The sequence below is a fragment of the Salvelinus fontinalis genome, unplaced genomic scaffold (assembly GCF_029448725.1).
Source record: "Salvelinus fontinalis isolate EN_2023a unplaced genomic scaffold, ASM2944872v1 scaffold_0015, whole genome shotgun sequence".
Classification (NCBI taxonomy): domain Eukaryota; kingdom Metazoa; phylum Chordata; class Actinopteri; order Salmoniformes; family Salmonidae; genus Salvelinus; species Salvelinus fontinalis.
Genome location: NW_026600224.1, coordinates 3,984 through 148,162, shown reverse-complemented (window position 1 = coordinate 148,162; position 144,179 = coordinate 3,984). Strand labels below are relative to the sequence as shown.

The 144,179-nt window shown below is 43.8% G+C and overlaps 2 protein-coding genes and 1 long non-coding RNA gene across 8 annotated transcripts in view; 2 read left to right on the top strand and 1 right to left on the bottom strand.

The window, feature by feature from the left end:
* Window positions 1–62,015: 62,015 nt before the first annotated feature.
* Window positions 62,016–73,769, bottom strand: LOC129842119 (uncharacterized). Its single transcript, XR_008757464.1, has 3 exons — window positions 73,656–73,769; window positions 62,314–63,339; window positions 62,016–62,163 (listed from the first exon to the last, which is right to left on the bottom strand). It is a non-coding gene; the product is annotated as an uncharacterized LOC129842119 (long non-coding RNA).
* An 11-nt stretch (window positions 73,770–73,780) lies between these two features.
* ddb2 (damage-specific DNA binding protein 2) lies at window positions 73,781–130,023 on the top strand. 4 transcript variants are annotated; one of them, XM_055910512.1, is made up of 11 exons: window positions 73,781–73,990; window positions 74,735–74,884; window positions 77,092–77,213; window positions 82,453–82,644; window positions 84,106–84,251; window positions 93,684–93,783; window positions 94,812–94,989; window positions 126,604–126,749; window positions 126,845–127,000; window positions 128,105–128,150; window positions 128,419–130,023. In XM_055910512.1, the coding sequence occupies exons 2-11, from the start codon at window positions 74,737–74,739 to the stop codon at window positions 128,673–128,675; spliced, it is 1,491 nt and encodes a 496-aa protein (XP_055766487.1). In that variant the 5' UTR covers window positions 73,781–73,990; window positions 74,735–74,736; the 3' UTR covers window positions 128,676–130,023. The 4 variants fall into 4 exon arrangements, with proteins under 4 accessions (XP_055766487.1, XP_055766485.1, XP_055766488.1 ...); XM_055910510.1 differs by lacking the exon at window positions 84,106–84,251 and adding an exon at window positions 88,613–88,779 and having other exon boundaries at window positions 73,785–73,990; XM_055910513.1 differs by lacking the exons at window positions 73,781–73,990; window positions 74,735–74,884; window positions 77,092–77,213; window positions 84,106–84,251 and adding exons at window positions 77,432–77,498; window positions 88,613–88,779.
* Window positions 130,024–132,281: 2,258 nt separating this feature from the next.
* Window positions 132,282–144,179, top strand: part of LOC129842123 (E3 ubiquitin/ISG15 ligase TRIM25-like) — a 15,860-nt gene continuing 3,962 nt past the window's right edge. Inside the window, exons 1-2 of one of the 3 annotated variants that reach the window (XM_055910522.1) lie at window positions 132,282–132,953; window positions 134,428–134,523. In XM_055910522.1, coding sequence (XP_055766497.1) covers window positions 132,357–132,953; window positions 134,428–134,523 — 693 coding nt within the window. In that variant the 5' untranslated portion in view covers window positions 132,282–132,356. Of the gene's footprint in view, window positions 132,954–134,427; window positions 134,524–137,008; window positions 137,538–137,981; window positions 138,069–144,179 lie in introns of those variants that run through there. The other 2 variants (XR_008757466.1, XR_008757465.1) reach the window with 2 other exon arrangements.

Here is a 144,179-nt window from a genome sequence, read left to right as displayed (position 1 = left end):
GACAGAATATAAGGCTCTGTCTGCGAAAATATCCTTTTGAGATGGAAAATGTATCTTTGACCTTCTGAGCAAAAACTGAACAGTTTATATACTAGTAATAATACCCACTGTGTTATCAAGAGCTACACTCGTATCTGCCATCGACCTGGCAATATCCTGGTGTCCTCATGATTGTGTTGTAGTTAGTCTGTTATCTATTGTCCCCCTGTGACTTTCTGTTAATCCTGGTCAGTGCTGATGAACTCCTCGCTCTCTCTCAATACAATTCCATTCCTTTCAATTCAATTCCGTTCAATTCAATTCCCTTCTATTCAATTCCTTTCAATTCCATTCAATTCCAATCAATTCAATTCCCTTCAATTCAATTCCCTTCTATTCAATTCCTTTCAATTCCATTCCATTCAATTCCATTAAATTCAATTCCCTTCTATTCAATTCCATTCCATTCAATTCAATTTCCTTCCATTCAATTCAATTCCATTCAATTCCATTCAATTCCATTCAATTCCATTCCATTCAATTCAATTCAAAGGGCTTTATTAGCATGGGAAGCATATGTCTACATTACCAAAGCAAATGGAATAGACAATAAACAAAAGGGAAATAAACAAATCAGTAAACATTACTCACAAAAGTTTTAAAACAATATTAGACATTTCAAATGTTATATTATTATGTATGTAAAGTGTTGTAACAATGATTTGGTTGGGTCTGAATGTGTTTCTGTCCTGGGGCTCTGTGGGGTCTGTTTGTGTTTGTGAACAGAGCCCCAGAACCAGCTGGCTGAGGTGACTCTTCTCTCGGTTCATCTCTCTGTAAGTGAGGGCTTTGTGGTGGAACGTGTGGGAATCACTTCCTTTAAGGTGGTTGTAGAATTTAACTTCTTATGGCTGAGTGGCAGTATTGAGTAGCTTGGATGAAAAGGTGCCCAGAGTAAACTGCCTGCTACTCAGGCTCAGAGGCTAAGATATGCATATTAGTAGTAGATGTGGATAGAAAACACTCTGAAGTTTCTAAAACTGTTAGAATGATGTCTGTGAGTATAACAGAACTCATATGGCAGGCAAAAACCTGAGACAAAATCCAACCAGGAAGTGGGAAATCTGAGGTTTGTAGGTTTGCATATCCAATATACAGTGGGATATTTGTCATTTTGCAATTCCTATGGCTTCCACTAGATGTCAACAGTCTCTAGAACCTTGTTTGATGCTTCTACAGTGAAGAATGAGGGAAGGAGAGCTCTTTGAGTGTCTGGCACGAGCTGAACATGCACGGTCCCGTGAGAGCGACCTGCATTCCATTGCATTTCTGAAGACAAAGGAATTCTCCGGTTGAAACATTATTGAAGATTTATGTTAAAAACATCCTAAAGATTGATTCTATACATCGTTTGACATGTTTCTACGAACTGTAATGGAATTGTTTGACTTTTCGTCTGACCTGCGCATCATGAATGTGGATTACTGGACTGATCAAACTAACAAAATGGACATAAATGATGGACATTATCGAACAAAACAAACATTTATTGTGGAACTGGGATTCCTGGGAGTGCATTCTGATGAAGATCATCAAAGGTAAGTGACTATTTATAATGCTATTTCTGACTTCTGTTGACTCCAACACATGGCGGATATCTTTATGGCTTATTTGGACTCTGAGCGCTGTACTCAGATTATAGCATGGTGTGCTTTTTCCGTAAAGTTCTAAAGTTCTAAAGTTCTAAAGTTCTGAAGTATCTAAAGTTCCATGTTTAATGCTTGTATCTTTTATTTATTATTGTTTATTATGAGTATTTCTGTAAATTGATGTGGCTCTCTGCAAAATCACCGGATGTTTTGGAGGCAAAACATTACCGGACAATAACACGCCAATGTAAACTGAGATTTTTGGATATAAATATGAACTTGATCGAACAAAACATACATGTATTGTGTAACATGAAGTCCTATGAGTGTCATCTGATGGAGATCATCAAAAGTTAGTGATTCATTCTATCTCTATTTCTGATTTTTGTGACTCCTCTCTTTGGCTGGAAAAATGGCTGTGTTTTTCTGTGACTAGGTACTGACCTAACATAATCGTTTGTGGTGCTTTCGCCGAAAACCCTATTTGAAATCGGACACTGTGGTGGGATTAATAAGAAGTGTGTCTTTAAAATGGTGTAAAATACTTGTATGTTTGAGGAACTTTAATTATGAGATTTCTGTTGTTTTGATTTTGGCGCCCTGCACTTCCACTGGCTGTTGTCATATCGATCCCGTTAACAGGGACCCCCCCCCCTGACCACTCTGCCTGTCCTGACCCTGTACCCCCCCCCTGACCGCTCTGCCTGTCCTGACCCTGTACCCCCTCCTGACCACTCTGCCTGTCCTGACCCTGTACCCCCCCCCCCCCCCCCTGACCACTCTGCCTGTCCCTGACCCTGTACCCCCCCCCCCTGACCACTCTACCTGTCCTGACCCTGTACCCTCCCCCCCTGACCACTCTGCCTGTCCTGACCCTGTACCCCCCCCCCCTGACCTCTCTGCCTGTCCTGACCCTGTACCCGCCCTCCTGACCTCTCTGCCTGTCCTGACCCTGTACCCCCCCTCCCTGACCACTCTGCCTGCCCTGACCCTGTACCCCCCCCCCCCTGACCACTCTGCCTGTCCTGACCCTGTACCCCCCCCCCCCCTGACCACTCTGCCCCCCCTGACCCTGTACCCCCCCCCTGACCTCTCTGCCTGTCCTGACCCTGTACCCGCCCCCCCTGACCACTCTGCCTGTCCTGACCCTGTACCCTCCCCCCTGACCACTCTGCCTGTCCTGACCCTGTACCCCCCCCCCCTGACCACTCTGCCTGTCCTGACCCTGTACCCCCCCCCCCCCCCCCCCGACCACTCTGCCTGTCCTGACCCTGTACCCCCCCCCCTGACCTCTCTGCCTGTCCTGACCCTGTACCCCCCCCCCCCTGACCACTCTGCCTGTCCTGACCCTGTACCCCCCCCTGACCACTCTGCCTGTCCTGACCCTGTACCCCCCCCCCCTGACCACTCTGCCTGTCCTGACCCTGTACCTTCCCCCTGACCTCTCTGCCTGTCCTGACCCTGTACCCACCCCCCTGACCACTCTGCCTGTCCTGACCCTGTACCCACCCCCCTGACCACTCTGCCTGTCCTGACCCTGTACCAGCCCACCCTGACTGACCCTGAGCCTGCCTGCCGTCCTGTACCTCTGGATTATCGACCCCTGCCTGCCTTGACCTGTCGTTTGCCTGCTCCCCGTGGTAACATTAAACATGGTTACTTCAACACAGTCTGGGTGTTACTTTGATGACGGATAATACCCTTCGGTTCATAGGTTCCTGGTCTGAAGTAGTGCACTATAAAGGGAATGGGATAGTATTTGGAACGCACCCATTGTTTATCCAGCATCCAATCATAATTGCCGGATTGTTTAGTCCCGTAACATTCCATGTTAATATTCCACGGTTAAAGCTGTTGCTGCATATGACATGACACTTTGACATGGAAATATTTAAATCCTCGAGTCATATTTTTGATCCTTTAAGGCTCTTTATAATTCAATAAATATGTTCAAAGAAGAGCAAGGCAGGATTTCTCCAGGCCTCTGTCACACGCGCAGTCTAGAAGTTAAAAATTAAATGTTGTGAGATTATGGCCTTATCTCGAAGGCACACATGTTGGGAAGAATAAAAGCAATATCTCTCTCTCTCTCTCTCTCTCTCACTCTCTCTCTCTATCTCTCTCTCTCTCTCTCTCTCTCTCTCTCTCTCTCTCTCTCTCTCTCTCTCTCTCTCTCTCTCTCTCTCTCTCATCTTTAGCCTTCAAGTCAATGAACATTCCTGTTGATGAGAAGTCTGTGTCGATGTGCCACAGATGGCGTTAGACTGAGTGGCCGTAGGAAGGCAGGAGGAGACAAAGGAGAGGCTTAAGGCCCCACTAACCTACCTATCCCTGCTTCCTTTCGTCCCTCCTTCTCTTCATTCCTTGACTGACTGAACTCTCCAATCTGACAGGCTTTGCCTGCAGTAGTCTCTGCTCTCATAGGGCCTGATTCCGATTAAGGAAATTCCGCCTTTCCTACACTCTTCTCAGTAGTTGGTATTAAGACTTACCTTATGAAGTACGCCCCTATCCTCATCGATATGGACCGCAGTGGAGAAGGTGAAAAACCTCAAGTTCCTCTGATCACTGACAATCTGAAATGGTCCACCCAAACAGACGGCGCAACCTCAGGAGGCTGAAGAAATGTATCTTGTCACCTAAAATACTCACAAACTTTTACGGAGGCATAATCAAGAGCATCCTGTCGGGCTGTATCACAGCCTGGTACAGTAACTGCACCGCCCGCAACCGTAAGGCTCTCCAGAGGATAGTGAGGTCTGCAGAACGCATCACCGGGGGCAAACTACCTGCCCTCCAGGAAACCTACACCACCCGATGTCACAGGAAGGCCATAAAGATCATCAAGGACAACAACCACCCGAGCCACTGCCTGTTCACCCCGCTATCATCCAGAAGGCGAGGTCAGTACAGGTGCATCAAAGCGGGGACCGAGAGACTGAAAAACAGCTTCTATCTCAAGGCCATCAGACTGTTAAACAGCAATCACTAGCCAGCTACCACCCGGCTACTAAACCCTGCACCTTAGAGGCTGCTGCCCTCTATACATAGAATCACTAGTCACTTTAATAATGTTTATATGCATATTTGTCTCTGTTTTAGCATCAACTGGCAGATTTAAAAATACTCTTATTTAAGGTTAGGAAAGTGTATATGGATCATTAAACAAAGGTTTGGCCTTTACGCTCTAAATATATTGATGAATCAAGAAAAAACATCCTGATGGTCAAGTTAAAATCCATGCAATATTGGAAGGTGGTAACACGTGTTAAATAGGGGCTGATCAAGGTCCTATATATCCCAGAATCCTCACTAATCATGGAACTGTATGACAACGGTCCAGTCGTGGTGAACCGGGAGGCTGAACCGGGAGGCTGAACCGGGAGGCTGAACCGGGAGGGTGAACCAGGAGGCTGAACCGGGAGGCTCCGGGTTTAACCTGCTACGTCTGTGTTCCATAATGATTCAATAGGCTACATGTCCTATATTATTGCTTAAAGTTCATGGCCAGAACACGCATAGAGAGAAAAGTGCGTTTAAAGGGGAATTACATTCCATTTACTTGGGTTGGAATCGGGCCCTTAGAGAGGTGGTGACACACAGACAGACAGACAGACAGGCAGACAGGCAGACAGGCAGACAGGCAGACAGGCAGACAGACAGACAGACAGACAGACAGACAGACAGGCAGACAGGCAGACAGGCAGACAGGCAGACAGACAGACAGACAGACAGACAGACAGACAGACAGACAGAATATAAGGCTCTGTCTGCGAAAATATCCTTTTGAGATGGAAAATGTATCTTTGACCTTCTGAGCAAAAACTGAACAGTTTATATACTAGTAATAATACCCACTGTGTTATCAAGAGCTACACTCGTATCTGCCATCGACCTGGCAATATCCTGGTGTCCTCATGATTGTGTTGTAGTTAGTCTGTTATCTATTGTCCCCCTGTGACTTTCTGTTAATCCTGGTCAGTGCTGATGAACTCCTCGCTCTCTCTCAATACAATTCCATTCCTTTCAATTCAATTCCGTTCAATTCAATTCCCTTCTATTCAATTCCTTTCAATTCCATTCAATTCCAATCAATTCAATTCCCTTCAATTCAATTCCCTTCTATTCAATTCCTTTCAATTCCATTCCATTCAATTCCATTAAATTCAATTCCCTTCTATTCAATTCCATTCCATTCAATTCAATTTCCTTCCATTCAATTCAATTCCATTCAATTCCATTCAATTCCATTCAATTCCATTCCATTCAATTCAATTCAAAGGGCTTTATTAGCATGGGAAGCATATGTCTACATTACCAAAGCAAATGGAATAGACAATAAACAAAAGGGAAATAAACAAATCAGTAAACATTACTCACAAAAGTTTTAAAACAATATTAGACATTTCAAATGTTATATTATTATGTATGTAAAGTGTTGTAACAATGATTTGGTTGGGTCTGAATGTGTTTCTGTCCTGGGGCTCTGTGGGGTCTGTTTGTGTTTGTGAACAGAGCCCCAGAACCAGCTGGCTGAGGTGACTCTTCTCTCGGTTCATCTCTCTGTAAGTGAGGGCTTTGTGGTGGAACGTGTGGGAATCACTTCCTTTAAGGTGGTTGTAGAATTTAACTTCTTATGGCTGAGTGGCAGTATTGAGTAGCTTGGATGAAAAGGTGCCCAGAGTAAACTGCCTGCTACTCAGGCTCAGAGGCTAAGATATGCATATTAGTAGTAGATGTGGATAGAAAACACTCTGAAGTTTCTAAAACTGTTAGAATGATGTCTGTGAGTATAACAGAACTCATATGGCAGGCAAAAACCTGAGACAAAATCCAACCAGGAAGTGGGAAATCTGAGGTTTGTAGGTTTGCATATCCAATATACAGTGGGATATTTGTCATTTTGCAATTCCTATGGCTTCCACTAGATGTCAACAGTCTCTAGAACCTTGTTTGATGCTTCTACAGTGAAGAATGAGGGAAGGAGAGCTCTTTGAGTGTCTGGCACGAGCTGAACATGCACGGTCCCGTGAGAGCGACCTGCATTCCATTGCATTTCTGAAGACAAAGGAATTCTCCGGTTGAAACATTATTGAAGATTTATGTTAAAAACATCCTAAAGATTGATTCTATACATCGTTTGACATGTTTCTACGAACTGTAATGGAATTGTTTGACTTTTCGTCTGACCTGCGCATCATGAATGTGGATTACTGGACTGATCAAACTAACAAAATGGACATAAATGATGGACATTATCGAACAAAACAAACATTTATTGTGGAACTGGGATTCCTGGGAGTGCATTCTGATGAAGATCATCAAAGGTAAGTGACTATTTATAATGCTATTTCTGACTTCTGTTGACTCCAACACATGGCGGATATCTTTATGGCTTATTTGGACTCTGAGCGCTGTACTCAGATTATAGCATGGTGTGCTTTTTCCGTAAAGTTCTAAAGTTCTAAAGTTCTAAAGTTCTGAAGTATCTAAAGTTCCATGTTTAATGCTTGTATCTTTTATTTATTATTGTTTATTATGAGTATTTCTGTAAATTGATGTGGCTCTCTGCAAAATCACCGGATGTTTTGGAGGCAAAACATTACCGGACAATAACACGCCAATGTAAACTGAGATTTTTGGATATAAATATGAACTTGATCGAACAAAACATACATGTATTGTGTAACATGAAGTCCTATGAGTGTCATCTGATGGAGATCATCAAAAGTTAGTGATTCATTCTATCTCTATTTCTGATTTTTGTGACTCCTCTCTTTGGCTGGAAAAATGGCTGTGTTTTTCTGTGACTAGGTACTGACCTAACATAATCGTTTGTGGTGCTTTCGCCGAAAACCCTATTTGAAATCGGACACTGTGGTGGGATTAATAAGAAGTGTGTCTTTAAAATGGTGTAAAATACTTGTATGTTTGAGGAACTTTAATTATGAGATTTCTGTTGTTTTGATTTTGGCGCCCTGCACTTCCACTGGCTGTTGTCATATCGATCCCGTTAACAGGGACCCCCCCCCCTGACCACTCTGCCTGTCCTGACCCTGTACCCCCCCCCTGACCGCTCTGCCTGTCCTGACCCTGTACCCCCTCCTGACCACTCTGCCTGTCCTGACCCTGTACCCCCCCCCCCCCCCCCTGACCACTCTGCCTGTCCCTGACCCTGTACCCCCCCCCCCTGACCACTCTACCTGTCCTGACCCTGTACCCTCCCCCCCTGACCACTCTGCCTGTCCTGACCCTGTACCCCCCCCCCCCTGACCTCTCTGCCTGTCCTGACCCTGTACCCGCCCTCCTGACCTCTCTGCCTGTCCTGACCCTGTACCCCCCCTCCCTGACCACTCTGCCTGCCCTGACCCTGTACCCCCCCCCCCCTGACCACTCTGCCTGTCCTGACCCTGTACCCCCCCCCCCCCTGACCACTCTGCCCCCCCTGACCCTGTACCCCCCCCCTGACCTCTCTGCCTGTCCTGACCCTGTACCCGCCCCCCCTGACCACTCTGCCTGTCCTGACCCTGTACCCTCCCCCCTGACCACTCTGCCTGTCCTGACCCTGTACCCCCCCCCCCCCCTGACCACTCTGCCTGTCCTGACCCTGTACCCCCCCCCCCCCCCCCCCGACCACTCTGCCTGTCCTGACCCTGTACCCCCCCCCCTGACCTCTCTGCCTGTCCTGACCCTGTACCCCCCCCCCCCCTGACCACTCTGCCTGTCCTGACCCTGTACCCCCCCCTGACCTCTCTGCCTGTCCTGACCCTGTACCCCCCCCCCTGACCACTCTGCCTGTCCTGACCCTGTACCTTCCCCCTGACCTCTCTGCCTGTCCTGACCCTGTACCCACCCCCCTGACCACTCTGCCTGTCCTGACCCTGTACCCACCCCCCTGACCACTCTGCCTGTCCTGACCCTGTACCAGCCCACCCTGACTGACCCTGAGCCTGCCTGCCGTCCTGTACCTCTGGATTATCGACCCCTGCCTGCCTTGACCTGTCGTTTGCCTGCTCCCCGTGGTAACATTAAACATGGTTACTTCAACACAGTCTGGGTGTTACTTTGATGACGGATAATACCCTTCGGTTCATAGGTTCCTGGTCTGAAGTAGTGCACTATAAAGGGAATGGGATAGTATTTGGAACGCACCCATTGTTTATCCAGCATCCAATCATAATTGCCGGATTGTTTAGTCCCGTAACATTCCATGTTAATATTCCACGGTTAAAGCTGTTGCTGCATATGACATGACACTTTGACATGGAAATATTTAAATCCTCGAGTCATATTTTTGATCCTTTAAGGCTCTTTATAATTCAATAAATATGTTCAAAGAAGAGCAAGGCAGGATTTCTCCAGGCCTCTGTCACACGCGCAGTCTAGAAGTTAAAAATTAAATGTTGTGAGATTATGGCCTTATCTCGAAGGCACACATGTTGGGAAGAATAAAAGCAATATCTCTCTCTCTCTCTCTCTCTCTCTCTCTCTCTCTCTCTCTCTCTCTCTCTCTCTCTCTCATCTTTAGCCTTCAAGTCAATGAACATTCCTGTTGATGAGAAGTCTGTGTCGATGTGCCACAGATGGCGTTAGACTGAGTGGCCGTAGGAAGGCAGGAGGAGACAAAGGAGAGGCTTAAGGCCCCACTAACCTACCTATCCCTGCTTCCTTTCGTCCCTCCTTCTCTTCATTCCTTGACTGACTGAACTCTCCAATCTGACAGGCTTTGCCTGCAGTAGTCTCTGCTCTCATAGGGCCTGATTCCGATTAAGGAAATTCCGCCTTTCCTACACTCTTCTCAGTAGTTGGTATTAAGACTTACCTTATGAAGTACGCCCCTATCCTCATCGATATGGACCGCAGTGGAGAAGGTGAAAAACCTCAAGTTCCTCTGATCACTGACAATCTGAAATGGTCCACCCAAACAGACGGCGCAACCTCAGGAGGCTGAAGAAATGTATCTTGTCACCTAAAATACTCACAAACTTTTACGGAGGCATAATCAAGAGCATCCTGTCGGGCTGTATCACAGCCTGGTACAGTAACTGCACCGCCCGCAACCGTAAGGCTCTCCAGAGGATAGTGAGGTCTGCAGAACGCATCACCGGGGGCAAACTACCTGCCCTCCAGGAAACCTACACCACCCGATGTCACAGGAAGGCCATAAAGATCATCAAGGACAACAACCACCCGAGCCACTGCCTGTTCACCCCGCTATCATCCAGAAGGCGAGGTCAGTACAGGTGCATCAAAGCGGGGACCGAGAGACTGAAAAACAGCTTCTATCTCAAGGCCATCAGACTGTTAAACAGCAATCACTAGCCAGCTACCACCCGGCTACTAAACCCTGCACCTTAGAGGCTGCTGCCCTCTATACATAGAATCACTAGTCACTTTAATAATGTTTATATGCATATTTGTCTCTGTTTTAGCATCAACTGGCAGATTTAAAAATACTCTTATTTAAGGTTAGGAAAGTGTATATGGATCATTAAACAAAGGTTTGGCCTTTACGCTCTAAATATATTGATGAATCAAGAAAAAACATCCTGATAGTCAAGTTAAAATCCATGCAATATTGGAAGGTGGTAACACGTGTTAAATAGGGGCTGATCAAGGTCCTATATATCCCAGAATCCTCACTAATCATGGAACTGTATGACAACGGTCCAGTCGTGGTGAACCGGGAGGCTGAACCGGGAGGCTGAACCGGGAGGCTGAACCGGGAGGGTGAACCAGGAGGCTGAACCGGGAGGCTCCGGGTTTAACCTGCTACGTCTGTGTTCCATAATGATTCAATAGGCTACATGTCCTATATTATTGCTTAAAGTTCATGGCCAGAACACGCATAGAGAGAAAAGTGCGTTTAAAGGGGAATTACATTCCATTTACTTGGGTTGGAATCGGGCCCTTAGAGAGGTGGTGACACACAGACAGACAGACAGACAGACAGACAGACAGGCAGACAGGCAGACAGGCAGACAGGCAGACAGACAGACAGACAGACAGACAGACAGACAGGCAGACAGGCAGACAGACAGACAGACAGACAGACAGACAGACAGACAGACAGACAGACAGACAGACAGAATATAAGGCTCTGTCTGCGAAAATATCCTTTTGAGATGGAAAATGTATCTTTGACCTTCTGAGCAAAAACTGAACAGTTTATATACTAGTAATAATACCCACTGTGTTATCAAGAGCTACACTCGTATCTGCCATCGACCTGGCAATATCCTGGTGTCCTCATGATTGTGTTGTAGTTAGTCTGTTATCTATTGTCCCCCTGTGACTTTCTGTTAATCCTGGTCAGTGCTGATGAACTCCTCGCTCTCTCTCAATACAATTCCATTCCTTTCAATTCAATTCCGTTCAATTCAATTCCCTTCTATTCAATTCCTTTCAATTCCATTCAATTCCAATCAATTCAATTCCCTTCAATTCAATTCCCTTCTATTCAATTCCTTTCAATTCCATTCCATTCAATTCCATTAAATTCAATTCCCTTCTATTCAATTCCATTCCATTCAATTCAATTTCCTTCCATTCAATTCAATTCCATTCAATTCCAATCAATTCCATTCCATTCAATTCAATTCAAAGGGCTTTATTAGCATGGGAAGCATATGTCTACATTACCAAAGCAAATGGAATAGACAATAAACAAAAGGGAAATAAACAAATCAGTAAACATTACTCACAAAAGTTTTAAAACAATATTAGACATTTCAAATGTTATATTATTATGTATGTAAAGTGTTGTAACAATGATTTGGTTGGGTCTGAATGTGTTTCTGTCCTGGGGCTCTGTGGGGTCTGTTTGTGTTTGTGAACAGAGCCCCAGAACCAGCTGGCTGAGGTGACTCTTCTCTCGGTTCATCTCTCTGTAAGTGAGGGCTTTGTGGTGGAACGTGTGGGAATCACTTCCTTTAAGGTGGTTGTAGAATTTAACTTCTTATGGCTGAGTGGCAGTATTGAGTAGCTTGGATGAAAAGGTGCCCAGAGTAAACTGCCTGCTACTCAGGCTCAGAGGCTAAGATATGCATATTAGTAGTAGATGTGGATAGAAAACACTCTGAAGTTTCTAAAACTGTTAGAATGATGTCTGTGAGTATAACAGAACTCATATGGCAGGCAAAAACCTGAGACAAAATCCAACCAGGAAGTGGGAAATCTGAGGTTTGTAGGTTTGCATATCCAATATACAGTGGGATATTTGTCATTTTGCAATTCCTATGGCTTCCACTAGATGTCAACAGTCTCTAGAACCTTGTTTGATGCTTCTACAGTGAAGAATGAGGGAAGGAGAGCTCTTTGAGTGTCTGGCACGAGCTGAACATGCACGGTCCCGTGAGAGCGACCTGCATTCCATTGCATTTCTGAAGACAAAGGAATTCTCCGGTTGAAACATTATTGAAGATTTATGTTAAAAACATCCTAAAGATTGATTCTATACATCGTTTGACATGTTTCTACGAACTGTAATGGAATTGTTTGACTTTTCGTCTGACCTGCGCATCATGAATGTGGATTACTGGACTGATCAAACTAACAAAATGGACATAAATGATGGACATTATCGAACAAAACAAACATTTATTGTGGAACTGGGATTCCTGGGAGTGCATTCTGATGAAGATCATCAAAGGTAAGTGACTATTTATAATGCTATTTCTGACTTCTGTTGACTCCAACACATGGCGGATATCTTTATGGCTTATTTGGACTCTGAGCGCTGTACTCAGATTATAGCATGGTGTGCTTTTTCCGTAAAGTTCTAAAGTTCTAAAGTTCTAAAGTTCTGAAGTATCTAAAGTTCCATGTTTAATGCTTGTATCTTTTATTTATTATTGTTTATTATGAGTATTCCTGTAAATTGACGTGGCTCTCTGCAAAATCACCGGATGTTTTGGAGGCAAAACATTACCGGACAATAACACGCCAATGTAAACTGAGATTTTTGGATATAAATATGAACTTGATCGAACAAAACATACATGTATTGTGTAACATGAAGTCCTATGAGTGTCATCTGATGGAGATCATCAAAAGTTAGTGATTCATTCTATCTCTATTTCTGATTTTTGTGACTCCTCTCTTTGGCTGGAAAAATGGCTGTGTTTTTCTGTGACTAGGTACTGACCTAACATAATCGTTTGTGGTGCTTTCGCCGAAAACCCTATTTGAAATCGGACACTGTGGTGGGATTAATAAGAAGTGTATCTTTAAAATGGTGTAAAATACTTGTATGTTTGAGGAACTTTAATTATGAGATTTCTGTTGTTTTGATTTTGGCGCCCTGCACTTCCACTGGCTGTTGTCATATCGATCCCGTTAACAGGATCTCCGCCGTAAGAAGTTTTAACAGCTCTTTTCTGGATGTTGATAACTAGTGGGTCTAGTCCTCATTCTGCTCTGCATTGTTTGGTGTTTTACATAGTACACAAAGCATATGTTTGTCCTTGTCCCATTTTGTGAATTATTGGTTGGTGAGTGGACCCCAGACCTCACAACCATAGAGTGCAATGGATTCTATAACTGATTTAATTTATTGGGGCAAATTGGGATGTCTCTCTCTCTCTCTCCCGGTTTCTCTCTCTCTCTCTCTCTCTCTCTCTCCCGGTTTCTCTCTCTCTCTCTCTCCCGGTTTCTCTCTCTCTCTCTCTCTCTCTCTCTCTCTCTCTCTCTCTCTCTCTCTCTCTCTCTCTCTCTCTCTCTCCCGGTTTCTCTCTCTCTCTCTCTCTCTCTCTCTCTCTCTTTCTCTCTCTCTCTCTCCCGGTATCTCTCTCTCTCCCGGTTTCTCTCTCTCTCTCTCCCGGTTTCTCTCTCTCTCTCTCTCTCCCGGTTTCTCTCTCTCTCTCTCTCCCGGTTTCTCTCTCTCTCTCTCTCCCGGTTTCTCTCTCTCTCTCTCTCTCTCTCTTTCTCTTTCTGTGTGCTGCACACTTTCACACTCTGCTGCCTCAGCCAAATGCCAAAGTAAATCTTGTCATAATTAGCACTAATCCAACTCATTACCAGTCTGCTTAATTAACACACACACACACACACACACACACACACACACACACACACACACACACACACACACACACACACACACACACACACACACACACACACACACACACACACACACACACACACACACACACACACACACACACACACACTGCTTAATTGCCCTATTAATAGTTTTTCCTGAGAGAGCTTGTTGTTTACAACTCAGTCAGACAGGCAGTCAGACAGACAGACCGGCAGTCAGACAGACAGACAGGCGGGCAGTCATGCAGGGCAAATATTTGTTCCTAAAGTAGTCGACAAGAAGACAGCTCCATTGTTCAAACAACAGGCTTTGACAGTGAACACAGAGCAGAACAAAACAGGCAGGATTAGTAGTAGTTCAAAGAGCAGGATTAGTAGCGGCACACAGAGCAGGGAAGATAGACGATCATCGCATCACTGCTTGGGCACTGACAGGGAAGGAGGGAGGAAGCCACCGACCATGAGGCCAACAACATAATGGCTATTCTCTCCATTTGACAACAGACAACACAAATAGATCTGGAACCAGGCTACATTACGATGGAACCCTGTAGGACAGACAAACCCTTGACGAACATTATTACAACAATACAACCCTCTTTACATTCCAGCTAACAAGACAGCGATGTAGCCTGGCCTTGCATGGCTCTTTGTGGTAACTATCAAAGGGAGAGTTGTGGCTGGTGCTCCAGGCCTGTAAGAGGATAGGTTTGTGATATGGAAGAGAGAAAGATAGGAGGGAAGAGAGGAGGAGAGAAGAAGAGAAGATGAGAGGGGAGGGGAGAGAGGAGAGGAGAGAAGATAGGAGAGGAGAGGAGAGAAGATAGGAGAGGAGAGGAGAGGAGAATAGAGAAGATAGGAGAGGAGAGGAGAGGAGAGGAGAGAAGAGAAGATAGGAGAGAAGATAGGAGAGGGGAGTGGAGTGGAGAGAGGAGGGGAGGGGAGGGGAGTGGAGAGGAGATAAGAAAGGAGAGGAGAGGCGCGAGGCGATGGGAGAGAGGTGAGGAGATGAAGATTAGTGATGGAAGGGAATTGGATCTGTCTTGCCTGTTCAGCCAGCATCCAAGTTTCTAAACAAAGATCACTAGGGAAGCTTTTAAAAAGAACATGGAGTCCAAAGCCAAGGGTAACAAAGCAGCCACGCACGAACACACACACACACACACACACGAACACACATAAAATGCAAATTAATTACTTAAAAATCATACAATGTGATTTTCTGGATTTTTGTTTTAGATTCCGTCTCTCACAGTTGAAGTGTACCTATGATAAAAATGACAGACCTCTACATGCTTTGTAAGTAGGAAAACCTGCAAAAATCGGCAGTGTATCAAATACTTGTTCTCCCCACTGTATAATCATGTCAAGGAACAACCTAATCTTCATGGATTTTAAAACAAATATACAATGCTAACTGGATAGCACTATTGAATGTTCCAGTGCTAATTTCGTTAGCATATCGGCATGTTTTTCTAGATTTAGAACATAAAACAACATTTATTAAGCAAACTTTATCCTTTAGGCCTAGCACCGAAAATACTTCCATTGTTTTAGCATATATATATTTTTATTTAATTTAACTAGGCAAGTCAGTTAAGAACAAATTCTTATTTACAATGACGGTCTAGGAACAGTGGGTTAACTGCCTTGTTCAGGGGGCAGAACGACAGATTTTTACCTTGTCAGCTCTGGGATTTGAACTGGCAACCTTTCGGCTACTGGCCCATCGCTCTAACCACTAGACTACCTCCCGCCCCAATATAACACATTAGATCTGATTAAAGACAATACAAAGAAAAAAACAACCGTTCTTTTTTTTTTTTTTTTACCATCATCTTTGAAATGCAAGAGAAAGGCCATAATGTATTATTGCAGCCCATGTGCAATTTAGATGTTGGCCACTAGATGGCAGTAGTGTATGTACAAAGTTTTAGACTGATCCAATGAACCATTGGATTCCTGTTGAAAATGTTGTATCAGGACTACCCAAATGTGCCTAATTTGTTTATTAATAACTTTTCATGTTAAAAGTTGTGCACTCTCCTCAATCAATAGCATGGTATTCTTTCACTGTAATAGCTACTGTAAATTGGACAGTGCAGTTAGATCAATAATAATTTAAGCTTTCTGCCAATATCAGATATGTATATGTCCTGGGAAATGTTCTTGTTACTTACAACCTCATGCTAATCGCATTAGCCTACGTTAGCTCAACCGTCCCGGGGAAGGGACACCAATCCCTTAGAAGTTTAAACGATATGAAAGATGCTTGTTCTTTTTCCTTTATGCGGATGACTACATTTACATTTACATTTAAGTCATTTAGCAGACGCTCTTATCCAGAGCGACTTACAAGTACATACATTCATTCTTTTTTGTACTGGCCCCCCGTGGGAATCGAACCCACAACCCTGGCGTTGCAAGCGCCATGCTCTACCAACTGAGCCACACGGGGACTACAGGGGGCTCTATAACTAGATGTTGTAACATTGCTGCGGGGACTTGCTTCCAATCAGCCACAAGAGTATTAGTGAGGTCGGGCATTGATTGTGGATGATTAGGCCTGGCTCGCAGTCAGCATTCCAATTCATCCCTAAGGCATTTGATGGGGTTGAGGATTAGGATGGTTCTATGTACAGCTTCCTGCCAGACCCACTGCATCATTCGGATGGTTCTTATGTACAGCTTCCTGCCAGACCCACTGCATCATTAGGATGGTTCTATGTACAGCTTCCTGCCAGACCCACTGCATCATTAGGATGGTTCTATGTACAGCTTCCTGCCAGACCCACTGCATCATTCGGATGGTTCTTATGTACAGCTTCCTGCCAGACCCACTGCATCATTAGGATGGTTCTATGTACAGCTTCCTGCCAGACCCACAGCATCATTAGGATGGTTCTATGTACAGCTTCCTGCCAGACCCACTGCATCATTAGGATGGTTCTATGTACAGCTTCCTGCCAGACCCACTGCATCATTAGGATGGTTCTATGTACAGCTTCCTGCCAGACCCACTGCATCATTCGGATGGTTCTATGTACAGCTTCCTGCCAGACCCACTGCATCATTAGGATGGTTCTATGTACAGCTTCCTGCCAGACCCACTGCATCATTAGGATGGTTCTATGTACAGCTTCCTGCCAGACCCACTGCATCATTAGGATGGTTCTATGTACAGCTTCCTGCCAGACCCACTGCATCATTAGGATGGTTCTATGTACAGCTTCCTGCCAGACCCACTGCATCATTAGGATGGTTCTATGTACAGCTTCCTGCCAGACCCACTGCATCATTAGGATGGTTCTATGTACAGCTTCCTGCCAGACCCACTGCATCATTAGGATGGTTCTATGTACAGCTTCCTGCCAGACCCACTGCATCATTAGGATGGTTCTATGTACAGCTTCCTGCCAGACCCACTGCATCATTAGGATGGTTCTATGTACAGCTTCCTGCCAGACCCACTGCATCATTAGGATGGTTCTATGTACAGCTCTCTCTAAGTACTAATTATCATCCATAACTCTCTCTAAGTACTAGTTATCATCCATAACTCTAAGTACTAGTTATCATCCATAACTCTAAGTACTAGTTATCATCCATAACTCTCTCTAAGTACTAATTATCATCCATAACTCTAAGTACTAGTTATCATCCATAACTCTCTCTAAGTACTAATTATCATCCATAACTCTAAGTACTAATTATCATCCATAACTCTCTCTAAGTACTAGTTATCATCCATGACTCTCTCTAAGTACTAATTATCATCCATAACTCTAAGTACTAGTTATCATCCATAACTCTCTCTAAGTACTAATTATCATCCATAACTCTCTATAAGTACTAATTATCATCCTTAACTCTCTCTAAGTACTAATTATCATCCATAACTCTAAGTACCAATTATCATCCATAACTCTCTCTAAGTACTAATTATCATCCATAACTCTCTCTAGGTACCAATTATCATCCTCAACTCTCATGCAGGCAGAACTGTATGAACCATCATACTGAGGTCGTTGAAGACAGACTGACTCATGTTTTGCTGGTCAATGTCTCCATCCACCAGGATTCTGTCCGTACACATTCTACTAAAATCAATCTGTTTTGATTGAGAACAGCAAGGATGTTTACTACAGATGTTTGTCTGATTATCTGATGTTTTTGTTGTTTGTTGTTGTGGTGGGGGGGAGGGGGAAGATAGAAAGATGAGCGATTACTGTGTTCATCAACAAACCTTACAAAGAGTCAGTCCATTACATTGGTAACGATTAAAGTTGATTTTCTTCGTTGTGGAACCATGCTGCCTCTCGGGTTATGAGCCAGGCGCCCCGTTCGTCGGGAGAAGGAGAAGAGGACCAAAGTGCAGCGTGGTAAGTGTCCATATTACTTTTAATAAATACGAAACACTTAAACAAAACAACAGAACGACAAACGAACAGTTCTGCAAGGTGCCAACACACAAAACAGAAAACAACTACCCACAAACACAGGTGGGAACAGGCTACCTAAGTATGATTCTCAATCAGAGACAACGATAGACAGCTGCCTCCGATTGAGAACCACACCCCGGCCAAACACATAGAAATACAAAACATAGAACAACATAGAACACCAGACATAGAATGCCCACCCAAACTCACGCCCTGACCCAACCAAAATAGAGACATAAAAAAAGATCTCCAAGGTCAGGGCGTGACAGTCCCGTTCAAAGCCCCGCGGCGAAATCGTCTCAAAACAAAAAAGTGATGTAGGAGCACGTGGAGTGTTGAGTAGAATTCAGTGTTTTCACATACAAAAGTGATTTCTGTCTTCCCAATGAAAACAAGTTTGAAAATGTAAAACGTATATTTGATGTAATGGAGATGTTGTGTGTTTTCTGGACTTTATGCCATGCTGCCTTGTTGACAACATGGCCGAGAGGTACAGATTACTGTAGGGCTCTCCTCACTCACCACTCTTCGCCTTTTCACGTCACGAGACAATAAACCCGGTGCCCCCGCAGCTCGGCAAAATCAAATCCGTCCCTTGTGTTGACTTTTTTTGGGCTAATCTGTGTTGCCAGCTTCGTGACACACATTCATAATCCGATTACACATTAGTGACAGTGAGAGCATGAGCCATTTATACAGGGATCTGATGAGAGTCATTGAACACCTGACCACTGATCTGATGAGAGTCATTGAACACCTGGCCACTGACTGGAGCAGATTCATGTATTGAACACATTAACACTGGTAGGGACCCATATACACATCAACAGTTCCCCCCCCCTGTATTATACTACAAAACTAACAGTAAAATACTGTAATAATTATTTACAGTAAATTGCCGTGAATCAAAATGTAAATGTAATTTCTAGAAGGGAAAAGGCCACTCTATGGTGATTGGTCAAAAATAGTGCACCACAGGCAATTGGCTGTCATTTGGGACTCAGCCCCTTCAGTGAGTGTTGTAGGATAATACTATAATTCTGCCATTTTGGGACTCAGCCCCTACAGTGAGTGTTGTAGGATAATACTGTAATTCTGCCATTTTGGGACTCAGCCCTTACAGTGAGTGTTGTAGGATAATACTGTAATTCTGCCATTTTGGGACTCAGCCCCTACAGTGAGTGTTGTAGGATAATACTGTAATTCTGCCATTTTGGGACTCAGCCCTTACAGTGAGTGTTGTAGGATAATACTGTAATTCTGCCATTTTGGGACGCAGCCCCTTCAGTGAGTGTTGTAGGATAATACTGTAATTCTGCATTATTGGCTGCCAAAAGCACTTTATTACAGACAGAAATAGTCCTCAGTTTCATCAGCTGTCCGGGCGTCTGGTCTCAGACGATTCAGCAGGTGAAGAGTGCCCCATGGTGGCGGTGGGGTTGTGGTATGGGCAGGCATAAACTACGGACAACCAACACAAATACATTTTATCTGTGGCAATTTGAATAGATAGAGATTTCGTGACGAGATCCTGAGGTCCATTGTCGTGTCATTCATCCACCGCCGTCACCTCATGTTTCAGCATGATAATGCAAGGCTCCATGTCACAAGGATCTGTACACAATTCCTGGAAGCTGAAAATGTCCCAGTTCTTCCATGGCCTGCATTCTCACCAGACATGTCACCCATTGAGCATGTTTGGGATGCTCTGGATCGGCGTGTACGACAGCGTGTTCCAGTTCCCGCCAATATCCAGGAACTTCACACAGCCATTGAAGAGGAGTGGGACAAAATTCCACAGGCCACAATCAACAGTCTGATCAACTCTATGTGAAGGAGATGTGTCGCGCTGAATGAGGCAGATGGTGGTCACACCAGAGACTGACTGGTTTTCTGATCCACACCCCTACCTTTTTAAAGGTATCTGTGACCAACAGATGCATATCTGTATTCCCAGTCATGTGAAATCCATAGATTAGGGCCTACATTATTTATTTAAGTTGAATGATTTCCTGATATGAACTTTAACTCAGTAAAATATTTGAAATTGTTGCGTTCATGTTTTTGTTCAGGGCACAATATTATTGAAGATAGTATTTAAAAAATAAAAAAATAATCTGATTGTGTTTTGCTCCTGTGCACTGCATTGTACGCACGCACGCACGCACCACACACGCACCACACACACACTCACTCACTCACTCACTCAGTCAGGATTAGACAAATTCATCTTCAAGGCCACTCCCAAGCTTTACTTAAAGTACCTGCCCGGTGTTTCCAGATTTGCATGAAATATGACCTATAATTACTTACAAGAGTTGTTGTAATGTTTGTTTATGTGTCAATTAATCCCATAAGGGAGGGGTTGCAAATTGGGGATTTGAAACTAACATTTCATTGATTCATAAATTCATACAATATGAGGTTAATAATTTTCCTTCCAATTTAATTTTTAATTTTGTTAAAAGGCTGGTTTTGTATTGGAATGGTGTGGGCGGTCTTCCAACGACAGAATGATGTGGGCGGTCCTCCAACGACAGAATGATGTGGGCGGTCCCCCAATGACAGAATGATGTGGGCGGTCCTCCAACGACAGAATGGTATGGGCGGTCCTCCAACGACAGAATGGTGTGGGCGGTCCCCCAATGACAGAATGGTGTGGGCGGTCCCCCAATGACAGAATGGTGTGGGCGGTCCTCCAACGACAGAATGATGAGGGCGGTCTTCCAACGACAGAATGATGTGGGCGGTCCTCCAACGACAGAATGGTATGGGCGGTCCTCCAACGACAGAATGGTGTGGGCGGTCCCCCAATGACAGAATGGTGTGGGCGGTCCTCCAACGACAGAATGGTGTGGGCGGTCCCCCAATGACAGAATGGTGTGGGCGGTCCCCCAATGACAGAATGGTGTGGGCGGTCCCCCAACGACAGAATGATGTGGGCGTACACCGTTTCTTTAAAATATTCACTGGAGTAGTTTGCTAATTAGCCAGCACATCCTCAGAGATACATAATATTCTATGAGGAAATAGCTTTTTTTTTTGTAACGGTCTGTTTGAGATCCACATTTTTGAAGTGTTTTTCTTCAATACATGAGGCGGCCACAAATACGATTATAGGACGAGTCAACAATATTTGGCTAGGAGTTAACGGAATATGAACTTTATAAAAGTTGATAGTCACTGGACAGTTACTTATCTGTCTGCACATTTACAGACCAAGAAAGGTACGGAGGAGCAGTGGTGAAGTACGTGTGACTGTTGACCGTGCAATGTGTCCCTCAAGTACACAGGAACTTCCCCTAAGACCGATGTGTAGAAGATCGATGCAATCCTGCAATGCAATGATCCACTTGAGGTTGAATACAAATGCCATAGTCTATAAATGAATAAAGAATTGAGTTTATTGAAAATGTCAAATCATAGACATAGTGTGTACTAGGTCTATAAAAACAAAGCCAAATGGCACCCTATTCCCTATGTAGTGCACTACTTTTAACCAGGGCCTATAGGACTAGGTCTATAAAACAAAGTGATCTGTTGACAACATTGACACTGACAGCAGGCATAGAATCCCCTAAAATACTGAATGAATATTTCTGGTCGGTGGCCTCGGGGGGAAAAAAAATTGTCCCATTATACATTTATTTTCTTGACATCTTCATTAATATTCCTTCGTCATGCCAACAGCACTTCGTTTGTCGTTTGTTGTGTACGATCCGTTTGAGCCAGTCTGTGTTGACAGAAGGAAGAACATAAGGACGAGAGAGAGTCAGACAGAGACAGAGAGACAGAGAGACAGAGAGACAGAGAGACAGAGAGACAGAGAGAGAGTAAAAAAAATGTAAGTGAGACAATCCAGTCTCCACAAAGACTACTGCCAGATAGATTTAACCCGTCACACCTAGTTGTACTCCTTTACATAACTCAAACGTGGCTTACTTGAAACGTTTCAAACGGAATGAATGCAAGTTCACATGAAATTCTCACAACACCGTAATGGCTGTCCTCCTCATCCTCATCTGAGGAGGAGGAGTTTGAAGGATCGGAGGACCAATACGCAGCGTGGTAAGTGTCCATAACGTTTATTTTAAAAACATAAACTGAACACTACGAAATACAAAACAATAAATGTGAACATGAACGAAACCGAAACAGTACCGTGTGGCAACAAACACTCACACGGAAAACAAACACCCACGAAACACAAGTGGAAACAGGCTACCTAAATATGGTTCTCAATCAGGGACAACAATAAACAGCTGCCTCTGAGAACCATATCAGGGCCAAAACACAGAAATAGAAAATCATAGAAACACAAACATAGAACTGCCCACCCCAACTCACGCCCTGACCAAACTAAATAAAGACAAAACAAAGGAAATGAAGGTCAGAACATGACAAACACAATGTTAATTATAATATTATAATTATATATATATTTTTTTTCAAGGGCCCAAATCAGTCACTGCTCTGCCAACAAAACAAGAAAACCAAAAAAATAAAAAAGTCAGAACTCGGCCATCATGGAGGAAAGCAGAATATCCACTCTCTCTTTGGCTAGAGATTTCCTGTGGAGGGCGGCTCTGGAAAAACCTGCCACGACCAGTCGGTTACCCATCTGAAAACGAGACCATATAATCACAATAGGCATGCCAACATAATTCGAAACAAATATATTCTGGTTAATCAAGATCTGAATTAGTTCTTTCTGTATGGAGTCAGAGAATTCTGTCTCATATCAGTTACTGACCCTGGCCCGTGTGCGCCATGCTTCACCGTAGGGATGGTGGCAGGTTTCCTCCAGACGTGACGCTTGGCATTCAGGCCAAAGAGTTCAATTTTGGTTTCATCAGACCAGAGAAACTTGTTTCTTCTGGAAGGTTCTCCCATCTCCACAAAGGAACTCTGGAGCTCTGTCAGAGTGACCATCGGGTTCTTGACCACCTAACTAACCAAGGCCCTTTTCCCCTCGATTGCTCAGTTTGGCCGGGCAGCCAGCTCTAGGAAGAGTCTTGGTGGTTCCAAACTTCTTCCGTTTAAGAATGATGGAGGCCACTGTGTTCTTGGGGAGCTACGATGCTGCAGACATTTTTTTGGTACCCTTCCCCAGATCTGTTTCTCGACACAATCCTGTCTCAGAGCTCTACGGACAATTCCTTCGACCTCATGGCTTGGTTTTTGCTCTACCGTGCTCTGTCAACTGTGGGACTTTATATAGACAGGTGTGTGCCTTTCCAAATCATGTCCAATCAATTGAATTGACCACAGGTGGACTCCAATCAAGTTGTAGAAACATCAAGGATGATCAATGGAAACAGGATGCACCTGAGCTGAATTTCAAGTCTCATAGCAAAGGGTCTGAATACTTAAGGTAGAAATAAGGTATTTCTGTTTTTTTATTTGAATAAATTAGCAACATTTCAAAAAATGTGTTTTCACTTTGTCATTATTGGGAATATATTCGGTGTAGATTGATGATATTTTTATATTTATTTAATCCATTTTATAATATTTATAATAAAACGTAACAAAATGCAGAAAAAGTCAAAGGGTCTGAATACTTTCCCTATACTTTTGGTCCCCTAAAATGGGGGGAGGGACTATGTTCAACAAGTTCACCTGCTATTGGATGAAAAATACCTTCAAATTAAAGTTGACAGTCTACACTTTAACCTAACAGTAGTTGCACCCACTAACGCAATCACACACACACACACACTCTAAATGTAATTACCGTGTTGAAATATAAATGAACTACAGCCTCTTCATCGTCAGCTGAAGTTGCCACGCACAGATATGAACTATTTAATCACATGACTTATTGATGACAGATCAGATGGAAAAGTCTCATTGTTTTGTCCGAAAGCCTCACCGTCAAAATCAATAATTTACAGTTGGTCTTGGGGGGGATGGGGGGGTTCTGCAGACATTGTGATGTATCTTTAAGTGAAAAGAGTGACATTATATAGCATTGTATTGTATGCAATGTAACAATCCAGTGTCTATTGTCTATTGGGGGGGGGGGTCTGTACTGGTGCAGGCATTGTGATGTATCTTCGTGCTAGCTTGACATTGTATTGTGTTGTATATTGGTCCTGTGTGGATCAGTGGGTAGAGCATGCCACTTGTCACAATGCCAGGGTTGTGGGTTCAATTCCCACGGGGGACCAGTGAGAAACATGTATGGACTCACTACTTACAGTACGTTGCTCTGGATAAGAGCTTCTTCTAAATGACTGTAATGTAACAATCCTCCTTTGTCTGCTCTTCCACCAGCCCCCCGTGGTGACTGATACGCAACAGACACTATGCTCTTGTTGTTATGTGAAGAGCAATATGGGAGGGGATGCAGTCACCATGCAGCCTTCAACAAATTAACACATTTATCAATTACCAATTTTTTTCCAATTTCTAACATGCACATTGGTCAAAACTGAAGTCACGTTGGGTCAAAACTGAAGTCACGTTGGGTCAAAACTGAAGTCACGTTGGTCAAAACTGAAGTCACGTTGGGTCAAAACTGAAGTCACGTTGGGTCAAAACTGAAGTCACGTTGGTCAAAACTGAAGTCACGTTGGTCAAAACTGAAGTCACATTAGTGAAAACTGAAGTTACGTCGTGTTGGTCAAAACTGAAGTCACGTTGGTCAAAACTGAAGTCACGTTGGTCAAAACTGAAGTCACGTTGGTCAAAACTGAAGTCGCGTTGGTCAAAACTGAAGTCGCGTTGGTCAAAACTGAAGTCACGTTGGTCAAAACTGAAGTCGCGTTGGTCAAAACTGAAGTCACGTTGGTCAAAACTGAAGTCACGTCGCGTTGGTCAAAACTGAAGTCACGTTGGTCAAAACTGAAGTCACGTCGCGTTGGTCAAAACTGAAGTCACGTTGGTCAAAACTGAAGTCACGTTGGTCAAAACTGAAGTCGCGTTGGTCAAAACTGAAGTCGCGTTGGTCAAAACTGAAGTCACGTTGGTCAAAACTGAAGTCACGTTGGTCCAAACTGAAGTCACGTTGGTCAAAACTGAAGTCACGTTGGTCAAAACTGAAGTCACGTTGGTCCAAACTGAAGTCACGTTGGTCAAAACTGAAGTCGCGTTGGTCAAAACTGAAGTCGCGTTGGTCAAAACTGAAGTCGCGTTGGTCCAAACTGAAGTCGCGTTGGTCAAAACTGAAGTCACGTTGGTCAAAACTGAAGTCACGTTGGTCAAAACTGAAGTCACGTCGCGTTGGTCAAAACTGAAGTCACGTTGGTCAAAACTGAAGTCACGTTGGTCCAAACTGAAGTCACGTTGGTCAAAACTGAAGTCACGTCGCGTTGGTCAAAACTGAAGTCACGTTGGTCAAAACTGAAGTCACGTTGGTCAAAACTGAAGTCACGTTGGTCCAAACTGAAGTCACGTTGGTCAAAACTGAAGTCACGTTGGTCAAAACTGAAGTCACGTTGGTCCAAACTGAAGTCACGTTGGTCAAAACTGAAGTCGCGTTGGTCAAAACTGAAGTCGCGTTGGTCAAAACTGAAGTCGCGTTGGTCCAAACTGAAGTCGCGTTGGTCAAAACTGAAGTCACGTTGGTCAAAACTGAAGTCACGTTGGTCAAAACTGAAGTCACGTCGCGTTGGTCAAAACTGAAGTCACGTTGGTCAAAACTGAAGTCACGTTGGTCCAAACTGAAGTCACGTTGGTCAAAACTGAAGTCACGTCGCGTTGGTCAAAACTGAAGTCACGTTGGTCAAAACTGAAGTCACGTTGGTCCAAACTGAAGTCACGTTGGTCCAAACTGAAGTCACGTTGGTCAAAACTCTTCACACGGTCAGCGAAACAGAAGTGTGGACCAAACTGTGAATCATTTTTCACACAAAAATACATTCAATGACCACATTCTCTGAAATCCATCAACTCTTGTCTCATTCACACTCCACCACCTGCTAAACTATATATCTGCAGCAGATGTTTTCAAACGCTAAAACACACTGTTTCCAAAACTGTTAAAAAAAACACATTTGAAACAGAATGATGGCAAAATGTCGTACATTTCTGCAGTTACCAGATGGAAACATGGGGAAAATCTCAGCAGAACATTTAATCATTCCAAACACAGCCGATTGCAATTTCAGCTGAAAGTCATGTTTTTAATCTCGTTACCAAACAGACAAAAAAGAGGAAATGATTTAGTTTGGAAACATGGATCAAGGAAGACAGGTTGGTGGGGAGAGAAGAGTGGCAGGGAGAGGGAGAATACATGGAGGACAACGGAGAGGAAGACCAAGAGCGGTGGACACAGACACAACTAAATGAAACAGAAAAGTGGATCGGTGGCAGCTAGTAGACCGCCGTGCGCCACCCGAACGGGAAGAGGAGCCACCTTCGGCGAGATTCGTGACACAGTCAATAGAGTTAAAATGTGTTATTCTTATTCTATAATGAAATACTTTTTTAAATAAATATATATATTTGTTTGTGTTATTTATTACAAAGAAACACAAGGAAGGGGTAACATTAAAGTATTTGAACATGAAGGACAAACAATATATATAATGAAATACTGATTTATGTGAAAAATCATTCAAACTACAAAGAGAAAAGATGATCATTTATGTAATGCTCGCTGTTGTCAGTGTTTGTCAGGTCGGTGTGATACGAGAGACAATGCTATGTTTTCTGAGTGACAACTGTTGTCAGTGTTTTGGTCCAACGAGCTTATTTTGAGACATGTGTGAAGTGTTTTGGTGGTTTGGTGGTGAGATGAACGGTTTGGCCCTCTGATGCATGCTGGTAATGCAGACTGTGTGAAGCGGTTTGGCCCTCTGATGCATGCTGGTAATGCAGACTGCGTGAAGCGTTTTGGCCCTCTGATGCATGCTGGTAATGCAGACTGTGTGAAGCGGTTTGACCCTCTGATGCATGCTGGTAATGCAGACTGTGTGAAGCGGTTTGACCCTCTGATGCATGCTGGTAATGCAGACTGTGTGAAGCGGTTTGGCCCTCTGATGCATGCTGGTAATGCAGACTGTGTGAAGCGGTTTGGCCCTCTGATGCATGCTGGTAATGCAGACTGTGTGAAGCGGTTTGGCCCTCAGATGCATGCTGGTAATGCAGACTGTGTAAAGAGTTTTGAAAAAGTAGCTTAGTAGTGACCAACGTTTTTTTGGGGGGGTGGGAAAAAAAATGTAATAAAGTAAAGATTTATCCAATCAAATGTATTTATAACGACTTTTTTTTAAATGTCACCATTTGTCACCAGGTGCTTTGGTGCCAGTGTTTTAGAGCGTGTTACGGTAACATGGCAAGGCCCCCAAAAGGAACAAGTCGATTCCCAGTGACAAAACCCTTCCCTTCCTACAGTAATACAGTCAGCTTGAACGGGAAGCTGTTGATTTAGTTCTCAACCTAATGTTAGTCACTCAAACAGCTTGTTGTGCTGCTGAAAAGCAAAGCCTCTGGGGTTGTGTTTAACCCCCGGAGAGAGACGTACTGTACACCGTGTGCCTGTCTGCTATAAATACTTCCTGATTGTGACAGTTCACACAGGAAGCAGCTGAGCAGAGGAGTTTGACGGTACGTGGTGAACACTGCGTCAATCACGGGGATGTTGCTGCATTAACTCGTACCCAACCTACCCAGCCATATTGTCACACATGTCTAATTTATTATGCTGTGGCATAGTGGCAGGCAGGCAGGCAGGCAGGACTGTATAGTATCAGGCAGGCACACAGGACTGTATAGTAGCAGACAGACACACAGGACTGTATAGTAGCAGGCAGGCACACAGGACTGTATAGTAGCAGGCAGGCACACAGGACTGTATAGTATCAGGCAGGCACACAGGACTGTATAGTATCAGGCAGGCACACAGGACTGTATAGTAGCAGACAGACACACAGGACTGTATAGTAGCAGACACACAGGACTGTATAGTAGCAGACACACAGGACTGTATAGTAGCAGACACACAGGACTGTATAGTAGCAGACAGGACTGTATAGTAGCAGACACACAGGACTGTATAGTAGCAGACACAAAGGACTGTATAGTAGCAGACACACAGGACTGTATAGTAGCAGACACACAGGACTGTATAGTAGCAGACACAAAGGACTGTATAGTAGCAGACAGGACTGTATAGTAGCAGACACACAGGACTGTATAGTAGCAGACACACAGGACTGTATAGTAGCAGGCACACAGGACTGTATAGTAGCAGGCACACAGGACTGTATAGTAGCAGACACACAGGACTGTATAGTAGCAGACACACAGGACTGTATAGTGGCAGGCACACAGGACTGTATAGTGGCAGGCAGGCACACAGGACTGTATAGTAGCAGACAGGCACACAGGACTGTATAGTAGCAGACACACAGGACTGTATAGTGGCAGGCACACAGGACTGTATAGTAGCAGGCACACAGGACTGTATAGTAGCAGACACACAGGACTGTATAGTAGCAGACACAAAGGACTGTATAGTAGCAGACAGGACTGTATAGTAGCAGACACACAGGACTGTATAGTAGCAGGCACACAGGACTGTATAGTAGCAGGCACACAGGACTGTATAGTAGCAGGCACACAGGACTGTATAGTAGCAGACACACAGGACTGTATAGTAGCAGACACACAGGACTGTATAGTGGCAGGCACACAGGACTGTATAGTAGCAGGCACACAGGACTGTATAGTAGCAGGCACACAGGACTGTATTTTGCTAGAGGACCGGACACTGCTGGAGGCCTGGCAGAGAGTAAGGCAGATAAAAAAACGCAGGTAAAAAGGATAAGGCCAGTAAGAGGGACATGGCTAGATGGGATACAGCTTTTGTCAAATGTACATCAAAGGTTGAAAATGATTGCATTTTAACTGACCCTTGACCCCATTTTCCTAATTCTCCTAACCTGCTACGTTAATTCTCCTAACCTGCTACGTTATTTCTCCTAACCTGCTACGTTAATTCTCCTAACCTGCTACGTTAATTCTCCTAACCTGCTACGTTAATTCTCCTAACCTGCTACGTTAATTCTCCTAACCTGCTACGTTAATTCTCCTAACCTGCTACGGTAATTCTCCTAACCTGCTACGGTAATTCTCCTAACCTGCTACGTTAATTCTCCTAACCTGCTACGTTAATTCTCCTAACCTGCTACGTTAGTTCTCCTAACCTGCTCGTTAATTCTCCTAACCTGCTACGTTAATTCTCCTAACCTGCTACGTTAATTCTCCTAACCTGCTACGGTAATTCTCCTAACCTGCTACGGTAATTCTCCTAACCTGCTACGTTAATTCTCCTAACCTGCTACGTTAATTCTCCTAACCTGCTACGTTAATTCTCCTAACCTGCTACGGTAATTCTCCTAACCTGCTACGTTAATTCTCCTAACCTGCTACGGTAATTCTCCTAACCTGCTACGTTAGTTCTCCTAACCTGCTCTGTTAATTCTCCTAACCTGCTACGTTAATTCCCCTAACCTGCTACGTTAATTCTCCTAACCTGCTACGTTAATTCTCCTAACCTGCTACGGTAATTCTCCTAACCTGCTACGTTAGTTCTCCTAACCTGCGGTGTAAATTCTCCTAACCTGCTACGTTAATTCCCCTAACCTGCTACGTTAATTCTCCTAACCTGCTACGGTATTTCTCCTAACCTGCTACGTTAGTTCTCCTAACCTGCTACGTTAATTCTCCTAACCTGCTACGTTAATTCTCCTAACCTGCGGTATAAATTCTCTTAACCTGCTACGTTAATTCTCCTAACCTGCTACGGTAATTCTCCTAACCTGCTACGTTAATTCTCCTAACCTGCTACGTTAATTCTCCTAGCCTGCGGTGTAAATTCTCCTAACCTGCTACGTTAATTCTCCTAACCTGCTACGGTAATTCTCCTAACCTGCTACGTTAATCCTCCTAACCTGCTACGTTAATTCTCCTAACCTGCTACGTTAATTCTCCTAACCTGCTACGTTAATTCTCCTAACCTGCTACGTTAATTCTCCTAACCTGCTACGGTAATTCTCCTAACCTGCTACGTTAATTCTCCTAACCTGATACGTTAGTTCTCCTAACCTGCTACGTTAATTCTCCTAAGCTGCTACGTTAATTCTCCTAACCTGCTACGTTAATTCTCCTAACCTGCTACGTTAATTCTCCTAACCTGCTACGTTAATTTTCCTAACCTGCTACGTTAATTCTCCTAACCTGCTACGTTAATTCTCCTAACCTGCTACGGTAATTCTCCTAACCTGCTACGTTAATTCTCCTAACCTGCTACGTTAATTCTCCTAACCTGCTACGGTAATTCTCCTAACCTGCTACGTTAATTCTCCTAACCTGATACGTTAGTTCTCCTAACCTGCTACGTTAATTCTCCTAAGCTGCTACGTTAATTCTCCTAACTTGCTACGTTAATTCTCCTAACCTGCTACGTTAATTCTCCTAACCTGCTACGTTAATTTTCCTAACCTGCTACGTTAATTCTCCTAACCTGCTACGTTAATTCTCCTAACCTGCTACGGTAATTCTCCTAACCTGCTACGTTAATTCTCCTAACCTGCTACGGTAATTCTCCTAACCTGCTACGTTAATTCTCCTAACCTGCTACGGTAATTCTCCTAACCTGCTACGTTAGTTCTCCTAACCTGCTCTGTTAATTCTCCTAACCTGCTACGTTAATTCCCCTAACCTGCTACGTTAATTCTCCTAACCTGCTACGTTAATTCTCCTAACCTGCTACGGTAATTCTCCTAACCTGCTACGTTAGTTCTCCTAACCTGCGGTGTAAATTCTCCTAACCTGCTACGTTAATTCCCCTAACCTGCTACGTTAATTCTCCTAACCTGCTACGGTATTTCTCCTAACCTGCTACGTTAATTCTCCTAACCTGCTACGTTAATTCTCCTAACCTGCTACGTTAATTCTCCTAACCTGCGGTGTAAATTCTCCTAGCCTGCTACGTTAATTCTCCTAACCTGCTACGTTAATTCTCCTAACCTGCTACGTTAATCCTCCTAACCTGCTACGTTAATTCTCCTAACCTGCTACGTTAATTTTCCTAACCTGCTACGTTAATTCTCCTAACCTGCTACGTTAATTCTCCTAACCTGCTACGGTAATTCTCCTAACCTGCTACGTTAATTCTCCTAACCTGCTACGGTAATTCTCCTAACCTGCTACGTTAATTCTCCTAACCTGCTACGGTAATTCTCCTAACCTGCTACGTTAGTTCTCCTAACCTGCTCTGTTAATTCTCCTAACCTGCTACGTTAATTCCCCTAACCTGCTACGTTAATTCTCCTAACCTGCTACGTTAATTCTCCTAACCTGCTACGGTAATTCTCCTAACCTGCTACGTTAGTTCTCCTAACCTGCGGTGTAAATTCTCCTAACCTGCTACGTTAATTCCCCTAACCTGCTACGTTAATTCTCCTAACCTGCTACGGTATTTCTCCTAACCTGCTACGTTAATTCTCCTAACCTGCTACGTTAATTCTCCTAACCTGCTACGTTAATTCTCCTAACCTGCGGTGTAAATTCTCCTAGCCTGCTACGTTAATTCTCCTAACCTGCTACGTTAATTCTCCTAACCTGCTACGTTAATCCTCCTAACCTGCTACGTTAATTCTCCTAACCTGCTACGTTAATTCTCCTAACCTGCGGTGTAAATTCTCCTAACCTGCTACGTTAATTCTCCTAACCTGCTACGTTAATTCTCCTAACCTGCTACGGTAATTCTCCTAACCTGCTACGTTAGTTCTCCTAACCTGCGGTGTAAATTCTCCTAACCTGCTACGTTAATTCCCCTAACCTGCTACGTTAATTCTCCTAACCTGCTACGGTATTTCTCCTAACCTGCTACGTTAATTCTCCTAACCTGCTACGTTAATTCTCCTAACCTGCGGTGTAAATTCTCCTAACCTGCTACGTTAATTCTCCTAACCTGCTACGGTAATTCTCCTAACCTGCTACGTTAATTCTCCTAACCTGCTACGGTAATTCTCCTAACCTGCTATGTTAGTTCTCCTAACCTGCTACGTTAATTCTCCTAAGCTGCTACGTTAATTCTCCTAACCTGCTACGTTAATTCTCCTAACCTGCTACGGTAATTCTCCTAACCTGCTACGTTAGTTCTCCTAACCTGCGGTGTAAATTCTCCTAACCTGCTACGTTAATTCCCCTAACCTGCTACCTTAATTGTCCTAACCTGCTACGGTATTTCTCCTAACCTGCTACGTTAATTCTCCTAACCTGCTACGTTAATTCTCCTAACCTGCGGTTTAAATTCTCCTAACTTGCTACGTTAATTCTCCTAACCTGCTACGGTAATTCTCCTAACCTGCTACGTTAATTCTCCTAACCTGCTACGTTAATTCTCCTAACCTGCTACGTTAATTCTCCTAACCTGCGGTGTAAATTCTCCTAACCTGCTACGTTAATTCTCCTAACCTGCTACGGTAATTCTCCTAACCTGCTACGTTAATCCTCCTAACCTGCTACGTTAATTATCCTAACCTGCTACGTTAATTCTCCTAACCTGCTACGTTAATTCTCCTAACCTGCTACGTTAATTTTCCTAACCTGCTACGTTAATTATCCTAACCTGCTACGTTAGTTCTCCTAACCTGCTACGTTAATTACCCTAACCTGCTACGTTAATTCTCCTAACCTGCTACGTTAATTCTCCTAACCTGCTACGGTAATTCTCCTAACCTGCTACGTTAATTCTCCTAACCTGCTCTGTTAATTCTCCTAACCTGCTACTTTAATTCCCCTAACCTGCTACGTTAATTCTCCTAACCTGCTACGTTAATTCTCCTAACCTGCTACGGTAATTCTCCTAACCTGCTACATTAGTTCTCCTAACCTGCGGTGTAAATTCTCCTAACCTGCTACGGTATTTCTCCTAACCTGCTACGTTAGTTCTCCTAACCTGCTACGTTAATTCTCCTAACCTGCTACGTTAATTCTCCTAACCTGCGGTGTAAATTCTCCTAACCTGCTACGTTAATTCTCCTAACCTGCTACGGTAATTCTCCTAACCTGCTACGTTAATTCTCCTAACCTGCTACGTTAATTCTCCTAACCTGCGGTGTAAATTCTCCTAACCTGCTACGGTAATTCTCCTAACCTGCTACGTTAATCCTCCTAACCTGCTACGTTAATTCTCCTAACCTGCTACGTTAATTCTCCTAACCTGCTACGTTAATTCTCCTAACCTGCTACGTTAATTCTCCTAACCTGCTACGGTAATTCTCCTAACCTGCTACGTTAATTCTCCTAACCTGCTACGGTAATTCTCCTAACCTGCTACGTTAGTTCTCCTAACCTGCTCTGTTAATTCTCCTAACCTGCTACGTTAATTCTCCTAACCTGCTACGGTAATTCTCCTAACCTGCTACGTTAGTTCTCCTAACCTGCGGTGTAAATTCTCCTAACCTGCTACGTTAATTCCCCTAACCTGCTACGTTAATTCTCCTAACCTGCTACGTTAGTTCTCCTAACCTGCTACGTTAATTACCCTAACCTGCTACGTTAATTCTCCTAACCTGCTACGTTAGTTCTCCTAGCCTGCTACGTTAATTCTCCTAACCTGCTACGTTAATTCTCCTAACCTGCTACGTTAATTCTCCTAACCTGCTACGTTAATTCTCCTAACCTGCTACGCTAATTCTCCTAACCTGCTACGTTAATTCTCCTAACCTGCTACGTTAATTCTCCTAACCTGCTACGTTAATTCTCCTAACCTGCTACGTTAATTCTCCTAACCTGCTACGGTAATTCTCCTAACCTGCTACGTTAATTCTCCTAACCTGCTACGGTAATTCTCCAAACCTGCTACGTTAGTTCTCCTAACCTGCTCTGTTAATTCTCCTAACCTGCTACTTTAATTCCCCTAACCTGCTACGTTAATTCTCCTAACCTGCTACGTTAATTCTCCTAACCTGCTACGGTAATTCTCCTAACCTGCTACGTTAATTCTCCTAACCTGCTACGGTAATTCTCCTAACCTGCTACGTTAGTTCTCCTAACCTGCTCTGTTAATTCTCCTAACCTGCTACTTTAATTCCCCTAACCTGCTACGTTAATTCTCCTAACCTGCTACGTTAATTCTCCTAACCTGCTACGGTAATTCTCCTAACCTGCTACGTTAGTTCTCCTAACCTGCGGTGTAAATTCTCCTAACCTGCTACGTTAATTCCCCTAACCTGCTACGTTAATTCTCCTAACCTGCTACGGTATTTCTCCTAACCTGCTACGTTAGTTCTCCTAACCTGCTACGTTAATTCTCCTAACCTGCTACGTTAATTCTCCTAACCTGCGGTGTAAATTCTCCTAACCTGCTACGTTAATTCTCCTAACCTGCTACGGTAATTCTCCTAACCTGCTACGTTAATTCTCCTAACCTGCTACGTTAATTCTCCTAACCTGCGGTGTAAATTCTCCTAACCTGCTACGTTAATTCTCCTAACCTGCTACGGTAATTCTCCTAACCTGCTACGTTAATCCTCCTAACCTGCTACGTTAATTCTCCTAACCTGCTACGTTAATTCTCCTAACCTGCTACGTTAATTCTCCTAACCTGCTACGTTAATTCTCCTAACCTGCTACGGTAATTCTCCTAACCTGCTACGTTAGTTCTCCTAACCTGCGGTGTAAATTCTCCTAACCTGCTACGTTAATTCCCCTAACCTGCTACGTTAATTCTCCTAACCTGCTACGGTATTTCTCCTAACCTGCTACGTTAATTCTCCTAACCTGCTACGTTAATTCTCCTAACCTGCGGTGTAAATTCTCCTAACCTGCTACGTTAATTCTCCTAACCTGCTACGGTAATTCTCCTAACCTGCTACGTTAATTCTCCTAACCTGCTACGTTAGTTCTCCTAACCTGCTCTGTTAATTCTCCTAACCTGCTACGTTAATTCCCCTAACCTGCTACGTTAATTCTCCTAACCTGCTACGTTAATTCTCCTAACCTGCTACGGTAATTCTCCTAACCTGCTACGTTAGTTCTCCTAACCTGCGGTGTAAATTCTCCTAACCTGCTACGTTAATTCCCCTAACCTGCTACCTTAATTGTCCTAACCTGCTACGGTATTTCTCCTAACCTGCTACGTTAATTCTCCTAACCTGCTACGTTAATTCTCCTAACCTGCGGTTTAAATTCTCCTAACTTGCTACGTTAATTCTCCTAACCTGCTACGGTAATTCTCCTAACCTGCTACGTTAATTCTCCTAACCTGCTACGTTAATTCTCCTAACCTGCTACGTTAATTCTCCTAACCTGCGGTGTAAATTCTCCTAACCTGCTACGTTAATTCTCCTAACCTGCTACGGTAATTCTCCTAACCTGCTACGTTAATCCTCCTAACCTGCTACGTTAATTATCCTAACCTGCTACGTTAATTCTCCTAACCTGCTACGTTAATTCTCCTAACCTGCTACGTTAATTTTCCTAACCTGCTACGTTAATTATCCTAACCTGCTACGTTAGTTCTCCTAACCTGCTACGTTAATTACCCTAACCTGCTACGTTAATTCTCCTAACCTGCTACGTTAATTCTCCTAACCTGCTACGGTAATTCTCCTAACCTGCTACGTTAATTCTCCTAACCTGCTCTGTTAATTCTCCTAACCTGCTACTTTAATTCCCCTAACCTGCTACGTTAATTCTCCTAACCTGCTACGTTAATTCTCCTAACCTGCTACGGTAATTCTCCTAACCTGCTACATTAGTTCTCCTAACCTGCGGTGTAAATTCTCCTAACCTGCTACGTTAATTCCCCTAACCTGCTACGTTAACTCTCCTAACCTGCTACGGTATTTCTCCTAACCTGCTACGTTAGTTCTCCTAACCTGCTACGTTAATTCTCCTAACCTGCTACGTTAATTCTCCTAACCTGCGGTGTAAATTCTCCTAACCTGCTACGTTAATTCTCCTAACCTGCTACGGTAATTCTCCTAACCTGCTACGTTAATTCTCCTAACCTGCTACGTTAATTCTCCTAACCTGCGGTGTAAATTCTCCTAACCTGCTACGGTAATTCTCCTAACCTGCTACGTTAATCCTCCTAACCTGCTACGTTAATTCTCCTAACCTGCTACGTTAATTCTCCTAACCTGCTACGTTAATTCTCCTAACCTGCTACGTTAATTCTCCTAACCTGCTACGGTAATTCTCCTAACCTGCTACGTTAATTCTCCTAACCTGCTACGGTAATTCTCCTAACCTGCTACGTTAATTCTCCTTACCTGCTACGGTAATTCTCCTAACCTGCTACGTTAGTTCTCCTAACCTGCTCTGTTAATTCTCCTAACCTGCTACGTTAATTCCCCTAACCTGCTACGTTAATTCTCCTAACCTGCTACGTTAATTCTCCTAACCTGCTACGGTAATTCTCCTAACCTGCTACGTTAGTTCTCCTAACCTGCGGTGTAAATTCTCCTAACCTGCTACGTTAATTCCCCTAACCTGCTACGTTAATTCTCCTAACCTGCTACGTTAGTTCTCCTAACCTGCTACGTTAATTACCCTAACCTGCTACGTTAATTCTCCTAACCTGCTACGTTAGTTCTCCTAGCCTGCTACGTTAATTCTCCTAACCTGCTACGTTAATTCTCCTAACCTGCTACGTTAATTCTCCTAACCTGCTACTTTAATTCTCCTAACCTGCTACGCTAATTCTCCTAACCTGCTACGTTAATTCTCCTAACCCGCTACGTTAGTTCTCCTAACCCGCTACGGTAATTCTCCTAACCTGCTACGTTAATTCTCCTAACCTGCTACGTTAATTCTCCTAACCTGCTACGTTAATCCTCCTAACCTGCTACGGTAATTCTCCTAACCTGCTACGTTAATTCTCCTAACCTGCTACGTTAATTCTCCTAACCTGCTACGTTAATTCTCCTAACCTGCTACGTTAATTCTCCTAACCTGCTACGTTAATTCTCCTAACCTGCTACGTTAATTCTCCTAACCTGCGGTGTAAATTCTCCTAACCTGCTACGTTAATTCTCCTAACCTGCTACGGTAATTCTCCTAACCTGCTACGTTAATTCTCCTAACCTGCTACGTTAATTCTCCTAACCTGCGGTGTAAATTCTCCTAACCTGCTACGTTAATTCTCCTAACCTGCTACGGTAATTCTCCTAACCTGCTACGTTAATCCTCCTAACCTGCTACGTTAATTCTCCTAACCTGCTACGTTAATTCTCCTAACCTGCTACGTTAATTCTCCTAACCTGCTACGTTAATTCTCCTAACCTGCTACGGTAATTCTCCTAACCTGCTACGTTAATTCTCCTAACCTGCTACGGTAATTCTCCTAACCTGCTACGTTAATTCTCCTAACCTGCTACGGTAATTCTCCTAACCTGCTACGTTAGTTCTCCTAACCTGCTCTGTTAATTCTCCTAACCTGCTACGTTAATTCCCCTAACCTGCTACGTTAATTCTCCTAACCTGCTACGTTAATTCTCCTAACCTGCTACGGTAGTTCTCCTAACCTGCTACGTTAGTTCTCCTAACCTGCGGTGTAAATTCTCCTAACCTGCTACGTTAATTCCCCTAACCTGCTACGTTAATTCTCCTAACCTGCTACGGTATTTCTCCTAACCTGCTACGTTAATTCTCCTAACCTGCTACGTTAATTCTCCTAACCTGCGGTGTAAATTTTCCTAACCTGCTACGTTAATTCTCCTAACCTGCTACGGTAATTCTCCTAACCTGCTACGTTAATTCTCCTAACCTGCTACGTTAATTCTCCTAACCTGCGGTGTAAATTCTCCTAACCTGCTACGTTAATTCTCCTAACCTGCTACGGTAATTCTCCTAACCTGCTACGTTAATTCTCCTAACCTGCTACGTTAATTCTCCTAACCTGCTACGTTAATTCTCCTAACCTGCTACGTTAATTCTCCTAACCTGCTACGTTAGTTCTCCTAACCTGCTACGTTAATTACCCTAACCTGCTACGTTAATTCTCCTAACCTGCTACGTTAGTTCTCCTAACCTGCTACGTTAATTCTCCTAACCTGCTACGTTAATTCTCCTAACCTGCTGCGTTAATTCTCCTAACCTGCTACGTCAATTCCCCTAACCTGCTACGTTAATTCTCCTAACCTGCTACGTTAATTCTCCTAACCTGCTACGTTAATTCTCCTAACCTGCTACGTTAATTCTCCTAACCTGCTACGTTAATTTTCCTAACCTGCTACGTTAATTCTCCTAACCTGCTACGTTAGTTCTCCTAACCTGCTACGTTAATTACCCTAACCTGCTACGTTAATTCTCCTAACCTGCTACGTTAATTCTCCTAACCTGCTGCGTTAATTCCCCTAACCTGCTACGTTAATTCCCCTAACCTGCTACGTTAATTCTCCTAACCTGCTACGGTAATTCTCCTAACCTGCTACGTTAATTCTCCTAACCTGCTACGTTAATTCTCCTAACCCGCTACGTTAATTCTCCTAACCTGCTACGTTAATTCTCCTAACCTGCTACGTTAATTCTCCTAACCCGCTACGTTAGTTCTCCTAACCTGCTACGGTAATTCTCCTAACCTGCTACGTTAATTCTCCTAACCTGCTACGTTAATTCTCCTAACCTGCTACGTTAATTCTCCTAACCTGCTACGTTAATTCTCCTAACCTGCTACGGTAATTCTCCTAACCTGCTACGTTAATTCTCCTAACCTGCGGTGTAAATTCTCCTAACCTGCTCGTTAATTCTCCTAACCTGCTATGTTAATTCTCTTAACCTGCTACGTTAATTCTCCTAACCTAGGTGTAAATTCTCCTAACCTGCTCGTTAATTATCCTAACCTGCTACGTTAATTCTCCTAACCTGCTACATTAATTCTCCTAACCTGCGGTGTAAATTCTCCTAACCTGCTCGTTAATTCTCCTAACCTGCTACGGTAATTTTCCTAACCTGTTAATTCTCCTAACCCGCTACGTTAATTCTCCTAACCTGCTACGTTAGTTCTCCTAACCTGCTACGTTATTTCTCCTAACCTGCTACGTTTGTTCCCCTAACCTGCTACGTTAATTCTCCTAACCTGCTACGTTATTTCTCCTAACCTGCTACGTTAATTCTCCTAACCTGCTACGTTAATTCTCCTAACCTGCTACGGTAATTCCCCTAACCTGCTACGTTAATTCTCCTAACCTGCTACAATAATCCTCCTAACCTGCTACGTTAATTTTCCTAACCTGCTACGTTCATTCTCCTAACCTGCTACGGTAATTCTCCTAACCTGCTACGTTAATTCTCCTAACCTGCTACATTAATCCTCCTAACCTGCTACGTTAATTTTCCTAACCTGCTACGTTCATTCTTCTAACCCGCTACGTTAATTCTCCTAACCCGCTACGTTAATTCTCCTAACCTGCTACGTTAGTTCTCCTAACCTGCTACATTAATTCTCCTAACCTGCTACGTTAATTCTCCTAACCTGCTACGTTAATTCTCCTAACCTGCTACGTTAATTCTCATAACCTGCTGGGTAAGTTTTCCTAACCTGCTACATTAATTCTCCTAACCTGCTACGTTAATTCTCCTAACCTGCTACGTTAATTCTCCTAACCCGCTACGTTAATTCTCCTAACCTGCTGATGACTCATCAATAGACACGTCAGCTACCACAGAAAGTGACATCACTGCGACACTTAACAACGAGCTCCAGTCAGTTTTAGAATATAAAAACATTGTATTTGGGACAAATTATTCGCTCTAAAATCATATAAATCTGGTAATAAATAATGTGGGAATTGAGCAAGTTGAGGTGTCTAAACTGCTTGGAGTAACCTTGGACTATAAACTGTCCCGTTCAAAACATATTGATGCAAGAGTAGATAAGATGGGGAGAAGTCTGTCCATAATCAAGCACCGCTCTGCCTTAACAACACTGTCAACAAAACAAGTCCTACAGGCCCTGGTTTTGTCACACCTGGATGACTGCCCAGTCATTATGGTCTTGTGCCACAAAGAGGGACTTAGGAAAATTGCAATTGGCTCAGAACAGGGCAGCACGGCTGGCCCTTAAATGTAGACAGAGAGCGAACATCAATAACAAGCTTGTCAATCTCTTCTGGCTCCAAGTAGAGGAGAAATTGACTTCATCACTACTTTTTTTTTATGAGAGGCGTTGACGTGTTGAAAGTAGCGAACTGTCTGTTCTTAAACCGAATAGCACACAGCCCATTTACCCATGCATACACACACACACACACACTAACACGTGCACTCTACACACACACACACACACACACACACACGCAGCTCATTCACCCATGCATACCCACACACACACTAACACGTGCACTCTACACACACACACACACACACACACACACACACACGCAGCTCATTTACCCATGCATACACACACACACACACACACACACACGCAGCTCATTCACCCATGCATACCCACACACACACTAACACGTGCACTCTACACACACACCCACACACACACACACACACACACACACACACACGCAGCTCATTTACCCATGCATACACACACACACTAACACGTGCACTCTACACACACACACACACACACACACACACACACACACACACGCAGCTCATTCACCCATGCATACCCACACACACACTAACACGTGCACTCTACACACACACACACACACTAACACGTGCACTCTACACACACACACACAGTCACACACACACACCCACTCAGTGATGTTGTGGTATTTTATATTGTAAATGTGTCATGATGTATTGTGTTATTGATGATATAACCGTTGTTGTGATGCCCCTGTTTGGACTCCAGGAAGACTAGCTGCTGCTAAAGGGGATCCTGAATTAATACTACAGTTCTGACCTAAAAGCTGTATCCCATCTAGTCCAAACCCTGTCAGAGCCCAGGCAGATTCATGTTATTTATTCCAAGCCCTTCCCCCCTAAAACTGGTAATAGCCTGACTGTCCCAGTAACATTAAGTAGGTTAACTATTAAAGTCACAAGATGTTGGTGAAGGGAGGACGGTTCAAACTAAAGACTGGAATGGACTTAAATGGAAACCACGTGTTTGATATCATTCCATTCCAGACATCACTATGAGCCTGTCCTGCCCCAATTAATAAATCCTGTTTGTGATAGGGGGCAGCATTTTCACGTTGGGATGAAAAGCGTGCCCAGAGTAAACTTCTTGCTACTCAGGCCCAGAAGCTAATATATGCCTATTATTAGTAGTATTGGATAGAAAACACTCTGAAGTTTCTTAAACTGTTTGAATGATGTCTGTGAGTATAACAGAACTCATATGGCAGGCGAAAACCTGAGAAAAATCCAACCAGGAAGTGGGAAATCTGAGGTTTGTAGTTTTCAACTCATTGCCTATCGAATATACAGTGTCTATGGGATCATATTGCACTTCCTAAGGCTTTCACTATGATGTCAACAGTCTTTAGAACCTTGTTTGATGCTTCTACTGTGAAGGAGGGGCGAATGAGAGCTGATTGAGTCAGAGGTCTGGCAGAGCGTCATGAGCTGATCACTCGGGCACCCTTGAGAGCGACCTGAGTTCCATTGCAATTCTAAAGACAAAGGAATTCTCTGGTTGGAACATTATTGAAGATTTATGTTAAAAACATCCTACAGATTGATTCTATACATCGTTTGACATGTTTCTACGAACTGTAATATAACTTTTTTAACTTTTCGTCTGAACTTTTGCCTGGATTTGCCCGCGCCTCATGAGTTTGGATTTGTTTACCAAACGAGCTAACAAAAGGAGGTATTTGGACATAAATGATGGACTTTATCGAATAAAACAAACATTTATTGTGGAACTGGGATTCCTGGGAGTGCATTCTGATGAAGATCATCAAAGGTAAGTGAATATTTATTTCTGACTTTTACTGACTCCACAACATGGCGGGTATCTGCAAGGCTTGTTTTTGTGTCTGAGCGCCGTACTCAGATTATAGCATGGTTTGCTTTTTTCATAAAGCTTTTTTAAAATCTGACACAGCTGTTGCATTAAGGAGAAGTATATTTATAATTCTGAGCATAATACTTGTATCTTTTATCAATGTTTATTATTATTATTATTATTAGAGTATTTCTGTAAATTGATGTGGCTCTCTGAAAATTCGCCGGATGTTTCCGAGGCACAACATTACTGACCATAAAGCACCAATGTAAACTGAGATTTTTGGATATAAATATGAACTTTATCGAACAAAACATACATGTATTGTGTAACATGAAGTCCTATGAGTGCCATCTGGTGAAGATCATCAAAGGTTAGTGATTAATTTTATCTCTATTTCTGCTTTTTGGGACTCCTCTCTTTGGCTGGAAAATGGCTGTGTGTGTTTTTTTGACTAGGCTCTGACCTAACATAATCATATGGTGTGCTTTTGCTGTAAAGCCTTTTTGAAATCGGACACAATGGGTAGATTAACAAGAAGTTAAGCTTTAATTCGATGTATTGCACTTGTGAATGTATGAAAGTTATATACACTGCTCAAAAAAATAAAGGGAACACTTAAACAACACAATGTAACTCCAAGTCAATCACACTTCTGTGAAATCAAACTGTCCACTTAGGAAGCAACACTGATTGACAATAAATTTCACATGCTGTTGTGCAAATGGAATAGACAACAGGTGGAAATTATAGGCAATTAGCAAGACACCCCCAAAAAAGGAGTGATTCTGCAGGTGGTGACCACAGACAACTTCTCAGTTCCTATGCTTCCTGGCTGATGTTTTGGTCACTTTTGAATGCTGGCGGTGCTCTCACTCTAGTGGTAGCATGAGACGGAGTCTACAACCCACACAAGTGGCTCAGGTAGAGCAGTTCATCCAGGATGGCACATCAATGCGAGCTGTGGCAAAAAGGTTTGCTGTGTCTGTCAGCGTAGTGTCCAGAGCATGGAGGCGCTACCAGGAGACAGGCCAGTACATCAGGAGACGTGGAGGAGGCCGTAGGAGGGCAACAACCCAGCAGCAGGACCGCTACCTCCGCCTTTGTGCCAGGAGGTGCACTGCCAGAGCCCTGCAAAATGACCTCCAGCAGGTTTGAATTCCGCGCTCTGCCTTTTCAGTGGAATGTTAAGGTGCCACCAGCCTCCTGTGATTAAAGTGCAGTTGGTTACAGATCCTGTCCTTAGAGTGAGAGCACATGATATGACTGCTCAGTTATGAATCTATATTAGGTTATGGTGTGAGGGACCCCGTGCTGGTCTGTGAATGATGGTATATAATGGAGTGTTGGAATGGAGGTGTCTCTTTAGCACCATTACAGACATAATGTCAACTTATAAAATGAGGCTCGTGTGTCTCTCTGTGGTAGTCAAGGTCAGGAAACAGGCCTCTCTGAGGTAGTCAAGGTCAGGAAACAAAACAGGCCTCTCTGTGGTAGTCAAGGTCAGGAAACAGGCCTCTCTGTGGTAGTCAAGGTCAGGAAACAAAACAGGCCTCTCTGTGGTAGTCAAGGTCAGGAAACAGGCCTCTCTGTGGTAGTCAAGGTCAGGAAACAAAACAGGCCTCTCTGAGGTAGTCAAGGTCAGGAAACAGGCCTCTCTGAGGTAGTCAAGGTCAGGAAACAGGCCTCTCTGAGGTAGTCAAGGTCAGGAAACAGGCCTCTCTGAAGGAAGTACATACAATATAAATCTCAAAAAGACACATTTGACAGATTTAGTTGAAAAAAATGAATTATTGGTTATGGTTCACAATGTTATCATTCAGGGACATGTACCCCCCCCCCCCCCCCCCCCCCCCATCCCTACCCCCCACATTCTGATATTGCATTTTTGTTATTGTTTCTGACCTAACAAAAGCACTGTGTTGCCATCACAGCTACTAACCACAGGGATGGATGGCTGAAAAACACACACACTGTGATCACAGCTACTAAACACAGGACCGGCTGGCTGCCAACAGGAGACAGAGAAGTGCTAGCTGGCTTGGCACTCCCATCTCAGCAAATCAGAGTAGTTAGAGTGGTGTAAATACTGTAAATCAGAGTAGTTAGAGTGGTGTGGTGTATTTACTGTAAATCAGAGTAGTTAGAGTGGTGTAAATACTGTAAATCAAAGTAGTTAGAGTGGTGTAAATACTGTAAATCAGAGTAGTTAGAGTGGTGTAAATACTGTAAATCAGAGTAGTTAGAGTGGTGTAAATACTGTAAATCAGAGTAGTTAGAGTGGTGTAAATACTGTAAATCAGAGTAGTTAGAGTGGTGTAAATACTGTAAATCAGAGTAGTTAGAGTGGTGTAAATACTGTAAATCAGAGTAGTTAGAGTGGTGTAAATACTGTAAATCAGAGTAGTTAGAGTGGTGTAAATACTGTAAATCAGAGTAGTTAGAATGGTGTGGTGTAATACTGTAAATCAGAGTAGTTAGAGTGGTGTAAATACTGTAAATCAGAGTAGTTAGAGTGGTGTAAATACTGTAAATCAGAGTAGTTAGAGTGGTGTGGTGTATTTACTGTAAATCAGAGTAGTTAGAGTGGTGTGGTGTATTTACTGTAAATCAGAGTAGTTAGAGTGGTGTGGTGTATTTACTGTAAATCAGAGTAGTTAGAGTGGTGTGGTGTATTTACTGTAAATCAGAGTAGTTAGAGTGGTGTGGTGTATTTACTGTAAATCAGAGTAGTTAGAGTGGTGTGGTGTATTTACTGTAAATCAGAGTAGTTGGTGTGGTGTAATACTGTAAATCAGAGTAGTTAGAGTGGTGTGGTGTAATACTGTAAATCAGAGTAGTTAGAGTGGTGTGGTGTATTTACTGTAAATCAGAGTAGTTAGAGTGGTGTGGTGTAATACTGTAAATCAGAGTAGTTAGAGTGGTGTGGTGTAAATACTGTAAATCAGAGTAGTTAGAGTGGTGTGATGTAAATACTGTAAATCAGAGTAGTTAGAGTGGTGTGGTGTATTTACTGTAAATCAGAGTAGTTAGAGTGGTGTGGTGTAATACTGTAAATCAGAGTAGTTAGAGTGGTGAGGTGTAAATACTGTAAATCAGAGTAGTTAGAGTGGTGAGGTGTATTTACTGTAAATCAGAGTAGTTAGAGTTGTGTGGTGTAAATACTGTAAATCAGAGTAGTTAGAGTGGTGTATTTACTGTAAATCAGAGTAGTTAGACTGGTATAAATACTGTAAATCAGAGTAGTTAGAGGGGTGTGGTGTAAATACTGTAAATCAGAGTAGTTAGAGTGGTGTGGTGTAATACTGTAAATCAGAGTAGTTAGAGTGGTGTATTTACTGTAAATCAGAGTAGTTAGACTAGTGTGGTATAAATACTGTAAATCAGAGTAGTTAGAGTGGTGTAAATACTGTAAATCATAGTTAGAGTGGTGTAAATACTGTAATATTCCGTTCTGCTAGGAATCGACTCCTAAGATTCAGTATTTTTGCAACGTAGGCTACTTCCGAGAACACAAACTCTTGCATCTTCCACAGCCAAGAAAGCGCGAGCTTGTGAGGGGAAGAGAGGGAGGGAGAGATGGGAGGGGCACAGCCAGGTATAGGTAGTAGGCATGCTGGACCACCAGGCAGACAGTCAGAACTGTGCATCGGTAAATCAAAAGATGTATATAGGCTGTCGCAATGCTGTATCTTGGCTTGCAATGTCTCACGCAAGTTCACTAAAGTAGAGTCTTATCAATGAGTAAGCTGAGCTTTTCTACACGCAACAAACCGAAGACCAAACACACACTAGTGTTTTTCAAGGTAGAGAGAAGATCGGATCGGATCGGATCGGAGCAGGCAGGCAGGCAGGCAGGCAGGCAGGCAGGCAGACAGACAGACAGACAGACAGGCAGACAGACAGACAGACAGACAGACAGACAGACAGACAGACAGACAGACAGGCAGACAGACAGACAGACAGACAGACAGACAGGCAGGCAGGCAGGCAGGCAGGCAGGCAGACACAGACAGACAGACAGAACCGTGCACATAGGCTGCATCTTGGTATTCATTATCTCACAATGTCTTTGCAATGTCTCATAAATTCTCCAAAAAGTACTGTATATTAAATAATATATGAGGCTAAGCTATTCTTCACAGTGAACTGAAGTTGAACACCACCAAAGGCATCCGTTTAATTTAGGCCTAAATGTGCATTATAAAGTATTGCGTCAATAGTTTACGTCATGAAACCCTGGCTGGCTGTTGACGTCCTCAACCTGGTCTCAGAGCGTTTCGTATGATTCTGTACGTAAATCCCGAGGACACTCCATATAGTATGTTATGCTATGTTTCGTATGGTATCTATACATTTTTGGATTTCCATTAACCATTTTCATATGATATGTTACAAATTACAATTCGTATTATACAGTGCATTTGGAAAAATATTCAGACCCCTTCCCTCTTGTCCCACATTTTGTTACGTTACAGCCTTATTCTAAAATGTATTAAATAAAACATTTTCCTCATCAATCTACACACAATACCCCATAATGACAAAGCGGAAAAACTGTTTTTTAGACTTTTTTGGCATATAAAAAACAGAAGTACCTTATTTACATAAGTATTCAGACCCTTTGCTATGAGACTCGAAATTGAGCTTAGGTGCATCCTGTTTACATTAATCATCCTTGAGATGTTTCTACAACTTGATTAGAGTCCACCTGGACTCCAGACCATGAGAAACAAGATTCTCCTGTCTGGTAAAAACAAGATTGAACTCTTTGGCCTGAATGTCAAGCGTCACATCTGGAGGAAACCAGGGACCGCTAATCACCTGGCCAAGACCATCCCTACGGGGGAAGCATGGTGAAGCATGGTGGTGGCAGCATCATGCTGTGGGAATGTTTTTATAGAGGTAGGAACTGGGAGACGAGTCAGGATCGAGGGGAAAGATGAACGGAGCAAAGTACAGAGAGATCCTTGATGAAAACCTGCTCCAGAGCGCTCAGGACCTCAGACTGGGGTGAAGGTTCACCTTCTAACAGGACAACAACCGTAAGCACACAGCCAAGACAACACAGGAGTGGCTTCGGGACAAGTTTCTGAATGTCTTTGAGTGGCCCAGCCAGAGCCCGGACTTGAACCCGATTCGAAAGTATCTGGAAAGACCTGAAAATAGCTGTGCAGCGACGCTCCCCGTCCAACCTGACAGAGCTTGAGAGGATCTGCAGAGAAGAACGGGAGAAACTCCCAAAATACAAGTGTATCCAAGAAGACACGAGGCTGTAATCTCTGCCAAAGGCGCTTCAACAAAGTACTGAGTAAAGGGTCTGAATACTTTTGTAAATGTGATATCAGTTAAAAAAATATATATAAAACAGTTTTTGCTTTGTCATTATGGGGTATTGTGATGTCATTATGGGGTATTGTGATGTCATTATGGGGTATTGTGATGTCATTATGGGGTATTGTGTGTAGATTGATGAGGGGAAAAAAAGCTATTTAATCAATTTTAGAGTAAGGCTGTAACGTAACAAAATGTGGAAAAAGTGAAGGGGTCTGAGTACTTTCTGAATGCACGTCTCTTTTAGGATTACAGTCTACAAATGACTTGTAATTATGTTCTGGCCCCTCGACCATCCGCTCAAGAAAACAAAATGGTCCCGTTGTTGATAGTTGCTGATCCCTTGCTCTCGCTGGTCACAGCAGCAGACTGTCCATGCTGCCAGCTGGCTCTTCACCCTTTTGCCTGTTACACAGGACCCAGGTCCCATGCTGGCTCTGCAAATTCACAGAGGACCCAGGTCCCATGCTGGCTCTGCACATTCACAGAGGGGGCCATGAAATGGCAGCAGGGACAGTCAAGCACCTCACCCTTGCTATGATTAATCAACCCTGCCGGTTTTATTTAAAGCCTTGAATTAATCATCCAGCAGGGTGAGGGAGAGGTTAGCTGATAGATTAAGGTTAGAGGGAAAGTTTGTGGATTTGAAGTGTAAATGTTTGTTTTGCAGTTCTGAAGTACTGTTAACTTGCTACCACATCGAAATAAGCCATACAAAGAAAGCCAGCTCAAATTGACCAGGCCCACGTGCAGATCCTGGTGTTTCTATTGGTAGATATATGTGTGGTATACATTGGTAGATATATGTGTGGTATATATTGATATATATATTGGTAGATATATTTTGGTAGATATATTTGTGGTATACATTGGTAAGTATATAGGTAGATGTATTTGTGGTATATATCGGTAGATATATTTGTGGTATATATTGGTAGATATATTTGTGGTATATATTGGTAGATGTATTTGTGGTATATATTGGTAGATGTATTTGTGGTATATATTGGTAGATGTATTTGTGGTATATATTGGTAGATATATTTGTGGTATATATTGGTAGATATATTTGTGGTATATATTGACAGATATGTTTTGGTAGATATATTTGTGGTATACATTGGTAAGTATATAGGTATATATATTTGTGGTATATATTGGTAGATATATTTGTGGTATATAATGGTAGATATATTTGTGGTACATATTGGTAGATATATTTGTGGTATATATTGGTAAGTATATTTGTGTCAACGCACAATGAGGACAGTGGCAGTCAAGTCTGAGGAAACATCCTGGAACAATGAAACACCAGATTTTTGACTTCAGGATGACATTACCCTGGAGTATGTGGTTCAGGATGACTTTACCCTGGAGTCTGTGGTTCAGGATGACTTTACCCTGGAGTCTGTGGTTCAGGAGGACTTTACCCTGGAGTCTGTGGTTCAGGATGACTTTACCATGGAGTCTGTGGTTCACTGCTAGACCTCGGCCTGTCACTGCTAGACCTCGGCCTGGTACCGCTAGACCTCGGCCTGATACCGCTAGACCTCGGCCTGATACCGCTAGACCTCGGCCTGTCACTGCTAGACCTCGGCCTGATACCGCTAGACCTCGGCCTGATACCGCTAGACCTCGGCCTGTCACTGCTAGACCTCGGCCTGGTACTGCTAGACCTCGGCCTGGTACTGCTAGACCTCGGCCTGTCACTGCTAGACCTCGGCCTGTCACTGCTAGACCCCGGCCTGTCACTGCTAGACCCCGGCCTGTCACTGCTAGACCCCGGCCTGTCACTGCTAGACCCCGGCCTGTCACTGCTAGACCTCGGCCTGTCACTGCTAGACCTCGGCCTGATACTGCTAGACCTCGGCCTGTCACTGCTAGACCTCGGCCTGATACTGCTAGACCTCGGCCTGTCACTGCTAGACCTCGGCCTGATACTGCTAGACCTCGGCCTGTCACTGCTAGACCCCGGCCTGTCACTGCTAGACCTCGGCCTGGTACTGCTAGACCTCGGCCTGGTACTGCTAGACCTCGGCCTGTCACTGCTAGACCCCGGCCTGTTACTGCTAGACCCCGGCCTGTCACTGCTAGACCTCCATGTGTCTCTATGGTCCAGATAGACTAGTAGTGTCAGTTTGAACTTACAAATTGATCCAGCCAGCCAGGCTATAGGGTTAAATTACAGAGAGATGATCCAAGGGCTACTTTATCTGTAGAGACCAGAGGAGGCTCCTCAGGGGAGGAAGGGGAAGTTGAACATTTAAAAAGTTATAATTTTTAGATAAAACTAAACTAACTACATTCACCTGACCAAATAATTGATTAAAACATACTGGTTTGCAGTGAAGGTCTACAGTAGCCTCAACAGCACTCTGTAGGGTAGCACCATGGTGTAGCCGGAGGACAGCTAGCTTCCGTCCTCCTCTGAGTACATTGACTTCTATACAAAACCTAGGAGGCTCATGGTTTTCACCCCCTTCCATAGACTTACACAGTAATTATGACAACTTCCTGGAGGACATCCTCCAGCCTATCAGAGCTCTTGCAGCATGAACTGGCGTGCTGTTCACCCAATCAAAGGATCAGAGAATGAATCTAGTACTGAAAGCATAAGCTACAGCTAGCTAGCACTGCAGTGGATAAAATGTTGTAAGTAGTTGACTCAAAGAGAGAGAGAAAGACAATAGTTGAACAGTTTTGAACAAATTAATTTCTTTTAAAATGAAGGAAGGAGCGAGAGAGATTACTATACTTTGTCATTTTTTTTCACTTTCACTTACTTAGCTAGGAAATGCAGCTTGCTAGTTTAGCCTACTCAAACACCCTGCTCAAACAGAGAGGCATGCTATGTTAGCTAGCTGGCTATGACTATCTAATACTGGAACTCTTCCAATTCAAGGTAAGCTTTTTTTTTTTTACAAATCTATTGCCACCGGGGCCCGCCAATGTAACTGCTAAACTGCTTGCTGACTGTACTGCATGATTGTAGCGGGTTTACCAATGTGGTAGGTCTATTATCTATGGTGACGATGACGTTACTTTAGCTAATATGGTGACGATGACGTAGGCTGTGTGTAACGGTTAGCAGTTATGATATGAAGGTTTGTCTTGGAAAGGTCTTTTCACCTGGTCACAGACAGCTGATGTGTTTGTGCACTGAAGTCCACAAGCGAAGGGAAAAGGCGAGAGGAGGAGAGCGCTTAGATAGTAGCGAGAAGGAATACAACGTGGCTGCTATGAAAGCGGACTGTGTTTTATGCGTTATCGGGGTCTATTCATTCCGCTGATTCTGTTGAAAAAAAAAAGTTTCTTAAAAAACGGAAGCAAACGGAACGAAAACAGGGATCAACAGGGATTTGATTTGATAAACATACCTGAATTTGTCCAATAGAAACTCTCGTTTGCAACTGTTGGGTCTAATGATTACACCCTAGATCAGCTAGATGCAGGCCAGAGGGTGCAAGGAGGTATTGAATGTGTCTCTGTCTGTCACCTTGAACTTGTCTCTTGACATTGGAGTATCATATAGTAGCCTAAACCTATCAATATTACATTGAACTGGGTGAATGGAATATGAATGACAGTAACCTAAACCTATCACTGTTACATTGAACTGGGTGAATGAAATATGAATGACAGTCATCCAATATGCTGTAATAGAAATAAGGCTGTGCTCATAAAAAATTCAAAAATCGTCCTCCCGCATCTTAAAACGGCACCAACCGCCACTGGTATAGACATATATTAATCTGTATATGTCTATACCAATGCTGACACACACACACACACACACACACACACACACACACACACACACACACACACACAGCAATCTCTGCCCGTTTCATTTATTTTTTGCTCTCAGTTCAAAATCTAATTTTGATGTTGAAATATAAATGAACTACAGCCTCTTCATCGTCAGCTGAAGTTGCCACGCACAGATATGAACTATTTAATCACATGACTTATTGATGACAGATCAGATGGAAAAGTCTCATTATTTTGTCCAAAAGCATCACCGTCAAAATCAATAATTTACAGTTGGTCTTGGCGGGGGGGGGGGGGGGGGGGGGGGGGGTTCTGCAGACATTGTGATGTATCTTTAAGTGAAAAGAGTGACATTATATAGCATTGTATTGTATGCAATGTAACAATCCAGTGTCTATTGTCTAACGCCCGACCCGTCCAGGCCACATGGTGACCGATACACAATGTCACCCAGTCTTAGAATAACAGATCTCATGTTTAAGGAAACAAAGAAGAAGACGAAGCGGATTAAGATAACGATGAAGAAGAGGACACATGCCTACAGCGGAGACGCTGAATATGAGGCTGTCGATTTACTTCTCGTCCTGTTGTTTGCTTGTTGATTTGTTGTGTGTAACCCTAGAGAGGCACTGTACGGTGGCTTAAAGGGGACATCTGTCTAACCCTAGCGATGCACTGTACGGTGGCTTGAAGGGGACATTTGTGTAACCGTAGCGACGCACTGTACGGTGGCTTGAAGGAGACATCTGTGTAACCCTAGAGATGCACTGTACGGTGGCTTGAAGGGGACATCTGTCTAACCCTAGAGAGCCACTGTACGGTGGCTTGAAGGAGACATCTGTCTAACCCTAGAGAGCCACTGTACGGTGGCTGGAAGGGGACATCTGTGTAACCCTAGAGATGCACTGTACGGTGGCTTGAAGGAGACATCTGCCTAACCCTAGAGAGGCACTGTACGGTGGCTTGAAGGGGACATTTGTCTCACAATGTGCCTGCCTCCTGCCACCATACTGCTATAAATACTTCCTGGTTGTGACAGTCCACACAGGAAGCAGCAGAGCAGAGGAACTGCATAACACCCTGACCTTTAATATTTATATATTCCTTAAATCCATTCTTTTACTTTTAGATTTGTGTGTATTGTTGTGAATTGTTAGATGCTACTGCACTGTTGGAGCCAGGAACACAAGCATTTAGTTAGATATTACTGTTGGAGCCAGGAACACAAGCATTTAGTTAGATACTACTGCACTGTTGGAGCCAGGAACACAAGCATTTAGTTAGATACTACTGCACTGTTGGAGCCAGGAACACAAGCATTTAGTTAGATATTACTGCACTGTTGGAGCCAGGAACACAAGCATTTAGTTAGATACTACTGCACTGTTGGAGCCAGGAACACAAGCATTTAGTTAGATATTACTGCACTGTTGGAGCCAGGAACACAAGCATTGTTAGATATTACTGCACTGTTGGAGCCAGGAACACAAGCATTTAGTTAGATATTACTGCACTGTTGGAGCCAGGAACACAAGCATTGTTAGATATTACTGCACTGTTGGAGCCAGGAACACAAGCATTTAGTTAGATATTACTGCACTGTTGGAGCCAGGAACACACGCATTTAGTTAGATGCTACTGCACTGTTGGAGCCAGAACACAAGCATTACACTACACCCCAAATAACATCTGCTAAACATGTGTATGTGGACAAATAACATTTATTTTGAATTAGATGACCTCAACACCTCCATCCTGTCTTGCCTCCTTTTTGAAAAAGGTCAAAGGTTAACGGAGGAGAGTCAATAAGTAACATATTTTGTTTTTAAAACGTGTGCAAATTTCTCTCTTCTGACAAAACAACAGCAGATTCGAAAGTGTGGTAGGTTTCAAAAGTGTTCTGCGGTAGGATACAGACGTATCCTCGATCAAAGGTGGCTATGTAGGAGGGGAGGACAGTCTTCCGTTCACCTACTAACTGATTGACACACACCTCGACCACATCGGTTTCCGGTTCACAGAGGATGGAGGACAGAAGACGTTCTTTTGTTGGCCAAACGAGAATCTCCCTGTCACCCCTTTTACAGACACACACACACACACACACACACACACACACACACACACACACACACACACACACACACACACACACAGACACACACACAGACACACACACACACACACAGACACACACACAGACACACACACACACACCCACACCCACACACACACACACACACACACACCCCCGCCTTTCTACCCCTTCCATTTATTTTTGCTCTCAGTTCAAAATCTAATTGTGTTGTTGAAATATAAATGAACCTCTTCTTCTGGCTGCTGGAGGTTGTACAGAGTGTCTAGGCTGGTATGATTCATGTTATTTATTCCAAGCCCTTCCCCCTTAAAACTGGTAATAGCCTGACTGTCCCAGTAACATTAAGCAGGTTAACTATTAAAGTCACAAGATGTTGGTGAAGGGAGGACAGTTCAAACTAAAGACTGGAATGGACTTAAACGGAAACCACGTGTTTGATACCATTCCATTCCAGACATCACTATGAGCCTGTCCTCCCTCAATTAAGGTGCCACCAGCCTCCTGTGATTAAAGTGCAGTTGGTTACAGATCCTGTCCTTAGAGTGAGAGCACATGATATGACTGCTCAGTTATGAATCTATATTTGGTTATGGTGTGAGGGACCCCGTGCTAGTCTGTGAATGATGGTATATAATGGAGTGTTGGAATGGAGGTGTCTCTTTAGCACCATTACAGACATAATGTCAACTTATAAAATGAGGCCCGTGTGTCTGTGGTCAGGTGTCAGTAGTGGTAGTCAAGTTCAGGAAACAAAACAGGCCTCTCTGTGGTAGTCAAGTTCAGGAAACTGGGCCCTTTGCTTTGAAGAGAGTGTTTACCAGGCAGGGTGCTGGCTGGCTAAGTCATTTCTGTTCCCTATTTCTGTAACTGTCCTTTTCATTCATCATGCAAGGTGCTGCTGCTGTGGTGTAACCTCCGAGCAGGGCCAAACCTTGCCGAACCAGACCAAGGTGTTGTTGCTGTGGGGTAACCTCCAAACAGTGCCAAACCATGCCGAACCAGACCAAGGCGTTGTTGCTGTGGGGTAACCTCCAAACAGGGCCAAACCATGCCGAGCCAGACCAAGGCGTTGTTGCTGTGGGGTAACCTCCAAACAGGGCCAAACCATGCCGAACCAGACCAAGGTATTGCTGCTGTGATGTAACCTCCAAGCAGGGCCAAACCATGCCGAGCCAGACCAAGGTATTGCTGCTGTGGGGTAACCTCCAAACAGGGCCAAACCATGCCGAGCCAGACCAAGGTATTGCTGCTGTGGGGTAACCTCCAAACAGGGCCAAACCTCGCCGAACCAGACCAAGTGTACCAGAATTACTGACAGAGACGGCTGGCTTGCACACACACACCACACGCAGTGATCAGAGCTCCTAACCACAGGGCCGTCCGGAAAGGAGAGCTCTAGCTGCCCACCACACCCCCCACGCCTCTGATTGGCTAGCATTTAGCAAGATGTAATGACCCCTGTCATGTGACCAGGGTGGGGGTGAAGCAGAGAAAGGTGGCCATTCCTCTGATTCCCATCAGCCACAATGGAGAGTAATTAAGAGTGGCGTGGTGTAAATACTGTAAATCAGAGTAATTAGAGTGGTGTGGTGTAATACTGTAAATCAGAGTAATTAGAGTGGTGTACATACTGTAAATCAGAGTAGTTAGAGTGGTGTAGTATATTTTCTGTAAATCAGAGTAGTTAGAGTGGTGTGGTATATTTACTGTAAATCAGAGTAGTTAGAGTGGTGTGGTATATTTACTGTAAATCAGAGTAATTAGAGTGGTGTATTTACTGTAATCAGAGTAGTTAGAGTGGTGTGGTGTAAATACTGTAAATGAGAGTAGTTAGAGTGGTGTGGTGTAAATACTGTAAATCAGAGTAGTTAGAGTGGTGTGGTGTAGTACTGTAAATCAGAGTAATTAGAGTGGTGTGGTGTAAATACTGTAAATCAGAGTAGTTAGAGTGGTGTAAATACTGTAAATCAGAGAAGTTAGAGTGGTGTGGTGTAAATACTGTAAATCAGAGTAGTTAGAGTGGTGTAAATACTGTAAATCAGAGTAGTTAGAGTGGAGTGGTGTAAATACTGTAAATCAGAGTAGTTAGAGTGGTGTGGTATAAGTACTGTAAATCAGAGTAGTTAGAGTGGTGTGGTATAAGTACTGTAAATCAGAGTAGTTAGAGTGGTGTGGTGTAAATACTGTAATACTGTAAATCAGAGTAGTTAGAGTGGTGTGGTATAAGTACTGTAAATCAGAGTAGTTAGAGTGGTGTGGTGTAAATACTGTAATACTGTAAATCAGAGTAGTTAGAGTGGTGTAAATACTGTAAACCAGAGTAGTTAGAGAGGTGTAAATACTGTAAATCAGAGTAGTTAGAGTGGTGTGGTGTAAATACTGTAAATCAGAGTAGTTAGAGTGGTGTAAATACTGTAAATCAGAGTAGTTAGAGTGGAGTGGTGTAAATACTGTAAATCAGAGTAATTGGAGTGGTGTGGTGTAAATACTGTAAATCAGAGTAGTTAGAGTGGTGTAAATACTGTAAATCAGAGTAGTTAGAGTGGTGTGGTGTAAATACTGTAAATCAGAGTAGTTAGAGTGGTGTAAATACTGTAAATCAGAGTAGTTAGAGTGGAGTGGTGTAAATACTGTAAATCAGAGTAGTTAGAGTGGTGTAAATACTGTAAATCAGAGTAGTTAGAGTGGTGTGGTGTAAATACTGTAAATCAGAGTAGTTAGAGTGGTGTAAATACTGTAAATCAGAGTAGTTAGAGTGGAGTGGTGTAAATACTGTAAATCAGAGTAGTTAGAGTGGTGTGGTATAAGTACTGTAAATCAGAGTAGTTAGAGTGGTGTGGTATAAGTACTGTAAATCAGAGTAGTTAGAGTGGTGTGGTGTAAATACTGTAATACTGTAAATCAGAGTAGTTAGAGTGGTGTGGTATAAGTACTGTAAATCAGAGTAGTTAGAGTGGTGTGGTGTAAATACTGTAATACTGTAAATCAGAGTAGTTAGAGTGGTGTAAATACTGTAAACCAGAGTAGTTAGAGTGGTGTGGTGTATTTACTGTAAATCAGAGTAGTGTGGTGTAAATACTGTAATACTGTAAACCAGAGTAGTTAGAGTGGTGTGGTGTAAATACTATAAATCAGAGTAGTTAGAGTGGTGTAAATACTGTAAATCAGAGTAGTTAGAGAGGAGTGGTGTAAATACTGTAAATCAGAGTAGTTAGAGAGGAGTGGTGTAAATACTGTAAATCAGAGTAGTTAGAGAGGAGTGGTGTAAATACTGTAAATCAGAGTAGTTAGAGAGGAGTGGTGTAAATACTATAAATCAGAGTAGTTAGAGTGGTGTAAATACTGTAAATCAGAGTAGTTAGAGAGGAGTGGTGTAAATACTGTAAATCAGAGTAGTTAGAGAGGAGTGGTGTAAATACTGTAAATCAGAGTAGTTAGAGAGGAGTGGTGTAAATACTGTAAATCAGAGTGGTGTGGTGTATTTACTGTAAATCAGAGTAGTGTGGTGTAAATAGTGTAAATCACAGCTTGATTTCTCTGCTAAGTGTGCATAACGCCAGGAGGAGGGGAGTAAACACTGAAGGCCTCATAAACATGGACTGCATCCATAATGGAACCCTTTGGACCAGCCGTGGCTATTTTTACAATCAATACCTTGCAATAACCTTGAGGAAGGACTAACAAGACGCCACGTTATATTGTGATGAATCATTTCCAAACATGAAGGGTCTATCGATGAACGATGATAGAGCCGGCTCTAAGGAGCCTCCACTGGACTGCTCTAGAATGGACTGCTCTAGAGTGGACTGCTCTAGAATGGACTGCTCTAGAGTGGACTGCTCTAGAGTGGACTGCTCTAGAGTGGACTGCTCTAGAGTGGACTGCTCTAAAGTGGACTGCTCTAAAGTGGACTGCTCTAAAGTGGACTGCTCTAGAGTGGACTGCTCTAGAGTGGACTGCTCTAAAGTGGACTGCTCTAGAGTGGACTGCTCTAGAGTGGACTGCTCTAAAGTGGACTGCTCTAGAATGGACTGCTCTAGAATGGACTGCTCTAGAATGGACTGCTCTAGAATGGACTGCTCTAAAGTGGACTGCTCTAGAATGGACTGCTCTAAAGTGGACTGCTCTAGAGTGGACTGCTCTAGAATGGACTGCTCTAAAGTGGACTGCGCTAGAGTGAACTGCTCTAGAATGGACTGCTCTAGAATGGCATTTTCATTCTTTAGGTTGTGATATTCAGTCAGTTTAAATAACCCAGACATAGAAATAACCCAGACATTGAAATAACCCAGACATTGAAATAACCCAGACATTGAAATAACCCAGACATAGAAATAACCCAGACATTGAAATAACCCAGACCTCAGACATATAAATAACCCAGACATTGAAATAACCCAGACATATAAATAACTCAGACATTGAAATAACCCAGACATATAAATAACCCAGACATATAAATAACCCAGACATATAAATAACTCAGACATTGAAATAACTCAGACATATAAATAACCCAGACATAGAAATAACTCAGACATAGAAATAACCCAGACATAGAAATAACCCAGACATAGAAATAACCCAGACATAGAAATAACCCAGACATAGAAATAACCCAGACATTGAAATAACCCAGACCTCAGACATTGAAATAACCCAGACATATAAATAACCCAGACATAGAAATAACCCAGACATAGAAATAACCCAGACATAGAAATAACCCAGACATAGAAATAACCCAGACATAGAAATAACCCAGACATATAAATAACCCAGACATATAAATAACTCAGACATTGAAATAACCCAGACATATAAATAACCCAGACATATAAATAACCCAGACATATAAATAACTCAGACATAGAAATAACTCAGACATTGAAATAACCCAGACATATAAATAACCCAGACATATAAATAACCCAGACATATAAATAACCCAGACCTCAGACATATAAATAACCCAGACATTGAAATAACCCAGACCTCAGACATAGAAATAACCCAGAAATATAAATAACCCAGACATATAAATAACCCAGACATATAAATAACCCAGACATTGAAATAACCCAGACCTCAGACATATAAATAACCCAGAGATATAAATAACCCAGACCTCAGACCTATAAATAACCCAGACCTCAGACATATAAATAACCCAGAGATATAAATAACCCAGACATTGAAATGACCCAGACATTGAAATAACCCAGACATTGAAATAACCCAGACCTCAGACCTATAAATAACCCAGACCTCAGACATATAAATAACCCAGACATATAAATAACCCAGACATTGAAATAACCCAGACCTTGAAATAACCCAGACCTTGAAATAACCCAGACCTTGAAATAACCCAGACATTGAAATAACCCAGGCCTTGAAATAACCCAGACCTTGAAATAACCCAGACATCGAAATAACCCAGACCTTGAAATAACCCAGACATTGAAATAACCCAGACATTGAAATAACCCAGACCTTGAAATAACCCAGATCTTGAAATAACCCATACATTGAAATAACCCAGACCTCAGACATATAAATAACCCAGATCTCAGAATGTTAGAAGTTAGAATTGTGAACACTGTGAAAGCTTCAGGGTCAATTCCAATTGAATATAACATTCCAATTCAATTCTTGAATTCACTAATTGAATTGGAGTTAAATATTTGTACATTTCACAGTTAATGTAATTAATGAAACTTAGTATAGCTAGGCTGTCTGAAAAGTGAAGTGATCAGCCTGAAATACTGAGGGAATTGAATTAGAATGTGGAATTGTTATTACTATTTGTATTTTTTAATCAAATACAGATTTTTCAGGGGATGCTGCAGTACCCTCAGCGACCCTACTTCCTGTGGCTGTGCTATGGGGTAGTGATCACTCCTTCCGTACCTCACAGATTCCTGCCATCACACTAGATACCTAGAGTGAGGGTCCAATGTAAACTCATTCCCTGTGGCTCCATCAATCCTGGTCCAATCATCCAATGTAAACTAATTCCCTGTGGCTCTAGCTCCCTGTGGCTCCGGCTCCAGCTCCCTGTGGCTCCAGCTCCCTGTGGCTCCAGCTCCCTGTGGCTCCGGCTCCCTGTGGCTCCGGCTCCCTGTGGCTCCGGCTCCAGCTCCCTGTGGCTCCGGCTCCAGCTCTGGTCCAATCATTCAGGCACACTGGCTGCTATCAGATTTTCTAACCCTAACCCTTATTTTAAAAGAGAGTCCTACAGGCTGGGAGGTTATCATGTGAGGATAGGAGGTGTTGTTGTTTATGCATCACCCCTCCCCCATCTGTTTCCCCTCCAGAGCTGTCTTAGTTCATTTTGTGGGAACAGAACAGCTGGTACCTCTGCTCAGTACATTGTAGTCATACTACAATTGGTTGGCGCCCCCCCTTGCTTTGTGCCGTGGCGGAGATCTTTGTGGGCTATACTCGGCCTTGTCTCAGGATAGTAAGTTGGTGGTTGAAGAGATCCCTCTAGTGGTGTGGGGGCTGTGCTTTGGCTAAGTGGGTGGGGTTATATCCTTCCTGTTTGGTCCTGTCCGGGGGTATCATCGGATGGGGCCACAGTGTCTCCTGACCCCTCCTGTCTCAGCCTCCAGTATTTATGCTGCAGTAGTTTATGTGTCGGGGGGCTAGGGTCAGTTTGTTATATCTGGAGTACTTCTCCTGTCTTATCCGGTGTCCTGTGTGAATTTAAGTATGCTCTCTCTAATTCTCTCCTTCTCTCTTTCTTTCTCTCTCTCGGAGGACCTGAGCCCTAGGACCATGCGTCAGGACTACCTGGCATGATGACTCCTTGCTGTCCCCAGTCCACCTGGCCGTGCTGCCGCTCCAGTATCAACTGTTCTGCCTGCGGCTATGGAACCCTGACCTGTTCACCGGACGTGCTACCTGTCCCAGACCTGCTGTTTTCAACTCTCTAGAGACAGCAGGAGCGGTAGAGATACTCTTAATGATCGGCTATGAAAAGCCAACTGACATTTACTCCTGAGGTTCTGACCTGTTGCACCCTCTACAACCACTGTGATTATTATTATTTGACCCTGCTGGTCATTTATGAACATTTGAACATCTTGGCCATGTTCTGTTATAATCTCCACCCGGCACAGCCAGAAGAGGACTGGCCACCCCTCATAGCCTGGTTCCTCTCTAGGTTTCTTCCTAGGTTTTGGCCTTTCTAGGGAGTTTTTCCTAGCCACCGTGCTTCTACACCTGCATTGCTTGCTGTTTGGGGTTTTAGGCTGGGTTTCTGTACAGCACTTTGAAATATCAGCTGATGTACGAAGGGCTATATAAATAAATGTGATTTGATATCCAGTCTAGCGCTGCCATCTAGTGTTCATTTATTGTCATTTAAAAAAAAAAGAGGAATGTCATTTAGCAGACTGTTATCCAGAGAGACTTAGTGATTTCATACATTTTCATTCTAGTCCCCGGTGGGAATTGAACCCACAACTCTGGCATTGCAAGAGCCATGCCCTACCAACTCAGCCACGTGGTAATATTATAAACAGGGATATTTGTGTACCATAACTTAGTTCGTTAGACGTTTCAGCACTTTACACCGTAATAACTCATTGCTTTACATTGATAAAACTCATTCCACTGTTTATCATAAAAATAACACACACAAAAAGGTGCTTTGAAAGGAATTTATTTCCTAAACGATTGTTACAATTAATTCTGCGCAGATCAGTTTAGTTTGAGCCAGAAGAAAATATCTTTAAACCTTTATTTAGAAATATGTAAATATAATACCAACTGAACATGAATGATGGCTTGAACTAAATAATACCGCAACAAGAGATAGAAAAACTCAGAGACAAAATGTATCCAAACATTGTCGAGCAGACAACACAAACTGATCTGGGACACTGCTACTCTTCAGTGACATCACACTCTGTGTCAATTAACGAAAATATAACGGACCTATGGAAAAAAATATATAATAATTTATTTTTTTTAAATCGCTGAGAAAATCCTAAAGGTACGTGTGTGAAAACAAAATGAAGCATTGTTGTATTGTGGGACCGTTGTGGGACCGTTGTGGAACCATTGTGGGACCGTTGTGGGACCATTATGGGACCGTTATAGGGACCATTATGGGACCGTTGTGGGACCATTATGGGACCGTTGTGGGACCGTTATGGGACCGTTATGGGACCTTTGTGGGACCATTATGGGACCGTTATGGGACCGTTATGGGACCTTTGTAGGACCATTATGGGACCGTTGTGGGACCGTTATGGGACCGTTGTGGGACCGTTGTGGGACCGTTGTGGGACCGTTAGTTATGAAACACAACACCGTAGTCCATCTCTATACTATATATATAGTTCACCAGTTTTGAGTGTTAGCTATTGCACACCAGCCGCGTGGGGGTGACGAGGGTGGGGGTGAGGAGGGAGGGATGGTTGAGAAGGGAGGGGGTGAGGTTTGAGGAGGGAGGGGGTGAGGAGGGAGGGATGGTTGAGAAGGGAGGGGGTGAGGTTTGAGGAGGGAGGGGGTGAGGTTTGAGGAGGGAGGGGTGAGGTTTGAGGAGGGAGGGGGTGAGGGTTGAGGAGGGAGGGGGTGAGGAGGGAGCGGGTGAGGAGAGAGGTGGGGGTGAGGAGGGAAGTGGGGGTGAGGGTTGAGGAGGGAGGGGGTGAGGAGGGAGCAGGTGAGGGTTGAGGAGGTAAGTGTGGGTGAGGGTTGAGGAGGGAGGAGGGAGGGGTTGAGGGTGAGGAGGGAGGAGGGAGGGGTGAGGAGAGAGGTGGGGGTGAGGAGGGAGGGGATGAGGTTGAGGAGGGAAGGGGTTGAGGGTGAGGAGGGAGGGATGTTTGAGAAGGGAGGGGGTGAGGTTTGAGGAGGGAGGGGATGAGGAGGGAGGGGATGAGGTGTATGGAGCAGCTCAGACAGCACAGGACTGGACCATCTCGGGGCTTTCTGCGCCTAAAACCCAAACAACATCATATTAGTTCCGCCGTCTTTAGAAATATATTAATATATATTATATTAAAATATATTATATTTAGAAAATGTTCAGCAGACACGTTTCAAGGTATCGCAGACAATAAAACCTGTAGTAGAAATGAGTCTTACCTCTGATATCCATGGTGCTGGTAGCCTGGACCCTGGATCCATCCAGCCCTGGAACACACAATGTGGAAGCTTCTAGAATGGTTATGATGACAGCCTGGTACGAGATGGGATTGCGCGGTCTTGAAAACTCCCTTTGGTCAGTCAAGGGCGACAATGACCATACGAGATCTGATCTGGGACCAGACTAAAAACAGTACAATAGCCAGTGTAGTGAGTGAAACCCCGTCTCTTACCCTGGTCTCCACGTCTGTCCGGTGTCCCTCCGTACGGTCGCCCCCCTGGGCAGGGCTGCCCTCTGACCTTCTCTTACCCTGGTCTCCATGTCTGTCCAGTGTCCCTCCGTACGGTCGTCCCCCTGGGCAGGGCTGCCCAATGATGACCTTCTCTTGCCCTGGTCTCCACGTCTGTCCAGTGTCCCTCCGTACAGTCGTCCCCCTGGGCAGGGCTGCCCTCTGATGACCGTCTCTTACCCTGGTCTCCACGTCTGTCCAGTGTCCCTCCGTACGGTCGTCCCCCTGGGCAGGGCTGCCCTCTGATGACCGTCTCTTACCCTGGTCTCCACGTCTGTCCAGTGTCCCTCCGTACGGTCGTCCCCCTGGGCAGGGCTGCCCTCTGATGACCTTCTCTTACCCTGGTCTCCACGTCTGTCCAGTGTCCCTCCGTACGGTCGTCCCCCTGGGCCGGGCTGCCCTCTGATGACCTTCTCTTACCCTGGTCTCCACGTCTGTCCAGTGTCCCTCCGTACGGTCGTCCCCCTGGGCCGGGCTGCTCTCTGATGACCTTCTCTTACCCTGGTCTCCACTTCTGTCCAGTGTCCCTCCGTACGGTCGTCCCCCTGGGCCGGGCTGCCCTCTGATGACCTTCTCTTACCCTGGTCTCCACGTCTGTCCAGTGTCCCTCCGTACGGTCGTCCCCCTGGGCCGGGCTGCCCTCTGACCTTCTCTTACCCTGGTCTCCACGTCTGTCCAGTGTACCTCTGTACAGTCGTCCCCCTGGGCAGGGCTGCCCTCTGACCTTCTCTTACAGCTGAATGGAGGAACACACAGAGAGTGGTTGACGAGGACTACGTCAGACTGTACAGAATCACTGATCACCGTATCGTTGTGGATCTAACTACTCATCACTATGTGATCATGATTAGCCATTCTGCGCCTCCTCGCTGTATACCATACAGTAACCAATAGGACCAGGAGGAAACTATACCATACAGTAACCAATAGGACCAGGAGGAAACTATACCATACAGTAACCAATAGGACCAGTAGGAAACTATACCATACAGTAACCAGGAGGAAACTATACCATACAGTAACCAGGAGGAAACTATACCATACAGTAGCCAATAGGACCAGTAGGAAACTATACCATACAGTAACCAATAGGACCAGGAGGAAACTATACCATACAGTAACCAGTACGACCAGGAGGAAACTATACCATACAGTAACCAGTAGGACCAGGAGGAAACTATACCATACAGTAACCAATAGGACCAGGAGGAAACTATACCATACAGTAACCAGTAGGAAACTATATCATACAGTAGCCAGGAGGAAACTATACCATACAGTAACCAGTAGGAAACTATACCATACAGTAACCAGTAGGAAACTATATCATACAGTAGCCAATAGGAAACTATACCATACAGTAACCAGTATGAAACTATACCATACAGTAGCCAGTAGGACCAGGAGGAAACTATACCATACAGTAACCAATAGGACCAGGAGATAACTATACCATACAGTAACCAGTAGGACCAGGAGATAACTATACCATACAGTAGCCAGTAGGACCAGGAGGAAACTATACCATACAGTAACCAGGAGGAAACTATACCATACAGTAGCCAGGAGGAAACTATACCATACAGTAACCAGTAGGAAACTATACCATACAGTAACCAGGAGGAAACTATACCATACAGTAACCAGTAGGAAACTATACCATACAGTAACCAGTAGGAAACTATACCATACAGTAACCAGTAGGACCAGGAGATAACTATACCATACAGTAACCAATAGGACCAGGAGGATACTATACCATACAGTAACCAGTAGGACCAGGAGGAAACTATACCATACAGTAACCAGTAGGAAACTATACCATACAGTAACCAGTAGGAAACTATACCATACAGTAACCAGTAGGACCAGGAGATAACTATACCATACAGTAACCAATAGGACCAGGAGGAAACTATACCATACAGTAACCAGGATGAAACTATACCATACAGTAACCAATAGGACCAGGAGATAACTATACCATACAGTAACCAGTAGGAAACTATACCATACAGTAACCAGTAGGAAACTATACCATACAGTAACCAGTAGGACCAGGAGATAACTATACCATACAGTGACCAATAGGACCAGGAGGAAACTATACCATACAGTAACCAGTAGGACCAGGAGGAAACTATACCATATAGTAGCCAGTAGGACCAGGAGGAAACTATACCATACAGTAACCAATAGGACCAGGAGGAAACTATACCATACAGTAACCAGTAGGAAACTATATCATACAGTAGCCAGGAGGAAACTATACCATACAGTAACCAGTAGGAAACTATACCATACAGTAACCAGTAGGAAACTATATCATACAGTAGCCAATAGGAAACTATACCATACAGTAGCCAATAGGAAACTATACCATACAGTAGCCAGTAGGACCAGGAGGAAACTATACCATACAGTAACCAGTAGGACCAGGAGGTCACTATACCATACAGTAACCAGTAGGACCAGGAGATAACTATACAATACAGTAGCCAGTAGGACCAGGAGGAAACTATACCATACAGTAGCCAGTAGGAAACTATACCATACAGTAACCAGTAGGACCAGGAGATAACTATACCATACAGTGACCAATAGGACCAGGAGGAAACTATACCATACAGTAGCCAGTAGGACCAGGAGGAAACTATACCATACAGTAGCCAGTAGGAAACTATACCATACAGTAGCCAGTAGGAAACTATACCATACAGTAACCAGTAGGACCAGGAGGAAACTATACCATACAGTAGCCAGGAGGAAACTATACCATACAGTAACCAGTAGGAAACTATACCATACAGTAACCAGTAGGAAACTATACCATACAGTAACCGGTAGGAAACTATACCATACAGTAACCAGGAGATAACTATACCATACAGTAACCAATAGGACCAGGAGGAAACTATACCATACAGTAACCAGGATGAAACTATACCATACAGTAACCAATAGGACCAGGAGATAACTATACCATACAGTAACCAGTAGGAAACTATACCATACAGTAGCCAGTAGTGTCACGAACCGGCTCAAAGCCCGTAACAAAAGGGAGACACGTGGAGATAAGAAGTAACAAAATATATATTTATTAAATAAAGAAACTATGTATAATATACAATGGTGTGTGTGTTCAGTAATCAGTAGTGTAAGTGAATGTTTTGCATGGATGAATGTGATAATGCAAGGTGTTGAAAGATGCTAAAACAAACAACCAAAAAGCACAACCAAACGCAACAAAATCTATCAAAGTGTCTGTATGGAGAGAGTCTCCTTGATGAATGGGGAAGTGGTGATTTTATCCTGGGAGAGTGGGCCCAGGTGTTCCCCATGTAGCTGACGACCCTCCCAACTCCACCCACCGGCATCCTAATAGGGAAACAAGAGCAAGGAGAGAGAGAAAACGGTAGACAGAATGGGAGGGTCGTCACATTCCCCCCCATAAAACCGGGGACCAACAAGGACCCCGGAACAACATACCGCCCTCTGCGTCCCAAACTGACACAGCACTTGCGTCCCAAATTTATGAGGGGTACGTGTTCCCTCTTCCAAATTTGCCCCAGCCAATCTCCTCTCCAGACCTTAGCAACCTTTGTGCACGGGAAGCAACCTTTAAGAGGAAAGAAGACTCCCCAGACCTCAGCAACCTTAATACATAGGAAGCAACATTTAAGAGAAAAGAAGACACCCCAGACCTCAGCAACATTAGTGCATAGGAAGCAACTTTTAAGAGGAAAGAAGGCTCCCCAGACCAGGACGGAATAGACAGGAAAGACAGAACCTGACCATACAAACATTCAGGAAGAGGGCGCACGAGACCACATCAGCTACAACCTCCAACGAAAAGAACAAAGTCCTTAATTTTTTTTAAACTCCCAAACGATTCATAGCCACTTCCCAACGTAACAGACTACTCATTTCACTCTACCTTTTTTTTTTTTGTACGAGGCCAAGGACCCACACAGTCAATGATCGAATACTCAAAAGGTTGGCTGAGTACAGGAGTAGGAAACCGTGGTACCGTCTTAATAGCTTGATTAGGTTTACCAGTTAATTGACAGGTGTGACAAGTTTTGATGAAATCAGAGACATCCCTCTTTAATCTAGGCCAAAAGAAATGTCGTAATATGCGATGGTATGTTTTCCTCACACCCATATGTCCAGCAACACCATTGTGAGAAGTTGTCAAAACCAACTCACGAAGCTTTACTGGTACCACAACCTGACTAATCGCCTCCCCCAGAAAACGACTACCATGAGACACCCACTTTCTCATCAGGACATCCTCTTTGAGAAAATAGCAATGGGTGACATCTCCCAACTGTTCCACAGGCACAATTTGGTCACGCAACTCTTCCAATGTGGGGTCAGTCCGCTGCGCACTGACTAGATCTGAGTGGGTAACAGACTAGATCAGACCAGACTAGATCTGAGCGAAGCCCAAATCTATCCGAACGCCCCCACTCATTCCGAATACGGGGCTCTGCAAAGACTCTTTTGTGAGTTAACATATACTCATCCGCCAAAACCGCTGCTTCAACGACATTCTTTACTTTTCGTTCGTTAATATACGTGGCAATACGATCAGGGATTGTGTCCTTAAATTGCTCTAACATAATCAGATCACACAGCCCTTGGAAAGTCACAACTGCAGAGGCAGAACACCAGCGATTAAACTGTACAGATAATTGTCGCGCAAACTCCACATGAGTCTGTTGATCATCCCTTTTTAAAGTTCTAAATCGTTGGCGGTAAGCCTCAGGGACCAATTCATAAATCTGCAACACAGCCATTTTAACCTTATCATAACAGGTACTGTCGTGTACACTAAGAGCTGAATATGCTTCCTGCGCTTTACCAGTCAGCACACACTGCAACATTAAGGTGCGGTCAGAATCAGGCCAACTCCTAGCGTCAGCAACACGCTCAAACAACAAAAAGAATGTCTCAGGGTCCTTTTCATTAAACTGAGGCAATAACCGTAAGTTCCCAACAATATCAAATGTGTCCGGGGCACGACCAAAAGAGGAACGACCCCTAGGTAACTCTTGGTCACCTTCCCAGAACAAACTCTCCCCTGAAATCTTTCCTTCCCTAATCAACTCTATCCGTTCTTGTTGCAACTTGATTTTAGCATACTCCATATCTTGTTTAAATGCTAATTCCTTTTCATACTTTACACGATCATGATTTAGCTTCTCACGATCATGCTGCCGATCATGCTCTAGCTTCTCACGATCATGCTGCAGCTGTAACAGGAGCAGTTCTTTCTGCTGTTCAAAAAGAAGACTACTAGGACTAACCGATGGAATGGCCATTGTAACGTTACGGGGAGATGACTCCTCAGCAGAGGCTGGCCCAGTGGTAACTTCAAGAACACCACTCTCCATCAGATTGGCCTTCAATATCAACCTAATAGAATTCTTTAGACGTTTATCACTAATTTCAACCTTGTAATGTTCAGCCACCTTCAACAGCTGTTCTTTAGTACCTAAGTCTAACAATTCCTCTGATGGAAAGCGAATGAACTCATCTACATAAGACGCCATAGTCAAAAAAAAAAAAAAATATTATCACTCTTCCCCTCTGCTGAGCACACCAGACCACAACCAGAGAAATGACAATCACCCTGAGCACCACAGAAGAGAGATGAGATACGGAGCTTCCCCAAACCTACATTAACTCAACCCTAGTCTTCGTGCGGATTTGCGGTGGGTATTTACGCACTGTAGCCCGCTGGCATGGGAATAAACCCCCCAGCACGCTGGTAGATTCCACCAAGCCACGGATGTGCCCCCGAGACAACTGCTCAGTCCACAGACACCACACAAAAATAACAAACATTAACCATGCCCAACATATTTCAAAAATGAAACAGGTCGCTAAGCCTATCAGGGGTAAAAAGGCTATAGCTCCGGGTCGCAAGTTCCACTACCCAACCCAAATCTCCCACTGAGGTACACAGCCGATTACTCACCTCCTCAGACCGATGTCCCAACAGAAAGTAGAACAAGAGTTTCCAGGCTGGGCAGGGCCTGGAAACTAACCATTATACTCTCTCTCCAACGCAGCACACAAACCAAACAACAAAGGCAACCAATACTAGGCCTATCAAACTCAAACCAAATATGTAAACCAAACACGTACCTCCACGTTCTCCCAAACCAATACGTTCAATTATCCCGGATGAGCCCCCACTTGTCACGAACCGGCTCAAAGCCCGTAACAAAAGGGAGACACGTGGAGATAAGAAGTAACAAAATATATATTTATTAAATAAAGAAACTATGTATAATATACAATGGTGTGTGTGTTCAGTAATCAGTAGCGTAAGTGAATGTTTTGCATGGATGAATGTGATAATGCAAGGTGTTGAAAGATGCTAAAACAAACAACCAAAAAGCACAACCAAACGCAACAAAATCTATCAAAGTGTCTGTATGGAGAGAGTCTCCTTGATGAATGGGGAAGTGGTGATTTTATCCTGGGAGAGTGGGCCCAGGTGTTCCCCATGTAGCTGACGACCCTCCCAACTCCACCCACCGGCATCCTAATAGGGAAACAAGAGCAAGGAGAGAGAGAAAACGGTAGACAGAATGGGAGGGTCGTCACAGTAGGAAACTATACCATACAGTAACCAGTAGGAAACTATACCATACAGTAACCAGTAGGACCAGGAGATAACTATACCATACAGTGACCAATAGGACCAGGAGGAAACTATACCATACAGTAACCAGGAGGAAACTATACCATACAGTAACCAATAGGACCAGTAGGAAACTATACCATACAGTAGCCAGTAGGAAACCATACCATACAGTAACCAGTAGGAAACTATACCATACAGTAACCAGTAGGAAACTATACCATACAGTAGCCAATAGGACCAGGAGGAAACTATACCATACAGTAACCAGGAGGAAACTATACCATACAGTAACCAGTAGGAAACTATACCATACAGTAACCAGTAGGAAACTATACCATACAGTAACCAGTAGGAAACTATGCCATACAGTAACCAGTAGGACCAGGAGGAAACTATACAATACAGTAACCAGTAGGACCAGGAGGAAACTATACCATACAGTAGCCAGTAGGACCAGGAGATAACTATACCATACAGTAACCAGTAGGACCAGGAGGAAACTATACCATACAGTAACCAGGAGGAAACTATACCATACAGTAACCAGGAGGACCAGGAGATAACTATACCATACAGTAACCAGTAGGAAACTATACCATACAGTAGCCAGTAGGAAACTATACCATACAGTAACCAGTAGGAAACTATACCATACAGTAACCAGTAGGAAACTATACCATACAGTAACCAGTAGGAAACTATACCATACAGTAACCAGTAGGAAACTATACCATACAGTAGCCAGTAGGAAACTATACCATACAGTAGCCAGTAGGAAACTATACCATACAGTAACCAGTAGGACCAGGAGGAAACTATACCATACAGTAACCAGTAGCCAGTAGGAAACTATACCATACAGTAACCAGTAGGACCAGGAGGAAACTATACCATACAGTAACCAGTAGGACCAGGAGGAAACTATACCATACAGTAACCAGTAGGACCAGGAGGAAACTATACCATACAGTAACCAGTAGGACCAGGAGGAAACTATACCATACAGTAACCAGTAGGACCAGGAGGAAACTATACCATACAGTAACCAGTAGCCCGTAGGAAACTATACCATACAGTAACCAGTAGGACCAGGAGGAAACTATACCATACAGTAACCAGTAGGAAACTATACCATACAGTAACCAGGAGGAAACTATACCATACAGTAACCAATAGGAAACTATACCATACAGTAACCAGTAGGACCAGGATGAAACTATACCATACAGTAACCAGTAGGACCAGGAGGAAACTATACCATACAGTAACCAGTAGTAAACTATACCATACAGTAACCAGGAGGAAACTATACCATACAGTAACCAGTAGGACCAGTAGGAAACTATACCATACAGTAACCAATAGGAAACTATACCATACAGTAACCAATAGGAAACTATACCATACAGTAGCCAATAGGAAACTATACCATACAGTAACCAATAGGATTTTGGATCTGTTTTTTTGTCTGAAAACAGCACCAAAAACACAGCTGCAGGTTACATATTACAATTTACACACATTTCTAGGTGGATTAATGCTGTCTGAAAATAGCAAACAAACAAACACAGTCCTTTGACATACAGTACTACAATTACACAGAAGACATTTGATTATTTCCATGCGGACGTCAGTTAGGAATTCTCAGAAGCAGATGATGTATCACATCAGAAAACAGAAACGAGTCGCAGGTCATAGGTCATCCTCAGACGGTCCTGTGCCGGTGTTTTTAGGGACACCCTCGTTGACTGGTTCTCCCTGTTCTGGCTCTCCAACAGAACATCTAAGCGATTGTGGACCTCCATACCATTCTCATCATCCGCCGTGAACACCTGCACATTTACATCAGGGTGGAAGTAGATAGATAGTGACGTCACGTCTCATCCATTACGGAACGAGTAGAATTCACAGATGTCTCAAACGGGAATTAATGGACGAAGCTCGACTTGGGACTAGTTTTTGAAGAACGAAAGTACTGATCTTTAGAGAGCGATTACAACACGTGATGAATGACAAACAAAATGTTGCTTATTTTCCTTATCAAATTGTTTGTCCTGGTACGGGGGGGGGGGGGGGGCGATGCTGTTGAAGATCATGTCTAAAGATCATGTCCCCCCCTGTCCTGGAGACCCAGTCATAGCGAAGGACTTCCCACTGCCCGTCACCCCATAGGTAAACGATCCTCAACTTGCTCAATTTCCACATTATTTATTACAAGATTTAGTTGAGGTTTAGGGTTTTAGTGAATGATTTGTCCCAAATACAATGCTTTTAGTTTTTTAAATATTTAGGACTAACTTACTCTGTGCCAACCATTCTGAAACTAACAGCAGCAGTCATTTCAGTCACTGTGACAGCTGACGTGTTGAGTCATCCACATACATAGACTATATTACCTTTATTTAACCTTTATTTAACTAGGCAAGTCAGTTAAGAACAAATTCTTATTTACAATGACGGCCTACACCGGCCAAACCCAAACCCGGACGACGCTGGGCCAATTGAGCGCCGCCCTATGGGACTCCCAATCACGGCCGGATGTGATACAGCCTGGATTCGAACCAGGGACTGCTGTGATGCCTCTTGCACTGAGATGCAGTGCCTTAGACTGCTGTGATGCCTCTTGCACTGAGATGCAGTGCCTTAGACCACTGTGATGCCTCTTGCACTGAGATGCAGGGCCTTAGACCACTGTGATGCCTCTTGCACTGAGATGCAGTGCCTTAGACCGCTGTGATGCCTCTTGCACTGAGATGCAGTGCCTTAGACCGCTGTGATGCCTCTTGCACTGAGATGCAGTGCCTTAGACCGCTGTGATGCCTCTTGCACTGAGATGCAGTGCCTTAGACCGCTGTGATGCCTCTTGCACTGAGATGCAGTGCCTTAGACCACTGTGATGCCTCTTGCACTGAGATGCAGGGCCTTAGACCACTGTGATGCCTCTTGCACTGAGATGCAGTGCCTTAGACCACTGTGATGCCTCTTGCACTGAGATGCAGTGCCTTAGACCACTGTGATGCCTCTTGCACTGAGATGCAGTGCCTTAGACCACTGTGATGCCTCTTGCACTGAGATGCAGTGCCTTAGACCACTGTGATGCCTCTTGCACTGAGATGCAGTGCCTTAGACCGCTATGATGCCTCTTGCACTGAGATGCAGTGTCTTAGACCACTGTGATGCCTCTTGCACTGAGATGCAGTGCCTTAGACCACTGTGATGCCTCTTGCACTGAGATGCAGTGCCTTAGACCACTGTGATGCCTCTTGCACTGAGATGGCTATGAGGGGTGGCTGGCTATGAGGGGTGGCCAGTCCTCCTTAAACTCCCCATTCCTGTTGGCTTTGAGTCCGTCAGGAGCTTGGAGCTGGATGGGCGTGTTGCTGATCACCTCAATACCGTAATTCCTCATCTTCCCAGAGGCTTTACACGGCACTACACCTGGACAATACCAACACAATTAAAAAACATTAAATATAGTTCCAATGTGAGCCTCGATCAGTGAGGTGTCCTACAGGAGAGGCCTGACAGCCGCCCCCCCCCCCCCCCCCCCCTCCTCCCCTCCCCTCCAGAAATACAATACATCAAATCTAATTTGATTGGTTGCGAGTATGTAAACATTGGGGGCGGCAGGTAGCCTATTGGTCAGAGCATTGGGCCGGTAACTGAAAGGTTGCTAGATTGAATCCCCGAGCTGACAAGGTACAAATCTGGTACCCACTGTTCCTAGGATGTCATTGTAAATAATAATTTGTTCTTAACTGACTTGCCTAGTTAAATAAAGGTTAAATAAAAGTGACCAGTGTTGAATGACTATATACATAGGGCAGCAGTCTCTAAGGTGCAGGGTAGAGTCCCGGGTGGTAGCCGGCTAGTAACAGTAACTAAGGTGCAGGGTAGAGTACCGGGTGGTAGCAGGCTAGTAACAGTAACTAAGGTGCAGGGTAGAGTACCAGGTGGTAGCAGGCTAGTAACAGTAACTAAGGTGCAGGGTAGAGTACCGGGTGGTAGCAAGCTAGTAACAGTCTCTAAGGTGCAGGGTAGAGTACCAGGTGGTAGCAGGCTAGTAACAGTAACTAAGGTGCAGGGTAGAGTACCAGGTGGTAGCAGGCTAGTAACAGTAACTAAGGTGCAGGGTAGAGTACCAGGTGGTAGGCGGCTAGTAACAGTAACTAAGGTGCAGGGTAGAGTACCGGGTGGTAGGCGGCTAGTAACAGTAACTAAGGTTTCGGCTTGACGAGATTCGTTTGCGATAACTGGTATTTCTAAAGTCTAAATGTTTACATTAAGAATCACAGAAAAACATATCAAAAAATTATTTTGCTTTCTTGTTTTTGGTCTCTAATCATTAAATAATACATAATTTTCATTGCAATCGCAACATTTATACTCACTTAGGTCGTATCATTGTGAATTGTTACCGTTTGATTTTCTCAACTCAGTCTCCTGGTTTACTTCTCCACTTGTTTCAAACTCGCTCCGCTCAGCCGCCTCGCGGACGAATTCAACTAATCAGCGTAGACGGAACACCCGGAAGTGCCACCCTACTATTTCCGGTGTACAAAACTTCCAGAATCCATTTCCAACATGCCGCCTGCCGGGCAGAAGATGTAACACAGAGACGTTACAAAACACTGGGCTTTCACTTACATAAAGCACTTCTCACGTGTGGAGTGTACATGAAAATAACAATTCAACGAAGAAGAAGGAGCGCTATCCTATTGCACTGGTAATGTATTTTCATGTCATTTGATGAACACGCATTACATAGTCGGACTGGTTGTCCGGCCGTAGCGTTAGTCGTTTGTTGTTGTGCAACCATTAAATCAAATACAAAAGTTTATTGGTAGTGTTACGTGCACACAGTTTGGCAGATGGTAAACCCGGTGCAGCGAAATGCTTACGCAACTAGCTCCTAACAATGCAGTAAAATGTCAAATAGGTACACAAATAATCAATAAAAACAACTAATAATGATGGATTTGACTAGAATACAGTATACACACATAAAGGGGGTAAAACAGAATGTAAACATTATTAAAGTGACCAGTGTTCAATGACTATTTAGAAAGGGCAGTGGTCTCTAAGGTGCAGGTTGGAGTACCAGGTGAAGGTCGGTACCAGGTGCAGGGTTGAGTACCAGGTGAAGGTCGGTACCAGGTGCAGGGTTGAGTACCAGGTGAAGGTCGGTACCAGGTGAAGGTCGGTACCAGGTGAAGGTCGGTACCAGGTGCAGGGTTGAGTACCGGGTGAAGGTCGGTACCATGTGCAGGGTTGAGTACCAGGTGAAGGTCAGTAGGGGGTGAAGGCCGGTACCAGGTGAAGGTCGGTACCAGGTGAAGGTAAGTACCAGGTGAAGGTATCTATTCGAGCTAGAATACATACTGTGTATCTATTTGATGTTTTCTATCAAACTTTGATTTAGCCGTGAACACAAGTGATTTGTTGTTTATTTTTATTTTAACACACTCAGAAATGGCACGGGCAAAGAAGGCTCCTTCAGAAGCATCTGAATCAAAGCAGAAGTCGAGGAAGCAGAATGGAGACACGTCTGGGGCTGCAGGACAAACCATCTCCAAGAAGCTACGGCAGAAGATGGACGGGAAGACCACATTGAAAACAGGTCTGCTAGTAAAATACCAATGGATCTAATAGAAACGCCATTCTCCGTTATAGAAGCTTTTGATTGGCTGCACTGTCTTGTATTTCATTTTCCCCCTCCAGAAATGTTACTGTATAAATCTTGTCACAGAGAGAAGTGACTCTTTCCGTTCTTTGATGTTAAAACCTGTCTAGGATCAGCGTGGCGCTAGCGGCACACCCCCCCCCCCCCACTGAAAAACCAGTGCCGCGAAATTCAAAAAAAATATTTTTTTAAAATATTTAACTTTCACACATTAAAGTCCAATACAGCTAATGAAAGACACAGATCTTGTGAATCCAGTCAACATTTCCGATTTTTAAAATGTTTTACAGGGAAGACACAATATGTAAAGATGTACATCTATTACCTAAAAACACATTAGCATAATCCACCATCTTTTATTTGTCCACCAACACCAGTAGCCATCACCAATTCGGCTAAACTAAGATATTTATAGCCCCTAACCAACAAAAAAACTCATTAGATGACAGTCTGATAACATATTTATGGTATGGGATAGGTTTTGTTAGAAAAAAGTGCATATTTCAGGTAGATGGCATAGTTTACAATTGCACCCACCATCACAAATGGACTAGAATAATTACAATGAGCAACGTGTTTACCTAACTACTAATCATCAAACATTTCGTAAAAATACACAGCATACACGAATCGAAAGACACAGATCCTGTGAATACAGACAATATTTCAGATTTTCTAAGTGTCTTACAGCGAAAACACAATAAATCGTTATATTAGCTTAGCACATAGCAATTAGCAGCCCAGCATTGATTCTAGCCAAAGTGAGCGATAAAAGTCAACATCGCCAAAAGATATTAATTTTTTCACTAACCTTCTCAGAATTCTTCCGATGACACTCCTGTAACATCACATTACAACATGCATATACAGTTTGATCGAAAATGTTTATATTTAGCCCCCAAAATCATGGTTAGACAATGTGAAATGTAGCTCAGTTGGTCAGAAAATGTCCTTGCGCCACTTAGACAGTGATCTACTCTTATACATAAATACTCATAAACGTGACTAAAAAATACAGGGTGGACAGGGATTGATAGACAATTTAATTCTTAATACAATTGCGTTATTACATTTTTTAATTTATCCTTACTTTTCAATACAGTTTGCGCCAAGCGAAGCTACGTCAAAAAACATGGCGTCCTAAGCCACTAAAATGTTTCGACAGAAACACGATTTATCATAATAAAAATGTCCTACCTTGAGCTGTTCTTCCATCTGTATCTTGGGCAAAGGATCCTTTCTTGGGAGAAATCGTCTTTTGGTGGAAAGCTGTCCTCTTGCCATGTGGAAATGTCAACTGCGTTCGGGATGAACTGAAAAGCGTGCCCAACTTTTCACATCGTTGCAAAAATAAATGTCCCAAAATCGCACTAAACGGATATAAATTGCTATAAAACGCTTTAAATTAACTACCTTATGATGTTTTTAACTCCTATAACGAGTGAAAAGATGACCGGAGAAATATAACAGGCTAAACTAACGCTTGGAACAGGTGCGCGCCGGTGTCCTCTTGGCTCATGACGCAGCTCCCAAAGAATGACTAGCTTCAGGGTTTTTTCATTTGTAGGGCCTGTGAACGCGCAATCGACCCCGTTGGAATCGTCATCACGTAAAGGCATCCAGGGGAAGACGTAAGAAGTGTCCGTATAGTCATAGCAACGACAGTGCCCTTTTAAATGACTTCAGAACAGTGGCCAACATTTCTCAAATCTGACTCCATGTCAGGGAAATTGCTGTAGAATGGGCTCTGTTCCACTTAGAGACAAAATTTCAACTCCTATAGAAACTATAGACTGTTTTCTATCCAATAATAATAATAATATGCATATTGTACGATCAAGGATTTTGTGGGAAGCCGTTTAAAAAATTAGCCAAATTAGCATAAGTAGTCTAAACAGCGCCCCCATCCCCAACAGGTTATTGACTGTACCGGTCTTGTATTTCATTTTCCCCCTCCAGAAATGTTACTGTATAAATCTTCTCACAGAGAGAAGTGACTCTTTCCGTTCTTTGATGTTATTGACTGTACCTGTCTTGTATTTCATTTTTCCCCTCCAGAAATGTTACTGTATAAATCTTGTCACAGAGAGAAGTGACTCTTTCCGTTCTTTGATGTTATTGACTGTACCGGTCTTGTATTTCAGGGCCTGTTTTCCCAACTACCATGACCAAGTTTTCAGTTGGGAAGAGAAGTGGACCAGGAAGCATCCTGCACTACATTTACCAGAGTACACTGGGGCAGAGCCTTCATTCTCAGATGAGACAGGTACACTACATTTACCAGAGTACACTGGGGCAGAGCCTTCATTCTCAGATGAGACAGGTACACTAAATTTACCAGAGTACACTGGGGCAGAGCCTTCATTCTCAGATGAGACAGGTACACTACATTTACCAGAGTACACTGGGGCAGAGCCTTCATTCTCAGATGAGACCGGTACACTACATTTACCAGAGTACACTGGGGCAGAGCCTTCATTCTCAGATGAGACCGGTACACTACATTTACCAGAGTACACTGGGGCAGAGCCTTCATTCTCAGATGAGACAGGTACACTATATTTACCAGAGTACACTGGGGCAGAGCCTTCATTCTCAGATGAGACAGGTACACTACATTTACCAGAGTACACTGGGGCTGAGCCTTCATTCTCAGATGAGACAGGTACACTACATTTACCAGAGTACACTGGGGCAGAGCCTTCATTCTCAGATGAGACCGGTACATTACTACACAGACTAGTGTGTTTTGACAGCTAGTAGGGTGACTAGGGAACAGTAGTGTCTGACAGCTAGTAGGGTGACTAGGGAACAGTAGTGTCTGACAGCTAGTAGGGTGACTAGGGAACAGTAGTGTCTGACAGCTAGTAGGGTGACTAGGGAACAGTAGTGTCTGACAGCTAGTAGGGTGACTAGGGAACAGTAGTGTCTGACAGCTAGTAGGGTGACTAGGGAACAGTAGTGTCTGACAGCTAGTAGGGTGACTAGGGAACAGTAGTGTCTGACAGCTAGTAGGGTGACTAGGGAACAGTAGTGTCTGACAGCTAGTAGGGTGACAGCTAGTAGGGTGACAGCTAGTAGGGTGACTAGGGAACAGTGGTGTCTGACAGCTAGTAGGGTGACAGCTGGTAGGGTGACAGCTAGTAGGGTGACAGCTAGTAGGGTGACAGCTAGTAGGGTGACAGCTAGTAGGGTGACAGCTAGTAGGGTGACAGCTGGTAGGGTGACAGCTAGTAGGGTGACAGCTAGTAGGGTGACTAGGGAACAGTAGTGTCTGACAGCTAGTAGGGTGACTAGGGAACAGTAGTGTCTGACAGCTAGTAGGGTGACAGCTAGTAGGGTGACAGCTAGTAGGGTGACTAGGGAACAGTAGTGTCTGACAGCTAGTAGGGTGACAGCTAGTAGGGTGACAGCTAGTAGGGTGACTAGGGAACAGTAGTGTCTGACAGCTAGTAGGGTGACAGCTAGTAGGGTGACAGCTAGTAGGGTGACTAGGGAACAGTGGTGTCTGACAGCTAGTAGGGTGACAGCTAGTAGGGTGACAGCTAGTAGGGTGACTAGGGAACAGTAGTGTCTGACAGCTAGTAGGGTGACTAGGGAACGGTAGTGTCTGACAGCTAGTAGGGTGACTAGGGAACAGTAGTGTCTGACAGCTAGTAGGGTGACTAGGGAACAGTAGTGTCTGACAGCTAGTAGGGTGACTAGGGAACAGTAGTGTCTGACAGCTAGTAGGGTGACAGCTAGTAGGGTGACAGCTAGTAGGGTGACAGCTAGTAGGGTGACAGCTAGTAGGGTGACTAGGGAACAGTAGTGTCTGACAGCTAGTAGGGTGACAGCTAGTAGGGTGACAGCTAGTAGGGTGACAGCTAGTAGGGTGACTAGGGAACAGTAGTGTCTGACAGCTAGTAGGGTGACTAGGGAACAGTAGTGTCTGACAGCTGGTAGGGTGACTAGGGAACAGTAGTGTCTGACAGCTAGTAGGGGGACTAGGGAACAGTAGTGTCTGACAGCTAGGAGGGTGACTAGGGAACAGTAGTGTCTGACAGCTAGTAGGGTGACTAGGGAACAGTAGTGTCTGACATCTAGTAGGGTGACTAGGGAACATTAGTGTCTGACAGCTAGTAGGGGGACTAGGGAACAGTAGTGTCTGACAGCTAGTAGGGTGACTAGGGAACGGTAGTGTCTGACAGCTAGTAGGGTGACTAGGGAACAGTAGTGTCTGACAGCTAGTAGGGTGACTAGGGAACAGTAGTGTCTGACAGCTGGTAGGGTGACTAGGGAACAGTAGTGTCTGACAGCTAGTAGGGTGACTAGGGAACAGTAGTGTCTGACAGCTAGTAGGGTGACTAGGGAACAGTAGTGTCTGACATCTAGTAGGGTGACTAGGGAACATTAGTGTCTGACAGCTAGTAGGGTGACAGCTAGTAGGGTGACTAGGGAACATTGGTGTCTGACAGCTAGTAGGGTGACTAGGGAACATTGGTGTCTGACAGCTAGTAGGGTGACAGCTAGTAGGGTGACTAGGGAACATTAGTGTCTGACAGCTAGTAGGGTGACTAGGGAACAGTAGTGTCTGACAGCTAGTAGGGTGACTAGGGAACAGTAGTGTCTGACAGCTAGTAGGGTGACTAGGGAACAGTAGTGTCTGACAGCTAGTAGGGTGACTAGGGAACAGTAGTGTCTGACAGCTAGTAGGGTGACAGCTAGTAGGGTGACTAGGGAACAGTAGTGTCTGACAGCTAGTAGGGTGACTAGGGAACGGTAGTGTCTGACAGCTAGTAGGGTGACAGCTAGTAGGGTGACTAGGGAACAGTAGTGTCTGACAGCTAGTAGGGTGACTAGGGAACAGTAGTGTCTGACAGCTAGTAGGGTGACTAGGGAACGGTAGTGTCTGACAGCTAGTAGGGTGACAGCTAGTAGGGTGACTAGGGAACAGTAGTGTCTGACGGCTGGTAGGGTGACTAGGGAACAGTAGTTTCTGACAGCTAGTAGGGTGACTAGGGAACAGTAGTTTCTGACAGCTAGTAGGGTGACTAGGGAACAGTAGTGTCTGACAGCTAGTAGGGTGACTAGGGAACGGTAGTGTCTGACAGCTAGTAGGGTGACTAGGGAACAGTAGTTTCTGACAGCTAGTAGGGTGACTAGGGAACAGTAGTGTCTGACAGCTAGTAGGGTGACAGCTAGTAGGGTGACAGCTGGTAGGGTGACAGCTAGTAGGGTGACAGCTAGTAGGGTGACAGCTAGTAGGGTGACTAGGGAACTGTACCTACTGATTGGTGATTGTAAAACTGTAAAATAGTATATATTTAAAGAGATGTCCCAACAGCTGAATAATGTTTTTACTTTTTACCTTTATTTAACTAGGCAAGTCAGTTTTAAGAACAAATTCTTATTTACAATGACGGCCTACTGGGGAACAGTGGGTTAACTGCCTTGTTCAGGGGGCAGAATGACAGGTTTATTTCTACCTTGTCAGCTCGGGGATTCGATCTAGCAACCTTTCGGTTATTAGTCCAACATTTTAACCACTAGTCTACCTACCGCCCCAGGTAGCCTAATGACATGATAAACCACTAGATTACCTGCCGCCTCTACACTCTAACCACTAGACTACCTGCCACCTCTACACTCTAACCACTAGATTACCTGCCGCCTCTACACTCTAACCACTAGATTACCTGCCACCTCTACACTCTAACCACTAGATTACCTGCCACCTCTACACTCTAACCACTAGGCTACCTGCCGCCTCTACACTCTAACCACTAGGCTACCTGCCACCTCTACACTCTAACCACTAGTCTACCTGCCACCTCTACACTCTAACCACTAGACTACCTGCTTCCTCTACACTCTAACCACTAGTCTACCTGCCACCTCTACACTCTAACCACTAGGCTACCTGCCACCTCTACACTCTAACCACTAGTCTACCTGCCACCTCTACACTCTAACCACTAGACTACCTACCACCTCTACACTCTAACCACTAGGCTACCAGCCACCTCTACACTCTAACCACTAGACTACCTGCCACCTCTACACTCTAACCACTAGACTACCTGCCACCTCTACACTCTAACCACTAGTCTACCTGCCACCTCTACACTCTAACCACTAGTCTACCTGCCACCTCTACACTCTAACCACTAGTCTACCTGCCACCTCTACACTCTAACCACTAGTCTACCTGCCACCTCTACACTCTAACCACTAGTCTACCTGCCGCCCCTACACTCTAACCACTAGTCTACCTGCCACCTCTACACTCTAACCACTAGTCTACCTGCCGCCCCTACACTCTAACCACTAGTCTACCTGCTGCCCCAGGTAGCCTAATGACATGATAAAGCAGCAGCATTTCTCACAACAATTTGACTTCCAAGACCAGGCTAGTGTAGGGCTCACCTAGATAGGAGTCCACAATCGCCCAGGGCCCGGTTTCCCGACAGTGATGGATCTTCCTCTTCCTGTTGTTTTAACGATGCATCTTCGCTACAACGGCCAGAAAGATGTAACGTGAAACACCTGGCAGAGAGAACACTGCTCTCAGATCAGCTTTCTCCATTCAAATCTGACCTGAACATCAGAATTATTATCACAATACTGACCACGGATCAGCTCCTAGAGAGATATTACCACCGGCGGCTGCAGATACTGAGGCGGCTGATTCTAATGTTTACTCAATAAAAGTCACAGATTTGGCAGATCATTGAGCACTTTAGGCTACACGTCATAAAATATACTGAGACATTACAGACAGTAGCTACAAGTAGTAAAATAGAACTCGATTAATCATGAAATGTATTTGAATATAATTGAAATAAGCCTTTTTTTTAATATTTTACGCATATTTTTATACGTCGCTTTGTTTGTATCAATTGCAAAGACATTGGCAACTTTTGTATTTGTAGTCGACTTTGTTCTGAAGTCACCGGCGGTCACAGAGAGACGGATAAACCATGTGATTCTATGTTTAGCCGAGATCTTCTGTGTATAAAGTGACGAGGGAGGGCAACAGAAAGAAGCATCGAGTGACGCACATAGCTACGAGTGGTCTGAGGCAGGCCGTTTTGACTACGATGGATTTGGGAAACAGCTCAGAGATTTAACGATGTTCCTACGAAGGTTCTAACGACGAACAGAGCCTTAAAGATGCTTTAACCGGGACTAAAAGAAGCCTTAAAGATGCTTTAACCGGGACTAAAAAAAGCCTTAAAGATGCTTTAACCGGGACTAAAAGAAGCCTTAAAGATGCTTTAACCGGGACTAAAAGAAGCCTTAAAGATGCTTTAACCGGGACTAAAAGAAGCCTTAAAGATGCTTTAACCGGGACTAAAAGAAGCCTTAAAGATGCTTTAACCGGGACTAAAAGAAGCCTTAAAGATGCTTTAACCGGGACTAAAAGAAGACATTGAGGGTCTAACAAACTCTTTTCTTGGCATTATCATCATCATCATCATCATCATCATCATTAGTACATGATATCTTATTTCCCTCCCCAGTGTCTCCAGGAGCCGTTTGTACGTTCCCTGTCCTCCTATAAGCTCCACCGTACAGCCAGTCCGTTTGACCGGCGGGTCACCTGTCTGGAGTGGCACCCCTCACACCCCACCACGCTGGCGGTCGGCTCCAAGGGAGGAGACGTGGTCCTCTGGGACTACAGCGTGCTCAACAAGACCAGCTTCATACAAGGGGTGAGAATGCCTGATACACATCTGGAAAGACAGGTTCCATCGTTACAACCAGCGACGCCATTGGCCGATGGGTTACTAATGAGTGCATGCTTATTCGTTTTCTCGTTTGACTGTTGTGTACCTAGATGTTCAGGATGATACACAAATAATACAATAGTTTAAATCTGTTTATATCAGAACACCGTAATCAATAGTTTAAATCGGAACACTGTAATCAATAGTTTAAATCTGTTTATATCAGAACACTGTGATCAATAGTTTAAATCTGTTTATATCAGAACACTGTAATCAATAGTTTAAATCGGAACACTGTAATCAATAGTTTAAATCTGTTTATATCAGAACACTGTGATCAATAGTTTAAATCGGAACACTGTAATCAATAGTTTAAATCTGTTTAAACCGTACAACTGTAATCAATAGTTTAAATCGGAACACCGTAATCAATAGTTTAAATCGGAACACTGTAATCAATAGTTTAAATCTGTTTAAACCGTACAACTGCAATCAATAGTTTAAATCGGAACACCGTAATCAATAGTTTAAATCGGAACACCGTAATCAATAGTTTAAATCGGTCTGTGTTACTGTTTAGGAACACCGTAATCGATCATATTTTCAATAACATTTGACTTTGAAATCCCTTTTAACATCAACCGTCCCCACACAGTATTGATAGTATGCTTAACATACGACACATACCGATAGTAATAAGTCTCCGTATCCGATAGGATCGGGTCTACGTATCCGATAGGATCGGGTCTACGTATCCGATAGGATCGGGTCTACGTATCCGATAGGATCGGGTCTACGTATCCCATCTACGTATCAGATAGGATCGGGTCTCCGTATCGGGTCTACGTATCCGATAGGATCGGGTCTACGTATCGGGTCTACGTATCGGGTCTACGTATCCCGTCTACGTATCGGGTCTACGTATCCCGTCTACGTATCGGGTCTACGTATCCCGTCTACGTATCGGGTCTACGTATCCGATAGGATCGGGTCTACGTATCGGGTCTACGTATCCGATAGGATCGGGTCTACGTATCGGGTCTACGTATCCGATAGGATCGGGTCTACGTATCGGGTCTACGTATCGGGTCTACGTATCCCGTCTACGTATCCCGTCTACGTATCGGGTCTACGTATCGGGTCTACGTATCCCGTCTACGTATCGGGTCTACGTATCCTATCTACGTATCGGGTCTACGTATCGGGTCTACTTATCCGATAGTATCGGGCTACGTTGTATGAGTCCCAAATGGCACCCCATTTCTCATTTAGTGCACTGCTTTCGTCCGGGGCTCTGTCGTCCGGGGCTCTGTCGTCCGGGGCTCTGTCGACCGGGGCTCTGTCGTCCGGGGCTCTGTCGTCCGGGGCTCTGGTCTAAAGTAGGGCACTAAATAGGGATTCGGATGTGATTTGGGACCAGTCTCTCCTCCTGTGTGTTTTACGCAGGTTGGTCCTGGAGGCTCTATTACAGCTCTGAAGTTTAACCCGTACAACCCCACTCAGCTGTTCACCTCATCTGTCAGGGGAACCACCTCGCTGCAAGATTTCAATGGGACCACTCTCCGCGTGTTTACCAACACAGAGACATGGGAGTAAGAGACGGGACGTGTCCCAAACAGCACTCTAGTTAGTTAGTGCCCTACTTTAGACTCTTATTCCCTTTTTAGTGCCCTACTTTAGACTCTTATTCCCTTTTTAGTGCCCTACTTTAGACTCTTATTCCCTTTTTAGTGCCCTACTTTAGACCCTTATTCCCTTTTTAGTGCCCTACTTTAGACCCTTATTCCCTTTTTAGTGCCCTACTTTAGACTCTTATTCCCTATTTAGTGCTCTACTTTAGACCCTTATTCCCTATTTAGTGCACTGCTTTTGACCAGGGCCCTATTCCCTATATAGTGCCCTACTTTTGACCAGGGCCCTATTCCCTATTTAGTGCACTGCTTTTGACCAGGACCCATAAGGTAAAAAGTCGAGCTGGGGGAATACTAGTATTGCAATATTCTTTTCCATGTCAGAAATGAAACCAGGAAGCAGACCAAACTCTTTGGTCCTTTAATTATCCACTTAGTGTTTGTTTCCATCAACAGGGCTGTTTCCCTAAAGATGTTATAACCTCTTAGTGCTGTTTCCCTAAAGACGTTATAACCTCTTAGTGTTTGTTTCCATCAACAGAGCTGTTTTCATAAAGATGTTATAACCTCTTAGTGCTGTTTCCAACAACAGGGCTGTTTTCATAAAGATGTTATAACCTCTTAGTGTTTGTTTCCAACAACAGGGCTGTTTTCATAAAGATGTTATAACCTCTTAGTAACAGGGCTGTTTTCATAAAGATGTTATAACCTCTTAGTGTTGTTTCCAACAACAGGGCTGTTTTCATAAAGATGTTATAACCTCTTAGTGTTTGTTTCCAACAACAGGGCTGTTTTCATAAAGATGTTATAACCTCTTAGTAACAGGGCTGTTTTCATAAAGATGTTATAACCTCTTAGTGTTGTTTTCATAAAGATGTTATAACCTCTTAGTGTTTGTTTCCAACAACAGGGCTGTTTTCATAAAGATGTTATAACCTCTTAGTAACAGGGCTGTTTTCATAAAGATGTTATAACCTCTTAGTGTTGTTTCCATAGAGATGTTATAACCTCTTAGTGTTGTTTCATAAAGACGTTATAACCTCTTAGTGTTGTTTCCAACAACAGGGCTGTTTCCCTAAAGATGTTATAACCTCTTAGTGTTGTTTCTCTAAAGATGTTATAACCTCTTAGTGTTGTTTCCAACAACAGTGCTGTTTCCCTAAAGATGTTATAACCTCTTAGTGTTGTTTCCAACAACAGGGCTGTTTCCCTAAAGATGTTATAACCTCTTAGTGCTGTTTCCAACAACAGGGCTGTTTTCATAAAGATGTTATAACCTCTTAGTGTTTGTTTCCAACAACAGGGCTGTTTTCATAAAGATGTTATAACCTCTTAGTAACAGGGCTGTTTTCATAAAGATGTTATAACCTCTTAGTGTTGTTTCCAACAACAGGGCTGTTTTCATAAAGATGTTATAACCTCTTAGTGTTTGTTTCCAACAACAGGGCTGTTTTCATAAAGATGTTATAACCTCTTAGTAACAGGGCTGTTTTCATAAAGATGTTATAACCTCTTAGTGTTGTTTTCATAAAGATGTTATAACCTCTTAGTGTTTGTTTCCAACAACAGGGCTGTTTTCATAAAGATGTTATAACCTCTTAGTAACAGGGCTGTTTTCATAAAGATGTTATAACCTCTTAGTGTTGTTTCCATAGAGATGTTATAACCTCTTAGTGTTGTTTCATAAAGACGTTATAACCTCTTAGTGTTGTTTCCAACAACAGGGCTGTTTCCATAGAGATGTTATAACCTCTTAGTGTTGTTTCTCTAAAGATGTTATAACCTCTTAGTGTTGTTTCCAACAACAGTGCTGTTTCCCTAAAGATGTTATAACCTCTTAGTGTTGTTTCCAACAACAGGGCTGTTTTCATAAAGATGTTATAACCTCTTAGTGTTGTTTCCAACAACAGGGCTGTTTCCCTAAAGATGTTATAACCTCTTAGTGCTGTTTCCCTAAAGACGTTATAACCTCTTAGTGTTTGTTTCCATCAACAGAGCTGTTTTCATAAAGATGTTATAACCTCTTAGTGCTGTTTCCAACAACAGGGCTGTTTCCCTAAAGACGTTATAACCTCTTAGTGTTGTTTCCAACAACAAGGCTGTTTTCATAAAGATGTTATAACCTCTTAGTAACAGGGCTGTTTTCATAAAGATGTTATAACCTCTTAATGTTTGTTTCCAACAACAGGGCTGTTTTCATAAAGATGTTATAACCTCTTAGTGTTGTTTCCAACAACAGGGCTGTTTTCATAAAGATGTTATAACCTCTTAGTAACAGGGCTGTTTTCATAAAGATGTTATAACCTCTTAGTGTTGTTTTCATAAAGATGTTATAACCTCTTAGTGTTTGTTTCCAACAACAGGGCTGTTTCCCTAAAGATGTTATAACCTCTTAGTGTTTGTTTCCAACAACAGGGCTGTTTCCCTAAAGATGTTATAACCTCTTAGTGTTGTTTCCAACAACAAGGCTGTTTTCATAAAGACGTTATAACCTCTTAGTAACAGGGCTGTTTTCATAAAGATGTTATAACCTCTTAATGTTTGTTTCCAACAACAGGGCTGTTTTCATAAAGATGTTATAACCTCTTAGTGTTGTTTCCCTAAAGATGTTATAACCGCTTAGTGTTGTTTTCTTAAAGACGTTATAACCTCTTAGTGTTGTTTCCCTAAAGATGTTATAACCTCTTAGTGTTGTTTCCTTTCTGGTCGAAAGTAGTGCACTATATAGGGCCCTGGTCTAAAGTAGAGTACTATATAGGGCTCTGGTCTAAAGTAGTGCACTATATAGGGAATAGGGCTCTGGTCTAAAGTAGTGCACTATATAGGGAATAGGGCTCTGGTCTATAGTAGTGCACTATATAGGGCCCTGGTCTAAAGTAGTGCAATATATAGGGCCCTGGTCTAAAGTAGTGCACTATATAGGGAATATGGTTCCATAGGGCTCTGGTCTAAAGTAGTGCACTATATAGGGAATAGGGTTCTATAGGGCTCTGGTCTAAAGTAGTGCACTATATAGGGCCCTGGTCTATAGTAGTGCACTATATAGGGAATAGGGTTCCATAGGGCTCTGGTCTAAAGTAGTGCACTATATAGGGAATAGGGTCCTGGTCTAAAGTAGTGCACTATATAGGGCTCTGGTCTAAAGTAGTGTACTATATAGGGCCCTGGTCTAAAGTAGTGCACTATATAGGGAATAGGGTCCTGGTCTAAAGTAGTGCACTATATAGGGCCCTGGTCTAAAGTAGTGTACTATATAGGGCCCTGGTCTAAAGTAGTGCACTATATAGGGCCCTGGTCTAAAGTAGTGTACTATATAGGGCCCTGGTCTAAAGTAGTGCACTATATAGGGCCCTGGTCTAAAGTAGTGCACTATATAGGGCCCTGGTCTAAAGTAGTGTACTATATAGGGCTCTGGTCTAAAGTAGGGCACTATATAGGGTTCCATTTGGGATGCAAGACAACGCCCTTTTTCTCAACACCTTATCAAGATAGAACTCTGCTTTCTGATTGGCCCGCATTTATCTGGACAGAACTGTCATTGGCCTAGTTTGGATTCCACACACCAACTGGAACAAAACTAACTGAGAAACAGGAAGGAACTACCGGAACCTGTCCAATAACAAACGCGTTCCGTTGTTTTTCCGTTGCCGTATTACCCAGCTGTTATTGTCCTGTGATCAGCCTAGTCATCAACATGTCTTTCCAACCGGTCACTGGGATTGGTCTGTTATTGTCCTGTGATCAGCCTCGTCATCAACATGTCTTTTCAACCGGTCACTGGGATTGGTCTGTTATTGTCCTGTGATCAGCCTCGTCATCAACATGTCTTTTCAACCGGTCACTGGGATTGGTCTGTTATTGTCCTGTGATCAGCCTAGTCATCAACATGTCTTTTCAACCGGTCACTGGGATTGGTCTGTTATTGTCCTGTGATCAGCCTCGTCATCAACATGTCTTTTCAACCGGTCACTGGGATTGGTCTGTTATTGTCCTGTGATCAGCCTAGTCATCAACATGTCTTTTCAACCGGTCACTGGGATTGATCTGTTATTGTCCTGTGATCAGCCTAGTCATCAACATGTCTTTTCAACCGGTCACTGGGATTGGTCTGTTATTGTCCTGTGATCAGCCTAGTCATCAACATGTCTTTTCAACCGGTCACTGGGATTGGTCTGTTATTGTCCTGTGATCAGCCTAGTCATCAACATGTCTTTTCAACCGGTCACTGGGATTGGTCTGTTATTGTCCTGTGATCAGCCTAGTCATCAACATGTCTTTTCAACCGGTCACTGGGATTGGTCTGTTTGTGTTCATAAATGCAGAAAGGAGCCGGGGATTTTATTGGCGGGATGACGTTTAGCCCGACGGACCCGTCCAAGGTCTACCTGGCGTCCGGCGACGGTACACTGACCGAGCAGAGCTTCCAGGGCGGTCAGGCAACGGTTCTGTCCAGAGTCCAGGACTGTGGACACGATCACCACAATGTCTGGTGAGGATGCAGGCCCTACTTAGGTAGCATCAGACATGGTGCCCTATTCCCTATTATAGTACACTACTTTAGACCAGAGCATATGGGGTGTAAAATACTGTAGGATTGCTGGTGTGTGATTGACTGTAAAAACCTTTAGGACATTCTCAGTAGAACCATTTCAGGTAATCAGATATATGATGGTTGATAAGAATAAACTATTTAAGAAATACATATCAGTTCCACGCCAATAAATATATAAAGGACAACTAGTAACTAAATAACGAAGGACTGTAGAAGGATCACGATAGTGGCTCACCAACTAGTAACTAAATAACGAAGGACTGTATAAGAAGGATCACGATAGTGGCTCACCAACTAGTAACTAAATAACGAAGGACTGTAGAAGGATCACGATAGTGGCTCACCAACTAGTAACTAAATAACGAAGGACTGTAGAAGGATCACGATAGTGGCTCACCAACTAGTAACTAAATAACGAAGGACTGTATAAGAAGGATCACGATAGTGACTCACCAACTAGTAACTAAATAACGAAGGACTGTAGAAGGATCACGATAGTGGCTCACCAACTAGTAACTAAATAACGAAGGACTGTATAAGAAGGATCACGATAGTGGCTCACCAACTAGTAACTAAATAACGAAGGACTGTAGAAGGATCACGATAGTGGCTCACCAACTAGGAACTAAATAACGAAGGACTGTAGAAGGATCACGATAGTGGCTCACCAACTAGTAACTAAATAACGAAGGACTGTATAAGAAGGATCACGATAGTGGCTCACCAACTAGTAACTAAATAACGAAGGACTGTAGAAGGATCACGATAGTGGCTCACCAACTAGTAACTAAATAACGAAGGACTGTAGAAGGATCACGATAGTGGCTCACCAACTAGTAACTAAATAACGAAGGACTGTAGAAGGATCACGATAGTGGCTCACCAACTAGTAACTAAATAACGAAGGACTGTATAAGAAGGATCATGATAGTGGCTCACCAACTAGTAACTAAATAACGAAGGACTGTAGAAGAAGGATCATGATAGTGGCTCACCAACTAGTAACTAAATAACGAAGGACTGTAGAAGAAGGATCACGATAGTGGCTCACCAACTAGTAACTAAATAACGAAGGACTGTAGAAGAAGGATCATGATAGTGGCTCACCAACTAGTAACTAAATAACGAAGGACTGTAGAAGAAGGGTCATGATAGTGGCTCACCAACTAGTAACTAAATAACGAAGGACTGTATAAGAAGGATCACGATAGTGGCTCACCAACTAGGAACTAAATAACGAAGGACTGTAGAAGGATCACGATAGTGGCTCACCAACTAGTAACTAAATAACGAAGGACTGTAGAAGAAGGATCACGATAGTGGCTCACCAACTAGTAACTAAATAACGAAGGACTGTAGAAGAAGGATCACGATAGTGGCTCACCAACTAGTAACTAAATAACGAAGGACTGTAGAAGAAGGATCATGATAGTGGCTCACCAACTAGTAACTAAATAACGAAGGACTGTAGAAGAAGGGTCATGATAGTGGCTCACCAACTAGTAACTAAATAACGAAGGACTGTATAAGAAGGATCACGATAGTGGCTCACCAACTAGGAACTAAATAACGAAGGACTGTAGAAGGATCACGATAGTGGCTCACCAACTAGTAACTAAATAACGAAGGACTGTAGAAGAAGGATCACGATAGTGGCTCACCAACTAGTAACTAAATAACGAAGGACTGTATAAGAAGGATCACGATAGTGGCTCACCAACTAGGAACTAAATAACGAAGGACTGTATAAGAAGGATCACGATAGTGGCTCACCAACTAGGAACTAAATAACGAAGGACTGTATAAGAAGGATCACGACAGTGGCTCACCAACTAGTAACTAAATAACGAAGGACTGTATAAGAAGGATCACGATAGTGGCTCACCAACTAGTAACTAAATAACGAAGGACTGTAGAAGGATCACGATAGTGGCTCACCAACTAGTAACTAAATAACGAAGGACTGTAGAAGAAGGATCATGATAGTGGCTCACCAACTAGTAACTAAATAACGAAGGACTGTATAAGAAGGATCACGATAGTGGCTCACCAACTAGTAACTAAATAACGAAGGACTGTAGAAGGATCACGATAGTGGCTCACCAACTAGTAACTAAATAACGAAGGACTGTAGAAGGATCACGATAGTGGCTCACCAACTAGTAACTAAATAACGAAGGACTGTAGAAGAAGGATCATGATAGTGGCTCACCAACTAGTAACTAAATAACAAAGGACTGTATAAGAAGGATCACGATAGTGGCTCACCAACTAGTAACTAAATAACGAAGGACTGTATAAGAAGGATCACGATAGTGGCTCACCAACTAGTAACTAAATAACGAAGGACTGTATAAGAAGGATCACGATAGTGGCTCACCAACTAGTAACTAAATAACGAAGGACTGTAGAAGGATCACGATAGTGGCTCACCAACTAGTAACTAAATAACGAAGGACTGTATAAGAAGGATCACGATAGTGGCTCACCAACTAGTAACTAAATAACGAAGGACTGTATAAGAAGGATCATGATAGTGGCTCACCAACTAGTAACTAAATAACGAAGGACTGTAGAAGGATCACGATAGTGGCTCACCAACTAGTAACTAAATAACGAAGGACTGTATAAGAAGGATCACGATAGTGGCTCACCAACTAGTAACTAAATAACGAAGGACTGTAGAAGAAGGATCATGATAGTGGCTCACCAACTAGTAACTAAATAACAAAGGACTGTATAAGAAGGATCACGATAGTGGCTCACCAACTAGTAACTAAATAACGAAGGACTGTAGAAGAAGGGTCATGATAGTGGCTCACCAACTAGTAACTAAATAACGAAGGACTGTATAAGAAGGATCACGATAGTGGCTCACCAACTAGTAACTAAATAACGAAGGACTGTATAAGAAGGATCACGATAGTGGCTCACCAACTAGGCGGTAGCGGTCGAACACACGGTAAACCATTTCAGGTAATCAGATACCCCCCCCCCCCCCCCCCCCCGATGCTCGTTTCAAAGTAACTTTTACCAACATGATCAATGACGTCTGAAGATTCGTTTTATCACGTGGTTTTTCAAATCGTGTGTTGCGACTTCCCCCTGATTTCGCTCTGGGTTCCGTTTTCTTTCATCGATTCCAAATTGATGAATATTATGGAGGGGGGGGGGGGGTAAAAATACGTCAAAATGAACACGCTCCTTTTCATTTGCTTGACCAGCAGATGTCACTAATGTACATTGTGTTTAAAAGCTCAGAGTAATGAACTGTTTTTTTCAACACCATTTGGTAAAGGCCCCCTTAAAGCTTCAGAAAGCCTCGGTTTTCCCATCACTACTATAAACTACACAACAAAACACTTCTCCAAACACTCAGTTCATTCGATATCCACCTTGATTAGACCCAGGTGAGCCTACTTATGGTGTGTGGCGGTGGGGGGGCGGGGGCGGGGGGGGAAGTAGTCCTTCCCTTCAGGAAACAGGAAGTGGTGGTGTCGGGTGATAGGTGGAGAGTCATGAAGTGGGTTGGGGGATGTTCTACATGGGTCTATGGTCAAAAGTAATGTTCTATATAGGGGATAGTATGGCATTTGGGATGCAGGCTTAGCACCAGACAAATGTCAACTTATGTAAAGGAAAAATAACACAACTAGTGCACTTAGTAGTGTCTGTCTGATGATAAAGGAGACGCAGGCTGCTCTTTCACATTCTGGTGATTCAAAAGTTGAGTGTCGGCTGAATTTATTGATGAGGATTATCACGGTATACTGCATTTTACATTTTATTAATAATGTGTGATACACTTGATATTAGTTGAAATTATATCGAGATTACATCTCTGTTCCAGTCTGTGGTACTGCTGTGTAGATGTGTCAGTCTCTCTCTGTTCCAGTCTGTGGTACTGCTGTGTCAGTCTCTCTCTCTGTTCAAGTCTGTGGTACTGCTGTGTAGATGTGTCAGTCTCTCTCTGTTCCAGTCTGTGGTACTGCTGTGTCAGTCTCTCTCTCTCTTCCAGTCTGTGGTACTGCTGTGTCAGTCTCTCTCTCTGTTCCAGTCTGTGGTACTGCTGTGTAGATGTGTCAGTCTCTCTCTCTGTTCCAGTCTGTGGTACTGCTGTGTCAGTCTCTCTCTCTGTTCCAGTCTGTGGTACTGCTGTGTCAGTCTCTCTCTCTGTTCCAGTCTGTGGTACTGCTGTGTCAGTCTCTCTCTCTGTTCCAGTCTGTGGTACTGCTGTGTCAGTCTCTCTCTCTGTTCCAGTCTGTGGTACTGCTGTGTAGATGTGTCAGTATCTCTCTCTGTTCCAGTCTGTGGTACTGATGTGTCAGTCTCTCTCTCTGTTCCAGTCTGTGGTACTGCTGTGTCAGTCTCTCTCTCTGTTCCAGTCTGTGGTACTGCTGTGTCAGTCTCTCTCTCTGTTCCAGTCTGTGGTACTGCTGTGTCAGTCTCTCTCTCTGTTCCAGTCTGTGGTACTGCTGTGTCAGTCTCTCTCTCTCTCTGTTCCAGTCTGTGGTACTGCTGTGTAGATGTGTCAGTCTCTCTCTCTCTCTGTTCCAGTCTGTGGTACTGCTGTGTAGATGTGTCAGTCTCTCTCTCTGTTCCAGTCTGTGGTACTGCTGTGTAGATGTGTCAGTCTCTCTCTCTCTGTTCCAGTCTGTGGTACTGCTGTGTAGATGTGTCAGTCTCTCTCTCTCTGTTCCAGTCTGTGGTACTGCTGTGTAGATGTGTCAGTCTCTCTCTCTGTTCCAGTCTGTGGTACTGCTGTGTCAGTCTCTCTCTCTCTGTTCCAGTCTGTGGTACTGCTGTGTAGATGTGTCAGTCTCTCTCTCTCTCTGTTCCAGTCTGTGGTACTGCTGTGTAGATGTGTCGTTGAGCAGACAGATGCTGGTGACAGGAGACAACATAGGACGAGTCTTATTGCTGGGCATGGATGGACACCAGGTACAGTGCTATATATTTATACTGTAGTTTACACTATAGCTACAGTACTGTATAGTATATTTATACTGTAGTCTACACTAAAGCTACAGTACTGTATAGTATATTTATACTGTAGTCTACACTATAGCTACAGTACTGTATAGTATATTTATACTGTAGTCTACACTATAGCTACAGTACTGTATAGTATATTTATACTGTAGTCTACACTATATCTACAGTACTGTATAGTATATTTATACTGTAGTCTACACTATAGCTACAGTACTGTATATGTATACTGTAGTCTACACTATAGCTACAGTACTGTATATTTATACTGTAGTCTACACTATAGCTACAGTACTGTATAGTATATTTATACTGTAGTCTACACTATAGCTACAGTACTGTATAGTATATTTATACTGTAGTCTACACTATAGCTACAGTACTGTATAGTGTATTTATACTGTAGTCTACACTATAGCTACAGTACTGTATAGTATATCTATACTGTAGTCTACACTATAGCTACAGTACTGTATAGTATATTTATACTGTAGTCTACACTATAGCTACAGTACTGTATAGTTTATTTATACTGTAGTCTACACTATAGCTACAGTACGGTATAGTATATTTATACTGTACTATAGCTACAGTACGGTATAGTATATTTATACTGTAGTAGTTTACACTATAGCTACAGTACTGTAGAATGTATTTATACTGTAGTCTACACTAGCTACTGTACTGTGTATTTATACTGTACTATAGCTACAGTAATGAATGGGCCAGAGGGAGTTAACATGTAATGTACTCCTTCAGTAGTTAGTTAACATGTACAATTTGAAATGTTCTATATTTTGTTGTGTTTTCATGTTCTGAGTATAAGACAATTCTATTGATACTCTGCCCTTTTAAAAATGCATGACTGCATTAGACACCGTTTGGACACTTCCAATGATCTCATTTCATTTACTGACGTTGTTCTGTAAGATGCTGTTAAACCATCTGCACCCTCCTCCTCTTCCTCTTCCTCACAGGTCTTCAACGAGAAATTGCACAAGGCTAAAGTGACCCATGCTGAATTCAACCCCCGCTGCGATTGGTTAATGGCGACAGCGTCCGTTGACCACACGGTGAAGCTATGGGACCTGAGGAACATCAAAGACAAGAACAGTTACCTCCACGAGATGATTCATGACAAAGCTGTTAACTCGGGTACTATATGAAAAGCGCTACGGTAACTCTCTCCTATCCTACATTCAGGAGTGTTTACCTCTCTGACCACTGTGTCGTAGAGTTAGGTAACTCTCTCCTATCCTACATTCAGGAGTGTTCTCCTCTCTGACCACTGTGTCGTAGAGTTAGGTAACTCTCTCCTATCCTACATTCAGGAGTGTTTTCCTCTTGACCACTGTGTCGTAGAGTTAGGTAACTCTCTCCTATTCTACATTCAGGAGTGTTTTCCTCTCTGACCACTGTGTCGTAGAGTTAGGTAACTCTCTCCTATCCTACATTCAGGAGTGTTTACCTCTCTGACCACTGTGTCGTAGAGTTAGGTAACTCTCTCCTATCCTACATTCAGGAGTGTTTTCCTCTTGACCACTGTGTCGTAGAGTTAGGTAACTCTCTCCTATCCTACGTTCAGGAGTGTTTTCCTCTTGACCACTGTGTCGTAGAGTTAGGTAACTCTCTCCTATCCTACATTCAGGAGTGTTTTCCTCTCTGACCACTGTGTCGTAGAGTTAGGTAACTCTCTCCTATCCTACGTTCAGGAGTGTTTTCCTCTCTGACCACTGTGTCGTAGAGTTAGGTAACTCTCTCCTATCCTACATTCAGGAGTGTTCTCCTTTCTGACCACTGTGTCGTAGAGTTAGGTAACTCTCCTATCCTACGTTCAGGAGTGTTTACCTCTTGTCCACTGTGTCGTAGAGTTAGGTAACTCTCTCCTATCCTACATTCAGGAGTGTTCTCCTCTCTGACCACTGTGTCGTAGAGTTAGGTAACTCTCTCCTATCCTACATTCAGGAGTGGTTTCCTCTTGTCCACTGTGTCGTAGAGTTAGGTAACTCTCTCCTATCCTACGTTCAGGAGTGTTTTCCTCTCTGACCACTGTGTCGTAGAGTTAGGTAACTCTCTCCTATCCTACATTCAGGAGTGTTCTCCTCTCTGACCACTGTGTCGTAGAGTTAGGTAACTCTCTCCTATCCTACATTCAGGAGTGTTTACCTCTTGACCACTGTGTCGTAGAGTTAGGTAACTCTCTCCTATCCTACATTCAGGAGTGTTTACCTCTTGACCACTGTGTCGTAGAGTTAGGTAACTCTCTCCTATCCTACATTCAGGAGTGTTTACCTCTCTGACCACTGTGTCGTAGAGTTAGGTAACTCTCTCCTATCCTACATTCAGGAGTGTTCTCCTCTTGACCACTGTGTCGTAGAGTTAGGTAACTCTCTCCTATCCTACGTTCAGGAGTGTTCTCCTCTCTGACCACTGTGTCGTAGAGTTAGGTAACTCTCTCCTATCCTACATTCAGGAGTGTTCTCCTCTTGACCACTGTGTCGTAGAGTTAGGTAACTCTCTCCTATCCTATATTCAGGAGTGTTCTCCTCTCTGACCACTGTGTCGTAGAGTTAGGTAACTCTCTCCTATCCTACGTTCAGGAGTGTTCTCCTCTTGACCACTGTGTCGTAGAGTTAGGTAACTCTCTCCTATCCTACATTCAGGAGTGTTTACCTCTTGACCACTGTGTCGTAGAGTTAGGTAACTCTCTCCTATCCTACATTCAGGAGTGTTCTCCTCTTGACCACTGTGTCGTAGAGTTAGGTAACTCTCTCCTATCCTACATTCAGGAGTGTTTTCCTCTTGACCACTGTGTCGTAGAGTTAGGTAACTCTCTCCTATCCTACGTTCAGGAGTGTTCTCCTCTCTGACCGCTGTGTCGTAGAGTTAGGTAACTCTCTCCTATCCTACATTCAGGAGTGTTTACCTCTTGACCACTGTGTCGTAGAGTTAGGTAACTCTCTCCTATCCTACATTCAGGAGTGTTCTCCTCTTGACCACTGTGTCGTAGAGTTAGGTAACTCTCTCCTATCCTACATTCAGGAGTGTTTTCCTCTTGACCACTGTGTCGTAGAGTTAGGTAACTCTCTCCTATCCTACGTTCAGGAGTGGTTTCCTCTTGACCACTGTGTTGTAGAGTTAGGTAACTCTCTCCTATCCTACGTTCAGGAGTGTTTTCCTCTTGACCACTGTGTCGTAGAGTTAGGTAACTCTCTCCTATCCTACATTCAGGAGTGTTTTCCTCTAGACCACTGTGTCGTAGAGTTAGGTAACTCTCTCCTATCCTACGTTCAGGAGTGTTCTCCTCTCTGACCACTGTGTCGTAGAGTTAGGTAACTCTCTCCTATCCTACATTCAGGAGTGTTTTCCTCTTGACCACTGTGTCGTAGAGTTAGGTAACTCTCTCCTATCCTACATTCAGGAGTGTTCTCCTCTCTGACCGCTGTGTCGTAGAGTTAGGTAACTCTCTCCTATCCTACATTCAGGAGTGTTTTCCTCTTGACCACTGTGTCGTAGAGTTAGGTAACTCTCTCCTATCCTACATTCAGGAGTGTTTTCCTCTCTGACCACTGTGTCGTAGAGTTAGGTAACTCTCTCCTATCCTACATTCAGGAGTGGTTTCCTCTTGACCACTGTGTCGTAGAGTTAGGTAACTCTCTCCTATCCTACATTCAGGAGTGTTTTCCTCTCTGACCACTGTGTCGTAGAGTTAGGTAACTCTCTCCTATCCTACATTCAGGAGTGTTCTCCTCTCTGACCACTGTGTCGTAGAGTTAGGTAACTCTCTCCAATCCTACATTCAGGAGTGTTCTCCTCTCTGACCACTGTGTCGTAGAGTTAGGTAACTCTCTCCTATCCTACATTCAGGAGTGTTTTCCTCTTTGACCACTGTGTCGTAGAGTTAGGTAACTCTCTCCTATCCTACATTCAGGAGTGTTTTCCTCTTGACCACTGTGTCGTAGAGTTAGGTAACTCTCTCCTATCCTACATTCAGGAGTGTTTACCTCTTGACCACTGTGTCGTAGAGTTAGGTAACTCTCTTCTATCCTACATTCAGGAGTGTTTTCCTCTAGACCACTGTGTCGTAGAGTTAGGTAACTCTCTCCTATCCTACGTTCAGGAGTGTTCTCCTCTCTGACCACTGTGTCGTAGAGTTAGGTAACTCTCTCCTATCCTACATTCAGGAGTGTTTTCCTCTTGACCACTGTGTCGTAGAGTTAGGTAACTCTCTCCTATCCTACATTCAGGAGTGTTCTCCTCTCTGACCGCTGTGTCGTAGAGTTAGGTAACTCTCTCCTATCCTACATTCAGGAGTGTTTTCCTCTTGACCACTGTGTCGTAGAGTTAGGTAACTCTCTCCTATCCTACATTCAGGAGTGTTTTCCTCTCTGACCACTGTGTCGTAGAGTTAGGTAACTCTCTCCTATCCTACATTCAGGAGTGGTTTCCTCTTGACCACTGTGTCGTAGAGTTAGGTAACTCTCCTATCCTACATTCAGGAGTGTTTTCCTCTCTGACCACTGTGTCGTAGAGTTAGGTAACTCTCTCCTATCCTACATTCAGGAGTGTTCTCCTCTCTGACCACTGTGTCGTAGAGTTAGGTAACTCTCTCCAATCCTACATTCAGGAGTGTTCTCCTCTCTGACCACTGTGTCGTAGAGTTAGGTAACTCTCTCCTATCCTACATTCAGGAGTGTTTTCCTCTTTGACCACTGTGTCGTAGAGTTAGGTAACTCTCTCCTATCCTACGTTCAGGAGTGTTCTCCTCTCTGACCACTGTGTCGTAGAGTTAGGTAACTCTCTCCTATCCTACATTCAGGAGTGTTTCCTCTTGTCCACTGTGTCGTAGAGTTAGGTAACTCTCTCCTATCCTACGTTCAGGAGTGTTTTCCTCTCTGACCACTGTGTCGTAGAGTTAGGTAACTCTCTCCTATCCTACATTCAGGAGTGTTTACCTCTTGACCACTGTGTCGTAGAGTTAGGTAACTCTCTCCTATCCTACATTCAGGAGTGTTCTCCTCTTGACCACTGTGTCGTAGAGTTAGGTAACTCTCTCCTATCCTACATTCAGGAGTGTTTTCCTCTTGACCACTGTGTCGTAGAGTTAGGTAACTCTCTCCTATCCTACGTTCAGGAGTGGTTTACTCTTGACCACTGTGTCGTAGAGTTAGGTAACTCTCTCCTATCCTACATTCAGGAGTGTTCTCCTCTTGACCACTGTGTCGTAGAGTTAGGTAACTCTCTCCTATCCTACATTCAGGAGTGTTTACCTCTCTGACCACTGTGTCGTAGAGTTAGGTAACTCTCTCCTATCCTACATTCAGGAGTGTTTACCTCTTGTCCACTGTGTCGTAGAGTTAGGTAACTCTCTCCTATCCTACATTCAGGAGTGTTCTCCTCTCTGACCACTGTGTCGTAGAGTTAGGTAACTCTCTCCTATCCTACATTCAGGAGTGTTCTCCTCTTGACCACTGTGTCGTAGAGTTAGGTAACTCTCTCCTATCCTACGTTCAGGAGTGTTTTCCTCTAGACCACTGTGTCGTAGAGTTAGGTAACTCTCTCCTATCCTACATTCAGGAGTGTTCTCCTCTTGACCACTGTGTCGTAGAGTTAGGTAACTCTCTCCTATCCTACGTTCAGGAGTGTTTTCCTCTAGACCACTGTGTCGTAGAGTTGGGTAACTCTCTCCTATCCTACATTCAGGAGTGTTTACCTCTTGACCACTGTGTCGTAGAGTTAGGTAACTCTCCTATCCTACATTCAGGAGTGTTCTCCTCTCTGACCACTGTGTCGTAGAGTTAGGTAACTCTCTCCTATCCTACATTCAGGAGTGTCTCCTCTCTGACCACTGTGTCGTAGAGTTAGGTAACTCTCCTATCCTACATTCAGGAGTGTTCTCCTCTCTGACCACTGTGTCGTAGAGTTAGGTAACTCTCTCCTATCCTACATTCAGGAGTGTTTACCTCTTGTCCACTGTGTCGTAGAGTTGGGTAACTCTCTCCTATCCTACATTCAGGAGTGTTTTCCTCTAGACCACTGTGTCGTAGAGTTAGGTAACTCTCTCCTATCCTACGTTCAGGAGTGTTCTCCTCTCTGACCACTGTGTCGTAGAGTTAGGTAACTCTCTCCTATCCTACATTCAGGAGTGTTTTCCTCTTGACCACTGTGTCGTAGAGTTAGGTAACTCTCTCCTATCCTACATTCAGGAGTGTTCTCCTCTCTGACCACTGTGTCGTAGAGTTAGGTAACTCTCTCCTATCCTACATTCAGGAGTGTTTTCCTCTTGACCACTGTGTCGTAGAGTTAGGTAACTCTCTCCTATCCTACATTCAGGAGTGTTTTCCTCTCTGACCACTGTTTCGTAGAGTTAGGTAACTCTCTCCTATCCTACATTCAGGAGTGTTTCCTCTTGTCCACTGTGTCGTAGAGTTAGGTAACTCTCTCCTATCCTACGTTCAGGAGTGTTTTCCTCTCTGACCACTGTGTCGTAGAGTTAGGTAACTCTCTCCTATCCTACATTCAGGAGTGTTTACCTCTTGACCACTGTGTCGTAGAGTTAGGTAACTCTCTCCTATCCTACATTCAGGAGTGTTCTCCTCTTGACCACTGTGTCGTAGAGTTAGGTAACTCTCTCCTATCCTACATTCAGGAGTGTTTTCCTCTCTGACCACTGTGTCGTAGAGTTAGGTAACTCTCTCCTATCCTACGTTCAGGAGTGTTTTCCTCTCTGACCACTGTGTCGTAGAGTTAGGTAACTCTCTCCTATCCTACATTCAGGAGTGTTCTCCTTTCTGACCACTGTGTCGTAGAGTTAGGTAACTCTCCTATCCTACGTTCAGGAGTGTTTACCTCTTGTCCACTGTGTCGTAGAGTTAGGTAACTCTCTCCTATCCTACATTCAGGAGTGTTCTCCTCTCTGACCACTGTGTCGTAGAGTTAGGTAACTCTCTCCTATCCTACATTCAGGAGTGGTTTCCTCTTGTCCACTGTGTCGTAGAGTTAGGTAACTCTCTCCTATCCTACGTTCAGGAGTGTTTTCCTCTCTGACCACTGTGTCGTAGAGTTAGGTAACTCTCTCCTATCCTACATTCAGGAGTGTTCTCCTCTCTGACCACTGTGTCGTAGAGTTAGGTAACTCTCTCCTATCCTACATTCAGGAGTGTTTACCTCTTGACCACTGTGTCGTAGAGTTAGGTAACTCTCTCCTATCCTACATTCAGGAGTGTTTACCTCTTGACCACTGTGTCGTAGAGTTAGGTAACTCTCTCCTATCCTACATTCAGGAGTGTTTACCTCTCTGACCACTGTGTCGTAGAGTTAGGTAACTCTCTCCTATCCTACATTCAGGAGTGTTCTCCTCTTGACCACTGTGTCGTAGAGTTAGGTAACTCTCTCCTATCCTACGTTCAGGAGTGTTCTCCTCTCTGACCACTGTGTCGTAGAGTTAGGTAACTCTCTCCTATCCTACATTCAGGAGTGTTCTCCTCTTGACCACTGTGTCGTAGAGTTAGGTAACTCTCTCCTATCCTATATTCAGGAGTGTTCTCCTCTCTGACCACTGTGTCGTAGAGTTAGGTAACTCTCTCCTATCCTACGTTCAGGAGTGTTCTCCTCTTGACCACTGTGTCGTAGAGTTAGGTAACTCTCTCCTATCCTACATTCAGGAGTGTTTACCTCTTGACCACTGTGTCGTAGAGTTAGGTAACTCTCTCCTATCCTACATTCAGGAGTGTTCTCGTCTTGACCACTGTGTCGTAGAGTTAGGTAACTCTCTCCTATCCTACATTCAGGAGTGTTTTCCTCTTGACCACTGTGTCGTAGAGTTAGGTAACTCTCTCCTATCCTACGTTCAGGAGTGTTCTCCTCTCTGACCGCTGTGTCGTAGAGTTAGGTAACTCTCTCCTATCCTACATTCAGGAGTGTTTACCTCTTGACCACTGTGTCGTAGAGTTAGGTAACTCTCTCCTATCCTACATTCAGGAGTGTTCTCCTCTTGACCACTGTGTCGTAGAGTTAGGTAACTCTCTCCTATCCTACATTCAGGAGTGTTTTCCTCTTGACCACTGTGTCGTAGAGTTAGGTAACTCTCTCCTATCCTACGTTCAGGAGTGGTTTCCTCTTGACCACTGTGTTGTAGAGTTAGGTAACTCTCTCCTATCCTACGTTCAGGAGTGTTTTCCTCTTGACCACTGTGTCGTAGAGTTAGGTAACTCTCTCCTATCCTACATTCAGGAGTGTTTTCCTCTAGACCACTGTGTCGTAGGATTAGGTAACTCTCTCCTATCCTACGTTCAGGAGTGTTCTCCTCTCTGACCACTGTGTCGTAGAGTTAGGTAACTCTCTCCTATCCTACATTCAGGAGTGTTTTCCTCTTGACCACTGTGTCGTAGAGTTAGGTAACTCTCTCCTATCCTACATTCAGGAGTGTTCTCCTCTCTGACCGCTGTGTCGTAGAGTTAGGTAACTCTCTCCTATCCTACATTCAGGAGTGTTTTCCTCTTGACCACTGTGTCGTAGAGTTAGGTAACTCTCTCCTATCCTACATTCAGGAGTGTTTTCCTCTCTGACCACTGTGTCGTAGAGTTAGGTAACTCTCTCCTATCCTACATTCAGGAGTGGTTTCCTCTTGACCACTGTGTCGTAGAGTTAGGTAACTCTCCTATCCTACATTCAGGAGTGTTTTCCTCTCTGACCACTGTGTCGTAGAGTTAGGTAACTCTCTCCTATCCTACATTCAGGAGTGTTCTCCTCTCTGACCACTGTGTCGTAGAGTTAGGTAACTCTCTCCAATCCTACATTCAGGAGTGTTCTCCTCTCTGACCACTGTGTCGTAGAGTTAGGTAACTCTCTCCTATCCTACATTCAGGAGTGTTTTCCTCTTTGACCACTGTGTCGTAGAGTTAGGTAACTCTCTCCTATCCTACATTCAGGAGTGTTTTCCTCTTGACCACTGTGTCGTAGAGTTAGGTAACTCTCTCCTATCCTACATTCAGGAGTGTTTACCTCTCTGACCACTGTGTCGTAGAGTTAGGTAACTCTCTCCTATCCTACATTCAGGAGTGTTTACCTCTTGACCACTGTGTCGTAGAGTTAGGTAACTCTCTCCTATCCTACGTTCAGGAGTGTTCTCCTCTCTGACCACTGTGTCGTAGAGTTAGGTAACTCTCTCCTATCCTACATTCAGGAGTGTTTCCTCTTGTCCACTGTGTCGTAGAGTTAGGTAACTCTCTCCTATCCTACATTCAGGAGTGTTTACCTCTCTGACCACTGTGTCGTAGAGTTAGGTAACTCTCTCCTATCCTACGTTCAGGAGTGTTTACCTCTCTGACCACTGTGTCGTAGAGTTAGGTAACTCTCTCCTATCCTACATTCAGGAGTGTTTCCTCTTGTCCACTGTGTCGTAGAGTTAGGTAACTCTCTCCTATCCTACATTCAGGAGTGTTTACCTCTCTGACCACTGTTTCGTAGAGTTAGGTAACTCTCTCCTATCCTACATTCAGGAGTGTTTCCTCTTGTCCACTGTGTCGTAGAGTTAGGTAACTCTCTCCTATCCTACGTTCAGGAGTGTTTTCCTCTCTGACCACTGTGTCGTAGAGTTAGGTAACTCTCTCCTATCCTACATTCAGGAGTGTTTACCTCTTGACCACTGTGTCGTAGAGTTAGGTAACTCTCTCCTATCCTACATTCAGGAGTGTTCTCCTCTTGACCACTGTGTCGTAGAGTTAGGTAACTCTCTCCTATCCTACATTCAGGAGTGTTTTCCTCTTGACCACTGTGTCGTAGAGTTAGGTAACTCTCTCCTATCCTACGTTCAGGAGTGGTTTACTCTTGACCACTGTGTCGTAGAGTTAGGTAACTCTCTCCTATCCTACATTCAGGAGTGTTCTCCTCTTGACCACTGTGTCGTAGAGTTAGGTAACTCTCTCCTATCCTACATTCAGGAGTGTTTACCTCTCTGACCACTGTGTCGTAGAGTTAGGTAACTCTCTCCTATCCTACATTCAGGAGTGTTTACCTCTTGTCCACTGTGTCGTAGAGTTAGGTAACTCTCTCCTATCCTACATTCAGGAGTGTTCTCCTCTCTGACCACTGTGTCGTAGAGTTAGGTAACTCTCTCCTATCCTACATTCAGGAGTGTTCTCCTCTTGACCACTGTGTCGTAGAGTTAGGTAACTCTCTCCTATCCTACGTTCAGGAGTGTTTTCCTCTAGACCACTGTGTCGTAGAGTTAGGTAACTCTCTCCTATCCTACATTCAGGAGTGTTCTCCTCTTGACCACTGTGTCGTAGAGTTAGGTAACTCTCTCCTATCCTACGTTCAGGAGTGTTTTCCTCTAGACCACTGTGTCGTAGAGTTGGGTAACTCTCTCCTATCCTACATTCAGGAGTGTTTACCTCTTGACCACTGTGTCGTAGAGTTAGGTAACTCTCCTATCCTACATTCAGGAGTGTTCTCCTCTCTGACCACTGTGTCGTAGAGTTAGGTAACTCTCTCCTATCCTACATTCAGGAGTGTCTCCTCTCTGACCACTGTGTCGTAGGGTTAGGTAACTCTCCTATCCTACATTCAGGAGTGTTTACCTCTCTGACCACTGTGTCGTAGAGTTAGGTAACTCTCTCCTATCCTACATTCAGGAGTGTTTACCTCTTGACCACTGTGTCGTAGAGTTAGGTAACTCTCTCCTATCCTACGTTCAGGAGTGTTCTCCTCTCTGACCACTGTGTCGTAGAGTTAGGTAACTCTCTCCTATCCTACATTCAGGAGTGTTTCCTCTTGTCCACTGTGTCGTAGAGTTAGGTAACTCTCTCCTATCCTACATTCAGGAGTGTTTACCTCTCTGACCACTGTGTCGTAGAGTTAGGTAACTCTCTCCTATCCTACGTTCAGGAGTGTTTACCTCTCTGACCACTGTGTCGTAGAGTTAGGTAACTCTCTCCTATCCTACATTCAGGAGTGTTTCCTCTTGTCCACTGTGTCGTAGAGTTAGGTAACTCTCTCCTATCCTACATTCAGGAGTGTTTACCTCTCTGACCACTGTTTCGTAGAGTTAGGTAACTCTCTCCTATCCTACATTCAGGAGTGTTTCCTCTTGTCCACTGTGTCGTAGAGTTAGGTAACTCTCTCCTATCCTACGTTCAGGAGTGTTTTCCTCTCTGACCACTGTGTCGTAGAGTTAGGTAACTCTCTCCTATCCTACATTCAGGAGTGTTTACCTCTTGACCACTGTGTCGTAGAGTTAGGTAACTCTCTCCTATCCTACATTCAGGAGTGTTCTCCTCTTGACCACTGTGTCGTAGAGTTAGGTAACTCTCTCCTATCCTACATTCAGGAGTGTTTTCCTCTTGACCACTGTGTCGTAGAGTTAGGTAACTCTCTCCTATCCTACGTTCAGGAGTGGTTTACTCTTGACCACTGTGTCGTAGAGTTAGGTAACTCTCTCCTATCCTACATTCAGGAGTGTTCTCCTCTTGACCACTGTGTCGTAGAGTTAGGTAACTCTCTCCTATCCTACATTCAGGAGTGTTTACCTCTCTGACCACTGTGTCGTAGAGTTAGGTAACTCTCTCCTATCCTACATTCAGGAGTGTTTACCTCTTGTCCACTGTGTCGTAGAGTTAGGTAACTCTCTCCTATCCTACATTCAGGAGTGTTCTCCTCTCTGACCACTGTGTCGTAGAGTTAGGTAACTCTCTCCTATCCTACATTCAGGAGTGTTCTCCTCTTGACCACTGTGTCGTAGAGTTAGGTAACTCTCTCCTATCCTACGTTCAGGAGTGTTTTCCTCTAGACCACTGTGTCGTAGAGTTAGGTAACTCTCTCCTATCCTACATTCAGGAGTGTTCTCCTCTTGACCACTGTGTCGTAGAGTTAGGTAACTCTCTCCTATCCTACGTTCAGGAGTGTTTTCCTCTAGACCACTGTGTCGTAGAGTTGGGTAACTCTCTCCTATCCTACATTCAGGAGTGTTTACCTCTTGACCACTGTGTCGTAGAGTTAGGTAACTCTCCTATCCTACATTCAGGAGTGTTCTCCTCTCTGACCACTGTGTCGTAGAGTTAGGTAACTCTCTCCTATCCTACATTCAGGAGTGTCTCCTCTCTGACCACTGTGTCGTAGAGTTAGGTAACTCTCCTATCCTACATTCAGGAGTGTTCTCCTCTCTGACCACTGTGTCGTAGAGTTAGGTAACTCTCTCCTATCCTACATTCAGGAGTGTTTACCTCTTGTCCACTGTGTCGTAGAGTTGGGTAACTCTCTCCTATCCTACATTCAGGAGTGTTTTCCTCTAGACCACTGTGTCGTAGAGTTAGGTAACTCTCTCCTATCCTACGTTCAGGAGTGTTCTCCTCTCTGACCACTGTGTCGTAGAGTTAGGTAACTCTCTCCTATCCTACATTCAGGAGTGTTTTCCTCTTGACCACTGTGTCGTAGAGTTAGGTAACTCTCTCCTATCCTACATTCAGGAGTGTTCTCCTCTCTGACCACTGTGTCGTAGAGTTAGGTAACTCTCTCCTATCCTACATTCAGGAGTGTTTTCCTCTTGACCACTGTGTCGTAGAGTTAGGTAACTCTCTCCTATCCTACATTCAGGAGTGTTTTCCTCTCTGACCACTGTTTCGTAGAGTTAGGTAACTCTCTCCTATCCTACATTCAGGAGTGTTTCCTCTTGTCCACTGTGTCGTAGAGTTAGGTAACTCTCTCCTATCCTACGTTCAGGAGTGTTTTCCTCTCTGACCACTGTGTCGTAGAGTTAGGTAACTCTCTCCTATCCTACATTCAGGAGTGTTTACCTCTTGACCACTGTGTCGTAGAGTTAGGTAACTCTCTCCTATCCTACATTCAGGAGTGTTCTCCTCTTGACCACTGTGTCGTAGAGTTAGGTAACTCTCTCCTATCCTACATTCAGGAGTGTTTTCCTCTTGACCACTGTGTCGTAGAGTTAGGTAACTCTCTCCTATCCTACGTTCAGGAGTGGTTTACTCTTGACCACTGTGTCGTAGAGTTAGGTAACTCTCTCCTATCCTACATTCAGGAGTGTTCTCCTCTTGACCACTGTGTCGTAGAGTTAGGTAACTCTCTCCTATCCTACATTCAGGAGTGTTTACCTCTCTGACCACTGTGTCGTAGAGTTAGGTAACTCTCTCCTATCCTACATTCAGGAGTGTTTACCTCTTGTCCACTGTGTCGTAGAGTTAGGTAACTCTCTCCTATCCTACATTCAGGAGTGTTCTCCTCTCTGACCACTGTGTCGTAGAGTTAGGTAACTCTCTCCTATCCTACATTCAGGAGTGTTCTCCTCTTGACCACTGTGTCGTAGAGTTAGGTAACTCTCTCCTATCCTACGTTCAGGAGTGTTTTCCTCTAGACCACTGTGTCGTAGAGTTAGGTAACTCTCTCCTATCCTACATTCAGGAGTGTTCTCCTCTTGACCACTGTGTCGTAGAGTTAGGTAACTCTCTCCTATCCTACGTTCAGGAGTGTTTTCCTCTCTGACCACTGTGTCGTAGAGTTAGGTAACTCTCTCCTATCCTACATTCAGGAGTGTTTACCTCTTGACCACTGTGTCGTAGAGTTAGGTAACTCTCTCCTATCCTACATTCAGGAGTGTTCTCCTCTTGACCACTGTGTCGTAGAGTTAGGTAACTCTCTCCTATCCTACATTCAGGAGTGTTTTCCTCTTGACCACTGTGTCGTAGAGTTAGGTAACTCTCTCCTATCCTACGTTCAGGAGTGGTTTACTCTTGACCACTGTGTCGTAGAGTTAGGTAACTCTCTCCTATCCTACATTCAGGAGTGTTCTCCTCTTGACCACTGTGTCGTAGAGTTAGGTAACTCTCTCCTATCCTACATTCAGGAGTGTTTACCTCTCTGACCACTGTGTCGTAGAGTTAGGTAACTCTCTCCTATCCTACATTCAGGAGTGTTTACCTCTTGTCCACTGTGTCGTAGAGTTAGGTAACTCTCTCCTATCCTACATTCAGGAGTGTTCTCCTCTCTGACCACTGTGTCGTAGAGTTAGGTAACTCTCTCCTATCCTACATTCAGGAGTGTTCTCCTCTTGACCACTGTGTCGTAGAGTTAGGTAACTCTCTCCTATCCTACGTTCAGGAGTGTTTTCCTCTAGACCACTGTGTCGTAGAGTTAGGTAACTCTCTCCTATCCTACATTCAGGAGTGTTCTCCTCTTGACCACTGTGTCGTAGAGTTAGGTAACTCTCTCCTATCCTACGTTCAGGAGTGTTTTCCTCTAGACCACTGTGTCGTAGAGTTGGGTAACTCTCTCCTATCCTACATTCAGGAGTGTTTACCTCTTGACCACTGTGTCGTAGAGTTAGGTAACTCTCCTATCCTACATTCAGGAGTGTTCTCCTCTCTGACCACTGTGTCGTAGAGTTAGGTAACTCTCTCCTATCCTACATTCAGGAGTGTCTCCTCTCTGACCACTGTGTCGTAGAGTTAGGTAACTCTCCTATCCTACATTCAGGAGTGTTCTCCTCTCTGACCACTGTGTCGTAGAGTTAGGTAACTCTCTCCTATCCTACATTCAGGAGTGTTCTCCTCTTGACCACTGTGTCGTAGAGTTAGGTAACTCTCTCCTATCCTACATTCAGGAGTGTTCTCCTCTTGACCACTGTGTCGTAGAGTTAGGTAACTCTCTCCTATCCTACGTTCAGGAGTGTTTACCTCTTGTCCACTGTGTCGTAGAGTTGGGTAACTCTCTCCTATCCTACATTCAGGAGTGTTTTCCTCTAGACCACTGTGTCGTAGAGTTAGGTAACTCTCTCCTATCCTACGTTCAGGAGTGTTCTCCTCTCTGACCACTGTGTCGTAGAGTTAGGTAACTCTCTCCTATCCTACATTCAGGAGTGTTTTCCTCTTGACCACTGTGTCGTAGAGTTAGGTAACTCTCTCCTATCCTACGTTCAGGAGTGTTTTCCTCTAGACCACTGTGTCGTAGAGTTGGGTAACTCTCTCCTATCCTACATTCAGGAGTGTTTACCTCTTGACCACTGTGTCGTAGAGTTAGGTAACTCTCCTATCCTACATTCAGGAGTGTTCTCCTCTCTGACCACTGTGTCGTAGAGTTAGGTAACTCTCTCCTATCCTACATTCAGGAGTGTCTCCTCTCTGACCACTGTGTCGTAGAGTTAGGTAACTCTCCTATCCTACATTCAGGAGTGTTCTCCTCTCTGACCACTGTGTCGTAGAGTTAGGTAACTCTCTCCTATCCTACATTCAGGAGTGTTCTCCTCTTGACCACTGTGTCGTAGAGTTAGGTAACTCTCTCCTATCCTACATTCAGGAGTGTTCTCCTCTTGACCACTGTGTCGTAGAGTTAGGTAACTCTCTCCTATCCTACGTTCAGGAGTGTTTACCTCTTGTCCACTGTGTCGTAGAGTTGGGTAACTCTCTCCTATCCTACATTCAGGAGTGTTTTCCTCTAGACCACTGTGTCGTAGAGTTAGGTAACTCTCTCCTATCCTACGTTCAGGAGTGTTCTCCTCTCTGACCACTGTGTCGTAGAGTTAGGTAACTCTCTCCTATCCTACATTCAGGAGTGTTTTCCTCTTGACCACTGTGTCGTAGAGTTAGGTAACTCTCTCCTATCCTACATTCAGGAGTGTTCTCCTCTCTGACCACTGTGTCGTAGAGTTAGGTAACTCTCTCCTATCCTACATTCAGGAGTGTTTTCCTCTTGACCACTGTGTCGTAGAGTTAGGTAACTCTCTCCTATCCTACATTCAGGAGTGTTTTCCTCTCTGACCACTGTGTCGTAGAGTTAGGTAACTCTCTCCTATCCTACATTCAGGAGTGGTTTCCTCTTGACCACTGTGTCGTAGAGTTAGGTAACTCTCTCCTATCCTACATTCAGGAGTGTTTTCCTCTCTGACCACTGTGTCGTAGAGTTAGGTAACTCTCTCCTATCCTACATTCAGGAGTGTTCTCCTCTCTGACCACTGTGTCGTAGAGTTAGGTAACTCTCTCCAATCCTACATTCAGGAGTGTTCTCCTCTCTGACCACTGTGTCGTAGAGTTAGGTAACTCTCTCCTATCCTACATTCAGGAGTGTTTTCCTCTTTGACCACTGTGTCGTAGAGTTAGGTAACTCTCTCCTATCCTACATTCAGGAGTGTTTTCCTCTTGACCACTGTGTCGTAGAGTTAGGTAACTCTCTCCTATCCTACATTCAGGAGTGTTTACCTCTCTGACCACTGTGTCGTAGAGTTAGGTAACTCTCTCCTATCCTACATTCAGGAGTGTTTACCTCTTGACCACTGTGTCGTAGAGTTAGGTAACTCTCTCCTATCCTACGTTCAGGAGTGTTCTCCTCTCTGACCACTGTGTCGTAGAGTTAGGTAACTCTCTCCTATCCTACATTCAGGAGTGTTTCCTCTTGTCCACTGTGTTGTAGAGTTAGGTAACTCTCTCCTATCCTACATTCAGGAGTGTTTACCTCTCTGACCACTGTGTCGTAGAGTTAGGTAACTCTCTCCTATCCTACGTTCAGGAGTGTTTACCTCTCTGACCACTGTGTCGTAGAGTTAGGTAACTCTCTCCTATCCTACATTCAGGAGTGTTTCCTCTTGTCCACTGTGTCGTAGAGTTAGGTAACTCTCTCCTATCCTACATTCAGGAGTGTTTACCTCTCTGACCACTGTGTCGTAGAGTTAGGTAACTCTCTCCTATCCTACATTCAGGAGTGTTTCCTCTTGTCCACTGTGTCGTAGAGTTAGGTAACTCTCTCCTATCCTACGTTCAGGAGTGTTTTCCTCTCTGACCACTGTGTCGTAGAGTTAGGTAACTCTCTCCTATCCTACATTCAGGAGTGTTTACCTCTTGACCACTGTGTCGTAGAGTTAGGTAACTCTCTCCTATCCTACATTCAGGAGTGTTCTTCTCTTGACCACTGTGTCGTAGAGTTAGGTAACTCTCTCCTATCCTACATTCAGGAGTGTTTTCCTCTCGACCACTGTGTCGTAGAGTTAGGTAACTCTCTCCTATCCTACGTTCAGGAGTGGTTTCCTCTTGACCACTGTGTCGTAGAGTTAGGTAACTCTCTCCTATCCTACATTCAGGAGTGTTCTCCTCTTGACCACTGTGTCGTAGAGTTAGGTAACTCTCTCCTATCCTACATTCAGGAGTGTTTACCTCTCTGACCACTGTGTCGTAGAGTTAGGTAACTCTCTCCTATCCTACATTCAGGAGTGTTTACCTCTTGTCCACTGTGTCGTAGAGTTAGGTAACTCTCTCCTATCCTACATTCAGGAGTGTTCTCCTCTCTGACCACTGTGTCGTAGAGTTAGGTAACTCTCTCCTATCCTACATTCAGGAGTGTTCTCCTCTTGACCACTGTGTCGTAGAGTTAGGTAACTCTCTCCTATCCTACGTTCAGGAGTGTTTTCCTCTAGACCACTGTGTCGTAGAGTTAGGTAACTCTCTCCTATCCTACATTCAGGAGTGTTCTCCTCTTGACCACTGTGTCGTAGAGTTAGGTAACTCTCTCCTATCCTACGTTCAGGAGTGTTTTCCTCTAGACCACTGTGTCGTAGAGTTGGGTAACTCTCTCCTATCCTACATTCAGGAGTGTTTACCTCTTGACCACTGTGTCGTAGAGTTAGGTAACTCTCCTATCCTACATTCAGGAGTGTTCTCCTCTCTGACCACTGTGTCGTAGAGTTAGGTAACTCTCTCCTATCCTACATTCAGGAGTGTCTCCTCTCTGACCACTGTGTCGTAGAGTTAGGTAACTCTCCTATCCTACATTCAGGAGTGTTCTCCTCTCTGACCACTGTGTCGTAGAGTTAGGTAACTCTCTCCTATCCTACATTCAGGAGTGTTCTCCTCTTGACCACTGTGTCGTAGAGTTAGGTAACTCTCTCCTATCCTACATTCAGGAGTGTTCTCCTCTTGACCACTGTGTCGTAGAGTTAGGTAACTCTCTCCTATCCTACGTTCAGGAGTGTTTACCTCTTGTCCACTGTGTCGTAGAGTTGGGTAACTCTCTCCTATCCTACATTCAGGAGTGTTTACCTCTTGACCACTGTGTCGTAGAGTTAGGTAACTCTCCTATCCTACATTCAGGAGTGTTCTCCTCTCTGACCACTGTGTCGTAGAGTTAGGTAACTCTCTCCTATCCTACATTCAGGAGTGTCTCCTCTCTGACCACTGTGTCGTAGAGTTAGGTAACTCTCCTATCCTACATTCAGGAGTGTTCTCCTCTCTGACCACTGTGTCGTAGAGTTAGGTAACTCTCTCCTATCCTACATTCAGGAGTGTTCTCCTCTTGACCACTGTGTCGTAGAGTTAGGTAACTCTCTCCTATCCTACATTCAGGAGTGTTCTCCTCTCTGACCACTGTGTCGTAGAGTTAGGTAACTCTCTCCTATCCTACGTTCAGGAGTGTTTACCTCTTGTCCACTGTGTCGTAGAGTTAGGTAACTCTCTCCTATCCTACATTCAGGAGTGTTTTCCTCTTGACCACTGTGTCGTAGAGTTAGGTAACTCTCTCCTATCCTACATTCAGGAGTGTTCTCCTCTTGACCACTGTGTCGTAGAGTTAGGTAACTCTCTCCTATCCTACGTTCAGGAGTGTTTACCTCTTGTCCACTGTGTCGTAGAGTTAGGTAACTCTCTCCTATCCTACATTCATGAGTGTTTTCCTCTTTGACCACTGTGCTGTAGAGTTAGGTAACTCTCTCCTATCCTACATTCAGGAGTGTTTTCCTCTTGACCACTGTGTCGTAGAGTTAGGTAACTCTCCTATCCTACATTCAGGAGTGTTTACCTCTCTGACCACTGTGTCGTAGAGTTAGGTAACTCTCTCCTATCCTACATTCAGGAGTGTTCTCCTCTCTGACCACTGTGTCGTAGAGTTAGGTAACTCTCTCCTATCCTACGTTCAGGAGTGTTTTCCTCTCTGACCACTGTGTCGTAGAGTTAGGTAACTCTCTCCTATCCTACATTCAAGAGTGTTTACCTCTCTGACCACTGTGTCGTAGAGTTAGGTAACTCTCTCCTATCCTACATTCAGGAGTGTTTACCTCTTGACCACTGTGTCGTAGAGTTAGGTAACTCTCTCCTATCCTACATTCAGGAGTGTTTTCCTCTCTGACCACTGTGTCGTAGAGTTTGGTAACTCTCTCCTATCCTACGTTCAGGAGTGTTTTCCTCTTGACCACTGTGTCGTAGAGTTAGGTAACTCTCTCCTATCCTACGTTCAGGAGTGTTTTCCTCTCTGACCACTGTGTCGTAGAGTTAGGTAACTCTCTCCTATCCTACATTCAAGAGTGTTTACCTCTCTGACCACTGTGTCGTAGAGTTAGGTAACTCTCTCCTATTCTACATTCAGGAGTGTTTACCTCTTGACCACTGTGTCGTAGAGTTAGGTAACTCTCTCCTATCCTACATTCAGGAGTGTTTACCTCTCTGACCACTGTGTCGTAGAGTTAGGTAACTCTCTCCTATCCTACATTCAGGAGTGTTTTCTCTTGTCCACTGTGTCGTAGAGTTAGGTAACTCTCTCCTATCCTACATTCAGGAGTGTTCTCCTCTCTGACCACTGTGTCGTAGAGTTAGGTAACTCTCTCCTATCCTACATTCAGGAGTGTTCTCCTCTTGACCACTGTGTCGTAGAGTTAGGTAACTCTCTCCTATCCTACATTCAAGAGTGTTCTCCTCTCTGACCACTGTGTCGTAGAGTTAGGTAACTCTCTCCTATCCTACATTCAGGAGTGTTTTCCTCTTGACCACTGTGTCGTAGAGTTAGGTAACTCTCCTATCCTACATTCAGGAGTGTTCTCCTCTTGACCACTGTGTCGTAGTTAGGTAACTCTCTCCTATCCTACGTTCAGGAGTGTTTTCCTCTCTGACCACTGTGTCGTAGAGTTAGGTAACTCTCTCCTATCCTACATTCAGGAGTGTTCTCCTCTCTGACCACTGTGTCGTAGAGTTAGGTAACTCTCTCCTATCCTACGTTCAGGAGTGTTTACCTCTTGTCCACTGTGTCGTAGAGTTAGGTAACTCTCTCCTATCCTACATTCAGGAGTGTTTTCCTCTTGACCACTGTGTCGTAGAGTTAGGTAACTCTCTCCTATCCTACATTCAGGAGTGTTCTCCTCTTGACCACTGTGTCGTAGAGTTAGGTAACTCTCTCCTATCCTACGTTCAGGAGTGTTTACCTCTTGTCCACTGTGTCGTAGAGTTAGGTAACTCTCTCCTATCCTACATTCAGGAGTGTTTTCCTCTTTGACCACTGTGTCGTAGAGTTAGGTAACTCTCTCCTATCCTACATTCAGGAGTGTTTTCCTCTTGACCACTGTGTCGTAGAGTTAGGTAACTCTCTCCTATCCTACATTCAGGAGTGTTTACCTCTCTGACCACTGTGTCGTAGAGTTAGGTAACTCTCTCCTATCCTACATTCAGGAGTGTTTTCCTCTTGACCACTGTGTCGTAGAGTTAGGTAACTCTCTCCTATCCTACGTTCAGGAGTGTTCTCCTCTCTGACCACTGTGTCGTAGAGTTAGGTAACTCTCTCCTATCCTACATTCAGGAGTGTTCTCCTCTCTGACCACTGTGTCGTAGAGTTAGGTAACTCTCTCCTATCCTACGTTCAGGAGTGTTTTCCTCTTGACCACTGTGTCGTAGAGTTAGGTAACTCTCCTATCCTACGTTCAGGAGTGTTTTCCTCTCTGACCACTGTGTCGTAGAGTTAGGTAACTCTCTCCTATCCTACATTCAAGAGTGTTTACCTCTCTGACCACTGTGTCGTAGAGTTAGGTAACTCTCTCCTATCCTACATTCAGGAGTGTTTACCTCTTGACCACTGTGTCGTAGAGTTAGGTAACTCTCTCCTATCCTACATTCAGGAGTGTTTTCCTCTCTGACCACTGTGTCGTAGAGTTAGGTAACTCTCTCCTATCCTACATTCAAGAGTGTTTACCTCTCTGACCACTGTGTCGTAGAGTTAGGTAACTCTCTCCTATCCTACATTCAGGAGTGTTCTCCTCTTGACCACTGTGTCGTAGAGTTAGGTAACTCTCTCCTATCCTACGTTCAGGAGTGTTTTCCTCTAGACCACTGTGTCGTAGAGTTAGGTAACTCTCTCCTATCCTACATTCAGGAGTGTTCTCCTCTTGACCACTGTGTCGTAGAGTTAGGTAACTCTCTCCTATCCTACGTTCAGGAGTGTTTTCCTCTAGACCACTGTGTCGTAGAGTTGGGTAACTCTCTCCTATCCTACATTCAGGAGTGTTTACCTCTTGACCACTGTGTCGTAGAGTTAGGTAACTCTCCTATCCTACATTCAGGAGTGTTCTCCTCTCTGACCACTGTGTCGTAGAGTTAGGTAACTCTCTCCTATCCTACATTCAGGAGTGTCTCCTCTCTGACCACTGTGTCGTAGAGTTAGGTAACTCTCCTATCCTACATTCAGGAGTGTTCTCCTCTCTGACCACTGTGTCGTAGAGTTAGGTAACTCTCTCCTATCCTACATTCAGGAGTGTTCTCCTCTTGACCACTGTGTCGTAGAGTTAGGTAACTCTCTCCTATCCTACATTCAGGAGTGTTCTCCTCTTGATCACTGTGTCGTAGAGTTAGGTAACTCTCTCCTATCCTACGTTCAGGAGTGTTTACCTCTTGTCCACTGTGTCGTAGAGTTGGGTAACTCTCTCCTATCCTACATTCAGGAGTGTTTACCTCTTGACCACTGTGTCGTAGAGTTAGGTAACTCTCCTATCCTACATTCAGGAGTGTTCTCCTCTCTGACCACTGTGTCGTAGAGTTAGGTAACTCTCTCCTATCCTACATTCAGGAGTGTCTCCTCTCTGACCACTGTGTCGTAGAGTTAGGTAACTCTCCTATCCTACATTCAGGAGTGTTCTCCTCTCTGACCACTGTGTCGTAGAGTTAGGTAACTCTCTCCTATCCTACATTCAGGAGTGTTCTCCTCTTGACCACTGTGTCGTAGAGTTAGGTAACTCTCTCCTATCCTACATTCAGGAGTGTTCTCCTCTCTGACCACTGTGTCGTAGAGTTAGGTAACTCTCTCCTATCCTACGTTCAGGAGTGTTTACCTCTTGTCCACTGTGTCGTAGAGTTAGGTAACTCTCTCCTATCCTACATTCAGGAGTGTTTTCCTCTTGACCACTGTGTCGTAGAGTTAGGTAACTCTCTCCTATCCTACATTCAGGAGTGTTCTCCTCTTGACCACTGTGTCGTAGAGTTAGGTAACTCTCTCCTATCCTACGTTCAGGAGTGTTTACCTCTTGTCCACTGTGTCGTAGAGTTAGGTAACTCTCTCCTATCCTACATTCAGGAGTGTTTTCCTCTTTGACCACTGTGCTGTAGAGTTAGGTAACTCTCTCCTATCCTACATTCAGGAGTGTTTTCCTCTTGACCACTGTGTCGTAGAGTTAGGTAACTCTCCTATCCTACATTCAGGAGTGTTTACCTCTCTGACCACTGTGTCGTAGAGTTAGGTAACTCTCTCCTATCCTACATTCAGGAGTGTTCTCCTCTCTGACCACTGTGTCGTAGAGTTAGGTAACTCTCTCCTATCCTACGTTCAGGAGTGTTTTCCTCTCTGACCACTGTGTCGTAGAGTTAGGTAACTCTCTCCTATCCTACATTCAAGAGTGTTTACCTCTCTGACCACTGTGTCGTAGAGTTAGGTAACTCTCTCCTATCCTACATTCAGGAGTGTTTACCTCTTGACCACTGTGTCGTAGAGTTAGGTAACTCTCTCCTATCCTACATTCAGGAGTGTTTTCCTCTCTGACCACTGTGTCGTAGAGTTTGGTAACTCTCTCCTATCCTACGTTCAGGAGTGTTTTCCTCTTGACCACTGTGTCGTAGAGTTAGGTAACTCTCTCCTATCCTACGTTCAGGAGTGTTTTCCTCTCTGACCACTGTGTCGTAGAGTTAGGTAACTCTCTCCTATCCTACATTCAAGAGTGTTTACCTCTCTGACCACTGTGTCGTAGAGTTAGGTAACTCTCTCCTATTCTACATTCAGGAGTGTTTACCTCTTGACCACTGTGTCGTAGAGTTAGGTAACTCTCTCCTATCCTACATTCAGGAGTGTTTACCTCTCTGACCACTGTGTCGTAGAGTTAGGTAACTCTCTCCTATCCTACATTCAGGAGTGTTTTCTCTTGTCCACTGTGTCGTAGAGTTAGGTAACTCTCTCCTATCCTACATTCAGGAGTGTTCTCCTCTCTGACCACTGTGTCGTAGAGTTAGGTAACTCTCTCCTATCCTACATTCAGGAGTGTTCTCCTCTTGACCACTGTGTCGTAGAGTTAGGTAACTCTCTCCTATCCTACATTCAAGAGTGTTCTCCTCTCTGACCACTGTGTCGTAGAGTTAGGTAACTCTCTCCTATCCTACATTCAGGAGTGTTTTCCTCTTGACCACTGTGTCGTAGAGTTAGGTAACTCTCCTATCCTACATTCAGGAGTGTTCTCCTCTTGACCACTGTGTCGTAGTTAGGTAACTCTCTCCTATCCTACGTTCAGGAGTGTTTTCCTCTCTGACCACTGTGTCGTAGAGTTAGGTAACTCTCTCCTATCCTACATTCAGGAGTGTTCTCCTCTCTGACCACTGTGTCGTAGAGTTAGGTAACTCTCTCCTATCCTACGTTCAGGAGTGTTTACCTCTTGTCCACTGTGTCGTAGAGTTAGGTAACTCTCTCCTATCCTACATTCAGGAGTGTTTTCCTCTTGACCACTGTGTCGTAGAGTTAGGTAACTCTCTCCTATCCTACATTCAGGAGTGTTCTCCTCTTGACCACTGTGTCGTAGAGTTAGGTAACTCTCTCCTATCCTACGTTCAGGAGTGTTTACCTCTTGTCCACTGTGTCGTAGAGTTAGGTAACTCTCTCCTATCCTACATTCAGGAGTGTTTTCCTCTTTGACCACTGTGTCGTAGAGTTAGGTAACTCTCTCCTATCCTACATTCAGGAGTGTTTTCCTCTTGACCACTGTGTCGTAGAGTTAGGTAACTCTCTCCTATCCTACATTCAGGAGTGTTTACCTCTCTGACCACTGTGTCGTAGAGTTAGGTAACTCTCTCCTATCCTACATTCAGGAGTGTTTTCCTCTTGACCACTGTGTCGTAGAGTTAGGTAACTCTCTCCTATCCTACGTTCAGGAGTGTTCTCCTCTCTGACCACTGTGTCGTAGAGTTAGGTAACTCTCTCCTATCCTACATTCAGGAGTGTTCTCCTCTCTGACCACTGTGTCGTAGAGTTAGGTAACTCTCTCCTATCCTACGTTCAGGAGTGTTTTCCTCTTGACCACTGTGTCGTAGAGTTAGGTAACTCTCCTATCCTACGTTCAGGAGTGTTTTCCTCTCTGACCACTGTGTCGTAGAGTTAGGTAACTCTCTCCTATCCTACATTCAAGAGTGTTTACCTCTCTGACCACTGTGTCGTAGAGTTAGGTAACTCTCTCCTATCCTACATTCAGGAGTGTTTACCTCTTGACCACTGTGTCGTAGAGTTAGGTAACTCTCTCCTATCCTACATTCAGGAGTGTTTTCCTCTCTGACCACTGTGTCGTAGAGTTAGGTAACTCTCTCCTATCCTACATTCAAGAGTGTTTACCTCTCTGACCACTGTGTCGTAGAGTTAGGTAACTCTCTCCTATCCTACATTCAGGAGTGTTTACCTCTTGACCACTGTGTCGTAGAGTTAGGTAACTCTCTCCTATCCTACATTCAGGAGTGTTTACCTCTCTGACCACTGTGTCGTAGAGTTAGGTAACTCTCTCCTATCCTACATTCAGGAGTGTTTTCTCTTGTCCACTGTGTCGTAGAGTTAGGTAACTCTCTCCTATCCTACATTCAGGAGTGTTTACCTCTCGGACCACTGTGTCGTAGAGTTAGGTAACTCTCTCCTATCCTACATTCAGGAGTGTTCTCCTCTTGACCACTGTGTCGTAGAGTTAGGTAACTCTCTCCTATCCTACGTTCAGGAGTGTTTTCCTCTCTGACCACTGTGTCGTAGAGTTAGGTAACTCTCTCCTATCCTACATTCAGGAGTGTTTTCCTCTTGACCACTGTGTCGTAGAGTTAGGTAACTCTCTCCTATCCTACATTCAGGAGTGTTTACCTCTCTGACCACTGTGTCGTAGAGTTAGGTAACTCTCTCCTATCCTACATTCAGGAGTGTTTTCCTCTTGACCACTGTGTCGTAGAGTTAGGTAACTCTCTCCTATCCTACGTTCAGGAGTGTTCTCCTCTCTGACCACTGTGTCGTAGAGTTAGGTAACTCTCTCCTATCCTACATTCAGGAGTGTTCTCCTCTCTGACCACTGTGTCGTAGAGTTAGGTAACTCTCTCCTATCCTACGTTCAGGAGTGTTTTCCTCTTGACCACTGTGTCGTAGAGTTAGGTAACTCTCCTATCCTACGTTCAGGAGTGTTTTCCTCTCTGACCACTGTGTCGTAGAGTTAGGTAACTCTCTCCTATCCTACATTCAAGAGTGTTTACCTCTCTGACCACTGTGTCGTAGAGTTAGGTAACTCTCTCCTATCCTACATTCAGGAGTGTTTACCTCTTGACCACTGTGTCGTAGAGTTAGGTAACTCTCTCCTATCCTACATTCAGGAGTGTTTTCCTCTCTGACCACTGTGTCGTAGAGTTAGGTAACTCTCTCCTATCCTACATTCAAGAGTGTTTACCTCTCTGACCACTGTGTCGTAGAGTTAGGTAACTCTCTCCTATCCTACATTCAGGAGTGTTTACCTCTTGACCACTGTGTCGTAGAGTTAGGTAACTCTCTCCTATCCTACATTCAGGAGTGTTTACCTCTCTGACCACTGTGTCGTAGAGTTAGGTAACTCTCTCCTATCCTACATTCAGGAGTGTTTTCTCTTGTCCACTGTGTCGTAGAGTTAGGTAACTCTCTCCTATCCTACATTCAGGAGTGTTTACCTCTCGGACCACTGTGTCGTAGAGTTAGGTAACTCTCTCCTATCCTACATTCAGGAGTGTTCTCCTCTTGACCACTGTGTCGTAGAGTTAGGTAACTCTCTCCTATCCTACGTTCAGGAGTGTTTTCCTCTCTGACCACTGTGTCGTAGAGTTAGGTAACTCTCTCCTATCCTACATTCAGGAGTGTTTTCCTCTTGACCACTGTGTCGTAGAGTTAGGTAACTCTCTCCTATCCTACGTTCAGGAGTGGTTTCCTCTTGACCACTGTGTCGTAGAGTTAGGTAACTCTCTCCTATCCTACATTCAGGAGTGTTCTCCTCTCTGACCGCTGTGTCGTAGAGTTAGGTAACTCTCTCCTATCCTACATTCAGGAGTGTTCTCCTCTTGACCACTGTGTCGTAGAGTTAGGTAACTCTCTCCTATCCTACATTCAGGAGTGTTTACCTCTCTGACCACTGTGTCGTAGAGTTAGGTAACTCTCTCCTATCCTACATTCAGGAGTGTTTACCTCTTGTCCACTGTGTCGTAGAGTTAGGTAACTCTCTCCTATCCTACGTTCAGGAGTGTTTTCCTCTCAGACCACTGTGTCGTAGAGTTAGGTAACTCTCTCCTATCCTACATTCAAGAGTGTTTACCTCTCTGACCACTGTGTCGTAGAGTTAGGTAACTCTCTCCTATCCTACATTCAGGAGTGTTTACCTCTTGACCACTGTGTCGTAGAGTTAGGTAACTCTTTCCTATCCTACATTCAGGAGTGTTTACCTCTTGACCACTGTGTCGTAGAGTTAGGTAACTCTCTCCTATCCTACATTCAGGAGTGTTTACCTCTCTGACCACTGTGTCGTAGAGTTAGGTAACTCTCTCCTATCCTACATTCAGGAGTGTTTCCTCTTGTCCACTGTGTCGTAGAGTTAGGTAACTCTCTCCTATCCTTCATTCAGGAGTGTTTACCTCTCGGACCACTGTGTCGTAGAGTTAGGTAACTCTCTCCTATCCTACATTCAGGAGTGTTTCCTCTTGTCCACTGTGTCGTAGAGTTAGGTAACTCTCTCCTATCCTACGTTCAGGAGTGTTTTCCTCTCTGACCACTGTGTCGTAGAGTTAGGTAACTCTCTCCTATCCTACATTCAGGAGTGTTTACCTCTTGACCACTGTGTCGTAGAGTTAGGTAACTCTCTCCTATCCTACATTCAGGAGTGTTCTCCTCTTGACCACTGTGTCGTAGAGTTAGGTAACTCTCTCCTATCCTACATTCAGGAGTGTTTTCCTCTTGACCACTGTGTCGTAGAGTTAGGTAACTCTCTCCTATCCTACGTTCAGGAGTGGTTTCCTCTTGACCACTGTGTCGTAGAGTTAGGTAACTCTCTCCTATCCTACATTCAGGAGTGTGTTCCTCTCTGACCACTGTGTCGTAGAGTTAGGTAACTCTCTCCTATCCTACATTCAGGACTGTTTTCCTCTTGACCACTGTGTCGTAGAGTTAGGTAACTCTCTCCTATCCTACATTCAGGAGTGTTCTCCTCTCTGACCACTGTGTCGTAGAGTTAGGTAACTCTCTCCTATCCTACATTCAGGAGTGTTCTCCTCTCTGACCGCTGTGTCGTAGAGTTAGGTAACTCTCTCCTATCCTACATTCAGGAGTGTTCTCCTCTTGACCACTGTGTCGTAGAGTTAGGTAACTCTCTCCTATCCTACATTCAGGAGTGTTTACCTCTCTGACCACTGTGTCGTAGAGTTAGGTAACTCTCTCCTATCCTACATTCAGGAGTGTTTACCTCTTGTCCACTGTGTCGTAGAGTTAGGTAACTCTCTCCTATCCTACATTCAGGAGTGTTCTCCTCTCTGACCACTGTGTCGTAGAGTTAGGTAACTCTCTCCTATCCTACATTCAGGAGTGTTCTCCTCTTGACCACTGTGTCGTAGAGTTAGGTAACTCTCTCCTATCCTACATTCAGGAGTGTTCTCCTCTCTGACCACTGTGTCGTAGAGTTAGGTAACTCTCTTCTATCCTACATTCAGGAGTGTTTTCCTCTTGACCACTGTGTCGTAGAGTTAGGTAACTCTCTCCTATCCTACATTCAGGAGTGTTCTCCTCTTGACCACTGTGTCGTAGAGTTAGGTAACTCTCTCCTATCCTACATTCAGGAGTGTTTTCCTCTTGACCACTGTGTCGTAGAGTTAGGTAACTCTCTCCTATCCTACGTTCAGGAGTGGTTTCCTCTTGACCGCTGTGTCGTAGAGTTAGGTAACTCTCTCCTATCCTACATTCAGGAGTGTTCTCCTCTTGACCACTGTGTCGTAGAGTTAGGTAACTCTCTCCTATCCTACATTCAGGAGTGTTTACCTCTCTGACCACTGTGTCGTAGAGTTAGGTAACTCTCTCCTATCCTACATTCAGGAGTGTTTACCTCTTGTCCACTGTGTCGTAGAGTTAGGTAACTCTCTCCTATCCTACATTCAGGAGTGTTCTCCTCTCTGACCACTGTGTCGTAGAGTTAGGTAACTCTCTCCTATCCTACATTCAGGAGTGTTCTCCTCTTGACCACTGTGTCGTAGAGTTAGGTAACTCTCTCCGATCCTACGTTCAGGAGTGTTTTCCTCTAGACCACTGTGTCGTAGAGTTAGGTAACTCTCTCCTATCCTACATTCAGGAGTGTTCTCCTCTTGACCACTGTGTCGTAGAGTTAGGTAACTCTCTCCTATCCTACGTTCAGGAGTGTTTTCCTCTAGACCACTGTGTCGTAGAGTTGGGTAACTCTCTCCTATCCTACATTCAGGAGTGTTTACCTCTTGACCACTGTGTCGTAGAGTTAGGTAACTCTCCTATCCTACATTCAGGAGTGTTCTCCTCTCTGACCACTGTGTCGTAGAGTTAGGTAACTCTCTCCTATCCTACATTCAGGAGTGTCTCCTCTCTGACCACTGTGTCGTAGAGTTAGGTAACTCTCTCCTATCCTACATTCAGGAGTGTTCTCCTCTTGACCACTGTGTCGTAGAGTTAGGTAACTCTCTCCTATCCTACATTCAGGAGTGTTCTCCTCTTGACCACTGTGTCGTAGAGTTAGGTAACTCTCTCCTATCCTACGTTCAGGAGTGTTTACCTCTTGTCCACTGTGTCGTAGAGTTAGGTAACTCTCTCCTATCCTACATTCAGGAGTGTTTTCCTCTTGACCACTGTGTCGTAGAGTTAGGTAACTCTCTCCTATCCTACATTCAGGAGTGTTCTCCTCTCTGACCACTGTGTCGTAGAGTTAGGTAACTCTCTCCTATCCTACATTCAGGAGTGTTCTCCTCTCTGACCGCTGTGTCGTAGAGTTAGGTAACTCTCTCCTATCCTACATTCAGGAGTGTTCTCCTCTTGACCACTGTGTCGTAGAGTTAGGTAACTCTCTCCTATCCTACATTCAGGAGTGTTTACCTCTCTGACCACTGTGTCGTAGAGTTAGGTAACTCTCTCCTATCCTACATTCAGGAGTGTTTACCTCTTGTCCACTGTGTCGTAGAGTTAGGTAATTCTCTCCTATCCTACATTCAGGAGTGTTCTCCTCTCTGACCACTGTGTCGTAGAGTTAGGTAACTCTCTCCTATCCTACATTCAGGAGTGTTCTCCTCTTGACCACTGTGTCGTAGAGTTAGGCAACTCTCTCCTATCCTACATTCAGGAGTGTTTTCCTCTTGACCACTGTGTCGTAGAGTTAGGTAACTCTCTCCTATCCTACGTTCAGGAGTGGTTTCCTCTTGACCGCTGTGTCGTAGAGTTAGGTAACTCTCTCCTATCCTACATTCAGGAGTGTTCTCCTCTTGACCACTGTGTCGTAGAGTTAGGTAACTCTCTCCTATCCTACATTCAGGAGTGTTTACCTCTCTGACCACTGTGTCGTAGAGTTAGGTAACTCTCTCCTATCCTACATTCAGGAGTGTTTACCTCTTGTCCACTGTGTCGTAGAGTTAGGTAACTCTCTCCTATCCTACATTCAGGAGTGTTCTCCTCTCTGACCACTGTGTCGTAGAGTTAGGTAACTCTCTCCTATCCTACATTCAGGAGTGTTCTCCTCTTGACCACTGTGTCGTAGAGTTAGGTAACTCTCTCCGATCCTACGTTCAGGAGTGTTTTCCTCTAGACCACTGTGTCGTAGAGTTAGGTAACTCTCTCCTATCCTACATTCAGGAGTGTTTACCTCTTGACCACTGTGTCGTAGAGTTAGGTAACTCTCCTATCCTACATTCAGGAGTGTTCTCCTCTCTGACCACTGTGTCGTAGAGTTAGGTAACTCTCTCCTATCCTACATTCAGGAGTGTCTCCTCTCTGACCACTGTGTCGTAGAGTTAGGTAACTCTCCTATCCTACATTCAGGAGTGTTCTCCTCTCTGACCACTGTGTCGTAGAGTTAGGTAACTCTCTCCTATCCTACATTCAGGAGTGTTCTCCTCTTGACCACTGTGTCGTAGAGTTAGGTAACTCTCTCCTATCCTACATTCAGGAGTGTTCTCCTCTTGACCACTGTGTCGTAGAGTTAGGTAACTCTCTCCTATCCTACGTTCAGGAGTGTTTACCTCTTGTCCACTGTGTCGTAGAGTTAGGTAACTCTCTCCTATCCTACATTCAGGAGTGTTTTCCTCTTGACCACTGTGTCGTAGAGTTAGGTAACTCTCTCCTATCCTACATTCAAGAGTGTTTACCTCTCTGACCACTGTGTCGTAGAGTTAGGTAACTCTCTCCTATCCTACATTCAGGAGTGTTTACCTCTTGACCACTGTGTCGTAGAGTTAGGTAACTCTCTCCTATCCTACATTCAGGAGTGTTTTCCTCTCTGACCACTGTGTCGTAGAGTTAGGTAACTCTCTCCTATCCTACGTTCAGGAGTGTTTTCCTCTTAACCACTGTGTCGTAGAGTTAGGTAACTCTCTCCTATCCTACGTTCAGGAGTGTTTTCCTCTCTGACCACTGTGTCGTAGAGTTAGGTAACTCTCTCCTATCCTACATTCAAGAGTGTTTACCTCTCTGACCACTGTGTCGTAGAGTTAGGTAACTCTCTCCTATCCTACATTCAGGAGTGTTTACCTCTTGACCACTGTGTCGTAGAGTTAGGTAACTCTCTCCTATCCTACATTCAGGAGTGTTTACCTCTCTGACCACTGTGTCGTAGAGTTAGGTAACTCTCTCCTATCCTACATTCAGGAGTGTTTTCTCTTGTCCACTGTGTCGTAGAGTTAGGTAACTCTCTCCTATCCTACATTCAGGAGTGTTTACCTCTCGGACCACTGTGTCGTAGAGTTAGGTAACTCTCTCCTATCCTACATTCAGGAGTGTTTCCTCTTGTCCACTGTGTCGTAGAGTTAGGTAACTCTCTCCTATCCTACGTTCAGGAGTGTTTTCCTCTCTGACCACTGTGTCGTAGAGTTAGGTAACTCTCCTATCCTACATTCAGGAGTGTTTTCCTCTTTACCACTGTGTCGTAGAGTTAGGTAACTCTCTCCTATCCTACGTTCAGGAGTGGTTTCCTCTTGACCACTGTGTCGTAGAGTTAGGTAACTCTCTCCTATCCTACATTCAGGAGTGTTCTCCTCTCTGACCGCTGTGTCGTAGAGTTAGGTAACTCTCTCCTATCCTACATTCAGGAGTGTTCTCCTCTTGACCACTGTGTCGTAGAGTTAGGTAACTCTCTCCTATCCTACATTCAGGAGTGTTTACCTCTCTGACCACTGTGTCGTAGAGTTAGGTAACTCTCTCCTATCCTACATTCAGGAGTGTTTACCTCTTGTCCACTGTGTCGTAGAGTTAGGTAACTCTCTCCTATCCTACATTCAGGAGTGTTCTCCTCTCTGACCACTGTGTCGTAGAGTTAGGTAACTCTCTCCTATCCTACGTACAGGAGTGTTTACCTCTTGTCCACTGTGTCGTAGAGTTAGGTAACTCTCTCCTATCCTACATTCAGGAGTGTTTTCCTCTTGACCACTGTGTCGTAGAGTTAGGTAACTCTCTCCTATCCTACATTCAGGAGTGTTCTCCTCTTGACCACTGTGTCGTAGAGTTAGGTAACTCTCTCCTATCCTACGTTCAGGAGTGTTTACCTCTTGTCCACTGTGTCGTAGAGTTAGGTAACTCTCTCCTATCCTACATTCAGGAGTGTTTACCTCTCTGACCACTGTGTCGTAGAGTTAGGTAACTCTCTCCTATCCTACATTCAGGAGTGTTTACCTCTCTGACCACTGTGTCGTAGAGTTAGGTAACTCTCTCCTATCCTACATTCAGGAGTGTCTCCTCTTGACCACTGTGTCGTAGAGTTAGGTAACTCTCTCCTATTCTACATTCAGGAGTGTTTTCCTCTTGACCACTGTGTCGTAGTAAGTTATCAGTACTAGTAGGACAAGACTGGTGCAAATTTGTTATTCAATTTTTAGCTTGATAACAACACGTTCATCAGAAGGGATGCATGCTTTTTAACAACGTTTAACCCTGTAGATGATCTTTCTCTCCCCTCTCCTCTCTCTCTCTCTCCCCTCTCCTCTCCCTCCCTCTCCCCCCTCTCTGTCTCCCTCTCCTCTCTCTCTCTCTCCCCTTTCCCTCCCTCCCTCCCCTCTCCCTCCCTCCCCCCTCTCTGTCTCCCTCTCCTCTCTCTCTCTCTCCCCCTCTCCCTCCCTCCCCTCTCCCTCCCCCCTCTTTGTCTCCCTCTCCTCTCTTTCATTCTCCCCCCCCTCTCTCTCCCCCTCCCTCCCTCCCCCCTCTCTGTCTCCCTCTCCCCCTCCCCTCTCCCTCCCTGCCCCCTCTGTCTCCCTCTCCTCTCTTTCTTTCTCCCCCCCCCCTCTCTCTCTCTCTCTCTCCCCCTCTCCCCAGCCAACTTTAATCCAGTGGACTGCTCCAAGCTCCTGACCACGGACCAGTATGACCAGATCAGGGTGTACTCCTCTTCTGATTGGTCAACTCCTCAGCAGATTATCCAGCACCCACACAGACAGTTTCAGCACCTCACACCTATCAAGGTGAGGAATGTGGGTGGATGGGGTGGGTTTATGTGTGTGTCTCTCTCTCTCGTTGACTCAAAAGCTTCATCTTCAATCGTTGTTTGTGTCTCCAGGCCTCGTGGCACCCTCTGTACGACCTGATGGTGGTTGGACGGTACCCTGACGAGAGGGTGTGTCCAGGTGCCCTGAGGACCATCGATATCTATGATGCCAACACAGGAGAGCTGGCATGCCAACTACTGGACCCCAACGCCCCTGGCATCATATCTGTGAGTACATTTACATTTGTCATTTATCAGACGCTCTTATCTAGAGCGACTTACAGTAGAGTGCATACATTTTATTACATTTACATACTGAGACAAGGATATCCCTACCGGCCAAACCCGGACGACGCTATGCCAATTGTGCATCGCCCCACGGACCTCCCGGTTGCGGCCGGCTGCAACAGAGCCTGGGCGCGAACCCAGAGACTCTGGTGGCGCAGCTAGCACTGTGATGCAGTGCCCTAGACCACTGCGCCACCCGGGAGGCCGTACACATTACAAATTTAGCCTTAGTTTAATGTTAGCCTGTAGCCTTAGTTTAATGTCAATGTTAGCCTGTAGCCTTAGTTTAATGTCACTGTTAGCCTGTAGCCCTAGTTTAATGTCATGTTAGCCTGTAGCCTTAGTTTAATGTTAGCCTGTAGCCTTAGTTTAATGTTAGCCTGTAGCCTTAGTTTAATGTGAATGTTAGCCTGTAGCCTTAGTTTAATGTTAGCCTGTAGCCTTAATGTTAGCGTGTAGCCTTAGTTTAATGCCAGTGTTTGCCTGTAGCCCTAGTTTAATGTCAGTGTTACCCTGTAGCCATAGTTTAATGTCAGTGTTACCCTGTAGCCATAGTTTAATGTCAGTGTTAGCCTGTAGCCTTAGCTTAATGTCAGTGTTAGCCTGTAGCCTTAACTTAATGTCAGTGTTAGCCTGTAGCCTTAGCTTAATGTCAGTGTTAGCCTGTAGCCTTAGCTTAATGTCAGTGTTAGCCTGTAGCCTTAGCTTAATGTCAGCGTTAGCCTGTAGCCTTAGCTTAATGTCAGTGTTAGCCTGTAGCCTTAGCTTAATGTCAGTGTTAGCGTGTAGCCTTAGCTTAATGTCAGTGTTAGCGTGTAGCCTTAGCTTAATGTCAGTGTTAGCGTGTAGCCTTAGCTTAATGTCAGTGTTAGCCTGTAGCCTTAGCTTAATGTCAGTGTTAGCCTGTAGCCTTAGTTTAATGTCAGTGTTAGCCTGTAGCCCTAGTTTAATGTCTTCATTTATGTATTTGTGCTGCATTAATGTTCAAGCCATTGGGTCAAAAATAATGTCAATTTTTACATCTCTGCACACCTTCCTTTCCAGGTCAACAAGTTCAATCCAATGGGAGATGTTTTAGGATCTGGAATGGGTGAGTCTGTGTTGTAAATACTGGACTATGTTTGTAGTCTCGGCACCCAGGATCAAATCAGCTAAGAGACTAACTATGTTTGTAGCTGGAAATATTCTAAAGCGTTTGATTCTTTTGCTAAAAATCAGTGTTCAACTTGGGAATAGGGTGCCAGCCCTGGTAAAAGGTAGTGCAATGTATAGTGAATAGGGCTCTGGTCTAAAGTAGTGCACAATATAGGGAATAATGTGCCATTTGGGACAATAAGGCTTTTGTGTTCCAACCACAGGAGTGAACATCCTAGTGTGGAACAGAGGTGAGACATTGGCTGGTAAGCAGCAGAGAGGAGAGCTACAACAGGAAGCAGGAGTCCAGGTTGGCAGAGGTAGAGGCCAGCGGAGGAGAAGAGGGGAGACTCGGAGGAGGGAGGATGAGGACGACATTGGGAAGCTGAAGAAGAAGCTGTCTTCCTCCTCGGTGACCAGAACCAGAACATCCAGGGACAAACAGCACAACAGCCAGACACAGAAGGGTCCCAATAAATAATCGGGGAGAAGGAGAGAGAGGTTTTTTTTGTGATGTTGGAAGAGTTATGTAGTTATGTCTATGATGTTGTCATATACAGGTAACTGACAAAATAAAGGAAACACCAACATACAGTGTCTTAATAGGATGTTGGGCCACCACCAACCACCAGAACAGATTCAATGCTCCTCGGTATATATTCTACAAGTGTCTGGAACTCTATTGGAGGGATGAGACACCGGTCTTCCATGAGAAATTCCATCGTTTGGTGCATTGTTGATGGTGGTGGAAAACAATGTCTCAGGCGCTTCAGAATCTCCCAAAAGTGTTAAATTGGGTTGAGATCAGGTGACTGAGACACACCCTCTATATTCCTTTGAGAGCCCTCTTTCAGTCACTGAGATCTGGTGACTGAGACACATCCTCTATGTTCCTTTGAGAGCCCTCTTTCAGTCACTGAGATCTGGTGACTGAGACACATCCTCTATGTTCCTTTGAGAGCCCTCTTTCAGTCACTGAGATCTGGTGACTGAGACACACCCTCTATATTCCTTTGAGAGCCCTCTTTCAGTCACTGAGATCTGGGGACTGAGACACATCCTCTATATTCCTTTGAGAGCCCTCTTTCAGTCACTGAGATCTGGTGACTGAGACACATCCTCTATGTTCCTTTGAGAGCCCTCTTTCAGTCACTGAGATCTGGTGACTGAGACACATCCTCTATGTTCCTTTGAGAGCCCTCTTTCAGTCACTGAGATCTGGTGACTGAGACACACCCTCTATATTCCTTTGAGAGCCCTCTTTCAGTCACTGAGATCTGGGGACTGAGACACATCCTCTATGTTCCTTTGAGAGCCCTCTTTCAGTCACTGAGACACATCCTCTATATTCCTTTGAGAGCCCTCTTTCAGTCACTGAGATCTCTTCTAGCCATAATGGGCAACTGGGCATTTTTATACGTGACCCTAATAAGCATGATGGGATGTTAATTTGTTAATTAACTCAGGAACCACACCTATGTGGAAACACCTACTTTCAATATTCTTTGTATCCCTCATTTACTCGTGTTTCCTTTTGTTTAGTCAGTTACCTGTCTGCATTTGTCATCTGTTACCTTTTTCTTGTTCAAATCATGTGTTTTATTGAAAATGTTCAATTCCTATTGTTATAAACTGGGACAATCGTGACTTTGACTCCACACAACATTAAATCCACAGATGTTTGAAATATGTCTCTCAACATTGATCACTTTTCTACAGTGTTTCAAAGATATATCTTGTGTTTCAGATGTTTTATATACCTCTGTTTCTGGTGCTAAATTGTTACTTTTTATAAACTTTTTATAGTGTATTAAAAAAGAGAATTTTGATCTTGAACTTGATTGTGTATTTATTCTTCACCTTAAACCGATGAATAGTTAATCTGGTCCCATAAACTGATGAATAGTTAATCTGGTCCCTTAAACTGATGAATAGTTAGCCTGGTCCCTTAAACTGATGAATAGTTAGCCTGGTCCCAGGTTAGTTGCAGTTCGTTGACTGTAACATTAGCTAAACGTTTCAGCACCTCTCCCCATTTCTCCTGGTCCTCCTCTCTCTCCTGGAGCTTGGCCTGGTGGGCAGAGTAGACTATTTATGGGCTATTTGGGCTATTTACAGATGGGCTATGTACAGGTGCAATGATCTGTAAACTGCTCTGATAGCTGATGCTTCAAGTTAGTGAGGGAGATATGAGTCTCCAGCTTCGGTGATTTAGTGACAGCACCACAGATTCACTGGCAGCATCAGCTGAGCTGGGTCGTCACTAGTTACCACAGCCACAAAGTGATAAACATCGCCTAATTATACAATTTCTCTTCTTAAAACGTGATTTTAAACCTAACAAAACTAATAACCGTCTGCCTAACATGCTGTCTACACCGGGATGTTGATTTTGTCCATCCACACCAGACATGATCAGGACATGCAGGCTGAAATATCAAAAACTCTTAACCAAATATATTAATTTGAGAACAGGTGGACATGAAACGTTCATGGATATTTAGCTCGCTAGCTTGCTGTTGCTAGCTCATTTGTCCTATTTACCTCGCTAGCTTGCTGTTGCTAGCCCATTTGTCCTATTTAGCTAGCTAGCTTGCTGTTGCTAGCCCATTTGTCCTATTTAGCTAGTTTGCTGTTGCTAGCCCATTTGTCTTATTTAGCTAGCTAGATTGCTGTTGCTAGCTCATTTGTCCTATTTAGCTCGCTAGATTGCTGTTGCTAGCTCATTTGTCATATTTAGCTCGCTAGCTTGCTGTTGCTAGCTCATTTGTCATATTTAGCTCGCTAGCTTGCTGTTGCTATCTCATTTGTCCTATTTAGCTAGCTGTTGCTAGCTCATTTGTCCTATTTAGCTCGCTAGCTTGCTGTTGCTAGCTCATTTGTCCTATTTAGCTCGCTAGCTTGCTGTTGCTAGCTCATTTGTCCCATTTAGCTCGCTAGCTTGCTGTTGCTATCTCATTTGTCCTATTTAGCTAGCTAGCTTGCTGTTGCTAGCTCATTTGTCCTATTTAGCTAGCTAGCTTGCTGTTGCTAGTGTTGATAAAACGTTTACTGTTGACAGGAGAACAAGAGGAGACAATAGGACGAGGTGGATAATTTTATAATAAGGCCGTTTAATCACATGTAAAGTTATCTCAGTAAAATCTTGCAGCAAGGCTCCTTCTGTCTGATTCGCATAGAATCGTTGGAAGAGCGCTAGTTTAAGCAGTGGTACAGTTTTATATAGACAACAAGCAAAGTAGGTAGATCTGGAAGTCTGGCCTTCCGATTGGTCGATCTGGGTCTTGGGTAGTCCTGAACAGGCCTGGTGTCCACGTTCCATTGGTTCCTGAGATAGTTCTTTGTCTTGAGCTCCAACCTTGAGTTGGGTGTGTTCTGTGGTTATCATGGGGGAGGGGAATTATGTGTGTCTGTAGTTGGTGTCTTAATAAGTCCAGCATATGTCCAAGAGAAATGAGGAGTATGTGTATTTTGTATAAAATATGGCTTATGTTGAAATGTAGTTATTACTAGTTTCCAGTCTCTATTACAATTTCTTACACTAGCTCATTTGTCCTATTTATCTAGCTAGATTGCTGTTGCTAGCTCATTTGTCCTATTTAGCTAGCTAGCTTGCTGTTGCTAGTTCATTTGTCCTGGGATATAAACAGTTTGTTATTTTACTTGTAAACAAGATCCTTTTTTCCCCTGGATCTTTTGTAGAATTTTGACCCATTTTGAGTCACACAAAATCTTGTTCTCTACTCCGACAATTAACCCACAGATAAACGGGGGAAATGTAGTTTCTAGTAATCTCTTCTTCTGTGGACGTTATGTGTGTCAGTTGGCAACCAACTTTAAGGTGCATTACCACCACCAACTGAACTGGAGTGTGGACCTCAGTTCAGCTTTCTATCCACTCTATTTAATTTATTCCATATTAAGGGTCCTAACCTAGGAACTAAAATATTTGTCTCCTTCTCAACTTTGCCTGCAGTTTTCTCTCTCTCTCTCTCTCCCTTCCTCTAACCCCTCCCTCTCTCACTCCCTCCTTCCCTCCCTCTAACCCCAGCCCTTTGGCAGAACCAGGAAGTCCCTCCCCTTCACACACTCTCTTATGTGGAAACGAAACTGATCAGAGTCTTTTTGTCGTCTGTCTGTGTGAGAGTGAACAACCGTCCAAATGGCTCAGCAGGGAGTTCTGCTGGACCAGGACCAGTTCTGTTGTTCTGTCTGTCTGGATCTACTGAAGGAACCAGTGGCTATTCCCTGTGGACACAGTTACTGTAGAATCTGTATTGAGGGCTGCTGGGATCAGGATGTTCTGAAAGGGGTCTATAGCTGTCCTCAGTGCAGAGAGACCTTCACTCCAAGGCCTAATCTGAGGAAAAATAACATGTTGGCTGAGCTGGTGGAGAAACTGAGGAAGACAGGACTCCAGGCTGCTCCCCCTCCTGCTCTGTGCTATGCTGGACCTGGAGATGTGGCGTGTGATTTCTGCACTGGGACCAGAAAGCAGAAAGCCCTCATGTCCTGTCTGGCATGTCTGGCCTCTTACTGTGAGACTCACCTCCAACCTCACTATGAATCTCCTGCTTTCAAGAAGCACAAGCTGGTCAAAGCCACCGCACAACTACAGGAGAAGATCTGTTCTCATCATGACAAACTGCTGGAGGTTTACTGTCGTACCGATCAGCAGTGTATCTGTCTGCTGTGTACAATGGATGAACATAAAGGCCATGATACAGTGTCAGCTGCAGCAGAGAGGACTGAGAAACAGGTAAGACCAGAACAACTTGTTGGTGACTGTCTGATAAACAAATAATTAAAGATACAGTAGGAACTACATCTGTTTGAATATGAGATCATTCAAGTTAAATTGATCCAGGGCAGAACAAATATGAACACAAACCTTGATTATATAGATATGTTAACCCAGATTCTTCAAATGTATCACCATTTTATAAAGTCTGTTAGGTTCTGAACAGAGTAAAAACTCAAACCAAGTTTATTCACCCACTGGGTCATACAGCTGCAAAGACAATGTATGATTACACAAGAACATATATTTATAACCTCATACTAGGCGGGATAAACTCCTTACACATCTAGACAGCCAATACATCTCTGTTGCTAGGCAGGAACTGAATTGTTTCCTCTCACTGGTGTAGTCATGGACCTGTCTGATGCTTAAACCTTTGTGGGTGTGGACGTGTATGTGTGTGAGATAGGACCTTAGTAGGAGGGTCGTTGTGGTGGCTTGACCTCGAGACGAATTACTCGCTCCTCCCTAGTTCTGCAGCTGGCCTGCCTTATCAGAGACTAACTAGTCTGTTGAATTCCTGGCTCCTCCCTAGTTCTGCACCTGGCCTGTCTTATCAGAGACTAACTAGACTGTTGAATTCCTGGCTCCTCTCTAGTTCTGCAGCTGCCCTGCCTTATCAGAGACTAACTAGTCTGTTGAATTCCTGGCTCCTCCCTAGTTCTGCACCTGGCCTGTCTTATCAGAGACTAACTAGACTGTTGAATTCCTGGCTCCTCCCTAGTTCTGCAGCCTGCCTGCCTTATCAGAGACTAACTAGCCTGTTGAATTCCTGACTCCTCTCTAGTTCTGCAGCTGGCCTGCCTTATCAGAGACTGAAACTAGTTGCCCTTTGCCTCCCTCTTTAGGAACATTGATATTCAACAATAACAAGTTTGAACAGAATATTTCAGCACTTCTCCTTGTCTGTCTCGGTAACTTTCCATACACCCAGTTCCTATCCACCCGTCATTGACCCCAACATATACATTCCTTATACATGTAAAGTCATCAGTACGTTATAGTATGGTAACATGAATAAGCATATTTCTAGCTAGAATCCAACAAGTCAAACACCATTATCATTAGTTATCAAACCCCATTATCATTAGTTATCAAACATTGTTATCATTCGTTATCAAACATCATTATCATTAGTTATCAAATACCATTATCATTCGTTATCAAACATAATTATCATTAGTTATCAAACACCATTATCATTCGTTATCAAACATAATTATCATTAGTTATCAAACACCCAATCAACTCCCTGATTTGTGTACTCTTAAAACTATAATCATTCACATGACTACATAATGATATAATTTCAGACAGACACTTCCTCAACATTTGTATCCCTATCTTCTATGGGTCCTATGTCACATGACTATACTATTGATCTACTGGACTAATAAAGCTTGATAGCTCATTGAAGAGTGATTCTCCACAGAGGCAGCTGGGGATGAGTCAGCAGAAGGTCCAGCAGAGATTCCAGGAGAGAGAGAAGGAGCTGAAGGAGCTCCAACAGGATGTGGAGTCTCTCAAGGTGAGTATTGTTGACCAGAGGAGACACACCATTTTACTTCTCTTCTCTAGTCAGAGAGAGAGAGAGAGAGAGAGAGAGAGAGAGAGAAGGGGGGGGGCCCTATCCAATCCCACTGACCTCACTGTTGGGAACAGGCTGTCAGCCCCCTTTCATAGTAGAAGCCTCAAACAAGTTTCTAAAATGCGGTTGACATCTAGTGGAAGCCTTAGGAAGTGCAACAAAACCAATATCCCACTGTGTATTCAATATGGGCTAGGTTGAAAATCGACCAACCTCAGATTTCCCACTTCCTGTTTGGATTTCTTCTCAGTTTTTGACTGCCATATGAGTTCTGTTATACTCACAGACATCATTCAAACCGTTGTTAGAAACTTCAGAGTATTTTCTATCCAAAAATACTAATAATATGCATATATTAGCAACTGGGACTGAGGAAGCAGTTTACTCTGGGCACCTTATTCATCAAAGCTACTCAATACTGCCCCTAGCCAGAAGAAGTTAATGTAACCGACGGGATATGAACCCAGGTCTACTGTGAGAGAAACCAACATCTTGACCGTTACACCAAGAGGACATTCCCTATTGGACCGACACTGATTTAGAAGTAGCAGGCGGGGCTACCTCATCACATAACCATGAGTAACCATGACTGACTCATGTCCCCTATACATTAACATGGATCTCTCTCTCATTTCAATTCGATTCAATGGGCTTTATTAGCTTGGGAAACATGTTTACATTGCCAAATCAAGTGAAATAGATAATAAACAAAAGTGAATTAAACAATCAGAAATTAACAGTAAACATTACACTCACAAAAGTTTCAAAGGAATAGAGACATTTCAAATGTTATATTTCAAGAGCAAACAGAGTGAGTCGTGCGCCAGACTGAGTTCTGGAGGTGAAATGGAAATGAATGAGGGAGAGTTAAGTGAGGTAGAAGGTGTGGTGAAGAGTTCAGAACCAGAGAAGTATTTGGTCATACGAGATATGACTTCAGAAGAGTTCCAGGGTGTGTTGAGTGGTGGTGTCCCGTCCTCCCAGGTCGTTGGCATGGTGCAGGAGCAGATAGGGTCAAAGTAGTGGAATGGGGTAGTGGGTTTTTAATGAATGTAGGGTTAGTTGCCATGGTGCAGGAGCAGATAGGGTCAAAGTAGTGGAATGCGGTAGTGGGTTTTTAATGAGTGTAGGGTTAGTTGGCATGGTGCAGGAGCAGATAGGGTCAAAGTAGTGGAATGGGGTAGTGGGTTTTTAATGAGTGTAGGGTTAGTTGGCATGGTGCAGGAGCAGATAGGGTTAAAGTAGTGGAATGGGGTAGTGGGTTTTTAATGAGTGTAGGGTTAGTTGGAAGGGTGTTATTTAGTATTATCATAGTTTCCCCTTTTCCCATTTTGTATCACAAAGTAAAATAGATTTATATTATTGTCCAGTTGGGGGCGGTAATGCAACATATTGGATGCCAACCACCGTTAAACTCCAAAGAAGAAGAAACGTTATATTATGTCTATGTACAGTGTTGTAACGATGTCTCTCTCTCTCTCTCATTCCATCACTTTCATGGTAGTTGGTTGTGTGGGTCTCTGCTTATGAATGGGGTGCTGACAGACAATCGTTGATGGATATTTATAGAGCTCTGATCAGGACAACAATTTATTACAGGTGTATAGTTGATGGAACAGCAGCAAAGACGTGTCTTCAGAAGCTGGACAGAATCCAGTATATAGCTTTAAGGATATGTATTGGTGCATTTAAATCAACATCTGTATGTGTCTTGCTAGTGGAGGCAGGTGAGATGCCTTTGGATATACGGCATAATAAATTGTCATTAGCTTATTGGATTGAAAGGCTGTGAGGTTGAGCATCCCACTGCTACTGTTCTATATGACTGTTGGGAATATACTAGTAGACAAGGCAGTGGTTTTGGTTGGACAGTTGTAGGTATCAATGTTATTATGGAGAATTGAGAGAATGGGTGTAGTAGTGAGATTCTGCTGGGTCCCAGCACATTCAGGTGTGGAAGGAAATGAAATTGTAGACCAGTTATCTAAAAGAGCTTTAAAACAAGATATCATTGATATTAATGTTCCACTGAGTAGAGGTGAAGCCAAATGTAAGATCAGAGACATTTTGATTGATGTGTGGCAGAAGAGATGGGACTCTGAGCACAAGGGACGGCATTTATATGTCCTCCAAAGGTCGGTGGACCAAGGATCAAAGGTCAGATTAGGAAGGAAGAGGTGGTGTTTACTCCATTGTGTTTAGGACATTGTACATTGAACTGGTCCTTACATCTGGTTGGCAGCATGTGAATGGTTTGTGTCTGGAGGGTATGGTCAATGAAACGGTGGAGCATGTGTTGTTATATTGTTGTAAGGATGTTGAAGAGAGGGAAAGATTGAAGTGTAGGGTCATTGAGGTTGGACGGGGTTGGGGGGGTTTGGAAGGGATTTGGGGGATGGGGGAGGGTCTATTAGAAGTTGTAGGACTCTTTTTTATTTTCTCAGAAGTTCTGAGTTAGGTCGGAGGATTTAGAAATGGTGTAAACCGTGATTGAACACACTCCAGCACAGTAGGTGGCGCCATGCACCTTTAACGTTGGTTCGCGGACCGCCATTATATCATAGAATAAGAAGTTTGTCTGTGAGGATTTTGTGATTCCTGAGGAGGACTACTATTATTTTTTATTTTGGTTTTCAAGTATTTGCAGAATTTATTAAAGCCAAAGCTAAAGCTACCCTAAACAATTCAATATATCAGTCAATATATTTTCTCTGTGATTTGTTGTTTTCCCGTCAACCGTTCCATCGCATCTTAACCGTGTTACCGGGCGGGCACTAGGACCCGGGGGAGGCTGCTGCTGCAGAGGCTGCTGCACCGCTAGTGACGTCAGTCCTACTTGTAGCTCATTGTGGTCAACGTCAGCTGTGGCTCGAGACTGCTAGCTAACGGTTAACGGAGAGGAAAAGACTCTGACAGGACACATTCATGTAGATAGGCTATGATGGCAATTTGTGGTAAGTTACAATAGAGAGAGAGACTTTTCACTACTATAGACTTTGGTCATAATCAAAGCTTTGTTAACCAATACGTTTTTATGTGAGGCTGCCGGTAAGTTACAGTGTAACAGACGTTGTTAGCTAGCTAACGGTAACGTTAACGGTGTATTTTAAATTCCACATAAGTTATGTGGCGATGATACCTAGATTAGGGTGACCAGACGTCCCCGTCTTTAGTGGCCTGTCCCCGGCTGGAGCTGACCCCTGAAATGTCCCCGTTTTTAACTGTGCGTTAAAAACAGACTGCAAAGTGAAATAATATTTTACGTGGCAAGAAAGACCGGGCAGCAGAGTCTACCGGTTGACGTCTCAGTCTTGTAGTGCTTGTTTTGTCCAGCAGAGGGGGCTGCTCGCTATATCAGCTTCATTCACTGTTCTTCTTCTTCTAACTACTTGCGATAGTTTTAGAGGAAACTGCTGTGGGAAACTCCGCCAGAAGCAAGTGTCAAGTGAATCCATAACATCACCACAAACGTCTTTTCAAGCCGGGTAAGTTACACTCGTTTGAGATACTAGCTAATGATGTTATGTCACAACTTATTATATAGATAGATGCTCTGCGTTATATGGTTTTAAATAGGTTATGCTAGCTAACATTAGCTATGTCGACTAAGTTATCTAGCTCGGTTAGCCAGCTGCTGTCATGGTAACTAGGTTAAAAAACGGTCACATGTAAACATGCAGTGGACGGGCTATTTTGAAAATATGATTATATTAAATTAATGCACAATTATGAGAATATTTATTTGTAGATTACAATGTTAATGGTTTGGCATTATAAGTAGTGTGAAAATATGTTTTTAAATGTCCATGGATAACATTAGCATAATGTTTTCTGTTAGAGAGAGGAGAGGAAGGAGGAGAGACTGGATAGGATTTCCATGGATAACATTAGCATAATGTTTTCTGTTAGAGAGTGGAGAGGAGGAGAGAATGGATAGGATTTCCATGGATAACATTAGCATAATGTTTTCTGTTAGAGAGGAGCGGAGGAGAGACTGGATAGGATTTCCATGGATAACATTAGCATAATGTTTTCTGTTAGAGAGTGGAGAGGAGGAGAGACTGGATAGGATTTCCATGGATAACATTAGCATAATGTTTTCTGTTAGAGAGTGGAGAGACTGGATAGGATTTCCATGGATAACATTAGCATAATGTTTTCTGTTAGAGAGAGGAGAGGAGGAGAGACTGGATAGGATTTCCATGGATAACATTAGCATAATGTTTTCTGTTAGAGAGTGGAGAGGAGGAGAGACTGGATAGGATTTCCATGGATAACATTAGCATAATGTTTTCTGTTAGAGTGGAGAGGAGGAGAGACTGGATAGGATTTCCATGGATAACATTAGCATAATGTTTTCTGTTAGAGAGTGGAGAGACTGGATAGGATTTCCATGGATAACATTAGCATAATGTTTTCTGTTAGAGAGGAGAGACTGGATAGGATTTCCATGGATAACATTAGCATAATGTTTTCTGTTAGAGAGAGGAGAGGAGGAGAGACTGGATAGGATTTCCATGGATAACATTAGCATAATGTTTTCTGTTAGAGAGAGGAGAGACTGGATAGGATTTCCATGGATAACATTAGCATAATGTTTTCTGTTAGAGAGTGGAGAGACTGGATAGGATTTCCATGGATAACATTAGCATAATGTTTTCTGTTAGAGAGTGGAGAGACTGGATAGGATTTCCATGGATAACATTAGCATAATGTTTTCTGTTAGAGAGAGGAGAGGAGGAGAGACTGGATAGGATTTCCATGGATAACATTAGCATAATGTTTTCTGTTAGAGAGAGGAGAGACTGGATAGGATTTCCATGGATAACATTAGCATAATGTTTTCTGTTAGAGAGTGGAGAGGAGGAGAGACTGGATAGGATTTCCATGGATAACATTAGCATAATGTTTTCTGTTAGAGAGAGGAGAGACTGGATAGGATTTCCATGGATAACATTAGCATAATGTTTTCTGTTAGAGAGAGGAGAGACTGGATAGGATTTCCATGGATAACATTAGCATAATGTTTTCTGTTAGAGAGAGGAGAGGAGGAGAGACTGGATAGGATTTCCATGGATAACATTAGCATAATGTTTTCTGTTAGAGAGAGGAGAGACTGGATAGGATTTCCATGGATAACATTAGCATAATGTTTTCTGTTAGAGAGAGGAGAGAGGAGGAGAGACTGGATAGGATTTCCATGGATAACATTAGCATAATGTTCTCTGTTAGAGAGGAGAGACTGGATAGGATTTCCATGGATAACATTAGCATAATGTTTTCTGTTAGAGAGTGGAGAGGAGGAGACTGGATAGGATTTCCATGGATAACATTTCCATGGATAACATTAGCATAATGTTTTCTGTTAGAGAGTGGAGAGACTGGATAGGATTTCCATGGATAACATTAGCATAATGTTCTCTGTTAGAGAGAGGAGAGGAGGAGACTGGATAGGATTTCCATGGATAACATTAGCATAATGTTTTCTGTTAGAGAGAGGAGAGGAGGAGAGACTGGTTAGGATGTCCATGGATAACATTAGCATAATGTTTTCTGTTAGAGAGGAGAGAGGAGGAGAGACTGGATAGGATTTCCATGGATAACATTAGCATAATGTTTTCTGTTAGAGAGAGGAGAGGAGGAGAGACTGGATAGGATTTCCATGGATAACATTAGCATAATGTTTTCTGTTAGAGAGAGGAGAGACTGGATAGGATTTCCATGGATAACATTAGCATAATGTTTTCTGTTAGAGAGAGGAGAGACTGGATAGGATTTCCATGGATAACATTAGCATAATGTTTAATGTTAGAGAGAGGAGAGGAGGAGAGACTGGATAGGATTTCCATGGATAACATTAGCATAATGTTTTCTGTTAGAGAGAGGAGAGGAGGAGAGACTGGATAGGATTTCCATGGATAACAATAGCATAATGTTTTCTGTTAGAGAGTGGAGAGACTGGATAGGATTTCCATGGATAACATTAGCATAATGTTTTCTGTTAGAGAGAGGAGAGACTGGATAGGATTTCCATGGATAACATTAGCATAATGTTTTCTGTTAGAGAGTGGAGAGACTGGATAGGATTTCCATGGATAACATTAGCATAATGTTTTCTGTTAGAGAGTGGAGAGACTGGATAGGATTTCCATGGATAACATTAGCATAATGTTTTCTGTTAGAGAGAGGAGAGGAGGAGAGACTGGATAGGATTTCCATGGATAACATTAGCATAATGTTTTCTGTTAGAGTGGAGAGGAAGGAGAGACTGGATAGGATTTCCATGGATAACATTAGCATAATGTTTTCTGTTAGAGAGTGGAGAGACTGGATAGGATTTCCATGGATAACATTAGCATAATGTTTTCTGTTAGAGAGGAGAGACTGGATAGGATTTCCATGGATAACATTAGCATAATGTTTTCTGTTAGAGAGAGGAGAGGAGGAGAGACTGGATAGGATTTCCATGGATAACATTAGCATAATGTTTTCTGTTAGAGAGAGGAGAGGAGGAGAGACTGGATAGGATTTCCATGGATAACATTAGCATAATGTTTTCTGTTAGAGAGGAGAGGAGGAGAGACTGGTTAGGATGTCCATGGATAACATTAGCATAATGTTTTCTGTTAGAGAGAGGAGAGACTGGATAGGATTTCCATGGATAACATTAGCATAATGTTTTCTGTTAGAGAGTGGAGAGGAGGAGAGACTGGATAGGATTTCCATGGATAACATTAGCATAATGTTTTCTGTTAGAGAGAGGAGAGACTGGATAGGATTTCCATGGATAACATTAGCATAATGTTTTCTGTTAGAGAGAGGAGAGGAAGGAGGAGAGACTGGATAGGATTTCCATGGATAACATTAGCATAATGTTTTCTGTTAGAGAGTGGAGAGACTGGATAGGATTTCCATGGATAACATTAGCATAATGTTTTCTGTTAGAGAGAGGAGAGACTGGATAGGATTTCCATGGATAACATTAGCATAATGTTTTCTGTTAGAGAGTGGAGAGACTGGATAGGATTTCCATGGATAACATTAGCATAATGTTTTCTGTTAGAGAGAGGAGAGACTGGATAGGATTTCCATGGATAACATTAGCATAATGTTTTCTGTTAGAGAGTGGAGAGACTGGATAGGATTTCCATGGATAACATTAGCATAATGTTTTCTGTTAGAGAGAGGAGAGACTGGATAGGATTTCCATGGATAACATTAGCATAATGTTTTCTGTTAGATAGAGGAGAGGAGGAGAGACTGGATAGGATTTCCATGGATAACATTAGCATAATGTTTTCTGTTAGAGAGAGAGACTGGATAGGATTTCCATGGATAACATTAGCATAATGTTTTCTGTTAGAGAGGAGAGACTGGATAGGATTTCCATGGATAACATTAGCATAATGTTTTCTGTTAGAGAGGAGAGGAGGAGAGACTGGATAGGATTTCCATGGATAACATTAGCATAATGTTTTCTGTTAGAGAGAGGAGAGACTGGATAGGATTTCCATGGATAACATTAGCATAATGTTTTCTGTTAGAGAGAGGAGAGACTGGATAGGATTTCCATGGATAACATTAGCATAATGTTTTCTGTTAGAGAGAGGAGAGACTGGATAGGATTTCCATGGATAACATTAGCATAATGTTTTCTGTTAGAGGAGAGGAGGAGAGACTGGATAGGATTTCCATGGATAACATTAGCATAATGTTTTCTGTTAGAGAGGAGAGACTGGATAGGATTTCCATGGATAACATTAGCATAATGTTTTCTGTTAGAGAGTGGAGAGGAGGAGAGACTGGATAGGATTTCCATGGATAACATTAGCATAATGTTTTCTGTTAGAGAGTGGAGAGACTGGATAGGATTTCCATGGATAACATTAGCATAATGTTTTCTGTTAGAGTGGAGAGACTGGATAGGATTTCCATGGATAACATTAGCATAATGTTTTCTGTTAGAGTGGAGAGACTGGATAGGATTTCCATGGATAACATTAGCATAATGTTTTCTGTTAGAGTGGAGAGGAAGGAGAGACTGGATAGGATTTCCATGGATAACATTAGCATAATGTTTTCTGTTAGAGAGAGGAGAGGAGGAGAGACTGGATAGGATTTCCATGGATAACATTAGCATAATGTTTTCTGTTAGAGAGAGGAGAGACTGGATAGGATTTCCATGGATAACATTAGCATAATGTTTTCTGTTAGAGAGAGGAGAGGAGGAGAGACTGGATAGGATTTCCATGGATAACATTAGCATAATGTTTTCTGTTAGAGAGAGGAGAGACTGGATAGGATTTCCATGGATAACATTAGCATAATGTTTTCTGTTAGAGAGAGGAGAGGAGGAGAGACTGGATAGGATTTCCATGGATAACATTAGCATAATGTTTTCTGTTAGAGAGAGGAGAGACTGGATAGGATTTCCCTGGATAACATTAGCATAATGTTTTCTGTTAGATAGAGGAGAGGAGGAGAGACTGGATAGGATTTCCATGGATAACATTAGCATAATGTTTTCTGTTAGAGAGAGGAGAGGAGGAGAGACTGGATAGGATGTCCATGGATAACATTAGCATAATGTTTTCTGTTAGAGAGGAGAGACTGGATAGGATTTCCATGGATAACATTAGCATAATGTTTTCTGTTAGAGAGAGGAGAGACTGGATAGGATTTCCATGGATAACATTAGCATAATGTTTTCTGTTAGAGAGTGGAGAGACTGGATAGGATTTCCATGGATAACAATAGCATAATGTTTTCTGTTAGAGAGAGGAGAGACTGGATAGGATTTCCATGGATAACAATAGCATAATGTTTTCTGTTAGAGAGGAGAGACTGGATAGGATTTCCATGGATAACATTAGCATAATGTTTTCTGTTAGAGAGAGGAGAGGAGGAGAGACTGGATAGGATTTCCATGGATAACATTAGCATAATGTTTTCTGTTAGAGAGAGGAGAGGAGGAGAGACTGGATAGGATTTCCATGGATAACATTAGCATAATGTTTTCTGTTAGAGTGGAGAGGAGGAGAGACTGGATAGGATTTCCATGGATAACATTAGCATAATGTTTTCTGTTAGAGAGGAGAGACTGGATAGGATTTCCATGGATAACATTAGCATAATGTTTTCTGTTAGAGAGAGGAGAGACTGGATAGGATTTCCATGGATAACATTAGCATAATGTTTTCTGTTAGAGAGAGGAGAGGAGGAGAGACTGGATAGGATTTCCATGGATAACATTAGCATAATGTTTTCTGTTAGAGAGAGGAGAGACTGGATAGGATTTCCATGGATAACATTAGCATAATGTTTTCTGTTAGAGAGAGGAGAGGAGGAGAGACTGGATAGGATTTCCATGGATAACATTAGCATAATGTTTTCTGTTAGAGAGAGGAGAGACTGGATAGGATTTCCATGGATAACATTAGCATAATTTTTTCTGTTAGAGAGTGGAGAGGAAGGAGAGACTGGATAGGATTTCCATGGATAACATTAGCATAATGTTTTCTGTTAGAGAGAGGAGAGGAAGGAGGAGAGACTGGATAGGATTTCCATGGATAACATTAGCATAATGTTCTCTGTTA

Excerpts from the sequence above, each read along its gene's own strand:
- ddb2 (XM_055910510.1), top strand. The coding sequence starts at position 74,737 with ATGGCACGGGCAAAGAAGGCTCCTTCAGAAGCATCTGAATCAAAGCAG. Across the intron at positions 74,885-77,091 it reads GAAGACCACATTGAAAACAG|GGCCTGTTTTCCCAACTACC; the intron begins GTCTGCTAGTAA and ends CTTGTATTTCAG. Across the intron at positions 88,780-93,683 it reads CACGATCACCACAATGTCTG|TCTGTGGTACTGCTGTGTAG; the intron begins GTGAGGATGCAG and ends TCTCTGTTCCAG.